This window comes from Sylvia atricapilla, chromosome 3, assembly GCF_009819655.1.
Source record: "Sylvia atricapilla isolate bSylAtr1 chromosome 3, bSylAtr1.pri, whole genome shotgun sequence".
Lineage (NCBI taxonomy): Eukaryota > Metazoa > Chordata > Aves > Passeriformes > Sylviidae > Sylvia > Sylvia atricapilla.
Window position 1 is genome coordinate 71,862,763 of NC_089142.1, and position 132,536 is coordinate 71,995,298.

General features: G+C 39.3%; 1 protein-coding gene and 1 long non-coding RNA gene across 2 annotated transcripts; both read left to right on the forward strand.

The window, feature by feature from the left end:
* The first annotated feature begins 5,338 nt into the window (after nt 1-5,338).
* On the forward strand, nt 5,339-18,257 carry LOC136358458 (uncharacterized). The gene is made up of 3 exons (XR_010743104.1): nt 5,339-5,438; nt 16,400-16,495; nt 17,998-18,257. It is a non-coding gene; the product is annotated as an uncharacterized lncRNA (long non-coding RNA).
* A 5,139-nt stretch (nt 18,258-23,396) lies between these two features.
* Nucleotides 23,397-114,184, forward strand: GALNT2 (polypeptide N-acetylgalactosaminyltransferase 2). Its single transcript, XM_066315746.1, has 16 exons — nt 23,397-23,601; nt 73,389-73,479; nt 75,338-75,491; nt 80,514-80,612; nt 81,181-81,248; nt 82,149-82,214; nt 85,276-85,397; nt 92,034-92,121; nt 95,879-95,966; nt 96,500-96,603; nt 100,455-100,581; nt 104,041-104,133; nt 104,332-104,415; nt 106,181-106,307; nt 109,973-110,092; nt 111,300-114,184. Exons 1-16 carry the CDS (start codon nt 23,479-23,481, stop codon nt 111,453-111,455), a joined length of 1,710 nt encoding a protein of 569 aa, XP_066171843.1. The 5' UTR covers nt 23,397-23,478; the 3' UTR covers nt 111,456-114,184.
* Nucleotides 114,185-132,536: the final 18,352 nt, after the last annotated feature.

The window sequence follows — 132,536 nt, forward strand, 5'->3', positions numbered from 1 at the left end:
GGTAGCTTCTGAGCATTTCTATCCAGGTAGGAGGAATTTGCTTGTGCAGAGTTTATGGATCAGTGGAGAAAGGGTGTAGGAGGAGAAAAGGGATGATGAGAACTAAGTGTGCAATCTAAACCAGAGTGTTTGTCAGGATTTTGAAGCCTGTGTAAACCATATTATTAATATTTAAACAAGGCTTGCTTTTAAAATTTTTTTCTTTCTTTTTCTCCCTCTCTCCTGCCTTCCTGTTACAGGATTGCAAAACTCATTTCCAAAGAGGCTTATTTTTTTGCTGTTACTAATAGCAGCAGAAGTGATTTATATGCACATTGGGAGAATAAGTGCATCTGAAAAGAAAAAAAATCCATCCTTTCTTCCACCTGTATCCAAACTTACTCTCTTTTCTTCACCCTTCCCTCAGGGCTCAAACACACAATGAACTTAGTGTGGTTTCTGGAGCTGCAATGGTAACTTGATAGCATGTCTAGGCCCAAGAAGAGCCCAGCTTTACTCTGTTGAAAGCAAAAGGTCCCCCTTTTGGTTTCAGGAGCTGGGAAAGGCTGAGATGCCGAGTTAAGAATATAGTCTGCCTACAGGCAGTGAGGTTTCCTCTGAAACTCACTGCTCTGGATAGAATTTGCGTTGCAGATTTTCACCTGGAATTAATTTTAATGATTCCATCATGCAAGCTCTGCCAAAACAAGTTTATAATGGGAACACTGTCTTCACTTTAATGGGAGCAATGAGAGGGCAATATCAATGCCTGTGAATATTTAAGCTTGTTTGGGCTATTTTTGGTATTGGAAATCGGAAGGTCTTCCTGAGGGGCCCCAGCCCAGCATCAGGCTGAAGCCTGGTGGCAGGGCTGTGGGTAGCGCCTGTCCCTGTGACAGAGCTGCTGGAGAGGGAGGCACAGACCGTGGCCAAACCTGCCCTGCAGCTGGTAGTTTTGCCTGAATGCTTTCCTGTGCAAGCGGTTCACAACCAATATAGAAGAGCTGGGCACCAGCACTGTGCTTACACTGTGGGAGAAGGGGCAGACTTCACTGAAAAAGACTTCCTAGGGTTGTGGAAGGGTTTTGTCAGGTTGGAACACGTGAAGCAAAAGTTGACAGCAAATACTGTACCTGATTTTAGTGGGAGGGTTTTCTCTTTGAGGTTGGCAAAGGTATGTTAATGAGTATCATTAGAATTGCATATCAATGTACTTCTACGTAGGGTTGCCTGACACTCTTGCTGTGCTTTCGAGCTGAACATATGTTTTCAATTATTAACATGATTAATGGGAATGAGATGACTTGAATCCCAATGAGCTCTATCTGGCCATCAAGTGCAAACCCCTTGGTGTGGGTATGTTTATGCAGTGTGGAAGTGCATGATTTCCTTCACCAGGAGTGATCTTTGGAGGTCTAACTCTAAACAAATATATCCACAATCAGATCCACAATCAGAACCCCTCACTGTAGTCAAGTGCCTGGGCTCCTGCCGCTGTGTCTCCAGGAGTATGGGATATGGAAAGTGGTGTGCAGGAGCCAATTCATTCTGTGCTGCCCCAGCTTCGTGTGGGTTTTGGTCCCAAGTCTGAGAAGACTTGGGAAACATAAAACTACCTTCTCCCCATCATCACCTGGAACAACTTCAGGACACACAAATCTACAATTCGGTTGATTTGTGTGGGCTCTGAAGCTCTCTTTCCATTCTTGGTGGGCAAATTTTGCTAAGTTGTGCATAATTTTCACCCTTCTCTATGTTTTTGGGAAGGGAGTAAAGTTGAGGATCTAGAACAAGAAAACCAGACTTTGAAAATTCTTGTAATGTTTCACTTCTCTCCATCTGCTAGACCCAGAGATCTTTATTATATTTGGACCCTTCCCCCACTCCCATCAGTAAAGTCCTGGTCTTATTCCTTCTGACATAAGTATATATAAGTCACCCAAAATCTGAAACAATATTCTGCAAATGAGTAATTCAGCACCTTAACAAACAGAGGTCAAAGCAGAATTGTACAGAATGAGTACATTTGCCAAAGCTTCAATATAGAAATGGATAGAGGAACACCCTCCTTAAGATCAACAGAAACAAAGAAGTGCCATGAGCACTGGGACCAATGTTTTGGGTCTGGTTCTTGAATAAAAGTTCCCATTTAATTTTCCTCAGATTTCTAGACTTTCAGATTTGCTGTCTCTTGCAGATTCCGTGGGTTGAAGTGAGGGTGAGTTCATACCACATCCTTTGCCTCAGTCAAAATACAGATTGAGGCTTTCTCCTGTGTCTCAATGCATATTTTTGTTGATTCTGTAAGAAACTAGCCATTTCCAGGTAAGCTTGGAGCTGCCAGAAAGATTTGAGATTGCAAGGAGAGCAAGCAGGTGGAAGCAGAATGAATTCTTAAACAATTTTTTATCCTTGGGAAATGTGACTTAAACTTCTATGCAGTGCAAGTGTAAATGGCTTTCACAGTGCCATCAGAGTGTGCACATGTGTGTATGCAGGCGTACAGCATGAGTTAGCATCAAGGAGCTGTGTGACTAAATCTCCTATTTAGTTTTGAAACATTCTATATATGTGTAAATATATGGATGTACACATGGGCAAAAATGATATCTTCCTGTCTGTCTCTACACACACACGTGTGCATTTTTCTCTCTAAGAATTCCATATTTATTTAGAAAGAGTGTACAGCATTGTTGAATAGCCTGACATGTTTATTTGTCTTCCTTTAGCACTTTAGCACTTTAGTAATATACTTATTCTTTTCAGATTTACAACGTCAAACAAACAGGTTGCATATTTGGGCTCTCAGGTTCAGCCACAGAAGAGGGTGGGGTGTGTGTGTGTGTGGGGGGGGGGGTGTTAGTTTATGTGAGTGTTTGTGTGCAGTCGGTGATGTACAGTTACACAAAGGTTGCATTCACTTAGATGAGAGACAGCTACATATCACAAAAGCAGTAAAGCCATCCCAAACTATGTTATCAGACGATCCCTAGTCACCTGTTCATGCTCCATCTTTCTGAAAGGAATTTTACTGCTAGCAGATGTGAGAATTCATGTAACAGGAATAATCTGCAAATGGTTATGGGTTGTATTTCCCTATGTGAGTCTCACTGGGATCTGTATGAATAAAAACTTGTCTAGCAACAAACTATGAGTTCCCAGACTGTAAAAGCTTACAATGATCTGCACTCGACTGCTGATTTGTTTGGGTGAGCTACCATTGCAGAGAGGAACATTACCAGTTAACTAACAGCATGCTAGTAGAAATTACGGACTCAAGACAATCACTGCTAGAGGTGTACAATCACACAGAAGTTGCTGTCAAACAGCAACAATTTCTGGTAATTGCCAAGCACAGGGTGAGGCAGCAGTGCTCCATATTCCATTACCCATTCTTCCAGACATCCACTTTTGCTGAGGAAGGGATTTTAGAAACAGAACCTATATTTAAGGTCAATTGAAGTCTGAAGAGATTCCAATTTCTTTTAAAGTTGCCATTATTCAGTGTAATGCATCACTATGAGCATCTGGAAAAGGCAAGTCAGGGGAGAGACCTGCTCTTATGCTGAGAACTTGAACAGGTATCTGAAAGCAAAGCAGCTGATTTTTGGTTGGGATAAAGCCCAAATTGTGACCTTAAATGAAAGCAAACTGCAGTTTGGAGAGAGCATGTACCAGACTCTTTCTTCATGGCATATGCCAGCCACTTTCTTCATGGCACTTCATCTGCATCAGCTGGGTTCAAGGGGTTACTTATCGCAGATGATGGGATTTCAAATAGGAAAGAGAACCTACTTTAGCAAAAGGTGTGGCTGCATGCTAATGTAGGGCCTGCTCTTATGGCTACCAGACTATTCCCGAGACACCTCTTCACTTCCTGTTTCCTTGGCTGCCTCCACTTGGGAGATAGCCATATGCGTGCTATGGCAGGACCTGATAAAGAGGACTGACTCCTTCACACTTTTCTTCTTTTTCTATATGTAGTATGAAGTAAATAACACACAACAGCCTGAGTTTTAAGAACAAATGCTCATCATCTGGGAAATGTTTACCATTAAAGATGAGCAGGAGTCCACTGTGCAGCAGTGTTAGCTAGCAACTGAACAGGTTGTAGGGTTTGTTGCCCTGTTTTGGTACCATTTTTTTGCTGGCAAACTTACAAAAGCCAAATCTTTGTATTTCATTCTCTGCATCAGATCAATCAGTCAGTTGGGCTCTTATGTGACCCTGCCAGAACCTCAGCTCTTGAAATATCTAAAGAGGATGGAGAAAGGGGGATTTCCAAAGATGGGTCTGGTAACTCATCAGCCAGGCCAGAGCCTGGTATATTGTGGTGTGGGGACTGCTGAGACCCCAAGTCATCCTGCTGAGGATGTAGTGCCCTGAGACTTGGGCTCCGAGCTATGGGGGTGAGGAAAGAGTGAAGGCTCGCTTTACCCCACTCCTCCTTTCCCAATACTTTGGGTGGGCTGGCAGCCCCTGCCAAGTGGCTGAGGGAGAGCTGCAGGAGCACAGCAGCACCTGTGCCCAAGCCTGCCTTCCCTATGCTTCAGTCACAGCCCTAACTCCCTTCCAGAGTGAATTAAGATAAACTGAATTAGGGGTTCTCTGTTTCTGAATGAGAGTGTTTAATCCACTGCTGATTATGTGTCATCACCTAATCCCCTTCCAAAGATAAATCAGTTTAATTCTTCTGAATGTCCCCATATCAACAAGCCCTGAACATGACTATCTTCCATGCCTAAGGTGGCTGGAGAAATAACAACATTTAAGTACATCTGGAGCAGCTGATGACTGGAGGCAGACATGAGGCATGCCAGTAACCTACTTCTTTAAAAACCCATGAAGATTTTCCTGTGCAAACCTCTGTGCCCATGTCAGCAGAGGCATTTGGTGGCTTCAGTAGAGGAGTGAGAGCCAGAAGCCTGCGGGTGCTGGTGTTGGCTCATGCTCAACTCCATCACTTCACACGCCCAGAGCACATTCCTGCAGCTGAAGGCAGCACCATGAACAAACCCACATTCTTCTGCCCACATTGTCTCCAGCTGCAGTAAATTTTAAGCAAAATCAGACCTTGTTTAACAAGAAAAGTTTACTTTTTTTGCTTCTTCTTGCAGGTTTCAATTTGTAAATAGTACTTGAACCTCTCTAGTAGAGTATTTTACCCCTATGACATGGCAGATTGTAGGTACAGTGCAGTACTTTGGTGAATGCCAGAAGAGACACAGTGATCTGGAAGCATACCAAGACCTGAAATTCAGTTCTGAAAGTACTGTGCAAATTTGCCTAAAATGTAGATTTATATTGGTATTATTGTAAAACTAAGAATCTTATTTTTTTTTCTTGCACTAGGATGACACTGAGAATACAGTGTTTGTCACTGCTGTGGTGCAAATAATGGGGCTCAGACCCAGCCAATTCAGCGAGAAGAATCTTCACTGCAGACTGTTACAAGGCTGGTAAGAACAATGAGAGTTTTGCTGTTGGAAACTACATCTAGAACACTACAGCAGGGGATCTGAGTAATATTTTAAGTACTTTTGAATTAAATGCTTGTTTGAGAGAGTGATTTAAATGCCACCCCCTGAAAAGTCAGTAACTGCTCATACAGGACAGAACAGAGAGCCATGTGGCAACCATCTTTGTATCCCCCAGAAAGAATGTGTTCTAAGTCTCTATGTGAAGCACAGAGGGTAAGAGTAGTTGCATGTATGAAGAGGTACAGCTCTTTGAGGACCAGTACTCATGATTTTGTTTTGTTTAGGAAAATCCTGGGAATATTATTTATTATTGTTATTAGTTATGCAATATCATTTGAGATAGCAACAAACTATTTTATTTCAAATAAAACAAAATATTTCATGAAAATTAATTGTAGATGGGATGTTATTAATTTCACAAAACCTCTATTTTTTCCAGTCCATTTTATCTAAACCTGGAGCTGTTTTTCATTTTCTTCCTCCTCAAAATGCACACCACACTGAAAACCCAGGTATCATAAACCTGAGATTCAACTTTCTTTCAGCACTTTATTTCACCCACAGAGTCCTCCTGGACTGGAAGGATGTGTCCATGACACATATCAGGTATGCTCTATATTCCAGTCATGTCAAACTCCAGAAAGAGAAGTGCTCACCTCTGAGGAGTGGGTTATATGAGACACCCTCTCTGCTGGTGCCTGGGTTTTTGGAAAGAAAAAAAAGTTCATACAGAAGATCTCAGGTTTGTTCCCTCTGCCAGATATTGGCTGAGAGGCTGTTTTTAACAGATGATGTGGAGTCTCAATTTTTGAGACACATGTCATCTGGTCTGGACCTATCAATATATTGTAGCCTGTGGCTTTTATGTGAGCAGGATGAACAGGTGAGAAATCTCCTGAAGAAGATCAACAGGGAAAAAATATTCCAATCTATGTAGTGATGGAAGACCAGACTGGATAATGAGCGATTTTCTGTCTCAGCAGATGGCTTTGTGGTTTCTTCTTGCTCTCTGCTATCCCAGAATAAACTTCAGTAACTCATTCGTAAAAATACCATTTCATCTTCTGCAAATCTCATGTTGTTTGCAAAGTACCATTCAACTGTTTTGAGTAAATGTTTATCAGATGCTGGTCACATGATTTCAGTATTTCCTAATTGTATCTTCTAAAGAACATAACCGTGTTACTTGTGCCCAGAACACAAGCATCTTATAATTTCTAATCCTTCTCTTCATTTCTTAATTTCTTCCTTATACATCTTCTTCTTGCACTTGATGATATGCCTTAAATATGATTTAAATGTATTTGATTTAGAGACTTTTTCCCTTGGTGCTTGTATGACAGCATGATTCTTGTCTAGATATAGTATTAATAACAATCAAACAATATTTTCTTAGCATCACAGCAGGGATGACACGATCCTGTGGTTTCATCCTGCATCCAACTGAACTCTGTGGGAATTCAGATAATTCCTTATCTATGGCAGAGGCAAGCTCGAGTCCATTACAATCTCATCAATATCACCCTTCAATGTGCATACCAGGGGCTCACAGATTCTGTTGGTTCAGGGCAGAGCTCATCTGCCTGGGTGGATTTGTGGGGATGTCTTGTGATTGGTGCTGCTCTGGTCACAGCTGGGGATCCAAAGCTGATCTGGAGGGATGGTCAGGTCCTCACCCCAGCCAGCAATGTTTCTGGTAGCACTAAGCCAGGCAGTGGCTCCTGAATCTTTGCCTGAATGGGAATAGCTGAGATGACAATTGACAGCAAGTAGCTTCCAATCCAAAACACTGAACTGCAATTTGAGATGCATTTAATACCAGCTTGGAACAGCTGGTGTTCATCTGCTTGTCCATAGTGCTGAATTATTTACCTGTTGGGCATTGCACAGCATTTTATTGCTGCAGTTTACTCTTTTGTACTCTTCACTCACTCTCAAAAGAATAGCACAGACCCAGAGAAAAACCTTGCATGTCAGTATCCACCAACTAAAAATCCCCTTTTTCACTGCATTTTGTTCACTTTTGAACAACATGAGATGAAGGACAATTTCTGAGATAGATGTTGTTCCACCAACACACACTTTTGAGCTTTCTGCACTCATCCAGGCTTTTTATTTCCTTCAGACCTCTCTCACAATAAAAAAGTGATGTACCATAGAAGGGTCCGGAAGGTCATCAAGATGCAAGGGTTGGACTGTACAATAAGAAATCAGACATAGTTAACACTTCAACCATTGTTCCCAGAGCATCATCCTTTTGGTTTATGGGCCTAAATATAATCTGACTGATAACTTATATACTATTTGACCTACCACACCCACAGATTACTGTTTTTATCACACTGCAATAGCTGGTGAAAAGTAACAATTACTGTACTCTGAGCTTGCAGTGCAAGTATATTTCCCTGTGCTAAAGGCAATGTGCCATGTCCAAGGGAGTTCCACACACAAGTAATTTCCGGGTATCCTTTTGGTCACGCTGCAGATTTTGTTTTCGCTATTTATTTATCGAGCACTGCCAACGAGTTGGGTTTTGTACACTGTGTGAGAAAAGCACGCAGAGCCTGACTCCCAGCCAAGTTAAACTGGCATGTTGTGCCCTGGCGAGTCTGGCTCTCACTCCCTTATCCTTGGGGCTTACCATCAAAGGTTTTCACACGGGTGTATTAGGTACCAAGCTCATTTCATTTGCTAACTGTACATTCAAACATGGTTGGGGAACCAGCCTTGCTGAGAAACTGGGACTTAAATCAACTGTAGTGGGATTCCAGTACCTCATTCCTAAACCACTGCAGTCTGCTTTTCCTTCTATTGCGTTTCTCTTATTTCTTTCATACCACTTCTTGCATGCAGAAAAAGTATCTTACTCTATCTTACTGGAAGCAAACACCACAGGGCTTTTCTTATTCCTTTGAACACAAATGCAAAATTCTCCTGGACATGAGTAGCACACAGATAATTTAGTGATGCAAGGTGCTGCACAGCTGAAAAGTTAACTTCCATTGCCTTTCTCCCTGCTTGGACTCCTAAATGCTGCTCACTGAGGGGCTACAAAAAGTCCTGCTTGTCTGGGGGAAGGCCATTTCCTTGTGAAGGAAATTTCCTTGTGAGCTCTGCAGGGAGCAGCTGAAAGGCTATATTCCTGGGCATTTGGCAAACTCTGGGCAGAGATGTGCTCAGGTATCATGAGTTGTGAGGAAGGGTACATAAGGAAAGGGGGCACAGTTCTCCCCACTGCTATTTCTAGACAGGACCGTGTCTCCTGGAAAAGCCCATGGAACATCCCCCTTTGAAGCCCAGCAGAGTTTCTGCACTTCCTAGAGCATTCTGCAGCATGGGCTGGGGTAAGGTACAGGTGTCTAAAGGCTGTCATGTCCTGCTTATGGAGGCTGTGAGCTCCCCGCTGCACCTGTTACAGCTACTTTGCTATGCAGGAATGGGCTTACACCTCTCTTGGGCCTTGTATTTTTGTCACAGCAATGAGCAGAGCCACAGCTAAGGCTCCATGTATTTATTAAGACCCTGGATAGACTTTGTAGCCCATGCTAAACTCTGCATAGCTATAGTCCTACTGGTTTTCATACTGAGCTATTGTAAAACAAGGTGTTCCTTCAGCTGTAATTGTACTCTGGCTTGTAGTGTACTCATAGCTGGAGGGATAGAGAACAGAAACTTACCCCACCTCCAGGGAACATGAGTCAAAACTGGGAACTGATGGGGAATGTGAATAATGTGAGGGCTTCTGTAAGGACAATAGCCAAAAGCAATAAACATATAAGTAAATAAATCCATAAATAATTGAGGAAACATGTCCTCGGATGTCATACAGAAAGTAAGTGGAAGATGGGATAGAATTAGAGAAAGGTCTGGAAGAGAAGGAAAGGAGAAGCAATGAGAAAACCAGAGTATTTTACCATGTGTTCATTTTTCTTAGGGGAAGCTGGGAGTGGGAATTGTGGAACAGGAAGAAAGGAAATAGAAACATTAAGATCTGTGAAAGTAAGGAGAAGAGGGAAGATGCTGAAAGACGTAAAAAAAGTTAAAAATAACATGTTTAAGTTAGCAATAGGAAAATACAGGCTGTGAAATGAAGTAAAAAGCAAGCAGAACCAGACTTTACTGTGATTACACACAACATCTGCTGCTCAGTGTGATTAAACCAGTGAACTCAAAGGGTTGCTTTGCAGAGCAAAGGGCCTGTCTGTGAGAGAGAAGGGATAAGAATCTCGTGAGATGGTTGAAGGAGAATTGGTAGGCTGAGAATGTGCAAGAGAAAAAAAAGAGAAAAATCAATGTGACTGTGGAAAGGCTGATGCCAGAACATTATAGCAACAAATATTAATTTTTCAGTTTCTGCAGAGCATGACGGCTGAGAGGCAGAAGCACTGGGTAGGTTCCATGGTGGCTGAATTTTGTGTACACAAGCCCCTGCATTTGGGTGCAAGTGTGAATCTACCTCATCAGAAGTTTTCTTGAGATTTTCTTAAGAGTCACCTAAGTGCATCCATGCAGTGACCTTTTTGGTTCACACTGATGTATCCACTAGGAGCCTTCCTTTATTCTGACTTAAAATCTTCTTTGAAAAAAAAAATTATTCTGAAAATAAAGACATATCATCAGACTGGAGATCTTCCTTGCATCACCACACAGTGTTTTCATTATGGTTGGGAAATATCCTCCCCCTGCTTTAACAGACAACCAAATCCGTGTGGAGAGGTAGTAAAGCAAAATGTAGAAGCTTTTATGCAAGTAATTCTCTTCTTGGAAAGTGTAAAAAGGTGCAATTGCCTGAGGCTGCCATTCAGTTGATTGCATTGTCGGGGTGGGGGTGTTTGGGCTGTGAACAAATAAGAGCCACAGTGAAACAACACAAATCAGCTTGTATGGTGCTCTATCCTCCTGCAGATAAACTGCATCTTGGAATCTGAGGTTGTCTCACACTTGTTGATACCACACCACTGTCAGCAGCACTCAAGAGAGCAGAGAACAAGACAAACATTGCCCGCACTGCTCCTCAGCACCAAGACAGGAGCAGTTGAAGTGATGGTGTTACGTTCATCTTCTTGCACCTTCTTGTACTTTAACCTGTGGGGAGTAAACTGGAACAGTGCTGTGGATTCCTCATTTGCTGGGCCCTGGTGGGCAGGGATGCAGGACTCTCAGCAGTTCACACAGCACCTGCACAGCAGCCCAAGGTTCAGGTTGGAGGGGTTCCAGCACCCCACAACTCAAGCTTTGCCTTTAGCAGGGTTGATCCTGGGGTAGAGATTCATTTCTAAGGGTTTTCATGGACAGCTGAAGCCTGAATAAACCTTCTCTGCCTTCAGTTACAGAGAGGATAAAGATTCAGGGTGAAAATGCAAAATAGAAAATATTATGGATAGAGTCCAACATCAGAACAAGACCCAGTAGTGACTGGAAAGGAGGTATGTGTGACCCCTGGAGTTTACTCATGCCATGTAGCTGTGAACATACACAGTTCACTAGGGAGAGAAAAGTGAATGGAAATTCCTCAGGACTTCCACTACTGGAAAATTCACATGTGAAAGCAGGGAGCAGAGTTGGATGATGGCAATGATGCTTTCTTGTCCAAAAAAAGCATGAGAAATGAAAGGTGTTTGACACTGAATTGTAACTGCCAAAATATTGAAGTATCTGAAAAACACCTGCAGCTCAGCTTCAACTCTGTGCTGTTGCAACAAGAAGAAACTGGATGGATCTTTTGATAAAATAGGATTGAGAATGTTGACAATCTGTATGAAACCACTGAGAAAATTTCCCTGCTCCAAGTGAAATAAAATATACTGGTAGCACTGTTAGATCTCTTCCTAAACTTTTCTACAAGCAGAGTCCCAAGTGTTCTTAAGAACTATTAGCCGTCTCTGGATTTTCCTTCATCACCTAACTGCCATTCTGCCAGATCCACTGGACTCTTTTCTGAAAACTGAGCAAAGGAAGTAAGTTATTGTTGTCCTTTTTTGGACAGTCTTTCATATACTGGCAAACTATTATCAAATCTCCCTGTGAAGCTTCTAGAGTGACCAACCTAATTATACAAGATATTTCTGTTAGGCCATGTTCTCTAAATGTCTTATGTTTTTATCGCTTTTTTATAAAGAGTTAGCCAGAGCTAGATCAAATACACTATCTGGCTCTTCACCACTGCATTGAAGAGCTGTTGCATTTGACACTCCTGTAATAATGCATTTCATATGAGATTTGTCTTTCAGATTTAACTGCTTTGCTTGTATTTGCTTCGAGTAATATTCTAGTTCTCACATCTGTTTTTTTCCCAGCCCTTCCAACTCTTTTATGATTACTCATATTGTATTTGTGCATTTGATCTTTCATTTTTCCATGTAGTGCTTCATATGCATTGTTACTAAATTCTGTCTTGGTAGTTATAGACTATTTCTCCAACATATAGAGATAATTTTGTATTCTGATCCCATCTTCTGAATTACTTCCATCCACTCCCACTTTGGTGTCATCAGCAAATTTTATAAATCCTCTCTCCACTCCATCATCTCTGAGGACACCAAGAAGATACAAAGCTAGGTAATAAAACAGTATTTTAAACCTTGCAAAGATAAATAGTCAGCTAAACTCTGATAAAGAACACTTCAGGATGAAAAAGTTAGGAATACATCTTAACTCTAGGATTTCTAATCCCAGTTTGTGTGACTGCTTTGCATGTACTACACACTTCAGTAAAGTTTGGGAAAATGCAATCCTAATTTTTGTGAGGGGCTTTTTTCCTCTACCAGCCTAACTGCAAATGAAAAAAAAAATGCTGGTAAACTAAAGTATAAAAAAAGCCATATTGTAGGGTACAAGATAGCACCAGGAAGAAGTTTAGTATTCAGGGAATGTGCGGCACTAAAGTACTTGTCAATGTTGCAGTATTTTGACATATAAGTGGGACACGTCTGAAGTCTTATCTTTGCCCTCCATTGCCTAGTGCTAAGACTTGGCACAGTGACAGAATTCATCTTGCTCAGGAGTCAAGATGCTACAAGAGCCATCTCTAGAGAAAAAAAAAGAAAGAAAAGAAATGGCAGCACCTATAGAAGTCTTACACCTCTGGGCTGGCAATTGCAGCATCTATACTCTTGACAAGTTTGGAAGGTTTTGCTGAACTCAGAATTGCACAATTTGTGAACTTGGTCTCTGAGAAAATGTCAAGAAGCATTGAATGAAGAGGATACTTTCTTTGGCCTTTGGGATCCTGCCAGTTCTCTGAAATTGCTGTCAACCTTGCCACTGCTTGTATGATTTTGCCATCTGTGTAATCAATGGACAAAATATATCCTTTTGCTTCCAGAAGATATCCATCCTCCCTTCACTTGAAATGTTTTGGGTTTTTTTCTCTGTAGGGTTGTTTTCATGCCTGGAGATCTAAATGGAACAATGAACTGAAAGTACACTAAATTCCAGTTGTATCTGTCCACTTTGTTTGGTTCTAGCAAATTTCATAGTTCTGAATGGTGCTGAGCCAACAGCCTCTGTACCCATGTTGCCTTTCTTTTCCATAGAGCAAGAACAGAGTCAGTGCTGGCTTTACTAAGGCTCCCTTACTGGTTTGTATTTCAGCCCAGCAAGGCTGAAAGAGCAGTGTAGGCTGTAGCCCAGCTAAGAGCAGTGTAGGCTGTGGTCCCACCACACAGGTACCTGTTACCAGTGCAAATGTTGATGACAAGCTGTGCTGTGGACTCTGATCCACTCTGATTGGGCTGAGACCAGGCCCTTTCACAGACAGCTATTGAATAGCACTGGGAGTGACTGAGCAGCCACTTCTCTCTGGAGAGACTGGGAGCTCTGTGTGTTCTTCCCAGCTGCCTGGGGCTGCCAGCTCTCCCAGCAGACGCATGAAGACCCTACTTGTGGCAAGACCAGTCTGAATGCTTCTGGGCTTTTCTCAAGGAAGCAGAGGAAAACATTGGCAGAGAGACTTACATGGGAAGGGAGTAACTGATTACACACGGAAAAGATTCCTTGGCTCCGTTGATTTATTTATTCAAACTTTTCTCAGCTCTAAATAATGTCACTTGCCACGGGGCATGCAGGATAAAAACACTGCTCTACTAGCAGGGTTTTCTACAGTGGAGAGGTACCTCCCTGAAGACTTTATTCTTCTTGGAAAGTGAAACCTCTCCACCTGCTAAATTGAGACTTCTTTCATATTTGGAGGTACATGCCCTTTGGTTCTGCATTTTTTAGAATGTCAGAAGCACACTAACTCCTCTCAGTATGTATCAGCTACTGCCTCAAGTTTCCACCAGGACCTTGCTTCCTTCTCTGTGGGGGTGGGGTGTGAGAACCCTCTCAGGGTTCTCCTGGCTCTTGGAGACCCTTTCTTTCAAGTCTTTTTTCCTGTGCAGTGACACAGAACAATTTTTCAAGAACTAATAGAATGACATATACAGAGGGACCCTGACAGGCACATGAAATCTAAATGTATTCCTTCAAACACAAAGTCCCCATCTTTCCTCTCCCTCTCTCTCTCCACCAGCAATGATACAAGCTCATGGCTGATCAAATGCAGCCATTGAAGCACCAGTGGGATTACGAACTTGTTTGGTGTCCTATCAATTTCTTTGATACAACAATATAACAGCTCAATGTTTTAGTGACTAGGGAAAAAGCACAACAAAGCGGCTCTCCTGAGTGTATTGGGCCTGCTGGTGTTTTTTTGGCTTTTAGAACAGAAAATCTAGCTAAAATAATAATCTTATGAACTGCTTCATTTTTCATGTTTGTTATTGTTACTCAAGCACATGGTATGCCCGGAGATAACCTGGCCAAGAAAGAAGCATTGACAGCAAGGAAACATTGTGGAAAGCCAACACAGAGCATCATGATCTAACCCAGAGTACCTCCAGCTGCCAGGTTAACTATTATTTACTCGCATGGCAGAAAATATGTGATTAATTAAAGCACTGCCCCTTACTGTACTTAAAAGAAGTCTGCCTGTCAGGAAGAAAGACAAAATCTGTGAAACTGAAAAACTGAAGTAGGAGCAGGAAAGAGAAAGAAAAACTAACAGTGGTCCTGCAGCAGCTGAGGCTTCACATTGCATTCAGCCTCCAAGAGGGTCCCATCAGAAAGCAGGGAAAACCATGACACTCAAGCACTGAGGATGTTGCTTTTGTTCTGGCTGAAATTCTCTGCCAGTGTTTGGACAGAGTCCTGGGGAAGTGTGGGAGCACAGAGAGATATTTCTTAAATATTGTGTTTCTCTGAGGTGTGTAGGTGTGTGCCTGGCTAAGGTGTAGTGCCATGGCCTTTTTCCTGATGGCATGCTTGTCTTCAGGAGTGCTGGTGTCTGCAGCATCGAGCCACCATCCTCCTTGCCCTCTCCTTTGCTCCACCACATGTAACATCCAGGATCCTGAAAGGGCAAATGGCTCAGACAAAAGATGGTTTAGGCGAGGCACTGCCAGGCTTGGCAGGGGTTGTATGGGTTAGGCAGGATCCTGCTGGTGGACTGCTAGGATTTCTGCCTAGGTCAATACAGTGTATACACGTTTGTCTCACCACTGTCACACTATACCTCTGCAGGTACATCTATGTCCCTAGGCAAGTATTTAGTGAGCTTCTCTGTAACAAGGACAAATAGAAAATAGCTGGTAAATGTTTTATATCGTCCAGTACACTCAAGGATATTTGTTCCCATAACAGTGTCCTGGGACATCCATCTGGTGGGGATGACTCAATACAAAAAAAAAAAAAAAAAAAAAGTATACAGTGGAAGTGCTGCTTGCAAAGATATGATACCAGAAACAGTGCTTTTCTTGTTCAGCATCACAGAGTTTTCTATTCCCAGAATCACAGTGGGAAGAATTTCCCAAAATGTGTGAAGTTTGTCTCCTTAACAAGTGATGTGTGAGAGGCTACAGTGCAAAAGCTTCAGGTCTCTACTGCTGGGCTACCTGACCAAGCAGTATATCCCCATATATCACCATGTGGAGGGCAAATCCCCTCTTTTTCAATTCTCACCTCTTTTCCCTCTCCCACTCCCTCTCCCTCTCTTTCTTCGTCTCCCTCTCTTTCTTTCTATGACTTCTTTACCCTTGTCACCCCTGCCACACCCCATCCCTGCACACAAGCCTTTGGAATAGTGGCCCCATGAACATTTTCAAGCATTATGTTTCCAGTGGTGATACTTTTTGGAAGTGTTTGGTGAGACATACATGCTGAAGTGCAGTACTCTGGAAATGCTCTTTTTTTCTCCACTGCATGTTACCATCTTCTGGTAAGAGAAGGAGTTCTATGGGAAACCTGATTCTTTTTTTCAACTTACATAAATTTAACCTGTTGTAATGACTTGTCCTTCTACCCAGTCACTCCCAATTTGCACCAGTGTGTGTGAGATTACAACTGAACAAAGCACTGTTGTCTTGAACTTAGGGTGAATTCTTGAGGCAAAAAATGTTATTTCCATAGGGAAAGCCTCATTTACACCCCTGTGTGCTGGAAAATTCTAATTTACAAGTAAAAGCAAAATCATTATTTGACCACCTCTCCCCAAGGTACATGTCTCTTAGTTCAGATATAGTTTTGAAATCTAGAGAAAAGAGTGAACAATATCCTGGTAGAATGTGAAAAGAAGAGGGATATTAACCTCAGTTGACAAAGTCACAGACCTTCAGCTCACAGGAAAAGGACAGAAAGTTCTTTTATTTGATGTTTGACTCTTTGGAAGAAAACAGTTGCTGCTGTACTTGAAACTCTTGAAAGAACAAAGGCGATGGAAAATACATGGTCTCTGCAGGGAAATCCCAGTTTCTCTTTGAAATTATTTTGTGTGATAGGCATGGAGGCCAAGGTCATTGTGGTTCAGCTGTATTATGGAGGGGGTGGATCTGGCTACTTCTGTTGGAAGAGGAAGAGTGTAAAACTAATTTCTCCAGGTTTGTTGTTTTGGGTCCTGTTTTCAGAAACAATGTCTTTCATGATATTAATGGATGATGATAAAGATTTGAAGACAAACTGGTCTTGAAAGTTACAAATGGGGTCAATTTCCATCTCTTGTGGTAAGTGAGCCTATTTACTGTCTGTTCCAAAGTACTGAAAGATTAAACTTTGGAGAAATCAATATACGACTTCTAGAGAGTATGTGAAGTGAAAGAAACATCTCTTTCCCCTCTTATATGAAATTTGTTCTTGAGTGTGATAGAGATGACGTGTGTAATTTGTTATAATGATTGTGGGATCCAAACACGAAATTTTGCAAATTGGCAAATACGCAAATGGAACATGACAAACTAATGTCTTTACTGATTATATATGCTGTGTGAAAATACCACTTTTAATTGCACAATTAATATTCTTGAGCAATATCTAGGAGTAAAATATATAGCATTGATTATACTACATCACTGGAGTTCATTTGTTTTTCCACTCTTGTAATGCAAAAAGCAGATGTGGAGCTAAGACAGGAGTGGAGGGAATGGTGTCCTTCACTTTGTGCAGAGGAGTCTTTGGGGATGTACAGCACTGCTAACTGTCAGATTGCACTGTGTCCTGTGGGAATAGGTTGCTATGGGCAGCACACCACTTTTGAGACATAAGCTCCACTATGTGCACCTGTGGGAGGTAATAGTTTGAAGATGGAAAATCATGCTAAAAAAAAATTAATGAAAGACATCCGAGCTGTATTCAGCCTGTTCACGATGGCATTTCTGATGTGACTCTCCATTGTCAGTGATTAGAATGTTTCTCCAGAGAACTGGAGATCCGTTTGCCACGAGTCTCTCATGTCTCAGACCGAAAGCACATTTTTTAATTCCTGCTTGAGGAAAGTGGGGAAGAAGTAAGAAGATGCTTTCCACTATCCAGCTGAAAGTAAAATATTGTATAGCAAGGAAAGGTTTTCTCCTCTGCCCTTCTGAATGATACACAATTACCGAAGAGAAATATTTACAACACCTAGACTGAGCACTCACTAAGCATCAGGTTCTTCCTGCCATCTGGGTCTGATATCCTGAGCAACTGGTGATCTGTACCACTTATCAATGTTTTCAGTTCAGACACTGCAGATGGTGCAGGAGCTTTGGAAGACAGAAGCCTATGTTGCTTCCTTGTACTCTCATCTCCCCTCTTACCATGCCTCCTTCAGTCTTCTTTACCTTTTTTTCCTTCCTTTTCCCTTTTTCTATGACATGCCCTGTGGTGAGCTGATGATGGTGCAACTAGCTAAGAAAATATTTATGTAAAGACATGAGCAAAACCTGCTTCTGGTAGAACCCTTTGACTCGGGAAAATCTTTTTTCTTTGTCTCCACTAATCTGATTGTAGGGTAACTTAGCTCCATTTTCTACGCTTTGCTGTAGCATTTTCTATGCTTTGCTGTAGCAAACTTGTATCATAGGTAGTCTCACATTTCTTGGCTGTACCTTACTGCTCTGGATTATAAAATTGAATGGACAACGTACCAGCTGAGATTACAGCACCATTGTCTGATGGGTTTACATTTGTCTTGTTGCTCAAAAGTAGACTTTTGTATTATGGATTAGCACATAGTGTTTACCCCTAGCCTCAAATGACTTACAGTACTACAGCTGCACTCCGCTGCTATGTAGTGTTGCTCGAGAGGATAGGGTGGAATTTCCTGCCTTGTCTCAGACCATAGATCATCAGTCTTTATCACTTCTGGCAGCTATGACCTTCGGAATTCAGATAATTGCAATGAAAGGGTGTCAAGTTACTTCAATCAAAGGTGAGGTTGTTGTTTCAGCAAGTCTCTCTCCACGGCTGATTCTCTTTCATCTATCATCACTCTCCTATGAGAGAAACTTCTGAGCCATATCACATTTTGATATCCGATCAGCTGCCTACAGAATGCTGCAAGAGGTTTGTTTTGTTCTGCTGAAGTTCAGTCCAACATGCAAAATGACTCAGGAAGAATAGCTGGCAGTGGGACTGCAGTTTGTGCTGGCTTCTGCCATCTTTAGCGGGAGGCTGAGCAAAGGCTGAGTTGTTCTTTCTTTGTCTTCACCACCCATAGGAAAAGAATCTGTTTCCTCTCTTTGTAGAACTGAATGACTCCAAGGAATGTTGAACGTTAAACTTTATTTAATAGAGAGGAAAGGCTTTCAGGTTTGGATAATTTGCCTTGGAGGCATGAGGGCTTAAGCTGATACTCCAAACTCATGTGAAAAAATGCAGTGTTTACAATATCCGCATTGCATGATGGAATGTGTTGACCAATCTCTAATGTGGAAACTGCATAAAAGCAGTGTTATCAGAGGAAGAAGCCATTATTTTATGCTTTAAAAGCGAAGATACTACCTTCTCAAATTCAGAGTCTAGGATAAGAGAGCTTTAGTTCTGCAACACCTGAACGTATTTGGACCTTGCTTATGGTCAGGCACAGTGACACAGTTTACAAGGTAAAATGTACATGTACAATATTGCTGCTTGGGGTTTTAACAGTTCAAAAAACATTCTTGGAGGGTAACAAGATTTTCTGGAAGTGAGCCACTTTTGAATGCCATTGCCAGCACGTCTGCCTACTCTGGGTAGCATCAGAAACTCTGCTGAAAAATTAAACAAACATAGTTCTTGGCATCTAAACAGATGGGAAAGGACATGTTGACTCCCAAGTCTTTAGCTGAGGAGGTAGTCTGTTTCTCATTGTTACCACTGTGCAGTGAGGAATTGCAAAACACCCACATAGATTTTCAGACCTGCTAGCTGCACTTAACCTTTAATCCTGCAAGTACTCAGCCATAAGCATATAATTTTAAATGTCTGAGTAGCCAGCTGACTCCAGTGGAAATACATGCTGGATGAAGTTAAACATTTGCATAAATGTTTTCAGGATCAGGATCTTTCACTACAAACAGAATTCTAGCACTACAAACACACACTGGGCTTGGGCTGAGTCAAGGTTTCAAGACATTAGTAGACCTATATCCTCTACAGATGTATTCTAAATTTCATGTTAATGTGTGATTTCTGTGTAATAAAACACCCTACATTAGGCTAATAAGTAACCTTTCTTATGAGAGAGGAGAAATTATTTACTTTGTGACATAACTGCATATGTTTGAAAGAATGTAATATGAGCTGGATCACCTACCTTTTAGCTTCCATGTATCAAAGAGGTTGTGACATCTTGATCAGTTGTACTTTTACCTTTTAAAGTATTTTAAAGCTATCTTCTGTGGTTTAGACCTGGTCTGAAAATCCCCCTTCCTGTTTTTGCAAGGACAAGATTGCTAGCATGAGTAAGAGATTGACTCACTTACTCCTGAAGGTGAAGACTGCTTTCCATTCACACTGCAGAAGGATTTGTTCACTTTTGACCAGATCATATAACAACATGAGCAACTTTTGTGTTGTCTAAATCAGTCTGGTAATGGTTGTGGCTGGTTTTGTACCCTCTCTCATACGGGTTCAGTGATGCTACCTCTGGTTTACACCCTGGCAAACTAGATCTGATTTTTTTCCCTTCAAATCTAGGTGTCTGCATTGCAGATCAAAGGCAAAGTTTTGACAATTCCTTCTGCAAATTTCACTCCCATTTGTACTCTCACATGCTTGATCTCTCTTTTGTTTAAAGGGTTGTGCTTGATACAGAAGCATTTATATTCCGTGAATCATTCTAGCAATGCAGCTTTTAAAATATGCTATTTTCATTTGAAATGCACTGGAAAAATAATTAAAAAATATCTTACATTTTTCTTGAATTCCTTCCTTTAATTGAAGTGCATTTCTTCAGTTTTTCTTTGCTGACTAAACATGTTAGGACTTTTGAGGTAAAGAGATATCTGTATGCAAATGCATTTTAATAGAAAAGGCAGCTTTTCCTAGAGTTAAATGAACGTAATATTTTCCATTCTAAACCTCTGTGTTTTCTGTGGTCTCTGAAATATAAATGATTCAGGGTGAAATCTGCCGGATTGGGACTTTGTCCAAATGTGAATATTTTGGAAAGACTTTAACAAAACTGGTTCAGCCAGTTCAGAATATCAGGAGAGTGGGAAAAAAATAAACTCTTCCTCTAAATACACTCTTACAACCTTTTTTTTGAGCATTTCTGTAACTTCATCAGCAGAAGGCTGAAAAATGAACTCTGACATGGAAATAGCCTTCCTTGAAGTAGGCATGTATTTGCTTGTTTGAGGAGAAATTAGTTTTGATTTGACTGAGTTATAAACCTTTGAGGACTGTGGTTGAGCATGTACAGTGGATTATTTCGATAAGCTTGTGAAGTGTGCAGCTATGGAAGAATTTTCCGTATATGCATGGCTGGCTAATTTTGCTGGAAAGGGAAAAATCTATCTAAGCACATTTTTAAAATCAGTGAAAATACCTACGGCTGCAGGGAGACCTTTGAAGACCATCCCAAGATCTTGAAGACTATGAAAAGGGCAAGAAAAGTTCCTGTAGGCTTTGCAGAGTGTTCTTCAGATTTTGTAAAGTTAAATGGGATTATGGCTTCACTTAGCATATGAAAGTGTATGATGTTATCTGTGGGGATATATGTCATGCAAAGCACCCTTCCTTCAGCAGATCTGCCCAGTGAAGGAATCCTCCAGCAGCAGGGAAGCTGCTTCTTCATCTCATTGTAGAGCTCAAGAGGCAGGAATTTATCAGGATGTTCCCAAGCTTGGTTGGCTGAGTGCTCTAATTTATATAGAAACCCTTTCTAATGGAAATTTAGCTTTGGAGTGAGGTGTGTATATGTGTATGTGTGTGCATGTGTCTTTTTAGATGCAGGCACAGTCAGTGATTTTGCAGGAACTGCTCTCACTTGCATCAAACACACTCTGGATAAATCAAAAACTCTCATCTACAACATCTGTGTGTCTCCTGGCAGCCAATACTCTCCAGTGTTCGTCACTTCAAATAGATGCTAGCTATTTGATTCCAAAACTTGTATTTTGCCCAAATTGGGTGCCTACCTCCAACTCCTCCAAAACTAATTTCATAATGCTCAGTTTATTGTAAGATTCATTTGCTCTGAAGAAATAAATCTCTCTGTTTTATACTCCCCGAATGGATACTTACTTGGGATTCCTTCCTTTTCTTTTACCTGTGCTATCTCTCCAGCAGTGCTCTGGCAGGTGGGAAGGTATGCAGTAGTCCTCTGAAATCACTGCACGACAGACAGCTTCTGCCCAGAGCCAACACTGACACAATTCACCTTCTTGACACAACTGACAGTGGAGTGACTGTGCTGGTGAGCAGGTGAGTTTTTGATGCCATTTCTTCTAGCTGCTGGATCTTTTCCTGCTTATGTAACAGAATTTATGCCAGACCCCCCGGCCACATCCTGGCCCAGAGTGGTGAGCAGTCTGCCACAGAGGCTCTTTAGCCACTGGTGTGGCTGGACTGGCAGATGCCTGACATTGGTATGGAGACAAGGAGAAATGTGGGGTATAGTCAGAGCACGTGGGAGTAAAACAGTCTATTGATAAAACACAGTGAGATGACAGAAAAAAAAAAAATTCAAAACCAGGAACGTTCTCCTTTGAGTGGATATTATGCCTCCAAAATAGAGGTGTGTTTTAATTGTTAGAGAACATGTCTCTTGTTAGTTTTGTATTCTCATTTCTTGATGTCTCACAGTGGGATGAGATAGCAGCAAATGCTGAACAACAGGAAACTCATTGATGCGGAAAAACAGCAGCATGAGCTGTGCACATGCAAGTCAGTGAACTAGCTGCACTGATGTGTCGATCCTGGGGTGCTCAGGGGGTAGAACTGGTTAAGTAGAAAGAAAGATCATTTTACCAGGTAATGACCCCGTATCAACAGACCACCCTCTAAGAGCAGACTCTTACATGGGTCACCCTTCTGGGAAGATCCAGGCAGAATCCCCCAGAGATCCCTTTAGGCCTGCATTAGTGGTGCCCATATGCTTCCAGACTGGGCACTGCTGTAGTGGTGACTTCAGAAGTGCAAGCAGAGCAGGTACATGACCTCAGTGGGATGGTGGGGTGTTAGGTCCTCGATGTGTCCCACAGGGCCACGGAAAAATCTCATCAAAAATGTCGTGCAGAGGGCAGTGGACATGCCCTGGCAAGACTTTGCTTTCTGACCTTTCAGGCATAATGAAGACTTGCCTCACTACCTAGCCCAAGTAACTTCAGGGACAGTACCTTCATAAAGCACATTTTCCGTTCTGAAAAGAGTCAGAGACACAACTTGTGTTGTGATCAGTCTGGAATTTCAGAGGGCCTGGCAGTCTCTATGTGATCGTCCAATAATGAGTGTGGGAGCAAGACAACTCCAAAGAAGTGTGACCCACACACTGGCGCTGAGTTACGGCCCTCGGAGGATGCACTGAAGGAGGGCACAGCCGCTATCAAACGCTGTGAGCTCGGAGCACCGCTCATGTCCGAGGTGCCGCTGCGGCATCGCCCGCGGCCCAGTCGCGCAGGGACCCCGCGTACCCCTGCGGGAGCGCGGCCACGGACACTTCGCGCTACGACGGCAGGCGAGGGCTGCGGGCCGCGGAACGGGGCCAGTCTGGAGTTTTTGTACCGAGAGTCCCCGTGTAACCGGCCAGCATGAGCGGGGCGGGAGTGGGACAACTCCGAGCAGGAGAGACCCGCACAGCCGCGCAGTGCCCGCGGTGCCCCGCAGCCCGAGGGCGGGGAGCGGCCTTCCCCCCGCCGCCCGCCGCCTGCGAGGCGCGGCTCCCGCCCCACGGGCCGGCCCCGGCGGCGCCCGCGGAGACCCGCTGCCGGCGGGCGGGCCCGGGGGCGGCCGGCGGCGGGAGGGGCGGGCGGCGCCGGTGCGGGCCGTGCCGGTGGCCGCCTGCGGGGGGCGCGCAGCCCCCGGGCCGCGGGCGCGGCGGAGGCGGCGGCCCGGCGTGCTGCAACCATGGCGACGGCGGCGGAGCCGGCCCGCCCCCCGCGGGGCCGGGCGGCGCGGGATTGGTCGGGGGGCGGGCGCTCGCCCTCTGCCCCCTGACCCTGCGCGGCGGCGGCGGCAGCAGGAGCGGAGGCGGCGGCTGCTGGCGGCCGTTTCCTGGTGGCCTGGCGGCGGCGCGGGAGGGAGGATGCGGCGCAGGTCTCGGCTGCTGCTCTGCTTCGCCTTCCTCTGGGTGCTGGGCATCGCCTACTACATGTACTCGGGCGGCAGCGCCGCGCTGGCCGGCGGTGGCGGAGGCGGCAGGAGGAAGGTGAGAGCTGAGCCCGGGGAAGGTGCGCCCGCTCCGTGCCCCGGCGGCGGGGCGGCGCGGGCCGGGCTGGGGACAGGGGCGGCGCCCGGGGGGATCTCTTCGCCACCGCTCGCTTTCAGGCGGCGTGGAACTCCCCCGGACTGCTCCTTCCCCCATACCGCCCGCCCTTGTCCAGTCCGCTTCCCGGAGGCAGATGGCTTCTTTGTGGACTTCAGACCGATTTCAGCCCCGTCGCGTCGCTCCTTATCCAGCCGCGGCCGGCCGCGTCCCGGGCCGGGGGAAGTTGGTGTGGGAAGGGAGGGTGCGGAGGGCCGGGGCTGCGCTCCGCGGCGGGGGGGCCGCCCGCTCCGCTGCGCTCCCGGCACACAGCGTCTGCCCCTTCCTGCCTTCCCCGCCGGCACCGGAGTCCCTCGGGCTCGTGTTCCCACCCAGAGAACGCGCGAGGATCCCGCCTGCTAATGCCTTTTGCCTTTGGATGCACAGCACTTTCCTTTCTCCTTAGCGCTGTGCCTGAAGGATACCGTTTTCCGACCGGTTTTGCAATATTCCAGGAAATTGTCGGATTTGTCATGTTTTGTGTCTGTGGCGTGGAAGGTCTGTCTCTTCCTTCTTATAGCAGCTCATGTTACAAGTGTTACTAATGTTCAAGAAGTTCCCTGCGGACTATACATGAGTAATTTTTCACTATTCTGGCCATGAAGTTATTAAATAGATTTTTCGAGGTGGTGTGATAATTCATCGATCAGGAGCACGGCTGGAAGTTAAGCACATCACAGTTCACATTTGTGTCAATCAGAACGGGGGTTTGTGGCATGATGTGGGAAGTGGCAACTTTGTCGTCTGTCTCTGCTTAGACAAATCAAGTGCTTTTTCTTTTGTGGTGCTTTCCCTGCCGTAAAGATTAGCAAAATCAGGAGCTTTTAGAAACTGTTGTTTAAGCCCTCTATTTTGAAATATGAAAGGTGTAAAGCGTCTCATACTACATAATCTTTCACAAAGAAAACCAGAATAGGGCAAGAGGGCAATTGAATGAAGTGCAACACACTTGAACGGTGTTGTGAACAGCTAATAAATTGCTGCTTCCTGCTAAATGAAAAGTAGTGTTTGTAGGTCTAGCTGATATGTAAAAAGAGGAATATTTTTATGTTTCTTTGATGCAGTTTGGTTCATCAGTGTATGTATGCCCTGTAAAAAAAATGCTGATGACTAGTTCCTGTGTCAGGTTGTGGAAGCAAATACTTGGATTGCTACTTGTGTGAGCAAGGGTCTAGAGAATGAGTCACTGCTTGATGATAACTGCCTCTCTGTCCTGTTTTTTTAAATTCTCTTGGTACCTTAGGAATGTGTTCAACAGCAACTTGTGATGTAATATATTAAAGTAAGTGTAAGTATGTATTGCCACGTACAAGCTCCTGGTCCTTCAAAGTAGATACAGTAGCAGAAATAGATCAAGCATGTGATAGAAAGTAAGGCAGTAGCCTAAAGCCTTTCTTGAAGAACCACCAGAGTGTATTTAGAAAGTAAAAGCAATCTTACACTGCTGCTGTATAATGGGATAAAGAAAAGCTATCAAGGCAAATGTATTTGCACATAGGGAAATATATGTTTAACTCTTATGGTGTGTTACATTTGGGGCTTCCAAACAGATTTGCAATTCTGTTCAATTAATTTTTACTGCTGGGGAAACTGCAGTGTGGGGGTAGTGATTTGCCCAAGGTCATTTAGAAGACTTGGTGAGAATAAAATAGGAAAGAAACCAGTATTTCTGAGTAAGAGCCTGGTATTTAATCTGCTGGAACCTGTTGCTGGTTGTTGTTGATATTAGTAGTAGTTTTTTGTTATTGTTTTAAGAGATCAATGAACCTGTTACTTGCTTTGGTAGCATAATTTGATATCATTCTGCACAAAATTTAGTAACCCTTATTGGCCTGGGTATTTGGAGAAGTTTAGTAAAGATAATTTAAAGAAAATGAGACCTTTTGTAGACCTGAGGTGAAGCCAGGTGTCGTGTTTAAAAATATGAAAGTTTAAAGTCAGACCATGGTAAGGAAGAAAGTAGGCACTGTGACCACAAGAAAGAAGTGGGGAAATTAACTATTATTTGTGGATTGGTGATTTAGGATTCTATTTTCTGTCACTGAAGCATAAAATTTAATCCCAGGCTTCAGCGTAGGTTAGCAAATGTAAGTAGAGGACGATGTGTGTACTGTAATAGCTTTTGAATCTCAACAAAAGGCTTATTAACTTAGTGTCAGGCACTGGTGTAAAGCAAAAAAACACAAACTGTCTTAAACTTACGAGCAGAAACCTTGCTGCAGTAAATTTCTTGAAGTGTATGACTTCATATAGTCCTTGTTACTTGCCCACTATTTCAATATAATGGAAACAGAGTTGCTTATAGGAGAACACAACTTTTAATAAATTGCAGTCTCTGCAGTTTTCAGTCTATAAAATAACAAAAGCCAGGAGGGGATAGTTCTTCATTTGTGTAAGTAATTTGCATGTTAATTACAGATCTGGTTGTACAAACAGAATGTGTTTTTCCATAAGGATTATAAATTTTTTTCCCCACGTACACAGACCTAATGTGCTATTCAGACATAGTGGACTTGTTTGATATGGCCCCCAGTCCTGTGTTGTGTTGAACAGCACCAATTCTCTTTCTCCTCAGTAGAGTTGAAGGTGTTTGCCTTCTGCCAGGATTGCACCTGAGTAAGAGAAAAGAGTGATTTTTTTTTCTAATTTGCTTTTCTTATTAGAGTAGTGTCACAGTTAATCTAAGCTCCTGCTTATTTTGGTTCTTCATTTACAGCCTTTCTAATGAGACCTGTGAAGGTGTTTGGATTTTGCAGTGTGTGGTACAGCCTTGATAGTGTTTGGCCCCTCTCAACAGTGGTGCAATCCAAAGCTCTGTGTGCAGTATATTGGCCTGGTAGGGTCTGAGCAGGCATGAAATACTTTAAAGCACACAAAGCACAAGATGTCTCACTGGTAAATGTATAAATAATCATTAAAAAACCAGAGGTTTAGTGTGTGACACTTTTTTTTTATTATTTTTTTTTAATATCTGCTTGAAAAGAAGAAAAGGGTAGAATCAAAGCCTCTTGTTCAAGATGTGCTTGAAGGAGACAGAAATGTTTGGGGCTTTTCCCTTTCTTCCCTCTAGTGAATCTTCAATCAAAATTCAGTTGACTCCTTTTCCAGCTGGATCACTGAGTTGTAGATTGGAAAGAGAGAGTCTGATTCACTTGTTAGAGGTTAGAGGAATGGTTCCCATACAGAGGCTGTGACAGAGAAGATAGCAAGTTGCAAGCCTAACAATTGTGAGACTGCAAAAAAAAGTAGTCTCCTTTTATGTTCACTAAATGTGTTTTATATTAAAAAGCCTTTGGAGTGAAGACTGGAGTTTCCCTTCTGTTTGTGGATAAATTTCCTAATCCAGAGCAAAAGGAGTTCATGCTCTCTGTCTCAGACTTGCACAAAAATGGAGCAGCTTCTGCAATATAGTTAGAAAGCCAAACTCATTCTGATGTGATCCCCTCCGAAGGCTGGTGTGAATTTGTGTATTTGTCACACAGGTTTTAAGTTCTTGAACCACTAAGCTCTTGCACAACAGAGTGACTGGATTGAAATCAAAAAGAAATTAAAAAATGCAATACAACAAAACTCTGCACCAAAACCAGCCAAAAACTCCAGCTGTTTTCTGAAGAACTTGCTCTCTTATGCATTAAGAAAGTAGCCCCATGTAACGAGCCCTTCAGGCTGGACAGAGGAAGGTCTGCATCTTGTTGAAAGTGCCAAATGCTTTGCTGCTGCCAAGAGTGAAATCCTCAGAGGCATCCCCAGAAGGAGATCTGTGAGCAGAATGGGGATTTACTGATGAAAGCGAGGGCATCCAGAGAGGCCTGCAAGGTTAAGCCATAGCTAAACCAAGATTCGTAGCCTTTTGAATTTAGGTGCCAGGGTGCTGACAAGCTTTTGCATTTGTTGCCATGTAAAATATCTCAGTGGTTTTTAAGTGGAACCTCTGTCATCTTCCACCCTATCTAGAGAAGGCTAAAAGCAATATTTCAGTAAGGAGTGATGGATTGCTTTCACAGGTAGTTCCTAAATTTAGAAGCATTTTTTTTTTTTCCTCAGCTTCACACCTCTGAAAACCAAAACCCCAAACCACCTCGAACTGGAAAGCTGTTACTCTCTTGGTTCACCAGATTTACTGGGTGTAATGGAGTGAACTAGAGAAATCTAATTTAGGGGTAGTTGAGCCACAAGGAGGCAGGCTTTTCCTGTGGAACTGGTTGTCCTGTACATAGTGCTAGTTTTCCCTTCCCTTTTGTTTGTTGTGCCTTTTTTTTTTTTAATTTTGGAACAGACTTTAGATAGTTGACTGTGCTGGAGCTAGCTGAGATGAAATAAAGCTGAAGGTAAAAGGTGAAGCTTCATACTGAGTATGTGACAGATTAAAAATGTCTCAATCACTGGGTCAGACAGGGGAAAAAGAACTAAGCCTTGTAAGTTCTTGTTCTGTATGGATAAAGCTTTTAAAGTAACTTCTTTCAGCATACACAAAGCTTTATTTTCCTTTTTATTGTTTTTGGAGCCCCTCTACTATTTCAGTTACTGTTAAAAGAGGCTTTTATTGACATTGTACATGATGACACACATAGTACTCTTCCCCTCTTTCTGCATAAACTACAGATTTAGTGTTCCTAAGTGGTTTTTTGATAGTTTAAGTAAGGAGGAAAGGAAGTGTGTGTTATCTCAAGTTCATTAATCTGTGTATATGCAACTTGAGTATTTCTCTTGAGGTGTGTGAAACAAGGGGGTTAAAAGTAACCACTTAAACTCTGTTGGTTTCTTTCATCACAGGAGGGCATTGCCTGCTTTAATTTCTAAGTACTGTTTACTTCACTGCATCATTTTAAATGTAACTTTAGTCCCTTATGTGTTGTGACATTGAATGTGATTTCTGATACCTTGATCTTGAGATAAGTGAAGATACCAGAGGTTAAAAAAGTCAAATTGTCATATGTCCTTTTCTATATCGTTCACTTTCTAGAAGGTGCAAGGAGATAGAAAATTATGTTCCTCTCTATAACAGCCAGCAGTTGCTGCTAACAGATCTTTCTTTTATATGATTCTGTAATACATGGGAAAGAGATTAAATGCCCAGGCACTTCAATAATAAATCTGTCCTCTCACTAGAATGTAAATGTCATACATGTATATTTTCTTAATCTAACATATGTCAATTGACAAAATTACTGTCTTGGCAATTTGGGCACTTATTTTTATGGATTACTTCATAAAACTTAACTTTGGGTGCAATGAAAAGCTGGTCTATTGCAAATTCTGTGCAGTCTCTATGTCTGTAGCTGTATTGGTCTATTCTCTTTTTCTTTCCTTTTTTAAATGCTGCAGTGAGGGAGTTTTTTTGCTTGTTGACATTGAGAAATTAGTTCTTTGCTAGAATACTCCCCTGCAACCTGCTAGGTTAGAAACTGATGACTGATACAGATGCTGTGGCTCTTGGATTACTGTTAGCTGCTTGTTTTGTAAATGCACAAATAGAGCAGGGCTGTAGATAGAAGGGGTAGGAGAAATAGGAATTACTTCCTTGGTAGTTTAAGACCAAATGGGGTAGTTAACCACCTTTCCCCATTATTTTTCCCTTTCTGTATTACTCCATTGTTGCTGTGGTTTGTGCTTTCTGGGATCTCTGTGTACAAAGGTTGTGAGTTGTAGTGATGTCCTTTGACAGATACAGTTTAAATATTAGGTAGTCCACTAACTACTTGTGCATATGCCTTACCTATTTTTGTCCCATGATTCTTGTGATTCGAAACTTATTGCAAATAAATGCCAGTTATTTTTTCCATGTGTTCTACACACTTCCAAAAATACAACATAAAAAATGATATAATAGCACTTCTTTTCTTATTTTGAAAAGGCACAATATGACTTCATGTGAAGTAAAAAAAAATGCAAGATTCATCTCAATGGTGCTACCTCACTTGTTACTTAGACCAACCTAGAATAAAAATATAAACTGGATAAACAAATCTTAGCAAACTTAATTCTTAGTCTTCAAAATTACATGAGCATTCCACTTTTTTCCCTTGGAAATCTTCTTATTTTTTCCTCTTTGTCTTGTCTGTCCTTTTCAGTATTTCATTGTGATGTGTTATCCAAGTGCTTGTGTATAACTGATACTGTTTGGTTAAAATGATGGTGTGTCAGATGAGAGAAGTCGTATTGTCTACTAGAAAGCTGCTTGCGATGATACTCTACTACAGAACAGAAGAGACACCTTTGTAATGGTGCTGGGTGTCCCAACAGAGTGAACCTTGTTGTGTGCCTAGAAGCTGCTTAAAAGTGATTCTGCCAGGCAGCCTAGAAAAGGGGTTTGCTTGGCTTTTGGTAGCTACAAATAATTTATAAATAATTTAATTGCAGTATTTTTGGTTAAGTAAAATCAGTTTGAAAAGAAAACATTAGAATACAGTTATTCCTGCGTAGCTCAGGTGATAAATGTAAGCTACTCAAAATCAGTCAGTGCAAATGTTTTAAGTTGATTTGGTCCACTTACTTTTCTTAAATAACCTATTCTTGACAGTAGTTAGGCTACAATGGTACGAAGCAATATATGGCCAGGTGGTGTACAAACACTAGTTAAAAGTTTTTAGCTCCCTGCCCAACAGTAAAATTGTTACTAAATGTGATTTTTTTATTAGGACTTAGGAGAAGATGTGTATTGCTAATATGTTGGCAATGCCATGTGCTGGCAAATCATTTGAATTCTAAAAATGAATCTGCAGGATGTAGTGAGGCATTTTCAATTTTTTCAGGAATATGGGGCTGAATGTCATTGCCCGAATATATCAGGATATTGTGGAAATGGAATATCAGCGTGGGCGTTACAGAAGGAAACGCTCAGCAGGTTGTTAAAATTACATATTCCCATCGTGTAATGCAAAGTGGTGGTATCTTAAGCTATATAAATTTTAAAACCTGGGTGCAATCTTTCATGCTGTTTGTTTTGGAGTAAGTAAGGTGCCCTTTTTTCTTTCATTTAAGCTTTCAAAGGAATATGGGATGGATTGAGGAGGGAAGATGGGGAGAAAAAAGGTGTCCACATCAAAATGTTTGGTTTGTGTGTTTGGGATTTTGTAGATATGGCATAAGAGAATCTAGCTATCACTAGAAATTGAGCCATTTCATGTTCCCTTTAAGTCCATAAAGTTCTTTTGCAAGAATCTTTGTGCAGTGGAACTTTCCTGATAAGTGGAAGTGAAGATCTGTAAATGTCTGATGTTTTTTCCTTTTCCTCCTTTACTTGAAGAATGAATTTTTTTGCAAACCTGTATTTTACTGACATATCCAGAGTACATGTTTACCTGTCATCTCCTAAGTGTTCACTTGCCATGTATTCTTACCATGAACTAAGCAGGCCTGCACTATTGTGTCACATGAAATCATTAATGATCAAGAAAGTGGAAAAAAAGAGTGTGTTCTTTTTTATAAACTGAATTCCTTGTTGGAATGTAGCATATTTTAAACTAATATTTGCCTTATAGATAGGATTTTTTTATAGTTTGTTTGTGTGCTTTTCTTGGATCTGTCACCTTGAATGTTAAAAGCTGTTCTGCAAAATCAAGGTAACTTGTTAATATGACCAGCTTCCAGTGTAATCTACTAAAATTATTATCAGGACTTTTTTTTTCCCCTCCTAGTTCACTTTTCATCTCTCTAAACTGTTTTATTTTTCCCACTATCCCTTTTTAATACACTGGTTTTGTTAATTGCTCAGGGTACCTGTACTTTCATTTAATCAAGTTAAAATATGCTAGTTCAGATAGCTCCATTGACTGACAGGAGCACATTTGTATAAAGGAGCTATGCAGACAGATGTTAGTTTTGAGCTTTGCTTATGAAATTCAAATGGGAAAAGAACAGGATAGTAAAAGAACAGCAAGTTTGAATTTTAAAGCATTCTATATATCTCCAAAATTGCTATGTAGTGCACATCAAAGGCAATAATTTGGATTTCTCTTCTTTATAAATGTGGTCTCATATGGAAAAAACCAGCCTATTGAAAAGGTTGCAGGTTCAGTTGTTAATAACTTTTCTGAAGTCATAAAATTGCCATAAAACCTGGGCGCTTTATTAAGGGAAGCAGAGAATAACTAGAGATTCTGCTGAGTTCAAGCGTTATCAAAGTGCATTGGGCCGCCTGAAATGAGTAACAGATCTGCTTGAACAAAAGAACTTTGGCCAAGGAAAGACTGTGTGAAGAATTGGCACCCAGCTAGTGCTTTTGTGTATGAATTCTCAAAGACCTATGACTTGATGAGCAGAAAATGTTTTCTCCTTGTATTAAGTTCCAAATGTTTAGCCACCCTGGAGATACGAGCACAGCTGAAATTTGTTACTAAAATAAATTTTCTCTGTCTGTCCTCTTGGCTTACAGATGGTCAGCAAATACACGAGTGTGTATATATAATGGAGATATGCTTTGGTGACGTGAAGGTTTTAAAGTTGCTTGGTTTTTCTTTTCTTGCTTCTCTTATGTGAAGTGGAAAAGTCTGTTCACTCAAGTACGCTTTGCCTTTCTTGAGACCTTGGTAAGGAAAAGGAAGTACTTTCTCCTCCGGAAGTAATTCATTTGGTAGCAAACTGCTCCCAACTAATGGTGGACCAGCCTAGATACTTAGAGGTTACATTGTTCCAATATTGGGAAACATCCCTATGGCAAAACTGCTGCTGTGGTGGGTGTGCCTACCAAGAGTGTAGGGGCGGTGGAATTGTGGTGTCTCTCGGCTGGAGTGTGTCACAAGATTAGGTCTGCATATGTTGGCCAGACAGTGCCGCAAGTTGTTGTTATGGGTGGAGGCATGGCGAATGGTCGAATGCCAAAGTCCTTCAGCTTCCTGTGGCAGACTATCAACTGCAGCCTTGACATTGTTATCTGAGTAGAGCAAATAGGGGCTGGTCTTCAGTCCTCTGACTTGTGCTCTCACAACACACGGTGTTTGAAATGAAGATGTGCTATGTTATTTAGCCTCAGCAAACATCAAACTGACTGTTCCACCGTATGCAATAGTTACAACATACATGCACTATGTTGGTGACTACTTTGTAAAGTTTTAATTAAGAAAGTGTTCTTTTTGTCCCACTGACGCAGTGTATACCTTTCTTTCCCTGTACTCTGAAAGTGCTGTGGGTGAACATAATTGTAGCAAGTGCTGTAAGGACCTGGTGAGGAAGTTGGAGCTTGATTCCTAAAAGGGAGGAGAGTCATACTTAAAACCTCTTAAACTGATAGATGTCTATCAAAGACAATGTCTCCACCAAAAATGATAAGCTATGTGCTTTCTCTTAATAAGTACATCTTAAGAATTACAGGTCTTGACAGTTAAATTAAAGGGCATTTGGAGTCTGAAAGAAGTATTTAAATTAAAAGTAGTGGACAGCGGGCTAGCAAACATCACCATTTCTTTACATTCTTAGCTTTCATATTTAATGTTCAAAAAGTAATGGAAAGACTTGACTTATTTGTACAGCAAAAAGTGTGTCTGAAGGCACTTTTTTGAGGAAACTTTTTTCTCTATAGAGATATAAATGCGAGTGTTATCACAAGACTTAGAAATATATTAGGGCAAAGTGTATACTGATCAGAGAATAAAAAAAAAAAACTTGGAAGACTTCTCTGCAATGACTGTCAGGTTTGTGAAAGGCTTGGTAAGAATGCAGTATGTCTTGTTAAGGTACAATTTCTCTGTTATTCCCAATGCTTTCTGAATATCCTGTACTAAAAATAAGCAAGAGATTGATTTTGATGTTCATGTTAGCCTAGACCTAAAATATCTGTCTTTATACAAAGCAAAAGCTATTTGCTTAAAAATCCATTTCGGTTACTTGCTGAGATAACTAATGCCTCTTGCATCCTGGGAACAATAGTGAGAAAATCAAGGTGTTAAAATCAGCCTGCGATCATTTAATGTTCTCTCTCATGTGCTTGCAATTCTAAGAGCCAGAAACTTGGTCAAAAACCTGATTTTATACACATGGATTGTCATGGTGTATGACTTTTAAAATTTTTTTTCCATTATTCCCTAGTGGTTGCAAATGTTTCAGATTTGGCCATTGTTTTTTCTTCTTTTAATAAGCATGTAGAAAATATTTTTGACTGTTTCAGAGTACATTTGCTATGTTGTCTCTGTATAAATAATCCTTTTCTTGATAAACTCAGATGTTGTAAAAACAGTGTTCAACTGTACTGAAAAGAGTGGTGAAAAGATACCATAACTTGCTCAGGACACTTCTGAATGTTGTTTGTGTTGTAGCACTGTTTAGAGTCCTGGTTCTATTGTGCCAAAGTTTGAATGGTCTTAATAGGTTGTTTCTACACCATTAAGTTAGAAAAGGGCTTATTCCCAGTAAGATTTAGATACCTGAGTGTGAATGTTAGCTGTGGTCGTATGGTAGACATGCTCATGTGGTTATCTCTTGCTGTGGCATTTTGCTCAAAACCAGACTTATTTTTGTACTGCAAACTGTATTAGGTGATTTGCTTTTATGGATTAAGTCTCAGTAATTGGATGGACTTCAAGAAATTATAATATCCCAGGTTATGTGTCATATGGAAAAGATAGTTTAAGCTTTTAAGTCTTCAGCATTCAAGTACGATGGGACCTTGTGCTTCTTGCTGAGCTTACTAGAGTATGGATCTGGAGCTGGTGCAGTAGTCAGACTATGCAGGGAACCACATCTAGTGTCTAATCTTAGTGTGGTTGATACTTACCACTTCTGAAACCCTCAGTTCACACATGTTCAGTTTGGTTTAGAACTGTGATATTGTAATGTTTATTTCCAAGAGCAGCTTACAGCTCAGAGGCAGGCAACAGTTTGGAAATGTCATGGTATTTGTTCAAATTAATTGTGATTGTGGCTGTCAGCTCATGATGTTATCATCTCGGTTTCTGAGATCTAAGTTTCTAGTGTGGAAGTGTGGAAGAAAATTGATGTAAAAACTGATTGCTGTCTCAGTTGGGCTTTGAAGATTTTTTTTTTTTTAAAGACAATTTTTACTTGAATGATTTGGCAAAATTTGTAGAGATTATTAAAACCACGTTAAGAAATGTTGGTTTTAGTACACCCAGTTTGTGATGAAAGGCAGTTTGTAGTGTTGAATAAGCAAGGTGTTGGATGCTGGTGGGTGTAGATACTTGATAGTTTTCTAAGACATTATCTTCTTCTAAAAAAGATGCGACTGGTAGAGCTTAAAGAGGCCCCCACGGTACTTAAGATGGCAATTTCCTATAAAATATTCCACAGAAACACTGACATTATCTGAGTTTAAGACTCTAAGCACTTGTTTATGTATACAAAGCAAATGTGTGTAGTTGGCTTTGATTATTAATACTTCTTTTTGTTTGAGTCTTATATACTATCTTATTTTGAGTTTACTGCTAGCTATGTATTTATATAGTTTATCCCCTTAGCTATATGACACACTCACTTTCCTCTTGTAGTGTCATAATGCTTTGTCAGAACCTCATGGCACATGATGTGTATTTTTTTAAAGCATAATTAGTTAAGACTGGCTTTTAGGTAAAGGTTTTGTTTTATTATACAAATGAAGATAGGTGCATTTTGGCAAAGTGTGTGTGTGACTTTTGTTCTCAGTGGTTTGGTATATTTTGTTTAAAACTAAAGACAGTGGCCTTCTTGTTGATACTGATTGTTTGCTGTTGTTTCTCATACAATACTGAGCATATTTCTTATACAGTGTTCTTGCCTGGATGTATGAACTTTGCAGTAATGCAGCTTGATATCTGCAGTTTCAAGTGAATTGAAGATATTTGTCTGCATTTGTGGTATGTAGGCTAAAGTAATGCATTCTCTATCCTGGCCGGAGGAAGGTGATAGAGGGGGAGCATTAAATGATCAGTCTGGAAAACTTGATTTCACATAAGCGTCTTATCAGAGTAATTTAAAAGCTTTTTGTGATCAGCTAGGGCTCGCGAATATCAACTTTCTAGCACTGAATTCTTTTGTCAGCTGGAGGAGGAAGAGTCTCCAATGGGAGAGTTTTTTTGGAAGTGTATCAGTTGCTGTTCTGGCAACTGCATGATGTTTTCATTTAGACTGTTCACATGTTCTTACTGGCAGTAGGCTGTAGCAGCTGGGATGGCAGCATGTTTGCTTTCTTGTGACATGGTTTAGGCTTCTTTTTCAGGCTTATCAGTTTAAAACAATAATTGTGTAGTAATTTTTCCCCCTGTATTTGAATGGCTCGTTGCTGTTTTACAAACAGTGAAGAAAATGGCAGTGATATGATAGAAAGTGCTAGTACTGGCTTCCCATCTGCTTTTGGAAGTCAGAGTTGTTGCTGCATGCCTGAATGCTAGTATTTGCCCCAGTACAATGATCAAGCACTTGATTCTTTTCTCCCACAAAATCACAGAATATCCTGAATTGGAAGGGAGAAAACAAAACTTTCCCAGGTCTGCCAGTGAACAGCAGTGCTTTTCAGTTACTGCAATGATATTAGAATGGATAGAACTACTGGTGAGATGGGAGTTCCAATTGTACTCTCTGAATAGAAGCATAACGTGGTATGGGCTGCATTGCTCCTATTTCTTTGAGTGCCAGCATGCATAAATGTGTGGTCTTCATTTGTCCATGTTAATCTCAAGATTAATCCCCCCAGTGCTTTAGGCTAGTATACTCTCACATGCAGCACTGTGTAGTTTTTCAACTGCTAACTTAATTCTGCCTGTTTTTCTGGAAGTGCAGTTCTAGTTCTTATGCCCGTTCAAATAAGAGAGGTGACTTTAACATACCCTGCTCTCTTACTCCCTTGAGGACTGAATATGTACAGCAGAAATTGTATTGGTCCTATTCACCCAGTTTCTGTGCTGTGCTCCTGAGTTTGTATTTGAATCTCTAGCAGCCTTACTCTTCATATCATAGTTGAAAATTAAGTACTGTGTGAATTATTTGCTTGTTCTTTTTCCATGCAAGAATGGAAAGCTACTGATACTGACATGGCATGTTTCTGCCATGCAATAAAGAATATAGCGTAAGAAGTATTCTTGGGAAATCTACCATTTAACCAAGAGCTTAAGAAGACAAGAGTTAGATGATAGACCATTGATTATTTGCTAGCTAGAACTCTTATGATCTTAGATTTAAGCATTAAGTGATTGCATACTGGTAGAATATGAAAAGAAAGCTCAATATTTCAGTAAGTAACTTAAACTAGGAACTGGCTGCTTCTATTTTTGATGCCCAAACTCAGTGTTTCTGTGAAGGAAGAAGGGCTGCAGGAATCTAGCAATTTTAATAGTATCTGGCACACACTGACATTTTACTTGTGTTCTGCAACAGAAAAGGGAAAGATAATTATATAGGCTGCTACTTTATTTTAAAGGCTTAGTAGCTGTTGTACATAATTTTCCTCAGTTGCCAACGGTGCATCCTGTGTAAGAGAAGGAAGGAATGAGTTGAAGATAAAGATGCAGGTCATAAAAACCAGAAGGGTAATTTAAAGATGTGTAGCCTTTAACTTCCCTTTTGTCTATCAGAAAATCATCACAAGCCCTAAGAGAACAAATATGTTTTTACTGATATTGCTGTTAGTATGAGAACCATGCCTGTATTACCTGCACTCTGCATGAAAGTCAAATCCAGTTGAACTGAAGAAAATCTGGGGAGAATACTATGCTGCAGAGGTTTTTTTTTCCCTTGATTGATGTTGATTTGTACTAGTGGCAGCAATATATAATTCTAATTATTCTATTGAATTCTCTTAGCTTTGAGTTTTACAAAAGAATAAATAGTCTCTGTGCTAAGAATAGCAAAGCAGTTTCAGACTAAGCTGAAACTATATATATATATCAGTATACCTATTTACCAACCTTGCTTGCAGACAAAAGCAATTATTTTTTTATTCAGACCAAACATGACTGCAAAACTGTTCTCTTCAAGTTTGTTTGGTTGTTTGGGCTCTTGTATCCCTCTGCTTGACCATTCGGTCACTTCTCAAGAACACAACTGATTCATTTCTTTTTCAGTCACGTTCGGATTTTAGTGATGACAATTGGGTTTTCTCAGACTGTCAGCTGCCTTCAGATTTGCATTAGCAGAGAAGGAGGCTTCTAGAAATGGAAACCACGTCTGTCATGGTACTGTGGTGTCTTTTTGTTAGCTCTGAAGTATGGCATGTATAGAGAAAAATTAAGTACGTTGTTTTTGGGTGTTCAAATCTAAGCACAGATACAATAGTCATGGTGTATGATCCTAGGACACCAGGGCGTTTTGATTGTACTCACTTTTGATGGATACATTTCCAAGAAACTTTCAAGTCGCAGTAATCTGTAAAAATCTGGGTTTTGTGTAGCCACAAATCATGTTACACAGACTGTTGGAAATACTCATCTGGATGGGAGAACTCACAAGTGAAGTTACAAAGCTTAAACTGGCAAAACTAAGGTATTGAAAAATCTCTCAAGAGAAGGGACAATTTACTCTGTAACTACCATTGTGACTCCAGCTATTGAAATACTGGGTTTGAGTTATCTTCAAAGCTAGAATATGTGTCCCTTTTTTGCATTGATGGCTCTTAGAGAACTCACAGTAACTTTTGGCTGGCAGTGCATCAGATTCTGGAGCATGGATAGCCATGGCCTCCACTGCATTCAGTGTCTTTGTGTGGTACAAACCAATTGGCACGGAAATTGGTTTTCAGTCTTCCTTTCTGCTTGGGTCATCACTCCTGCTAGTCATAGGCACTGGCTCTAGGAGTGTCAATGCCTATCTTAATGTTGAACTTCAGCTTATTTCCAAAGAGATCAGAAGGTGTTTTGAGAGATGATCTGCAATCACAGAAGGGAAGGTAAATTTGCAATGTGTTTTTTTTGCTGGGGTTGGGTACCTACAAATGTTAACTTATTTGCTATTTTTGCAATGTGGATTTTTAAACTCTACTTCAGTGTTATGCTTGGACTGTTGATTGAGAGAAGCTGTTTATTTCACAGCAATGTTCATCTGCCAAGGCTCTATTTTGCAGCTGCGTTTTTAGAGATGCACTAATTCTGAGTGTGTTACATATTCAGCATCCATCCCTGTCCACCTTTGTTTCCTAAATCAAAACCTGTCTTGTCACATTACTGTAAAAGAAACAGGAATGGAGATTTCTATGATTGCAACAAGAAATAACAGGCCCCATTTTTCTAAAATATTTTTACCATTTGATGTAAGCATGCTATTTCACTTTATAAACTGTCTGCTTGAGTGAAAGTGGAAAGTATTATGTCTTATAAATAAAGGCTAATTTAATCTGCTTGTGATATTTTTGCCATTGTACTGTTTACAATTTAAGACTTCCTAGATATGCTGGAGCTTGTTTCTTTTTGGGAATAGCAAAATATCTCATTGCTTTTTTTAAATCACCATTTACTCTGGGCTACAGTTTGAAGCAAAAGTGCTGTTGGAGCCTTCAATTCTCTACTTAAAGCTGTAGACCAACACCTTGTTTTCTTCATCTTGGGTAATTAGACAGTTGTTGAACATGTGTTCCAAACCAGAGAAATGTTGACCTAAAATGTCACGGGGATAAGGACTTTGTAATAATTTTCTCTGTAAAGGACTGAGGAAGTAGAATAAAATCCATGTGTACAGGTCATTTGTGCTTTATTTTTGTCTGTTGGAGGAAATGCACTGTTACTGAACTATCTCATGGCATAATACCGTGACCATATGGTCATGGTTAATGCATAAGTGGACTTAATTAAAAATGTGACAGTCCTTTCTCTCTTTTTTCTTCTTTTTGCTCTTCTCAATGTGCAGTGCTAATAGGAATGAAATCTTAATATACACAATTATTTTCCTTGACAGTTAAAGAAAGTAATAACTCTTGGGAGATCAAGTAGCTCCTGGTAGCTCTTAATGGATCATGTTGTTCTATATAACAAAGTTCTTTCTGCTGCAGAGCTTGAACAGCATCTTCCACATACAGTTGTTACTATGGACAGATTTCAGTGTATAGCCAAATGCTTGAAATTCAAGTAGAGTTTAGTAGGCTTTCTTTGAATCATTATACAGAAGTTGTACAGAGGCTACCAAACTTAAAATTAATGTTTATTTTCAACATGATGCTGAAAAACATTCAGTTCTGTGTTCAGCTGATTAGTTTGTTCCTGTACCAAAGCTATATCATCGGCTCTGCTCCAGGAAGGGAGCTTTGATTAGGTTTATAAAGATTGCTGAGTAGGTTTTCCTCCTGTGCTGATTGGCTTTCTTTGCATCAGGTAACTGTTGTGTCATTGACTTCTGTTTTCTCCCTTCCTCCTGACATTAGACTGCTGCAACTAAGGACCTGTGTAGTTCCTGTTGTAGTTCCCTTTCTTGCCTGTTGGTGTTTTTGGTCCCTTGTACAGACTAGTACCCTCTGAGGAAGGAGTTATAAAAACTTTGTAATAGAACAAGAATAATTTTGACCCCCTCTTGTTTAGAGTGAATCCTCAAATCAATGTGAGAGACAGAAGGTTAGAAACAAGGGAAAATAACATGATTATTTTCCTGCTGGTGAGAAGGTAGACACAATGCTATGCTGATGGTAACCAGAACCCAAGGAATATAATGGCCTTAAAACCCCTCCAATTATTTTGTGTGAGAATGCGTGTTGGGTGGCAGAAGAGTGGATGGCAGTGATTTAGTTTGCTGCATCAGGCAATTTCATGTTTCAAACTGATCTTGGGTATGGAATTTTTTCAAAGATCTTGAATGAAGGTTAGCTTAAAGATGGCTTCACAAGGACATTTTGAGAAAGAGTTTCTGCCAGATCTGGGTCTGTTTTCATTGTGGGTTTTCTTTTTCCAAAGAAATCTGCTGCAGTAGCAGTCTTGGAGTCTGCGTGTTTTTGTGGTGTGGCATATCTCCAAATGCTTGGGGATTTGTTTTCAAAGAGTGGTGATGTAGCTATTTCTTTATTTTAGTTGCATTCAAAATCAACCATCTTTGTTCTGCACATTCTAAGATATTTGTCCCATGAAATAGATGTAACCCTCAATATTTTTCTTTGAAAAATCTCTTGCTTTGGTGACACTGTCAGTTGCTTGGCTTGAAGGACTGACTTTCAAACCCATGAGTTTGTATTTACCGAGGGTGATATAAAAATGAACATTTCTGCTTTTCACATTTGGGATTTGCCCATATTGATGGGTATTGATGACAAGAGAGCAATATATGAGCTGCAGGGAAATATGCTTTATTGGTGCAGATGATCAACATGTATGTATGGGTAGAAATTACCGCAATGCAGAAACCCCCTCAAATTCAGCCTTTGAAGCTGCATGTCAACAGCTAGATTCAGAAGCTAAAACATTGTTATAAGTAGTTCAGAGTGGTTCCTGGGATTTAAAATCTGATTTTAACATTTTTGATTGTAAGCTATACATTGTTGTATTTTGGCAAAGCCAATGTAAGTATTTTTCTGATATAATGAAAAAGCAATCCATTCGGTGGCTTTTTTTTCAAACAGCAACACACAGGACTTCTTGCTTGCTATTGCTCCCTCTGACCATATGACTGCTCTTAAGGGTTTTTTGTTACTCTAACCATGTGACTGCTTGTAAGAGGGTTTTTTTTTGTCTATTTAGTGTGGTTTTCCAGTGGAAAGGTTATATTTTTCATGCAGTCTTTCATTCCCTTTGCCATAATAGTAATTGCCATACTCTTGAGTAGCTTGTTTTCTGATCAGAAAACAAGTCTTATGAAGTACTGCATGGGCACTTACCTGTTGAATGGGTGAATAAGTAGTCTCAATTTGTGCAGAAAGCAAGTGAACTGTCATAATTATTTTGTTAAGAGACAGATTTCAAATATTCTCTATTCACTGTAATTGCTGATTGGCCAGTTCAGTAATTGGCCACTTCTGTAGACTGTGCATCTGGTAGCTTCAGGCTCTCAGTGGAATCGTCCTTGCCTTGAAGTTTTGGGAAATGGAATACCTAATTGTCAAGCTGGCATCAGCTCCAGAAGCAGAAATTGTTTCAAGACCCAAAGGTTTCTAATTCTGCACTAACTTTGATGTAAGTTGTTTATAAAGGAGAAAAACCAGGTTTTCCTTTTCCTGTTTCAGAATTTAATTTCTCAGGAAGAACTTGTGTTGAGGGGAATGGAATTCTTGTGTTGAACCCAGGTGCTCCTATATTTGGTAAATGAATGGTTTTGATGGCTTTAACTTTTTTTATTTTTTTTTTTTAAGAATGTGCTTAGAAGTGCTGTTTTGATTGAATTGATTTATTCTTAACAGATTTATAGCTAAAAATCTTTGTGGCCTTTCTTGTGGAGAAGGGGGAGCATAAGGAGAAGAGTTTGAAGAGGGGTGTTACTGAATTAAAAAGGAAATCTGGTGTTCAACTCAGGTACTAAGTTTCCCAGTGTGTCTTCCTCAGACAGCTATGCAGGATGGAGTGTATTTATATAAGCAGCTATGAAGATCTCTTCTTTACAGGGTTAGAGAGACTGCATGGTTGTATATACCCTTACTAGCACAGTACTATTTACGAGTCTTTAAAAAATCCAAGTAGTAAATTTTAAAATTGAAACGCCGAATCTGTCAACTAGTAGTGAAGGTATTTTGGTACTTCTGAAAGTACAATGACTTCCTTGTTGTGCAGTCTAGGCTTCCATTTCCTCCCTGCTTTTGAGGTAGGCAGTGTGATAGGTAGCTTCTCATGGTTAATCTGTCTAGTCAGACTCCAAGGAAGAAGGCTAAGGACAAGTGGATAAACACTGTAATTCTGTGTTATGTTGGAAGCTCTTTTGCTTTGCATCTAAAAGGCAAGTAGTGGGGAAGAGAGCCTCACAACCAGGCAAGCACATACCCTTTCTTCTTTGGTTTTGCTGTATTCTACAGTAATAAGTATAGCCTATAAAAATCATCCAGTTATTTTCTTAGTGCTTACTCCTTGTGAAGATACTTTTTCTTGTAATGTGACAATTCTTGGTTCTTGTATCTATGCCAGAATGTCGATAGACTGAACTCCAGCTACAAACATCCTAGTGAGCACCATTAAAAAAGGCTGGTATAGATGGAAGCAAGTCAAAATAATTGGTGTTTGCATGTTGGGCTCTGCTATCTGTGAGATTTTTTTGTCATAAGGACTGTGGGGAGAATTCACAAATACAGTGTTGGGAAAGATGGGACAGAAAGGACTTATGGATATGATTGTCTGGTAAGAAATACTGAAGATATAAAATCTGTGAGTGAAATAGAAATGAAGGCCAGCTTTGAGATGTAGGCATGGCAGGCAGAAAGATGGTGATTAACTGGAGACAGGTTGAAGGAGAGAAAACAAAAGAACCCAAGAATGCAGTCCATCTCCACCATGCCAAGACATCAAGGAAAAAGTAGAAGAGTAGAAGAGTAAGAAGTAAGAGTAAGAAGAGTAGTCTTTAGAGTTTAGAATATAGGGTTATATGGTAATATAGTAGTTCTCATAGGTTCCATGCAAAGTTTGTAGGTTTTGTATCTTGCACCAGTTGGTCGTGGTAAATTAGAACATTCAGCACAAAAGGAGATATGTGTTGGAACAAGGTCCTCACTCTTTTCTCTTCTTGCTCTTTTTTCCTCTTGCCTCTTTGCCCCTTTTCTTGCCCACTCTCTCCCTCTGCTTCTTCTACCTCCCTCTCTCCTACTGCTCTGCCCTGGCACTCTTCTTAATCCTCTTAGCTGTTTTACCTCCCTCACCTCATACCCCCTCTCTCTCCCTCTCTCTTTAAGGGCTTCCCTTCAGCCGAGGCTGGTGGCTGAAAGCAGACCCTCTTTACCCATGACCCTTACTCTAGAAACATGTGGTTTTATTGCATCTCAGGTCTGCAGAGTTCCTTATCCCTGCCGTCCATGGATGCCTCTACACTAAAGTAGAGTGCAAGCCTATGGAATTGCTGCAGCAGAAATAGCCAGCACCTTGGAAACACAGCAGTGTGTCTGTATTGCAATGGAGATTAGACCTGCTCTTCCTGCTTATGAATGAGTGTGTACTGTCAGCCTTGGCTCTGAGTGAGTGAGTAGGACACGCTTTGCTGTTCTCCACCACATTAGGGTGGATTACATTATGATTTTGTCCGGGTGGCTTACACTGTCAGCAAGATTTTGCTCTCTTGCCATGGTAAGACTGCATTTGTACAACAGTATTGTATAAAAATACTTTACACTACTGGTTAGAAAGGAGCTTCTGGAAGAACCAAGAATATTTGATGGCTATTCATTTTCAAGTCAAATGTATGACTATAGCACTTCATTCAGCTGTGCTCAGAGTGGTGGGTTAACTTAACTGGCCACAAGATGCCTGCCAAGCTGCCCTACCACTCCCCATCTTCATCAGGATGGTGTGGAAACAGAATGAAAAGTTTGTGGGTTGAAATAAGGGTGGAAAGTTCATTGAACAATTGTTATTACTGGCAAAACAAACTTAACTTAGGGAAACTGATTTATTGCCTGATAACAAATTAGGATAGTGAGAACAAAAACTGAAACCATCTTTCCCCACACCTCCCTTCTTTTCAGGCTCCACTCTATCCTTGACTCTTCTACCTTCTCCCTTTTATCATGTAACAGTACTGTAAAACTCAGCTGTTTTTTAATTTTCTGCTTGTCCAGCTTTTTAAGTGAGTAGTAACTAATGACATTACATAAAACTGTGGAGAGATAGTAATGCAAGAGAGTAGTCAACAAATCCAGTGTACAGTTCATAGGCACATTTACATTGTCTGAAACATGGGAACCATGATGGGAAAAAGGGACTTCTGTATCATTAATAGCATGACCATGGATCTCTTAAAACTTGACACTATCTGCAGTAAAAATGTGTGAGCTTGTGTGTTAAAACCTGTGGGTGATCACTACTGTTTCATTCAGCAATTGGAGGAGCAGTGTGTGTGTAAAATCTAAGCAGTTGTGTACTCTCTCACATTTTGAGGAAATAGAAGTGCAGAGTGTAGCACCATTGATGAAAAACAGTTACTAGTCTTGGTAGAGGTCCAGTAAATGTGTGTGAGGTCTTTGGTGTAATAACTGGGTTATTAGACAACTAATGCTAGAGAAGTGGCCATGTCTTCTCAGACTCACTGTTAAAGTTTAGTTGCCTTTCAATATATGTCACTAAGCCTTAGGTGGTTTTCTAAGAGTTTTGAGCCAGTGCCCTTTATTTTGGTCTATAAAGTCTGGTAAGACAGTGCATCATCTGGAAGCAAAGCAGTAGTGATAAGGAAACAATTTTCTGTTTGCCTTGTGAATGTTAGTCTAACTTAAAGCAATCCAGCTCAGGTGTGAGTCTGGGCTTTTGCAGGAGCCCTCTTTTAAGCATTTTATTAACATTAATTGGTTTATATGATCTCAATTACTGTGTATCAATACTTAGCAGCAGATAATTTACTGGGCAGTACTGCTGAGTGCTTTGCTAGAGAGTTTGCTCTAGACTCAGCTGTTCTGCAGCCCGTAAAGCAAAGAGGTAGGAAAGCAGGATTGGGAAAGGGAGCAGGAAATAAACTAAAAAAACCCCAAAACAAAACAGTAAGTGTTGAAGAAGGGCACAAGAAGAAAATATGTAAGGATGTATACCAAAGTTTACCAACACAGCACAGTAGGAATAGTTGCTGGGCTTTAGAAGAAAAGAGTTGGCAGAGCACAGGGAGTGGGCACTGTAGAGCTGTAGGAGCAGATGGGTCTTAGCAAAAAGAGGGTAGATCATAGAATGAATTTAAGCATGTTATTTTTGGATCTTGTGCCTTTAAAGTGACAGTGGGTAGACCAAACACCTGTTCTTTATCATCACTTTTTGCAAAATGTAAATAAGCTGAAATGTTAATTCACTTCTAAAACTTCACCTCAGCTAACTTCTTAATATTTGCTGATGTGTTTGTTCCCTTTGGCATGCTGAATTACTGTTGTAAATGCAGCTGGTGTGAGCCATATCTATTACCTCATTGTTAATGTTTTTAATAAGCTGTAATCTGCTTACTGAATGCTTGATTTCATAGAATCACAGTATTATTTAGGTTGGAAAAGACCTTTAAGATCATCAAGTTGAACCCTTAACACACCACTGCCAAGTCTGCCGCTAAACCATGCCCTGAGCACTACAACTACGTGTCTTTGAAATACCTCAGTACTAGCAAATTCCCTCAGTGTAGCCCTTGTGTGTTGACTGTGGTGTTTTTTCTGCATTTTTATATTTTTTCATCAGCCATCAGGGCATACAGGAGTATAACCCTAATAGATTTACATGGAGAAACAAGCATGGCCTACTTTATTTCATGTTTGTTTGTGTCTTCAGAAAGTCCTAGCTCTAAACTGTAGTGCTAAATTGTATGAAATTACAACCCTGAGATTTCTACAAGGTAGTGCCAGTAATAGACTGCACAACTTGAAGTTGTAATTTTTCTAATCATTCTTGATTACATCTTCATTTCTTGCATGCCAGGGATAATTAAATGTTGACTAATTGTAATGCTTTAGATTTTTGCTGACAAAAACCGGTGTTAGAAAGTGCAAATTTCTGTTCTAGTTATAGTTGTCTTCTTCCAGCCTATATTTTAAGACACAAAAATATCACTTGGAGGCTGTCTAAGCAAAAGTGAAACCAATCTGAATCACAGTGTAATTGGCCTCCTTGAACTTCAGGAGCTGTAGAATCAGCTGACTTGAAATGGTGATACTTACTGGGCACATCTTCGTGTACAGTGTTTTTTATACCTGACAGCCTTTTCTATGCTTCTTTTGCTGATGTCCAGGATAACAAAGAGTTATGTTTTCTGATGAGTGTTTACTAACTGAATTCAGGTAATAGAAAGTTTCACAAAGCTCAAATGTGGAGTGTAAATGAGATCTTTAGTTGTGAGTTAGCAAGATAACATTGCAATTTGTTGTAGAGAGCAAATATCTATGGAAATTGCAGGAAACTGAATAATGTCCTGAAACAGTAACCATAAATCTAGAAGAGGATGAAATTCTGGTGATGCTCTTTAGCAATTTAGAGTAAGACTTCTTTTTGTTGTGCCAGCTGGCATAACTGGTTGTATATCTGAAATGAGTCCCTAGAGGAGTAGAGGGTAAAAATGGATACCACACTTGACAGTATACTTCTGTGATGTTCTGTTTGTCAACTTGCATGGATTTTCAAGAATTAAGATATAATTTGCTGAAGATTCACCTCTAGTTCTCCTAAACTCCAAGAAGGTTTTATAGAGATTTAATCATCAGTATTTTATGTGTATTCCAGCGAGTTACCATACTAGAATCTTTTTTGTAAGAAGTACAAACTCAATATCCCATAGCATTTTTGTAACAATTTTAAAAAAAGTATCGCGTATAGCCTTGCAGATTTAAAATACTTCTTCACTTACTGTGAATATATAGGGTTATAATTTTAGATAAGGCAAAATATTCTTGGCACTTCTTGTGATAATACTTCTTTAGTTGACTCAGAAAATAGAGAGATTATAGTGATTTCATGGCAGAATGACCACAGAAAAATTATTCGTAGTGCTGAAGCAGACCTTGGTTCTGGCTTTTTGGTTTTGCTATAAAGCACACTCACAAGCAATTGTGAAAATAAAACTTTGTGTATCTAGCCTGCCTGGTGTGTTAGAGGAGTATTGATTGTTCTTGAAATTGATTTAGAGATGCAGCTTGCTATGTGCCTCTGTGATGACTATATACAATCTGTGGGCCTGTTCTAAACGTGGGTTTTTTTTAGTGTTTTGTTATAAAGAGCCTCTTGACTGTGCAATTGGCACTGCTGTGTGTGCTGCCCAGGAAACAGGCACTGCCAGTGTGCCCTCTGAAGCTTTGCTACAACTCTCACACCCCTGTGCAACTTTTAATGGCCCTATGTTAGACGTGGAAAGCATCTTGCTGGAAGGTTGAATATGTCTAATGTTCCTTAATGGCTTTCTTTTGAAATCATATCAATGGTTTTTTTGTCTAATGTACTAGGCAGCTTGGTTTTGCATGAGAGGTTGTATCTTGCTTCTGCAGTTTCAGAACTGCACTTCTGTGTCATCAGTGAACAATCAGAAGAGCCAGTCATATACAGATCTGCCACTTTCTCAAAATGTTTTTGATAGTTAAAATGTGATCTGTCAATGAAGTCAAATGCATGTTTTGCCCTCTGCACTGGTCTCCTTTGAATGATGAGTTTGGAAACTTGACTGTCAATTAAAGCAAGAGTTGGAGCCTGATAGTCTGGGTGGAACACACAGCTGAAGTATTTTGGATGGAACCTCTGAACTTGGTGATTTCTGATGAGAAGGTTACAGCTGGTGCTGTGTATTTCTGTTGGTGCAATTTCTTTACGTTATTATTCCAACCATTTCCGTTAGACTTTCTTGTCTTCTGTGTCTTATCTCCTTAGCCACTTTATCCTTTCACCTGTGTTCTTTAACTGCAGGCAGAAAGTCTCTTAGATATAGAGCACTCTTCCCTCAATTGGTAAGTTGTGTTGCATAGCATGCTGAGTGTACAGGCATCTGTTCAGTCAGTTTCCTCATCACTCCCTAACTCCAGTGAGTTTCACAGTTCTCAATGTTTTTGAAAAGTCTCTCAGTAATCACAACACTGAACAAATGTTTAGTGGCTCTGATCCTGGTCTGTGGTTCTGGGAGGAAATGGGTTTTATTGTTACCTTCTGCCTGCTGGGGCTACAAAAGGCTCCCAGGCAGTCCAGTTTTTCTGGCCTCTGGCAGCAGGTGTAGCATTCTTCTAAGCTTCAGCTCCATCTGAACAGGGGAAGTAAATGTTTTATTCAGGGGTTCTGCAAAAAGGTCACTAATCTAAAACTGTCACTTGTTTTTATTGCCAGATTTTCATAGGTTGTGTAGTTTCTCAGAGAAGTAATAATGATATCCTTCAAATAATGAAGTTCATATTTCTATAATGTTTGGTAAGGTTTTGAACAAAAATATTTGGACTGCAACAGGGATGCTTCACTGTAAATCTGCTTTTTGTTGACTCCTCAAAAACTCTTTAAGGGGGGTTTAATGTAATGGCTGACAGTTATGAAAGAAGTTGAGAGATCTTGACTCTGCCTTCATTTGATGTGATACTCCTGTTGCTAGTGGTTTGCTGCTATTTTAGAAGAAGTTGAGAGGGGAGGCCATCTGATCTGGACAGTACCCTTGGCTGAAAATTACACTAAAATACAGATATACTTACCTGTTTACAGGTGTGTTACAACAAATGCATGTTGCTAAAAGCTTGTTCTGTACCTTCAAAATTTCTTTGAAGAATAAGGTCTTTAGGAAATAAATTTCTAGAGTAATTTGAATTTCTTTGATAATAATAATAATGGGGGGAATGGTCAACAGTGCAAATTAATATGAAATATCAGTAGAAATTGAACTTTTTTTTCTTTATATGGGGTCATTGTTTTGGCTAAAATTTAAGATTTTATGCCATCTTTTTTGTGTCTTTCTTAGTTTGTCTGAGTACTTGAAAGTTGATACAAATTATATGCCAAAAATGATTAAATATCAAATTGCAAATTCTTGTAACACTTGGTCTTCCTTGTGTTGGTTTCCCTATATTATTACCCCTTCATACTTTATTTCCCACAAATTATATGCAGGTCTTTGTGATCACAGCTTGGTGTAAACATACTTTTTTTGACCAGCATGGAAGTCAGTTCCATGATGCTGTAAAGAAGTTAGGGGTGTTTTTAAGGTTGATAGCTGCAAAATTGTGGTTTTTGAAAGTGCATTTGGACAGGCTGGATAATGGAAGATGTGACTTCTAATGAACATCAAATTATCTGGATGGAAAAAAAGCCTTTCAAAAATTGAATCTGTGAGAAACATGAGTGTATTCCTACTGTGTAAGTAGTGTTCCAGGCTAAGCAGACCCTGGATATTCAACCCAGAGCTTGACAATTCAGGTTATCAGAGAAAAAGATGCACACAGGCTATCAGTTCAGTGAGGGGAGAAATTACTTCTTCCTTTACAGTTGAGTGAAGAAAAATATTTCCTCTTCCTTAATGTAAAGGTGCTCTATTTGTTATAGTTCTTTTTTTCTTTACTTCACCTAAGTCTTCTACTAAAGTGTGGCAATGAATAGTTGATGTCCTTTGATAAATCTGAGACTAAAAGAATTTGGTGTTGTACCCTTTGTTCTCTCATTTAAAAACAAAATTTAGGAAAAACTTTGAGGGCACAGAGCAATCTTGCAACCAATCCCTTTTTTTGGGCGGACTTTTAACATTTTCAGTCAAGCAAGATTTCGCTTGGAAAAAGCATGGTATCTCATTTCTTGTGGTTCTTCTATTGCAGATTGTTAGGTTAAAGATATCTTTTGGAGCTTGTGTCTTCGGAAGCTGTGAAGTCTGCAGTGGTTTGGATTTGTGGTTATAAAAACATTTGTTCAGAGCATGACCGATCAATTAAGACAAGGCTTCCTTCCTTAGTTTAAACAGGAAAGGAGCGTGGTTGCTTTTGAAGACTCAGGGGGCAGAGTATAAAATGTTTCTCTGGGAATTCTAGTTAGCTTCTTGCAAAGATGCTTCTTGAATGCATGTAGAGAGGGAAATTGCCTTTCACTTGCGACTTTGTTCGCTTGTGCCTGCAAGAGAAAAAGAAGTTGTATTTCAGGAGCTTGCTTTTGATCTGTTCTGAAATCTATGGCAAGGATTGTAATGCTCCAGTGGCTCTTAAGAGTTTCTTTGTAGAAGCACGGTAATGATACATTTAAGGCACTTTGTACCTTTTTAGATGCTGGATGCTTTAAATGTGTTTCTGGGGTTAAAACGGTGGGTTAAACTGCTCAGCATTTCTGGGCGGGAGATGTGTGTCTCACTTCAATATGTATTCTTATAAGTATTCATGGTTAATTTGTGCAGTATTTTTACTGAGATTGTGCCTTCCAAGACTATGGTATTTTCTGATTTTTTTTTTCTTCTGTTTAGTCATGAGGATTTTGAATTACTCTGAAGGCACCAGAGATCAGATTTTCCCCAAAGCATCTCTGCAGAACTGAAAGTTATTAGAAATGTCATAGTACTAATCTCCAATATTGCTTTAGCAATTAGGTGGCTCTTAAGTGCTCAAAATCCCTTTACCAATTAATGATGACAGACTTTTAACTACATGCATCTTTGAAACAAGTTTTATGCGAGAGATCTGCTTTTACATGATAAATGTAAATCCAATCTGCTTGCAGAGTAGGGCTTGAAATGCCTTTATGTAAAAGTTTTTTCTTAAGACTTATAGGCCTGAAAGATGGTGTACTTGAGATTTTTCTTTTTTTTTTTTTTTTTTCAGCTCTCTGACTGTCAGGGTAGCTTTTCTGGTATTAAAGGTGTTGTGGTTTGAAAACAAACCAAGTGAGAGGCTCTAAGTCAGAAATAAAATTTAATCAGAAGGAAAGGAAAATAAAATAAATGCAACAATACAAAAAGAAAAAAGCCACTGACAGAGTAAAAATACGACCTGATCAGGGTGATGGAAGCAGTCCAGGTGAGGTGCTCTTCCTGAAGCAGTGATCTTGTAGAAAGGTCTGGTAGCTCTGGTCCTCTGGGAATCCAGTGGGTGAGGGCTGCTTCTACTGTCCCAAATCCCAGTTTATATCGAGGTGAGAATGCTTGGCTCCTCCCTATGGGTGGAGCATCTCACAATGGGATGATGAGTCATACAGAAGGTCCTTGATGGCCCATTAAAGAGAGATAGCTCCCGGAGGGAGTTATCTATGGGTCATGCACAAGGCATTGATGGGCCATTAACTGAAGATGGTGATAGAATACATCCTAAACTACAACCCAGGACAATAGGAAATTTACTTTTTTTGTGTGTAATGATAAACCAAAGTGGTGTTTTTTTTTTTTTTTTTTTTTTTTTTCCCCCTCCATTCCCCCCTCCCAACTATCAGTGTCAGCTTATTAGCTTATTGTTTTAAAGTGGAACAATTGTTATAGTTCTGCCTTTGTGGCTGCCTCCTTCCTGAATGACTTCTCTTCCTCAAGAGCCCTGCTATTTCTTAAGCTTTATTACTTGGTGTTTTTATAAAATTTTGCTACCCTAATTTGTTTTTTTCTATGATAAAGTAAGCAAGATAGTTAATCTTTTCAGGCTTCACTGAAACTTCTTCATTGAGTCTCAGTCAAAAAATTGATTAAGGCTCAGTTTTGTACAGATAAACTGTTTGTGGGGAGGGAAGGAAGGTTTGGGGAAGATTGCTTTTGTAAGATAGGATGGAAGTGTCTCAGTTGACTTCTGGTTAACTTTGTGTCTCCACCTGTGTAATATTGAAGAGATTCTTAACTGACTTTTAAATTTTTTTCTTTCTTTTATCTGCCTACTACTATCTCAACTGTATCTGGGTTCTCTCTTTTCTTGAAATTACTGTCTTTACAAGAAATGAAATGACTTTGAAACAAGTTACCTAAAAACAAGGTTAACCCTTTCCACATCCTTAAATCATTAGTTACTGCAGAGAGCTAATCATCATGTGAAACAGTGACTTTTGTTTTCTAAAAGTACTGTACAGCTGTTAAAGTAGTAAATCTATTCTTGTAATGCGAATTTTGTCTTTCCAGTACCTTTCTCTACATTTGCAGACTCTTAATTCTGTGAACTGTTGGTCAAATAAAGGTTGGCTTCTAAAAAACTGTCCTTAGAGTAACTGAGAAATTCTTTTGTTGTCAGTGTGAACTAATTAGTATCACATTGCTTGGCTTTTAGCACTTGCTAAGTGGAATCAAATTAAATCAAATTGCACATGTCTATTTGTTTCCAAAATAAGGATTTTGGATGTTTGACAAATGAGCTTTCTTTTGTTATCACATTTGTTCTGGGATAGTTTATCCATTCAAAATTAAAATAAGACTGTCTATGACTCTAACCAGAAGATTAATGAGATAGCTTTGTATTTAAGTATTTGAAGGAGATAGGGCCTAATTATGTCCTTAGGTGCCTTAGACTCTAGTCATGCAAATTAAGAGAAATCGAATATTTCTTCTTTTACTGTGAGACTTTTGATTTGAAGTAAGAACCCATGCTGTACAGTGTGAGATGGATGGCAAAACTGGCTGTTAGTCTCTTCTACTTTTTATGCATTTAGTTAGATACTCACTTGTGTGCCAGAAAGTGAGGCATTCCACAGGCCATGCAGCGTAGGCCATCACCAGGGAAGTGAAGGATTGCCTGGTTTTCAGGCATATTTGTCAGTTTCATTTATTGCAGTTAGGAAGTGCATTTTGTGGCAAATTATCTGTGGCTGATGGGCTGATCAGAGATGAAGCTCAAGTTGTATTTGCCATGAATGGCCTCACAACAAGGGGACTGGATGCACAGCAAGCAGAAGTGGGGCAAGCATATCCAGGCAGTTTTGGTTTTTAACAGTTAAATGTCATCAAAGCTGCACATAATTGATTTGAGCCTGCTAAGTGTAGCAGTGGAGCAAAACCCAATGCTTTTTGTGACTGCAGTAAATTAATGGTGGAAAAATATGTCTGGAGAAGAGTGATGAAGTCTAGTGTGCTTGCTGCTTTTAAAGTTGTTTTTAAGGAATAATTGATTATCAGTTGCTCTTCCCCCCAGACTTTTCTGAATCCACAGAATAATGGCTTTCTGGCAGAGCACACGGCTTAGCTGGCAGCTCTGAGCAGGCGGGTGGTGCCAACTTCTGCGTGGTGCAGGGGATGGCCCAGGGCCAAGCAGTGAGCCATGAACTCTGGGTATAGTTCTTCTGCAGGTCACTGTGGAGGCACTGAAGTGAATTCTGCCCTTAACACAGCCTTTTGAATTAAAAGGAAAACCTCCATTTACTCAGGTTCTTATTTGTGCAGGCAGATTGACTGAACAATTTAATTCAGTTCTGCTCCTTCAGTTAATGCTTAAGAAAGGTATGAATCATGTTGCAGCACATGGCTGTTGCGCCTTCATTCTGAAGGCTTAAAATTCCCTTACAAACAAATTATGTTAGGAATAGCTGTTCTTCATTTAAAAGAGAATCAGGGAAAACTCTGAATGTAATACTGAAGTGTGTGTAGACTTCAGTGTTGGAAAAATTTCATAAAGAAAAGCTTAAATTCTTGATTTAAGCAGGGCTGAGAAAGTGAATGGGCTAGAATATGTTAGCTGCATGGAAAAGCTAGCTGTAGCTGCTCCTGAATATTTGACTGTTCTGTAATGTTCTATTAACTTTATCTTTTAGACAGTTGGAGTAATGTCTACACTATACATTCCTCCAAGGATTTAAAAACAGAAGTTGAAAATCCTTTTCTTTGCAGTCACCTTCTCAAGATGGGAAAGGAATGTTACTAGGTAATATTTTAATGTACTAAATTATAGTATTCTGACATATTTGCCAGGTTATTTTTCAGTCATCTGAAAGCGGAGTTGTGTTAGCAAACAATACCTTAATAGGTAGACCAAGACACATATCTAGTGTTCTCTTAATAAATATTATTATTCTTAATACTTAAGTATTACTCAGAACAGGACTGCTATCAACCCACAGATAAGCATTCACACAGCCTTTATGGCTAGCATGGTTTTTTTTTGCATTTTCCCTATCTGATTTTGATAAAGCCCTTTTTCTTCTTGTTTGCTTCTATATAAATCTAATCAGTGGTAATTTCATTAAAAACTATTTAAAAGATGAAAATTTGTTTGCTTGTATGTGAGTCATTGGAAGACTAATGCAAGAACTTGATAAGATCATGAGTAGGAGGAAGAGAAAGCCACACTTTGCTTTCTTGCACTGCAATGAAATTTGGCAGCCTGAGGGTTCAAGAATTTAATTTCTTTATTAATACATTTTTCAAGATGGATGACATGCAGTATGTTTTTCTAGGATAAGAGTAATATTGACTGCCAGAACAGCTATTCCATTTTCTGTCTCTCCTGTGTAGCTCTCCTCCCTCTGAAAGGAATATGTTTCTGTATAGTTTGCTGGTTGTGCAACAAAAAATCTGTTCATCCAATATTTTTTTTTTTTTTTTTTTACCTGGGGACATTTTTATGCTTCTGCTATGGTATTTGGTTGTACTCAAAGAAGTACCATGAGAGACCAGTGGAAAAGGAGAAATACTTTTTTGTCATATTGGTCCATGTTGCTCTGTGAGGTGCTGTAAAACAATTAAGAATGATTTCCCATAGCCTGTGTTAGCTTCTGGAAAGGTAGGCCTCTGAGGTTTTGCACAGAGATCATATGATGAAAATATAGTCTATTGCTAACAGACTCTTGTTTTGTTACAAAAGTTCACATCTTACATCTCTTGATAGTAAGAAAGACCTATTTGTAACTTTACCTATAAGAATCATGGTGTCATAGAATAGATTGGGTTGGAAGTGTTCTTAAAGATCATCTAGTTCTAACTGCCCTGCCATGGGCAGGGACACTTCCTACTAGACCAGGAACAATTCCAGAGATGGAGCATCCACAGCTTTTCTTGGCAAGCTGAGCCAGGGCCTCATCTCCCTCATAGGAAAGAATGTCTTCTTAGTATTGCATCTAAACCTACCTTTTCCAGTTTTAAAACGTTCCCCTTTCGTATCACTACGTGTCCTTAAGCATTAGGCACCTGGAAAATTAATAGAAAAAGTGGCATGTTTCAAAGTTTTGTACCTTTTGTAAATGTTAAATATTTATTGTGGTTTGGGTTTGCTCATCCTTTCAGCTTCCCTTTTTCTTGTGTGTGTGAAAAGTTTCAGGAAAGGTGTGGGGGTTTTTTCTTTTTGTTTTGGTGGATGTTTTTTAATTTTGTTAAATTATGCAAGTTATATTCAGCGCAATTTTGGTGGAGAAGTTAACATTGTTGAGAAAATCTATCCTTTCCTTGAGGTCAGCAGGAACCACAGAAATGCAAGTGAATTTACTACCAAATAATTGAGTTTACTTGTGTACTTTTTAAAATGTCTTGCACATTGTTTTCAGGTCAGCCTGGTAGATCAGATTTAGTAGACCTTGTAACATCTGGAAAGTAAAAAAGCAAAACCTTGCAGGGCAGAAATCCTTTAATTCTAAAGTCTCTGAGCAGTCAAGGTGGCTATTCTGATGACCAGACTCTCCTTTTGATGGCTCAACCCTGTTTGGTACTTCAGCTGGACCATGCCCTCCCAGCACATTATCCAGATATTTTTGCTGTGGTGTGCCCTCAGCTTTGCTAGTTCTGAAGAGGGTGAAAAGGATTAGTGTAACTGGTCTAGCAAGGACACCTTTTGTTGAACAACTGGGTTTGCATGTCAGTGCTTGCCTGCTCTTGAGCTTCACAGGTTTTGCCTGGGTCATAGCTAAACATAACTTGGATTTCAAACTCCAATGTAATCGTTACTTGGAAGTCCTTGAAAGTGTCTTCAGTGGAAAATGAAACCAAAAGCTGAAAAGTGGTGCTCTGTTGGCACTCAGTAAGAGATTAATAGATATCTTGATGGAAGGATGAGAAGCTTATCTTCAAAGTATTCTCTGATAGTTTTGAGTACTAGAAGAGCTGAACTCTGTCAAAGCAGAGTTCTCCTTTGTTGTCTGTTCTGTAGATCCCTGATGAAGAGCACCTGGACAGACATGATCTGTGTCCACCAGCTCTGCTGCTTAGCCTTTATCCTGTGTGTCTGTAGTTCTTGCTGGCTGAATTGATTGGTATTGGAAAAGGTTCATCTTTTGATGGCATTGTGCACGTGACAAAATCGGGTTTATTTTTCTGTGTATTCAGAATTAGATATAAAAAACTCATTAGAAATAAGCTTTAGGGTTTTGGGAACTGTTTTTCAGCTGTAACTAAACATATTGTCAATGTGCATGAGTAAGAATGTGTGCTGAACTGGTGCAAAAAGCAGATTAAGAATGCAAACGGCAAAAAGTCTGGTATGAGAGAGGGTAAAACTGATTTGAATCTAGTCCTTTATTAAAAAACAGACATGTCTAGTTTATCGATAGCATGGAGGAGCAAGATGGTATTTCTCTACCAGTAGATCTCTCATTTGTGTTCCCTGAGCCATCCTACATACACTGCATTTCATTTCCTGCTTCATACACTGTATTTTTTTACCCTAGCTGCAGAAATTAATGCTAGTGTTTACCTGGCAATAAAGCCACTTATCATCAAAAGGGTACAAGATTTCAGTACAGTTTTTAAAAAGCTGGAGGCTCTAAAGGTTATGCTGAACTTTGCCAAGAAAGTACATTGTCATAAGGGATGCAGTTCCTCTTTTAAGGGAATGAAAATGTGAGAACTAAGCTAAATAAAAATAGCCCATCTTTTATTTCATCTAAAAAGGAATGATTTTGTTAAGAGAACTAATATTTACTTTCTCTCATCTGGACTATGTATTATTCATAGTTATATAGCTTGTAGATATTCATTATTCAGATTAATTTTGGACTTCAGAGCAGATTTTTTTTTTCTTGATCCTGCTGGTGCAAAACTCAAGATTTCTTTTCATTTTGGACAACCATTCCTTATGATCTCTGCTGCCTTCCAGGAAGTTATGGTAGAAGTAATCCCAAGATGCGTTTCTTTTCCATGATTTAAACCTGAGTACATGCCCTTTTTTTTTTCCCCCCTTTTTTTTTTTTCCTTTTCTTCTGAGATGCATGTGTTTGGGTTTTGTGACTAAAGAGAATATTATATTTTTCCCCATCCCTTGAGAGTTCCAGATGAGCTTCTTTCTTCTGAAAAGTCTCTTGATTCTGTTTTATTAGTTATGCATGTTCTGCATTTTTTTCCTTGAATGCCTTTATCTTTGCCCTCACTATGAAGTTTCCTGTAATTTAACCTGGGTGAATCTAAGTAGATACAAAGGACTAATTGGTTAAAAAGGATAAGCATTAGATTTTGTTCAGAAGAGAGTCTTTTTGATATGACATCTAAGGACTGATGGCTTATATTCTCCAAATGACCTTTTATATTGATTCCCTTGCCCTTTATATTCCCCCATCTTGATACAGTTGAGATCCTATTGGTTGTGGTGGTAGGTGCTCCCCAAAATTATTCCTAGGAATTGCAATCTGCTTGAGAAGTTCTGTGGTTTTTTTATGGGAAGGTGGGCAAAGAAGAAACAGCATATATAGTAAAATAGGAGCTACTCTCAGGACAATCTTCTTTTTTTAAATCATTCTGAATAGAGAAGTGGATTAAAAAAAAAATCAATAAACTGTTTTAATCCAGGCACCCACTAAAATGCAACATGATAGCAAAAAATCTCTTAATGTGCAGGAAAACTAGACTAAGAAATATAAATTAAACAGGATAGGAAAAATGTACTACTTAAACATTTTCAAGCTGAAAGTGAGAAGATGCAGGCATAGGTTCATCCCTTTATAAGGGAACACTAAGAAATAAAAGATGCTGCTTGCAATCCACAAAGCTGAAAGTGTGGTTACCAGTGTACTATTTCCAAATACTATATTCAATAGATAAGTCTTGAATAATAGTTGATAAAATTTGTATCATAGGCTTGAAAAGTCCGCTCTGCTTTTTACTTACAGTGATGTCAAGGATCTCTCATTATTCCATAAATCCAATTTTATTATTAGTTACAATACTGCTGAGAAGCAATATGAAAGAATATTTGAAAATTTGAAAATTGAATTGTATTATTTCTCTTCAGTGAAGTTAGTAGCAGTGGTTTGTAGTCATTGGAATGAACTGATGGTTAAGACAGAATCAATATTTTCCATTCAAGTGTGGTGTAAACTTCAGTGCATGAGTTTCTCTGTAAGTTTATCTTTGCCTCAAGCAGGTTGATTTCATAAGTGCAAGATCTTCCTGTGTCCAAAAATAATCAATAAACCTGTCTGTGTGCACTGCTTCAGGCTTACTTTAACCAAGGATTGAACCAGGATCATTATCCAAGTTGTTGGAGAATCTGCATTTAATAAGAGGTTCCTGTTACTGTATCTGAAGAGAATTTAAACCAATAACCAGATTAACAAGCAATTTACTTATAATGGTTTTCCTTAAAAGAAAATCTATGGCTCTCATTTTAGGTTGTGGATTTTAACAAATATTCAATTTATTATTGTTTTTCAGCTACTTAAATATGATTCTAAAATTATATGCTCCTGCTTATGGTAGACAATTGACCTCTTTCATCTTTAGCAATGGGCTGGTTGTTTTCACTGACTCAGCCAGAAAAGAAACTTCTCTTGGTAGAAGTGAAAGCAGCTGATACAAAAATAAACACAATAATTTTGTGCTACAAATGTTCCAAACCAATTTATTATATTTGTTTGCATATTAAGGGAAACGTTTGGCCATTTATTTTAATCAGGGGCATTTTTCTGTTGTAAGAAAGCTTAGACTCTGCCTCTGTATAATCTCAGCATTATTTATAAATACGTCCCATTGCAACAAATGGTTAGCACTGGATATATAGCTGATAATGGGGTTTTGAGTGTTTTGCCCTAAGCACTGATGGTAAAGGGGTCACAAGTATGAGAGATTGTAAAAATCAGTGTTTTCTCTGTGTGGCTCTGAAGCAGTGGCAGAAAAATAGGCAAACAGTGTTTAATAGTGTTTTCGAAGCAAATTTAACCATCTGAGATTATAATGTATAGATTTTTTCAGCCAATACTCATGGGAAGCAACTCCTTTTTATAATGCCAGCAGTTAAAAATGTTTCAAGAAAGGGACAGGATTGGAACAGGTTGTGATATTAGGCTCCAGAATAGAGCTAGTGACTTTCAAAAACAGTATCAGAAACAATCGCTGTAACCTACTCCTGCTTGTGTTACCGCTTCATTCAATGGCATTTGATCAGTTTCAGCATCAAGGAATTCTGCTCTGGTTTTAAGAACTGATTAATCCTTTTAGAGAGAAGGAGTGTGACTGCATGAGTGGAAAGGAAAAAAAGGAAGAAGATTGTAGATATCAAGCAGTATTGCTTGAGGCTGGCAAAAAAGGTACCAGATACTTGGCTTTTGGAAAATAGCATTTGGTGACTGGAGAAATTAATGTGTGTTTCCCCCTTCTTAAATTGTTTGTAAATATTCCTTTAGGTGCTTGTGTAAATTTAGGGGATTTTATCTCCCAAGATTTTCTTTAGCACTTCTTTTTTTCAAGCTTTAATCTCAACACGTGGATTATATCTACCAAGAGAATAACATACACTGAGAGCAGGTGATCTAATCTATGTCTCTGTCTTTATCTGTGATTTCCTGCAAGTGAAAAATAAATGAATTTTCAGGGGATCTATGTGTTTAATAGTGAACCTTTTAAAGCTGCTGTTATCTGAAACATTTCTGCTGTTATCTGAATCCAGTAGTGAGAATTAAGTGTCAAAGAAAGACTGACTTAGAATTGTTACTTTGTAACAATTTCTTTATTTTCTCGAGGAAATTTGGGGGCTTTTTCTGGTTTCACATGTGTGTGTCAGGCATTTTTTTAGACCTTCTTCCTGACCCAGAAAACTCTTTTGATGGACTATCCTGTTCTTTTCTTTCTTATTAGTCCTCTTTGTTCTGCTTTTGAATCTGTTGCTCAATTCAAAATAGACTTCAATGTGTCATCTTTGACAAGCTGTTTGAAAGAAACTAGACAATGTAGCAGATAAGGGCAGATCAGATTATGGCTTCCCTGAAGGAAAGGCTGTATTGCGAATTTAAATATTTGTAGCTCCTTGTGGGTTAAGGTTTGAAAGCCTAATTTCTCATGGCCTTAGTTTATAAATTCTTCTGCTTGTGTAGTTCTGTTACCTGTTGTAGTCTTAACTGAAATATTAAGCTATGGTAAAGGTGCATCTAGGCTGCAATTCAACTATTCATCTGGGTATGTTAGCCAAAATATAAGGAATTCTCACAGATCATATTTACTTGTTAGTCTAGAAATAGCTTTTGAGTTATTAGTCTATGCAAGAGATGTGCTACACACTACTTCTCTGAAGCTCAGCTTGTGAAGCTCAACTTATGTGCGATGGCTCAATATTTTGGTGCTTTTTTCCAAAAATAGACACAAAATGGGGTAAGGCATTGGAGCAATCTGTGGGGTTCTAAAACCTGATGGCTCTAATTTTTTTGACAGCGTGACTGGTCTAAAAAGTCAAGCCAGTTGACTGTACCCACTTTATTTATCCACACTATTCAAAGCAAGTAATTGAAAAGATAGGACATTCTGACTCATGAAATTTGAATTCCTCCAACTTTGTTTAACAGCTTGTTTCTTGTTCTCTAAATATTTTAGGATCTCTCTTGTCCATAAGGACTTTTCTAATCCCTGTGACTATTTATTCTACCAGCTAAAATTAAGAATGCTGCTGTGGCTTGGGTTCAATATGGTTATTGCTATTGTTTTTCTTTAGTTTTGTGAATTCTTGTTGCTCCTTAGGTTTTGTTTTGGTTGTTTGTCTTTTCTTCTTTGTGGTAATGCATCTCTTCATTTTGTTATTTGCTCTTGTGCTGTGATTGTGATTTCAGCTCTTCTCTAACTTGCCGGAGACCAATTAATTCTATTTTTTTCTTTCTATCATCTAGTGGAATTTTACTTGTTCAGATTTTGTTGTACTTTTGAAAGGGTACTTGGTCTCTTAGCTGTGCCTCCCCCCAGTTTTCTAGTACAAAGTCTGTGATTAACTCTCTTGTATATGCATGTGTGTATGTTTTTGTGTGCGCATATATATGTATATATGCATGCATGCACATCATGCACATGAGTACAAGGAGTCTTTCTCCTCAAATCCTTTATTTTCTCGCCTACTTTGGGATGACTTAAATGTCAGTATATGGTCATATATAGTGAGAAGAGGCGGAGAGCTCAGTGTTAAAAATAGTGGGCTAGTTGTGAAAACACTAGATGATAGGAGTGACATTTTGCTCTTGTCTGTTATATACCATTCATGACTTCCAAACTGGATGATGGCTTTCACCTCATCTTTTGACATGTTTTGGCCTTAAGGTTGATATTCTGTGTATTCAGAGGTATTCTAGAGAATGGTAGCTCATAAAATTCTGCAGAATGATTTTAAATTTTGACTAGGAAGTTTCTAATAGCTTGAGTTAGCCTGAAAGTGGAGTCTGGGTTGGAGTAATTTTTCATGTTGGAGTCTTTTGAGTTGTTAAATTTCAAAACTTTTCTTTATTTTGAAAGGTTTGAGAACAGCACAGGAGCTTTCTGCACAACACTTGGCTTAGCTGTCATGCTTGGATCAGGCTTTAATTCTGGCTCTGCCCCTCTTACGTCAGTTTCTATGATAAGAGCTCTTTGTGGAGGTTGTGTGAGATCATCACCAAGGGTGCACAGTTGGTGACCTCTCCTCTGAGAGACTGCAGATGAATAGGCCATAACTTCAGCAGACTTGAGCCCCCAACCTTTTCTTGTTAGGCCTTAGCATCCAGGGAAGGTTTTCTAACTCTCTTTGGAATGAGATTAACTCCAGTGTAGTATGAAATCACCTTGCAGCTTGCAAGTGTACAGAATTCCTTGAGTGCATTATTAAATTGCCCAGACTTTTCTAAACCTTTTTCCCCTCGGTTTTTTCAATTAATAAGTTTGTGTATTGTTAACTTTATTTGCTCCCAGTTCTGATAGATGTATAGTCTAATACAGTGGGAATGAATATTGAGTGTTTTGCACACAGAACCTAAATTGTATCTAAAGGGCTCAATTTATACTCTTGGTATAAAATTTGCCTAAAATTACTGCTCCCCTCTGTGTCTTACAATTTGCCTTTTCTCAGGGCTGAACTAACAGTGTACCAGCTTGAAGGACTACTTTTTCTGAGAGTTCAGACAAACTAATTAAGCCCAGATTGGAGGAAAGGCAGTGCTGTGTGTGAGGAGCAGCAGGGCAAAATGCCTGATTTCCTGCCTTGAAGCTCTGGGTCTGTGTGTGGTCGAAATTTTACAAATAGAGTGCTCTAACATTAGCTTCCTGTAATAGCATTAATTTGAGTGTTAACCTCAGCAGACTTAAATCCTCCAATCTTTTTACTTTTCCAGCGGGTGCCTCATTGCAGAATGGTGTCTTTCAGATTAATAATGTTATGCAGTTTTGTTCTGTTTTGGGCAAAGATACAGAGATCTTCATTGCCTACTTCAGGTAGAAATGCTAGTACTGAAGTTTGGCAAAAACATTTGAAGGATAGGTGTCCCTTATCTCAGTAGTGATTAGTATTTCTTCCTTCTGATGCAGGGGTCTGTCTTCCACATATCTTATCTTGTTTGTGGAAGACATTTGTTTCATTATGGGATTGAGTTTTGATTTAGTAGTCCAGACTATTGCAGATGAATAGCAGAATGCTGTCTGGGTCTGGCAAAAATCAAAGATGTTACTGGCAATTATCTGTGTGAATTTTGTAGTATGGAGCTTTTAATGTTTAATATAATAATCAATGTAATTTTCTGTCAGAAAAACTTTACACTAGCTGTGGACAATATTTAATATTTAATCCAGTAGCTGTGGATTAAAATTTTACACTAGCTGTGGACAATATTTATTTTTATTTTTAGTAAAAGTCTGCAGTTAAAGGATCCTGAAAAGTGATACTATGTGTGCTGTGTCATGTGCCCAGAGCTGCTGAGACCTGATCATAAATCCTAGTGTTGGGATAGAGGGAAAATATGCAAAGAGTTATTGAAGGCAGAAGTCATCTGTCAAGCGCAAGCTTTCTCTGAATATTATTTAATTAGAGGAGTTACTAAGTAATTTTTCAGTCTCCTGGGACTTATTCCATCTCTTTGTGTTCAAAGATGATCTTCTTGAAAGAGATGTAAGGAAATGGTTTCTTTGTTTTCCAGTACCTTGATCTCTGAATCTGAAGATTAATGTTTTGCCATTAAAAAAAGTCAACATTTTAAAATCAATCTTGTTTTTTTCCCCCTGTTGTTTTCTTAGAGACCAACACAATGCTCTTGCATTCTACAGAAAAGTTCCAAGACACAGCAACTTTAATTCCTTTGTCTCAATCTACACTTTGCTTATGTCTGTGGTAACCTTCCATTATGGTTGAAAAAATGTGGTGTGATGTTGTGTTGCTTTATTGCACCGTAGCCATTCAGATCTCATCCAGCAAAACACTGAAATTCCTAACTGCTTCTTCTTTTCTAATTTTTTTCTTTCTTTATCCTTAATGCAAGATAATTTTCTTTAGTTTAACAGTTTCTATGTTGTTTTGGTATGGTAGTCACCTTTCCCCATTGCTAACAAATTGTAAATGTGACTGCCACAGCAGTTTTTGCTTTAGAGGTAATTGCATTTCTGCTATCCTTTTGATCTCAGTTACATTTGCACTTTTAAATATTTGTAAAATATAATTAAGCGAAAAGGGTTTCATTCCAATTGCTTTCTTTTTCTGCTCTCTGCGCTTCAAGATGCGTGTACAGCTTATCGGGATTTTTTTCTTCCATTCTTCATTTCTGCTCCATCTGCTTCTTGTATTGCTGGTGAGCAATTTTCTTCTTTTTTCATTCAGATGTATATAGGTGGAGACTTGCAAGTGCCTGTGTTATTGGAATGTTTCAGTATACTTAAGTTTTTGGATGCATTCGTGTTGAGTTCTGCTTATTTATTCAGTACTTCACTTTTATTTCAATTAGTTAACCTCAGTTCCCTGGACTTCCAGAAAATACGCAACTTTCTTATATAAGTAAATATTAAAACAAAATCTTGCTTTCCATGCTTTCCCCTTTCTTCCTGTGCAAAAGCATTATTTTTTCCTGTTCTTTTTTTCTTTATAGTCATTCTTTAGCGAGCTAAGAGCAGGCAGTGATGAGTTTGTATTCAAAGAGGATTAGGGATAGGACTTTGAAATACAGACTAATTCATCAGACACTTCTGATATTGTAGAATTAACAAGAGGTTTCATTAAATCGTGCCTGAGCATTTGTTGAGTAATTGCCTTCTTTGAAGAAGGAAAATTTGGAGTGGTTTTGAGTGATGGATGGTTTAATGTTGTAACTAAACTTGTAATCCGTTACTTCTAATGAGAACACTCCTTTCAGCACTTTTTTCCCTGCTACCCTAGCTGGGAGTGCTTCCCTTGCATTCAGTACCTCAGATAATTTAGCGGTTGGTCTTGTGGTTTAAAAACTCCCGCCCAGTGAAATGATACATCAATATCCCTGCCCAGCTCACTGTGAAATCAGCCAAATGAGTGCCACACCAGTGTCTACAAGGGGAGCAGTGGGGACAGTCCAGCAGTTCAGGATGGAGATGTGGTGAGGTGTGAACAGCAGCTGGCCTGTACAGCAGCTGCCTTGTCAGAGTAAGCAGCACCAGCTCCACACTTGCTTTGCAAGGCTTTGCAGCAGTTTAGGATGATGTTGTCTTTCTGCTTTCTTCCCCTTTCTGGACTAGTTGTTCCATGGGATCTTTCATCCACCCTAAGTAGAATCAACTGGGATTGTTAGACAGGAGTTTGGTCTGATCTCATTAATTTTTGGAATGACATGGCTCTGTATCCCTTGGGTCTGAACTGGGGCCTGTGTACTTGTGTTAAGCTACTTGGATGTTCAGGTTTCACATCTTGGAGAGCGCTCAAGTGAGAATATGAATATGCGCAGTAATTCTCAAACAGGAAGCACAGCGGACAGATACTGTCTGTGTATCAAGCCATGTCCTGTTTGGGAGCTGTTGCCACTTTTTCTTCCTTTCCCCATTCCAGAAACTGATCAATTAAAACAAAACCTCCCAAAAAACAACAACAAAAAATAAACAAGAAAAGAGAACTATTACTTGCAAACATTAGAAGTTATGGGATAGGCATGCTAAAATTATTGCTGCTGCCTAAGTATGTACTTCAAAACACTTTAACTTACATCAGACATGATGACAAAATGTTCCTTGGAGGAATATACTTGTTTTTAACAAGTTGCAAATAGTAAAGTTTTGTATCTAAACCCTTCTTTTTTTGCTGTTGAAGTTTTGGGGTTTTTTTTGCTTGCATATCTCTAACAGATCAATCAGCTCCTTTTGATTGATGATGATACATGATTAATATATTCTTGGATTTTTTTTCCCAATCTAGTACAACTAAAATAGCAACCTAAACACTATTGCTGCTGAGTGTGCATTTACTGTATAAATACTGTGTATAAATATAAAACTGTGTCTGCACTGACAAATACTTTTGGAATAGAAGGCTGTTATTGACATTATTTTAAAAAACCCATGAATTAACTTTTCAAAGAGATGTCTTTTGTCACCATCAGTCTTTCCCTCTGGAAACTAAAATTGATTGATAATAGCCTTTGATGCTATCATTAATTTAAATAATCACTGCAAATGTTTTGTGATGTTTTATTTTCATGGTTTGTGACAGGTAGTGCAGACAAGTGAGGTTTTTTTGAGACATGATAAATTTAACAGGAAATACTGGATCCTGTTTGTGACCCTCTGGCATTCATTGGGATGCTTATTCCTTGGTTTCAAAGCTACTGATGCACTTGAGATTATACCTTTTTATCAGTCCCAGTATCCTTATACATTTCTCCTATTCTTCTTCCCTCGCCTCTCTTTGTGCCATCTATCCTTATACATTTATGCAGCTTCATGAATCATGAGGATTGAGTGATCTTAGGAAAAAAGAGTAAAGCTTTTTCATGGCTGCTCTGTGGTGTTTTTGTCCGTTTGTGTTCTGTCTGGTATATGAGACCCTTCCTCTCTCTTCAGCTGCTTCTGTGGAGAGGTGACAATTAAGCCAGAGAGAGATCCATTTTGCTTTCTGGGCTTTCTGCTTTGCTGCTTGGGGGCATTTCACAGCAGGTGCTGATTCTGCTTCTGTCTGTGGTGGCCTCTGTGGAGATCTCTGCTTGGCAGGGCTTCTTTTGGCATGGAAGACTTTGATAGAAGTAGCCTCTAGCAAGAAGATGTGTTCTTACCTACACTTTATCTCTGTGGGGGTGTGTGTGCTTGCATTGTCTCTACTATCAGCCTGACCATCACTTTAGCTCTAACAGTGGTTTTTTTCACTGTGTAGCTGAAGGAAATGAAAGGGGTGTTGTAGTTTCTGGTGGTTTTGTTTCCTCTTTCTGGTGGTATATTAGATTGTCAATTTTATAAGGCAAGCAATATTTAATTGTCTGCTTTTCTGGTAGATGATAAGGTTGTCCCACTTAGTTTGACATTTACCATTAGAGTGAATGAAGCCTCTAGGTAAAACAGAGCATGGTTTATTAGAGATCACCTGGAGCTGGGTATCTGAATTCTCACCAAGCTGTAAAAGTGTTGCATGTTGGGTTTTTTTTTTTAATTTTTTTATTTTTTATTTTTAATTTTTTTTTTATTTATTGACAGGTACTTACAGAAAAGAATATTTTTTTGTAAAATGCTGAAATACAGTCTAAAACTGTATAGCACTTGTGGGCTAATCAGTTAATCCAGTGTTTGTTATACCAGTGTGGGTATTTGGGAGATACAAAATGTTATTATTTCTAGGGAACTAATGAAAACTTGAAAATAATCTAAAATATACTTGTGTGTAAATCTTCATATTTAATAGCTTATTTATACTTCTTGAATAGCCTGACCTACCATACCTGGGGTTTTCTGTTGCTCCTTGGCTTTTATCAGTTGAGTAGGTCTATTGTGCTCAGAAATTAAGTTGAACCAGAACTTTGAGTTGATTGCAGTTGCTGTATGAATAAGTTTTCACCCGCAAAGTTGGATCAGACCTTCCTCCGAGTATATGTATACTTGTTTTCCAGAAACCTCAGATAAAGCATTACTTTTGTTTAATCCATTCTAGGTTTAGAAAATGTCATGCTGTATAGTTGTTTTAGCACTTCAGGTAGTGCCTGTAAGCTACAAAATACGTACTTTGCACTAAGTAAAGGTAACATTTACAGAGATGGTAGGACACTAAGGCATTTAATTTTGTCTAGAGAGTACAGCTTATAGTAATTGCCATTTTCAAAATGTTTTGAGTGTATTCACTGAGAGCATATCTAAACACATTTCCTATATATGGAACCATCAAGGTATTACCTTGATGCTTTTCCTTGGTAGCTTGTTGGGGTTTTTTTGAGAATATAAAACTGTCTTCTTGTGAGAGCTGTGTGCGTTCCTCGTGCTGGAAGCTTCTATATTTGTTCTGAGTATTCAAATATATGAAAGGAATGTGCCTTTGACAGCAATTTACTTACACTGAGTAAAGGAATAAGAAGGAAAATTAAATCATCTTTGCTGTAATAATTTTGGACACTAACAGTGATAATTAAATATTGCAAAGTTCAGTATTTTTTCTGTTTATTTATTATTTATTTATTATTCTTCTTGTTGTGCTTGGAAATGTCTGCTTTAGTGTGCTAAGCAGGTTGGCAGTCAGAGGAAGTTAGCACTTGTTTATGGGATATTTCTTCCTTGTCTTTTCTGTAAGAAGCAGCATTCCAGGCATTTTTAGAGGATACTTTATTTCTGTTTTATACAAAATGCTTTTGCTGAGAAGAGAAGTAGGTACCCCATAATGTAATTACATTAAATTGCTCGAGTGCTTGCCTGGCACACAGGAAGGCTGGATTCATTTACTGCAGCAAGAGAGACTGGAGTTGTTTCTGGAGACTCCTTGGGAGGCAGAGTGAGTGCTGGGTTAGAAAACAAGCTGAACTGGACACTGGACTCTGCTGGAGGTCCTCCTGCACTGGAAGGAACTGATGCTTCAGAGCTTACTTAGCTAATGTGATAGCTAATTAAAAGATTGTAAACTGAATTGGAGTGGGGGAAGGGGCACATATTAAATACAGAGGGAGATACTAAGCACCAGCAGACGCTTGGGCTTAGGCTTTGTCAGTGTCATAGTCAGCTGTCTGATTCTCCTTGGCTTTAAGTACTTTTCTTAGGAGACCCTTTATGTTTGGTTTAGGGATGTAAACTTCAGCAGGCCTTCATTACAACTTCACTGTTGCAATGCCAAGTGCTGCTCCACAGAATATGGAAGTGCTTCTCTGTGTCTGATCCCAAGTACGTGGCCAGAACAGAAGTGTATGAAGTCCTGAGAGGAGTCATCTTGCAGTGAGAGCACTCTTTCCAAAATCATCAATTGGTTTGAGTGATCTGGACTGCTGGATGCTGCACAGCCTTGTATTAGGCCAGCTGGATCAAACGCTTCTCTTTGAAGGGGCTGCCAGTATTCACTTTCCTCTTAGAAAATCACCAGTGGAAGAAAATCTGCAGTAGCCCTCACCTAAAAACAAGAGGAACAGATATTAATATAGGTATCAATCAGATATTAAGCCTTAACATGTACTTTGACCAACAAAGATACCTTTCTCAGTTATTTTCTCTGAGTGTCTACCTACCCAGGTAGCCTATAACTCCCAGCCATCTCTTGTGCCTAAATGTTGCATGCTGTTCAGCATCTAGGTTGCCTGTGAGAAGGATGGCTTGTATTGGGAGCACAGTCAGCTCCCACTTGAGATATTTCCAACCTCAAGAGTTTTTCAGAGATCTATGTTGAGTTGCTACTTGTAAGGTCTGTGTGATATCTTAATGCATCTAAGGATTTTTCATGTTGTAAAGTTGTTCTCTTGATAGGAAGCCACTGTGGGGTTGAAATCTCTGCTATAATGAGATCTAGTTCATTGCAGTTAAATGTCAAATCCGTGATACTTGAAACCATAATTAAAAGGGGAAAAAAAGTATTGTGAGACAAAAATAAGAAAAAGAGTAGTAGTTTTAAGTGTGGTTTTAATTTTTTTGTATGGAAGCGATACCTAGGGACTCGGAACAGTTTAAAATTGGGTTTGGTGCCAAATGAAGTAACAACTGACAAAAAATTACTTTGCAATGCTCTAAGGAATATAATATTCAATGCATACAAATATACCAAAACTAAACGGAAGTGGTCTGGAAGATTTAAATAATGGTAATGAAACTATCCACTAATGTACAAATGTGTATAATTACAGCTTTCTAAATTCAAATTGAGTACTCTTAAATTTCTCGTGGAATACGATCATGTCTTGTTGTATATGTGTAGAAATGCTATGAAAAATGTTTGAATCCTGCTTTGAATTTGAACTACCTCATCCTTTCCCTGCAGCAGAGCAGCTGTAAGTGTGTAACGAATCATTTCCTGAAACAATTTTTTTGAGTCTAGTTCTCAAAAGTGGAGCTTGATGTTGCATCTTCAACATATCTCAAATTCAGTCTTCTAGCTAGTCTTAATGGAGTGAGTTGAGCAGGAAAAGTGAGCAGTAATAGCAAGATTTGTCAGTAGATGTGGGCTTTCTGAAGCATGGAGAGCCTTCAGTATCCTGAAAGAAAAAATTGCTGCAACTCCGTGATTAATCAGCCTAAGAAAACATCCACCGCACCTTCAGTTTAGTCAATTTACCATAACAAATTGTGCAAGGTTATTGCTGCAAGGAATGTTTTAACAAAATGTTAAGTAAATGTGCATTCCTTAGTTTCAGATGAATAGTAGAGTATTTGGGAATAATAGAGATATTTAGAGAATTGAATTATAAAATTGTACCTAATATACATTTATTTGATATGTTAAAAATATTACTGTAGTATCATTGTAATATTTTCCACTTAGGAATGCACTTGTAAAGTTGCAGTCTTTGCATGTCTTGTAGTACTGAATCAGAAATTAGTGGGAAGCAGTGACATGTGTAAAATTAAAATATGCCAAATCCGTGCAACACTTGCATTTTAGCTGGTTGTGCACTTATTTTCTTGTTGGTATGTATCCTGGCCTAAGAAAATAGCTGCATGAACAATGACCACAAAGGTTTTATTCTAGCGGAGTTCTGTGTACATCTACTGTGTGGTTAATATCTCTGCTAGTTGGCAGCTACCTTTTTATTTTTTCAAAAACTCTAAAATGGTTGTCCATGTGCATTTGCATGCTAAGTTGTAGCCTGAAATTGCCAGCTCTTTTTAAAAATGTCAGGAAAATACTATTTTAAAGTTTTAATATTTAAATACAGAAAAATAGAGTAGCCTTTTCTTTTAAATTTTTATTCAGTAACTCTCCCTCTTGTGTTCTCATGATTAAAGAGCTATGCCTCTTCTTAAGCAGTTTAAGTTGCTTTCAATCTTCCCTTAAGCTTAGCTTTCTGTATGAATGAGTTTTGTCAGTGCCAGCATTGTTGTCTTCTACCAAGAAGATTACTCCTCAAAAGCAAGTGGCTTTTTAAGATCACATTAGAAGTTGGGATTTTGTTTCACTCAAGGCAAGCTGAAAAAGTGGGTCTTGTCTGTGGTGATGGCAACGTGGTAATGCCATTTGACCATATGGTTGATTCCTATATAGAACCAAGTTACCATGCTGAAGCAATTTGCCGTCAGAGATACAAAGAAACTAGTTGTATTTATGCCTATGATGTCAATGACGACTTTTATCTCTTTTTGTGCTCTCAAGTTCTGACTAAAAGATATAATATATTGTTGGCACCTAAAAGGTACAGGTTTCCCACATGTACCTTCCAAATTCTTAATTGGATGAAAGTTAGTGCTTACAAAAGAGAATCAGTTTTAGCTAAGTTGCTGATTTTTAGAGGCACAAAGTCCTAATCTAGGGCACAATGTTCAAGGTTAATGTCCCTTAATGCCCCATACTCTCCCATCACAATAGTGTTTTATAAGGAGTCCTAGGAGGCAAGCTGAACATCAAGCAATATGCAGTGACAACTTCCATCCTGGCAGCTTGGATCACCTCAAAATGTCTGAAGGCGCTCCAGAGTAGTTTCCTGAAAAGATCAAATTTATAAGAATTCAAAATGGCATTAAACCATAAGATTATGAATCTAACTTTGCCTTTGGTGGTTTATGTTTATTTTATAAAAAACAAAACACAATAGCAACAAAATCCGAAGTGGAAGAACCTGGTAAATAATTATTCTAATGACACATGCACCTCAGCTAGAAGGATTAATGGGAAGGCGGAGTTTTACCCCAGAGACTTAAAGGGAGGGAGACAATGAGGAAGCACTCAACAGTTTTTGTTTTGTTTAATTGCAGGAGAAACCCTTGCATTTTGATTATTTAGCACATGTTTTGCATTTATTTTTTGAATTACATGTTTTTTAGATTCATTACAGTCATCTGTAATGAATAGTGAAGAACTTTGGTGAATTTTGCAGCTACAGTTGTTATTTGGACTTTACTGTATCTGTTGTGTCTTTAAAATAGTGTATGAAGCGAAGTAATGAGTGAAATACCATTTTCTCAAAACACAGAAAGCTTCTCTTTCACTGTGCTGGTGGGACTCAGTGCACAGGGACATGTAATTTCCCTCATCAGTGTTAGTCATAAACATCTTGAAATGTGTCGTGTGGCTTTGGGAGCGTGGTTTTTTTTTTGTTGGTGTGGATTTTCTTTGTTATTTTTATTGTTGTGTCTCAACTTTCTTTAAGCAGAGGTACCAGCTGACCTCCACAAGGCCCAGTAGCCCAAAGCATGTACCAACATGGTGATGTGCAAGACAGGAACCTGTTAAAATTCCTCCCTTCTGGAATCCCTAATGGATGTTGCTATGAAAAGCATGCATTGGTAGTATTCATTTTTAAACTGATTTATCTGTTTTTTGTTAGGGGGGAAAAAAAGCATCTGTATTTAGTTTTTAATGTCAGTATTTTAGAAATCTGTTGCCTTTTTTCAGCATATTTCTAAACATTAGGGCCAACTTAGCACTTAGACACTTGAGCTGAATTTACATCGTAAAGTTCTTAGATGCCTAGGGACAAGCAGAAATGGCATAATTTGTGGTTGAAATGTTCCCCAGCATAAGTTTGGCCTAACTTCTTACTGTTCTGTCAGAGAATTCCCAGATGTGGCTTAGGAGCTGGGACAGCAGAGGCATTTTCCAGTATGTGCTTCATATACCGTCACCCTGCTCTGGCAGATTCCTGTAAGAAATGAGAACTGTTCTGCACTGCTTGGCTTCAGTGCACTCAGTGATAAGTATAGACACAATGTTGTATCTTCCTACATGTTGTAGTAAAGGTCTTGTCTTTAGCAGGGTAGTGCCAGTATAACTGGTTTTATAGGTGGGACTCCTTTGGTGCAGATTTAGAAAAGAAATGGAATTTTGTCTGGCGAGTGTGCAAGAACAACGGAAGCTGATGGCACTTAAATCAGTTGGCTAAGTGTAGTGTGCAAATTGGCATACACTCCAGGCAGTTGCTAAGTTGTTTTTTTTTTTTTTAGTCTGTTCTGCACTTCTTCCAAATGCATAATGGGGTAATTCCAGCTTCATATTTTGTATTTTTGTGGTAATAAGAATGTGAAAGTTGGTGGTTGGGGTTTTTTCTTTCTCTGTTGAAATGAAAATGAGATTTACATTCAGAATAAATACTGGAAATTGGAAGAGGGCATTGATGAAATTATTTTTCCCCCTCCCCCATCTAAATCACTAATATCTCTGCAATCATAAATCCAGCAGAGTTGCCTGTCAAGCCCAGAATAAACTCCAATGAAATTAACACATGAAAACATTTTGGAAGTGTTTTTCCAATAGTAAGGTTGTCATTCTGGATATAATTGCTAAATAACCTGATTTCTCTTTTCAAATAACTTTCTATTTAGGCTGTACCTTGTTAGAGCAGGGCTTTCTTCAGGTCTTGCTTAACCTTTTTGCCTGTGTAGCTCCTTGGATTAAAAAAAGAATTCCATCTTTCCTAATAAATTTCCATTTTTTTTCCCAAGAAGAATTTTTGCATAAATTAACTGCAAAAATCTGACTCAATTTTTGTTCTATTTTTCAAGTAATGGAGAAAATATCGTTGTTTCTCTTTAAATCCTTGTTTTCTTGGACCACTCTAAGTGTAAAATCTGGAAAACCTACTTTGCTTTAAAGACAGAAAACTAAATGAGGATTATCTTAAAGATTATGTACTTTTCTTCAGGAGGACCCGAATGACATCGACCCCAAAAGGAAAGAAGTGCGTGGCAGTGATGGGGAGGACAAGGCACAAAGTGTGGAGACACTACCTCCAGGTATTGTAGTAAAATTTGTTATGAAAATCCATAGCCATAAAACATTTATCATTGAAAGCCATAAAACACTGCAGCTGTTCTGATTCTAATAATACTTTGTAGTTTGAAGTGCTAGGATTATTTTAGCAATATGTACTTCTCTGTTCTTATAGCTTCAGCATCTTAAATCTTACCTGCTTCACTGCTTCTTTGAGTTTAAAACAGTAGGGAGTGTGGTTCTTTGCTGGTATGTTTGTGTTGTCCTTCAATAGGTTTGAGATACTGTAAAAGCCTCTGGTACAAAAGTAGTCCATTTCTCTTGGTGGATGATGCTGGCAGGCAACAGACAGGTCACCTTGGGACTGTTATTTTGACTGAAGATTCAGCCAAGGTTCATACTATTTTAGTTTTTTTCCTAGCTTTTGATTTGGCAGATTTTCCTAGCTGTGCTGCTGGTGTAATTTATTTTTTCTCCTGCTTGCTCAGTATTTGTCACATGCTGGAAAATAACAGAGCAACGTGATTTTTATTTTGTTTGAGTGAAATCCTCATGCCTTGAGGATGAGTTAGGAAAATTAGGTGTTAAGGAATCTTCATTTCATGTGAATGCATCCATAAACTTTTTTTGCTGCTTAACTGTTTCACATCAGTGAGATTTCATATATCACTACAATTGACATACTAAAGCATATGGAATAATGAAAATGGAATTTGAATATTTTACACAATTGAAAAAGTTTAACCTGTGACAGGGACCGCTACTGCCCAGATAACATCATGTTTTGCTTCTCTTCTATCAACCCTTGTGTTTTGCTTTCAAAAGTCTTGAAATACTATGAGTTCTTGCAGAAAGAACTAACCAAGGCAAGCTTTCTTTTAAGCAGCTGGGAACTTCCATCCCCAGGAACATGTGAGGTATGATTTTTCTTTTACAGTCATAGGCTCTTCTGGTACAGTATAAACTCTTTGCTATTGATGCTTTTTTTCTCTATCCTTTGGCCTGTCTTATTTTAGCTACTATTTGGAAAAGGGAAATCTGACTGGTTATCTATGTATACCATTTTGGAAAAACCTTTACTTTGTGTGTGTATTGAGAAATATATCCCCAAAAATTGATTTAATTTGTTTTCTGGTAGACTTGCTGATCTAACTTGTTTTCTGGTAGATCTTTTCAGGTATTTGTTCTACTTAACAGACCTATCTACAAATTTTGTTTCTGGTGTTAGATCAGCCAATTTTACACCTTCCAGCTGTTCTTATATATTTCCCTTTTTCTGAATGCTTATGTATTCTGAACCAAACTTCGTATTTTCCCTGTGGCCTTAAGTAGCCTGTTTAAGTATTAAAGGGAGTGGGAAATGTCTGAGGTTGAAAGGGAGAGCTATCAGAAGTTGGAAGGGTTGCAACTAGAACGAAGATTAAGTGTAAAGTAGAGCCGGTCATGGCTTTTTAAATTTCATGTGTTGATTAGTAGTCTCTAATGACCTGATGTAACAGACAGGAGAATTGCTACTGTAAAGTAGTATCAGAGTCTGGAATCAAACATCGAAGGTGTCACAGACAGAACTATACACCCTTAATTCACTATTTTCTTTGTTTTCAGTTAATATAGCCAAACTTCTGAATCCTTATCGTAGTGAAGCTTGGTATTCATATTTGTGCAGATTATTTTCATTGTTTCAAAAAAAATTGATAGTGATTTGCAGGATAGTCTAGACAAATTTAATATGCAAAAGTGAGTTTTGATATTACACCATTAACAGTACTGTTGAAGTTTAATTACTGAATTAAATATTTCATCAATTGTGTTTAGATTACTGAATGTTGTTCCTTAAATCACAAATATTAAACTGGGTATTTTCCTGTTTTTCTGCTGTAGGAAAAGTTCGGTGGCAAGACTTTGATCAAGACGCTTATGTTGGTGCTACCGTGGTGCGATCCGGCCAGGATCCATATGCACGGAATAAGTTCAATCAGGTGGAAAGTGACAAACTGCGAATGGACCGAAGCATCCCTGACACTAGGCATGATCAGTAAGTGCCAAACCGAGCCGTGTTGGCCTGGAGCAGCCTTGCTGTATTTATTGCTTTTGAGCTGTTTTATCTGAAGCAGAAGTAATTCCAGCTTTAGAAAGGACGGTAACAGTAAACTCCCTGATCCTTGGACAGTGGGTTAAAGAACAAAAAATCTTATTCAAGTTTTTCTGTTTCCATGACTTCCCTCAGTGTTTATTATATGTCCGAACTGGTGCTGCAATTCAGTCTCTCTTTGTTCCTGTTTATCTGGTGGCATTTCTTGGTTTCTACATTTGTAAGTTTCTTTCACAGTGAGGGTGATCAAACAGTGAAGCAGGTTGTCTAGAAAGGGTATGAAGTCTCCAGGCTTAAGGATATTCAAAGCCCAATGGAGAGCCTCCTGTAGCAGGTACTGCTTTGAGGGAATTTGGGCTCAGAGATCTCCAGGGCCACTTTGGATCTCAGTCACTCTGTGATTCTGTTTGTATGTGATGATTGTCAACTCTATAGCTAAAGGAATCAATTTATTCACACACCGGTAAACATAGGACAGAATGGGACTTCAGGCTGCTTGTGCAGTTTCAGGAAAGAGTACCCTTCACAGTAAGGAAAAATATTCGTTACTGGTTGGAGAATTTAATTTCTTCATTTTAAAATCCTTCATTTTAAAAAGGCTTTAATAACTTGCATGAGCCTTGCTTAGAAAAAAGTTGCTTATTAGGGCATCATAACTTAAAAATATAAAACCAGATTTGATTTGGTTTTAAAAACTAGGCAAGCCAATCTTGAAACATAAAATTAGCCAACCATATGTAGTTAATTTGCCTAACTAATTCTACGGTTAGGATGAATGTACATTCACAGATGCATAGGTAGAAGAAGCTGAAAAAGACACCAGAAGAGAAGAGAGAAAAGGAAGGTTCCTCTTTTTCTCCCATAAAGCTCTTTAATCAGAAATAGCCTAGTAAAGAAAATTTGAGTTTCTCTCAGTCATTTTTGAAATCCCTCGTATAATAGCGTGGGTTTAGGTTTCTTTACACAAAGTATTTGAAGATGGAGTAAAGCAAGTAATTTGTTGTTAATTGAATGTCAATGTAGGAAGAATCTGGTGTTTTTCTTGTTGCCAAGAAAGTAGTGAAAAGCACTATGCCCGTGGTGTTGTACTGAGGAGTTTAAAATCACTTTTGAGTTTTCTTCATAGCATATTTTTCCCCCCAAGAAATGTATTCTAACTTTTTTTATGAGTTATTGTTTTCCATGAGATCAAAGTCAGCTACCAACTTTTAAAAGTTTCTGTGATTCAGATATGCTAAATTTGGAATTTCTTAGATACCTAATAACCTTGGGGAGGGAGAGGGGCCATGTATCTGACAAAGGCTGTCCTGTGAGAATAACTTAAATAAGAGGGATGTTGGGAGATAAATGATATTACAATGGCCATGTTTCTTTAACTGTTAGTCTTGTGATTATGTGCTGTCTTGCTTAAGTGTTTCTACTAAACAGAGCTGGAAACAAACCCGGGGAGAGACATGTTACTGGGGAAAGGCTATATATGAGCTGGGATTATTACTTAGACTTTTCCATGGAGCAGATTTAAGTCCCATCAGTCTGTGAATATCATCTTTTAAAGAAAAAACAACCAAACAGAAAAACAAACTGAAGCAGTCATTCTTACAGTCTGTCCTTACTGAGTTCCCTGCCATGTTGCATTTAATTTTCTTTCTATTTTGGGAAGAACTTTCACTGCAAAAGCTGAAAAAGCTGCATGAAATTTGCACAGTTTGGGAACTGTGCAATGGAAAGAACAAAAGCAATAGCCGTAGGAAGAAGAATATCTGAGCACATGACGCTTTGAAGCATGTCAATTTCTAATAAAATTGAAGGCAACTGGGTTGAGATTAAGATCTCTTGTCGAGCTGTTGCAATCTTCTTTAAGGAAAAGCCTAGGTGAGGAAATACTTTTTCTTCTTAACTTGTTATTAGTTGTATTGATGTGTCCAAGAGGCTCTTTGACTTTAAAAATATTACATAGCAATATTTTTTAATTGCTGAAATTCTCTAGACTGTTTAGCAGCAATTTATCAGGATTCTGCATTAGATGTGTAGATGCAAGTATAACTGTGCATCTCTTAATATTGTATTGTTAAGTCTTTTTTTGCATCATGCAAACTTTTACTAGCAGGAAGACAAAAATATTTCTTCATGCTTTTTGTGAAAACCTCCCAGTACCAGAAGACACTTTTGGTTCTCTCATTTTAGCTGCTTGCCTTTGTTTTAAGCAAAAAGAAGGGAGAAACGAGCAGATACGACATAAGAAAGGAAGCTAAGAGAACTCTGATCAGGAACATGGATTCTAACTCCAGCTGTTGCTCACAACTACCACTTTCAACAACTCTGAGAAACTTCCGGGTTTCTGTTTCTTTCATGGTAGATTTTGGAGATCCAGGAAGTGACAAGCGGGTGTCAGAGTTTTAATGGGAAGCTGGTAGAGCTGTCCTCCTGTCAGTGTAAAATAGTTTCCCAAGTGAGATGAAGGATGAAATACTCCATGGTTTTTATGGGCAAATGTTCCTCATGTATGCTTTGGACTAGTGATTTCTGATCATGTCTTCTAACTGATGTGTTGTGATGATTTTTAGGAATTACTGTCAAGTACTATAGCTACACTAAGCTGTGTTTTCTTTGTCATTTGGCACCTATTAGAAGTTTCTGACCTCACAGTCAAGTTTTATTAGAGAAGCAACAAACTTTCCTGTGTCTTTAGTACCAGTTGAAGTGAATGTTCTCTTTGCACTGGTTAAAGTGTATATTTCTGTCAAAAAATGGTTTCAAATGAATCACAGAGGTTTTGGAAAAAATGGTCCATTAAATGAACGAGTCCAGATCTCTCAGGGAAAGAATGTACTTTTCATGTTTTAACTGGTTTACTGACCTATGCTAAACACTGAAGGTCTTGATTGAAGTTTTCAGTTCAAGTTTTATCTTCATTAAATGTATTTTCTTATTCTGCCTGTAAAATTGAAGTGTTGCAGCTTGAGGAGACAAAGTTTAATTTTCATGCCAAAAATAATGACTTGATTTCTTTGGTTTGAATTTTAATTGTGGCCCTGTTGACACAGCAGAATAGGAGAGAGGCTGATACTGAGTCAGCTAAAGCAGGGATTTATGAAGAGCTGAAAACAGTAATACTTAGTAAAACATTCCTCCAGTTTTATTTGGAAGCCTAGAAGTCTTATTTCTCCCCAGAAATACACAGTAGTGCTCTTCTCTTGAGTTTTCTTAACATTCAGAAGCTTCATGCCTTGAATAATTCCCCCTAATATGTGATCTGGCTCAAGTGCTCTCTTCTGTGAAGAGATCAATATAAGTTTAATGTGACTTTTTAATTATTCTAATGCAAGTGCTTCATGTGATAACTGTGTCCATGGTAGCCTTGTCCTCTGTGGGTAATTTGAAAGTTAGCAGGATAAAGAATATCTTCTTTGGCACTGCAGAATTTGGAGTAGAATAATTGCATGTCTTTTAGCTGTCCAGATTTGCCAGATGCTCGCACTAGAGGAGCTGCTCTTTATTTTTCAGGAACACATAGGCATTTGAGATTTATTCGTTCCATGCTGGGCACTAGTGACAAAGCCATCTTGTGTGCTCACGACAAAGGCAGAGACAGCCCTACTAATCTGACACACCAGTTGTGGGCTTGGTATAGACTCTGTTTTTGTTTGGAGCCAAGTGAGTTCACTGCAGCATAATACTGTTTTGTTTCATGCAGGCACTAATGTATGTGAGACTATGGTTGTGTTGTATCAAAAATACCATAGGTTTTTAGGTTTTTGTAGGGTGGGCCAGGGCAAGAAGCACATTGCTGCTTGCTTTGTGATTCCAAGAAGCTGAAGGTTGGATTGTTTATGGTGCATGTTGCAGACGTTTAATCAGGTGTGGAGTGGGCTTTTATACAGGCAGAAGCCTAGTTTTACAAGTGTGGGTGGCAAAAGTCTCTTCAAAACTGGTCTGATTAATACTGCACAGAGTACAGAAATTGAATTGCTGAAATAAGTACTGAAATCAATTGCTGAATTTGCTACAGATATGTGCTAGTTTGGTTTATTCCTTCTGAAGACAACTAGGCCTGTTAAAACTCTACCTTTAATTAAAGGATATGGAAGAAATACATCACTGGTGTGTGTCTTTTTCTATGGAAATCAGAATCATGACTTGTCACATTGTAATGCTTTTGGCATAAACTCAATATATGTTGTTTTCTAGTACTGTTAGTTTCTAATACAGTGAGCTTACTATCTTTTATAGGTTTATTTTTATTGGATTGAATAGCTTAACTGTATGTAGTCCTGAAGGAAACATTTTGGCATTTTCTTCTTTTTGCTTATTATATTAATTTCATGTTTCTAGAGGTGATGAAAAATGAGTTGACATAGATGGAATATTTCATTATCTTTATGGTTTGGAAGGATATGATTCTGTGTTTAGTTGGCTCAGCGTTGTCACAGTTAGCTCTGTTTTCCAAATTCTGAATGTTTCGATCCTTAAAAGTTCTCATTAGAATAGAAAACTAGTTTTATCTATGAGCAAGGCCAGGATGTTACAGGAGCTTTAAAAATAAAGGCAGAAGTGGGCACATGATGTTCTAAAGAAAAAAATGTGATAGCCTGTGAACGTGTGCATTTTCATTGAAAATATGCGTATTTCCTTAGATGTATTGAATGCTTTTTGTGTAAAAGAAGGCCTCTGGTTTCATACTTAGCTGAACAAAAGACATTTGACGTAGTTCAATGATGATGGTCTGGTGACTTTTCTGAACCTGCCCATATCTGCCACTGACTTTTTGATCTTTTGTGTACTAAAACAGCTACCAGAAGTGTCAAAAGACAGGTTGATTATAATCTCACTTGAAAACAAGCTATTTCGTTCTTCTTAGGCAATGTGTTCATGAGTTTAATAGATAAATGCTTTACAATGAGGGCTGTCTTATCAAGCCTGGGATGTAAAAATTATATTGAAATGACAAGGTATTATTTCTTTCAGGTGTCAACGGAAACAATGGCGGATAGACTTGCCAGCCACTAGTGTGGTGATCACCTTTCATAATGAGGCAAGATCTGCTTTGCTTCGAACTGTTGTCAGGTATGCATAAGAGAGCCTAATTTTTCTTTAAGGCCATCCATTTCTGTCAGTTTATGATGAGAAAGGGAAGTAACAACCCCATTTTATTGTTCTGAACTGCTTGCAGAGGAAAAGATAAGTCTTAATTTTATTGAAATCTTCAGTTCTTACATCCTGGAATAGTGATGTTAAACAAAATTGCTCACCTTAACTAAAAGGCATGAAAGTATGGGACCAATTACCAGATGGTGTTTGGAGGCTGGCTGTTTCAAAAAAAAGTCAGGGTAGATGGATTCCCAGGTGACAGTTGACTCAAAGATATCTGCAAAAGTTCCAGATTGGGCATTGTCTAATGCACTGATTTCTGGAGGCTGTAATGGTGGGAGTGGTAGGGAGGCAGGGAGGAAGGAACATACAAAATTAAACATGTGCCTCTTTATTTGCTTTCTGCAAGAACAGGCCAACAGCTGTTGTTGAAAGTAACATCCTTGGCTAGGTTTTACAGCAGCTTAACAAAGTAACTGCTTTTATGACATTATTATGGAAAATTAACACTGCTGCAATGCTTTTTTGTTTTGGTCTGTTTCAGTGTCCTTAAAAAAAGTCCATCACATCTTATTAAGGAAATCATACTGGTGGATGACTACAGTAATGATCGTAAGTACTTTTAGAGGGTCCTACCTTTACTGTGCTTATTCTGCTAAGATTTCCTCTAGATGCTGATAAGTGACTTGGCTGAGAATAGGGCATATAAGTAGGAATTTGCAGAGACTTGGCCAAAACCAGGTCTTAACTCTTCCATATCTGTCATTGTGGAAATGTGAAGTTTCTATAAATATTTCCGGTATGTCTTATTATTTACTGTTAGCTGAAGGACAAGAGCATATCTTTAAAAATAGCCTTTTCATGGTATGTTATCTTAAGCAGAAATAAAACCCATGGGGCTTGCAATACATATTTTTGTAGTGCTGTTTTAACTGAGTCAATCTGTCAGAAAAAAATCTTACTGAATCTAAAAAAAGTCAGTGTCTTGTAGGTACTAGGGTATTGTGATAGAAGTTTAAACAATTGAAATGGACTTTGGAGTAATATTTCTTAAAAGAAGCTAGTGTTTATATTTGTATCAATACTTTCATTAATACTAGCTTAGGTCAGATTTGTCTTAATGTTGGTTAGAAAGTGAGCTTTCTTATAGGCAATAAACAATAAAAAGTTTATTTAATCCTATGGAAGTTTTTTCTCTATGCAATGTAGAAACTGTCTAAAGTAAACAAAGAGAAAATAGTTAAATAAAATTATTTTAAGACTGTAATATTAACCTAGCTTTAAATAACATAATGAAGGTAGTAATTTCTTAGCCTGGTAATTTTTCTTTATTTCTTGTGAAATGAAGAGCTAATTATGACCACAAACATTTTCAAAACCTACAAAGGTTTTGTTTTTATTTTTAGATGGCCTCTCTTCTAGTATACAGTGTTGTATGTCTAACTGGTTTTCATAACTTGTTTTTTTTTCTTTTTTTAATTTTTAAATTGGTTACTATTTCATTTTTTCAAGCTGATGATGGTGCTCTCTTGGGAAAAATTGAAAAGGTACGGGTTCTTCGAAATGATCGCCGAGAAGGTAGGCTTAATTTTAAGGACGTAAGATACAAATTCCACTGTGCTGCTGTGTCTGTTAGTTTTCATCAAGTGTTTTAAAGGAACATTGTGCTTTACATTCATTATTGGAACAGAGATCTTCGCTTTATAAATCGACTAGTAGAAAGAATAAAAAAATCTTTTTGTGCAGGTAAAAAACAGTAATTGTGATTGTTTCTATATTGTTCTGTGCACAATTGCCCATTGTTGGCTTTTACAGTGAGAGCTTCCTTCAGAAATTGCATTTGATCTTCAACCTTTCTCATACTGCACTGAATCAATCCTTAGTTAAGCTGCTTCCATTGTACACAAGGTCTCTATGAAAAATGTATCTGTGTTTGAAATGATGCAACTTAAAAATCGCCCTCTCTTTTTGCTGGTTCCTTTATTAGATATCATTTTATGGATGTAGTTGATGGACAGCTGGACAAACAATTTGCTTTGACTTGAGGGTTTGAGCAGCCGGGAAGGGCTGGGACCAAGTTTGCTGGTTTTGCTGAAGCTATGTGCCCTGTAACAAATTTGTCTTAATTTGTGTTTTCTTCTGTGTTGCTTTGTAAATTGTGGTCTCACATTACTGAGCCCTTCAGTCAGCAGTTCACTGACAGTGGAGTTTAAAGTATTAGATACAGGCAACTGTTACTCTACAGCTGTTTGAAATAATAACTGAGATTTGACAGTTGAAATAGCTGACTGAATTAGCAGGTATGTGCTTGCTAATTTTTATAAGCTGTATCTTCTAGACTGCCATCCTGGCCTGTGGAAGGGCTGGAATCATTAGATTGTCAGGAACTGGAAATGACATGTACAAAACCTGTGTTGTCTCATAATTAAAGCTATTGCAATAACTGATGGATTCTTAGTGTTTAAATATTCTGTTTGGAATATACTTGTGAACAAAAGCTTATTAGCAAAGCAGGTCTTTTATGACTTGCCATGGTTGCCAAGTTCTGAGTGAGTTAATGTCATTTTTCAGTGCATCACTTGAAGATGGAGATGGCAGTAGGGGGAAAAACAGAATGAAGTAACACATTTTTGATGTTTGTTTCTTTTAGTAATTTAAAATATTAATTTGCAATGCATATATACATATACATGCTTAGGAATGTGTATCAGTATATCTGAAAATTAAATATAATTTGACAAGTCTATTATGTCAGAAAAAAGCAACTGTTTGTAGATAGAAGACCGTATTAGTTTATTTAATATCTTTGAGAGATTATGATTAAGTATTGCATGTACAAATTAAAATTTAAGAATTAGTGAACTAAACCAATATGTAGAATGCAAAGAGTAGTTCAGTAGAATGAACAATAGAAGAAAGCAGTGTGTTTTAAACCAGAAGTTGAAGCAAACAGATCGTGTCAGTGGAGGGGATGACACTTACTGCCATTCTTACAGAAATAAATATTAGTAGCTTTTAGTCTCATCTGTAGTACCAGATTTTGCTATGGGAGCGGGTGTGTTTGAGGGTGTGGTAGTCCTACAGAATAAATGTTCAGTGGAACCTTTTCAGTTCTATTCATAGTAAGCCTGAATGTGATAGTGGAGGACTCAATGACCAAAGTGCTCACCTCCATTTTTTTGCCACTGACTCTGAACTCTGTGTGTTTTCTATAGAATTAGGGTAAGATGTAGGTTCTACAACAATGTTATTTAGAAATAATTAGATCTGGGAGGAGGAATTGAAAAATTTTTTTAGAAAGTATTGCCATAGTGCTTGAGGAATGGTTTGATGTGGAAAAACTGAACAGAACAGATTCAAAGGCTGAAATTAAGGCAACAGCATGAAGTCAGTGAGGTACAGTTAAATGTCAGTGTGCCACAGATAAAATGTAAAATGTTGGAGATGACAGGATGGTGGGTATCTGGAACTGTGCTCACACTTGAAATAAGAAATAGGGAAATTATCTTTATGGGGCTGTTACTGAATGTTGGTCAGAGCAAATGAGCTTTTTCTATTAAGCATCTTGTATTTTGTTGTCATAGTCATATTTTGCATATTTATTTTGTAAAGAGAGCAGTAAGGAACAGGCTTGACTCTTTCAAAAGTCTTTCACTTGGGTGGGAAAAATGCCCAAACAAACCAGAACAGATCTAGTGAGAAACAATAAAGAAAGAAAAAGAAAAAAAAAACCAAACAGCCTAGGCTTGGCTTTGGTCCCACATGACAAAAAGAAATCAGTGAATTTTTAAATAGTAGTAGAAAGAAGTAGGGAGGAAATTTGGAAAGGAATGGGAGGAAGCTTGCTATGTGTGTATATATAGCAAGGGACTTTAAGGAATGGTGAGGTCATCCAGTGAACAAATAGTAAAAGGAAAGGAAGGAAAGGAGCAGGGTAAAACAGTGAGGGTATCTATGTAATTAAAACATAGAGAAGAACATTTTGGTTTTGCCAGAAGTTTCTGCCTAAAGATATATCTATTCAAAACAGACAAACCCCAAACAAACTGCAAAACAAGATAATTGCTGTAATCACAGAGGAAAGACAAATGGGTTGGGGTAAGGCTCTCAGGTGGGAATTAATGAAGCTTGGTTATTTCTTCAAGAAGTTCATAGAATAATGTACAGACTGTGGTAAGGACTAAGATGAAGGGCTGGCAGAAAGATGGGGAGGATAAGTTAATAATGGTGCTTTCCTCAGTTGTGTAGTAGAACTCTAAGAGACATATTTGTTTTCAGGTCCAATCTTAAGTAAGATTTATTGGTGTAAATACCACTTAGAGTAATGCAGGCCCATTTGTACTTGTGTATCACTTGTTTTGAAAAGAGACTTTGCTTCTTCTGCTTAAATCAGATGAAGCCTGTAGAGTGCAGTAGGCTGGGCACTTGCAGGTTGTTTGGTGTGAAGTAATTTCACTGAATCCTTAACTAGCATCTGATTTTGATAATGGAGCTTGTGTATTTGCCCTGATAATGGAGCTTGTGTATTTGCCGTGTCGAAGTAATTTAACTAATTACTAATTTGGAATACAATAGCTTCTTGCCGCTGTTGATTGTTTTCCCCAGGAAGTACTTAAAACTTTTTGTCTTTATTTCTCAGGCCTGATGCGCTCCCGTGTCAGAGGGGCAGATGCAGCACAAGCCAAAGTGTTGACCTTCTTGGATAGTCACTGTGAGTGCAATGAACACTGGCTGGAGCCACTTTTGGAAAGAGTAGCTGAGGTTAGTAAAGAGTTGTAAAGTAATTTCCTGAAGAAGCAGCTTTTAAATTTTAAAGCCATCTGGTTTATACTAGATTATTTTATTCATTATCCTAAGGAAGCTTTTTCCCTGATTTAAGATGATGGAGATGATTGGAGTGTTCTGTGATTAAAACATATTTTTGTTCATTTAATCTGTGAACACAGGAACATAAAATCTGAATATTTATTATTATCTTTGCAAGTAATTAAAATGTATGCTTCCTTGGTTCTTTGGGGACCGCCTCAGAAGGCTGAAAATATTTAGAGCAGAGTATGATTCTTTTCTGCCAATATCATCTTGGTGTGATTCACTTTACCTGAATCCTTATGCCTCATTAAGATTCAGTGTGATAATGAGAGAGAGGATGACTTGTGAAACCAAAATTCTCATGGAAACTAGCAGGAACTAGAAGCTCTCAACATCTATGAAAATGATACTTAGTCTGTGTCCTGGAAAAGCAATTGAGAGGATTGAGAGTGGAACTGCACTGTTTTCTCCAGGGGTTGGTTATACTTGTTAACTTGCTCTGGAAGAACTCAATTGAAGTGGAAATTAAATGAAGTATGGTTCAAAAAAAGTACTGAGGAACACTCAAAACAACAGGGTTTTTTGTTTTTCTTAATTGCATTCCCTTTCTGGAAAGCTAGTCTTCCAGGAAAGATTTGGTTCCAAAATGCTTCTGATCAAAATGATTTTGCTAAGCTACTCTGGTTAATGCCCAGTTCTTCACTTATCCACCTTATGCTTTCCTTTGCATTCCTCCAAAAACAGAAAGGGGGGAGAGAGAAGGAAGTAAACCCCATATACTCAGTATGCCAATGAAGAAGCTATCAATTGATGACTGATTTTCTTTATTCTGTTTCATTCAGTGATGCTTTTAGAATAATAAAATCATATAGTTTGGAAATTTAAAATCATTGAGTCCTACTGTTACCCAAGCACCTGCCATTATTAAACCATGTCCCTGAAGTGCCACATCTACATATCTCTTAAATACCTCCAGGGATGATGACCCCTCCACTTCCCTGAGCAGTCTGTTCCAATGCTTGACCACTCTTTCATTGAAGAAATTTTTCCTAGTACCCAATCCAAACCTCCTGATGTAACTCAAGGCTATTTCCTCCTTCCCATGCTTGTTATTAATAAGAAGAGACTGATCCTTACCTTGCTGCAACTTGCTGTGAGGTAGTTGTACAGAGTCTCAAGCTCTCCCTTGAGCCTCCTTTCTCCAGGCTGAACACCATCAGCTCCTTCCCAAAAGACTTGTGTTCCAGACCCTTCACAGCTCCCTGTTACTCCTCTCTGGACACACTGCAGTACTTCAATGTCTTTCTTGAAATGAGAAGCCCAGGACTGGACACAAGATTCAGGTTGTGGTCTCAGTGGTGCTGAATACAAAGGGATGATCACTGCCCTGGTCCTGCTGGCCACAGTGTTGCTGATGCCATTGACCTTCTTGGCCACCTGGGCACATACTGGGTCATGTTCAGCTGCTGTCAGTCAGCATTCCTGAACCTTTAGCACTGCATGAAATTGTGACTCGAGTGCAGAACCTGGCACTTTGGCTTGTTGAGCCTGATAGAATTGGCCATAGCCTGTTATATTTACTGGGTATTCCAGAAATATTACAAGTTGCCCAAGACACATCAGCAGTTGAAATCCTTTTGGTACAGAAATAACTAATCAGGTAAACCTTGACACTGTTTACCTAGAGCCTTCAAAGCCCTTGAGCCTGAGTACCATAGCAGTACCTCCTGGTTTTGTACCCATCTAAAGTGTTGCAGCCTCAGAAAAGTTGGGGGCATTTCTCTGTAATTATTAACTAGAAAAATAAACTTGAGAGCATGAAATATATCTCTGAAAGAAGTGGAGATTGCTTGCAGCTAAAGCACTAATGAATTCTAGGACATGGGAACTGTTTTCAGGCCTTTTGTGTAAACTGAAGTATCGATTTATTCAAGAAAGAAGAAGAGAAGTGGTAGTTTTGGTCAGCAAAACCCTGCATTTAGTAAGACAGTAGCTTAGTCGTTTTCCTGTTTCTCTTCTGTATGACTTTTTGCAGGGCATACTCATTTATCTGTCTGAAACTGATGGGAATTTGAAAAAGCGTTATCTTTTCATTGTAACAGAATGTAAAACCTCTTATTAAATTGCTAGCAATTTTGTGAAGATCCAGCTTTGTCTGGGGTGTATTAGGTTGGAGAAGCTGGTGCATATTTTGCTTTTTGCAGCAACTACTTTTTAGTAGCATGTGAATGATTAGATCCTTCAAAACTTGCTCCTTCCAATTTTCACCGTAGTACACACTAATTGTGTCCCACTGAATAGTTTTCAGCTGTATGAATATATTTTTCTATTCTTAAAAGATTGATGTTCTGTTAAATAAATAACCAATATAGAATTCCATTTAACTATCATCTGCAAAGATTCCCAGCCAACAGCTATGGGAATTGAAAAAGCAGCTTTTGAGCTTTCTGGTTGTTCAAATAATTAAGGCTCGGTTAGTGTTTATATATTGTATATGATAGCTCTGTTATTTTAAATGGATTAATTCTCCTCACAGGGAAGACAGTATATGTTTGTTGATGTTAATTGACAGCATTTTTTTTATAGTCTCAGTGACAAGAAGCTGAATAGACCTGAATTTTTTTCTGCTCTGGCCTCTGGTAACTACTTTCAGGTCAGGGCTCCTGTTCATTAATACTGTGTTTTCTGATAGGCTGCTGCATCTATTATGTATCTGCTGGAAAGTGTATTTTGTTCTTCTTTTTTTTACTTTTTGTTCCAGAATTGCCCACTTGGCATTTTTTTTCTGTTGGAATTTTGGGAGATTAGTTGTGTGTTACAATATAAGAATCTGCAGATTTCCAAGGAACAGTCTCAGTCAAGTCAGTTCTGCATTTATCTATCTGATGTGCTATAACCACTTTAGAAAGTTGTGCCTATGACACCTGAGATATCAAGCTTTCCTCCTGAATTGAAGCATGATCCATCTCACAGTTTTCTTCTATAAAATGGTTTCCTGGTTAGAATATATTCCTTTTTTTCAGGAGCCATATTTGCTTAGCATTTCTGGAGGGGGTCTGACTCTGCTAGGGATTTTTTCCACAACAGTTTGAGAAAGAGTTTAATGCAGAAGCAACATACACACAAGATGACTGCTTTAAAGTTCAGAATGTGTACAGATACTGGTGTAACCTGGAGCTGGTATACCTTCTTTGCTCCTTCCTGGAGAGTGGTTTTCTGCTTGATTCTTAAGGCTACTTTTTATGCCTTCTAGATTTTTTTGTGTGTATATGTGATTAAATGAGGAGACAGTGGATGCTAACACTTTGATTCCTTAAAAAATGTCAGCATAATAATAAATATTCACAATCCTGAAAACATCTATAACTACCAGCAACTCGTCTACTTGGCTTTTTCCATTTCAACTTTCTAAACACTTTGACATTCTGTTCTTAGAACTCAGCAATTATATGAGAAAAATAAGTTGAAAGGTTCTGGTGCAGAACTGAACTAACCTGTTTTCATAGCATAGCAGTAAATCCTCGATCACATTTAGGAAGCTATTTTTAAACAAAGATGATAATAAAAGGAAGAAATAACTAAGATTAAGAAGTGAGATGGGGTTTGCTTTTTCATGTCTGTCTCATGATTTGACTTTGAGAGAGTCAACTTTTAACTGACACAATGCTAAAAGGAAAATATATTTTCTCTTAAGAGTGTTGTGGAGTTTAATCTTTGAAGTGTCTTGAGACTTCTAGAAGGAGGAAGCAGTGCATGCAGAATCTTGGATAATTTCTCATGGTTTATGAGAGCAATATATAAAGTCTAACTCTCTAGAGTATTCATGACTTCCTTATAAATTGTCAAGACGAAATAGTTCGGTACAAATTTTCAGGTGCTAGAGACTTGCAGTGTTCACAGGCTATTTCTTTTCATTATCTTCACCAAGAAGCACATGGCTTTGCAGTTGCGCCTTCCATTAAAAGGCAAAAGCTTTTCTGTTTTAAATTATCCTAAAGCAAGGTACTTATTTATCCTTGGTGTGATTAAAGGGAGCTGCTTTTTAGCCTTTTAAATGAGTGAACCCTGTAATTTGGAGACCCACAAGCTCTTTCTTAGCAGTCTCTGCATTAACAACTTTCTAATGCTCTGCAAAGCATCACCTTAAGAATGTACAAAGCTTTTTTCTGCTTTGCTACTGAGCAAATCCTGTAATTTCAAGTCACAGAAGGATAGCACATTTCCAGGCCAACAATGTGGGGGTTATACATTGGACTGAATGCATATGGCCTGAGTATTTGTCTGTCAGAGAAACAACTGAGAGTTGTTTAAATATGTTAGGTGTAGCAAGTGGTGTTAATGTGGTGTCGCTCTGATATTGATAGAAATAGTCAGACCAGCAGTAAAAGCCTGAGGAAATCACAGATGTATGAAGACTACATGCTACCTACTTATGCATGGTGGAGATAAGCCTAAATGAAGCTCTGCCTAATTTTACAACAGATAACTTGGGCAGCTTTAACACCAGGTTCAACCTGGCCAAGTAGAACCATTTGAAAAAAAACAGATCTTCAAAAATGCTTTTAGGGAAGGCATAGATATATAAGGTGTCTCAATTTCAGTGAAGGAATAAATGAGAAAGAAAGAAAGGATACTTTCATTTTTCTGTTTTATGCTCATAGGTATACTTTGAATAACTGGACAGGTTCAATATCTTCTGTCTCATCAGTCATTATTTAAGGGAGCTTCCTAATTCCATCACTACATAGAGAATTCTATCATTATGTATAGAATGCCTAAAATAAGGGCATGGGTATATCTACAGCATTTCAGTGATGTAGGAAGGTGTACACACACACACAACACATACACAGAGAGGACTTTGCAATGAAGGTGCAGTAAATTGTAATTGCCTCCCAAGTATAACACAGGTAGGGAAACTGTGCCTTGCTTGCCGTTGCAAACATGGGCTTGAGGCTACCACCAGCAGAAACAGGAGCTAAAAATGTGATTGATGGGGGAATCTGGCATGTTGGCCTTTTTTTGTTTGTATTTCTAGTTTGCTTTAGACCAATTAATTAAATTAATTAATTTTTAGTAGCAGGCCTGATTAGATGTTATATTAAACATCTCTCATAAAAGCAGATTTTTGGCTTGGGTGGCATAGCTGCCGTGATAGTAAAGGGAATATGAAAAGCAATGTGTCTTCAGCTTTTTGCTTAGTCTACAGCTTGAATTCTCTTGGGTTTGCTTGAATTCTTCTTTTGGATGACACAGAAATTAATGACCTTTTGCTCACTCAGGCAAAATGGCCTAGTAAATGCCATTTATGTAATTAGGGCTTATTAAAAATCAGCAGAGATTGAATAGCTGAGGTTCAATAAAAGAAAATGGGTGTTAGAGGTTCTTATTGGACCAAGCAAAGCATTTGTCTAAGTTGCTTTTAAGTCTCTTCTTATGAGTTCAAGCTATTCTCATACTAATTTGGTTCCAATTTGTTCTGTATAATACTGATTAGCAAGGGGCACATATTGCTTGAACCACTGATTAGAATATATGTGGTGTTTCAAGACATAAAATAAATTCCTAAAGTGGAGATGTTTACGTTGTATTTTAACCATGGGAACAGTTTCTCTATAATAGGAGTTACCAAAATTATCTCCTGTTTGTTCAAAACACTTTTTTCATATTCACAGATTTGATGATATGCTGTTCTGAAGTTATCTGTTCTCTGAATGATGTTAAATTGTGCAGCTCAAAACTTGTATTTTGAATTCAAGCTATAAGTCATGGAGGCAAACTGGCTTAACCATGATACTGCATTTCTAACATTAGAGGATTCTTATTTTAGAACATTGAGGTCTTGTGATTCTTCTGGATGATGCACATGGAGTTGTTGGAAAGATTTTTGTTCTTAAACTATTTTGGCAAAAACATCAGCTAGAATAGTTAACATTGCTCAGAATAGTATACGAGACCATGGTTGGACAGAAGACTGTGGTTATCTGTACCACTGGAATCTTGGCTGCTGGAGATTAATAGCATTCGTGAGTTTGAGGTGCTTTTTAAGTTCTCTTTCCTGTCTGAGTATCTGTTATTGAAGTGTGATTCTTCTATACTAAAATGGATTGGCATTAACCTAAGACTTTTCTGATTGAAGAAAGGCGTAAATGTCCCTTAAAAGTTGAAATTATAAGACTGTAGTCCACTGCATGGCTGAAGACTTGCTGTGGAAAATATGAATTGCCTGGATGCTTTTCTTTGCATTGGGTTTAAAAGTAAGAAGGGGAGAGCTGTTTGCTTGACTGCCATTAGAACCACAAGTTTGCTGCCTTCTTCAAGAGCCAGTCAGAAGAGGGGGATTACACAATAAAAGTAGCCTAGACTAGAAAGAGGGTTTCCAGTCATATCCTATGGTTTTTGCTCTCTGAAGCAGTGCTGAGCGGTGCTGTTCACAGCACGGGCTCTTGAGAGCCGTAAGTGCTCGTAGGGGGAGAGCTGGGGAGACATGCTAATGAAGTCCTGCTGAACTGTTCAACATCACATCCTGCCTGAATCTTTATATATTGATTTCATTATTTCAATATTACTTTCTAACATTTATTTTAGGACAAGACCAGAGTTGTGTCTCCTATTATTGATGTAATTAATATGGACAACTTCCAGTACGTGGGGGCGTCAGCTGATTTAAAAGGCGGTATGTACCTGTACTGGAATACAGACTTTAAAAAAACCCATCAAGAATCAAAGCTCATAATCACTGCAGTTGTGGAATGGGCAATTAACATACTGTTCTTCCCTTTCATTGATCTAGTTTCAAGTTCTCTAGGTCACTTGCTTCTTGGCTTGGATTTTAATTGGCCTTATTCTCTGCTTTAAAAGTTAATCTTTATTATACTAATTCTTAAAAGTTTGCGCTGTCTTTTACCAATATGCAAGACTTGCTCCAAGGTTTGTAGGGTTGTGTAAATGTGTCAGAAAAAGCTATTAGCCATTGCTTATGGTTCTCTTTTTAGATAACTCAGGCTTTAATTGCTCACTAGTTTAGAAGCCCATCAACAATGCAGTGTCTATGAGGTTTTTTTCAAGATGCTGGTTTGCTTAAAAAATTAAACTCTTCTGAATAGGCAGAAGGCTTTGGAATGTGTTTAAAAAAATAAATGTTTGTTAGCTATGATCTGTAATTGTAAAAACACTCACATGTGACCTTGAAAATTTGTAGTGTTTATACCTTTGCCATTAAAAAAATCCCCTGTTGAATCAAGAAACTAAATTTTCAGTATGTCTATGTAGTGTAAAGTATTGACAGCAAATAGCAAAAAGACTTTTGACGCCCTAAATAAGAATAGATGAAAAAAATCTTTCTCAAAGAGGGAGAGGGCAACTACATGCTAAACTCCTTAGTTATTACAGATTTTTGAAGCTTCTTTCAGTGCGGACAAGAATCTAATATTTAAAATAGCTGTTCTCTACCCCCTTGCTCCCTTTTTTAAACTATTATTTGTAAATAATTGTTCCCACAATCCTGGAAACCGAACTGTCTGCATAAAAGGTTTAATATGAGCTATGATATAAAAATTAGAGTGCTGTTCTCACAGTATCCCATCTTTTTCTGAATGGACTTCATTGAGTGAGGAAGTAAAAAAATTTCCAATCTATTCTTTTAGGTTCTAGTCTTTGACTGGTCACCTAGGTTGTTGCAGTGAACTAAAATAAAGCCAATATTTGCATAATGTTACATATGCTCTCAGTTCACCAGTGATCTGGAGGTGACAGGTTCTATATCCTTTTAATTAATGTTTTGAAATGACACCTACGGTGCATATATTCGCAATGTGCTAATGTATAGTCCTGTGCTATTGTGTTCCAGCATTATTAAACATGAAGGCCTTTACCCAATCTGTTCATTAAATATTAACTACAGAAATCCCTATACCATTATGTGGCTTTTATTGTTGTCTGCAGGAGGAGGAATTCTTTCTTTGAAACCTTAGATTGGTTGCTGCTGGGTTCATGCTAAATTCTTCCCAAGTGAAGTAGGAGAGGATTGAGAGATTGTTTTACTTGCTACTGCCCTTCGTGCTTTATCTTTTCCCAATTAATTCATTTGTCTATTACTTTTTAGTACTCATTTCTTTCCTTTTGTACACAATAAGAGATTGGGCTTTTCATTTTTTTAAGGTGCATGAAGCCTACGTACTTCTGACTGAGGAATGAGAAACTGATTTTTTTTTTTACTTTAACAGAAATTTTGCCCATATGAGTGTGCCAAAATATTTGAGGAGCAGTTGAAATATAAATAATATATTTCTTGTCCGTTCCCAAAAGACAGATTGCCATGTTAGAGGCACTACTGCATTTGGCACCACAGGACACTTTCACTAGGGCCAAGTCTAAATATGGAAACCGAACTATGCTTTCAACCTAAGGTACAGTGTCTGTGTGGCTGCAGCATGGAGAGTTGAAACAGCTGGGGCAGCATTTGTGCCTGGTCTGTCTTGAAAGGACTTAATCACCCAAGACAAGCAACCTAGCAAATGGTACACACTTTTTTCTAAGTGGACACATCGGAAGTAGTTGTGAAATCTGGCCAAAACTAAATCACGTGCACTTCTTGTTACAGGGGTGGTGGTGTTTGTTTGTTGTTTTTGTTTTTTTGTTTTTGTTCTAGTTTTTTTTAAGGGAGGTTTCTAAAAGTGTTGATTCCACCCTGAGAAACATTATAATTACTGGAACAAGCTGTAGTTAACGAAGAGCTAATAATTTAGAGTATGCTGTGATGCAGTTTACACTGGATAGAGTTTCATGCTGGATATACACTGTGTTTAAAAATACTCCTTTTACAGAGTTACTGATACTATCTCATTGAGTGCAGATTTTTCCCAGAGTCTGTGAAAATGGAGACGGAAAACCAGTTTTGAATGGGTAGAGACTTTATATGCTTGCAGTTTGTGAGAGTGCTATGTTCCAAAAGAGACCCCTTGTGTTCACTGGAGTACACAGTAACTGTCTCTCTCACTGCTGCTGGAGAACAGTGGGTGTTTCAATTTCTCCCAGATGCAAGTAATTTTGCTCCCTATCTAGGATGAAATGCAGCTTAACTGCATAGAAATATTTGAACTCATTTTACTCTTCATGGTGGAGGCTTTGCAGTACTGTGGTTTGTAGCCATTTTTCAGATTTGCTACTCGGAGTTTTGGAGTAGTTTGACAGTCTTTCATTTTTACAGTGCAATGCTTCATGAAATACTCAAACATGGAGAGGAGCTGCCATGCATGCTGTAAAGACTGTTGAGGGTAATTTCTGTATTGTATGTGATAAGTATCTGTGAGTTAAAATGAAAACTGCAGGGTTTTAAACTTCCTACATCAGTCATTGCTATGCACCTTTACAGATGCAGACAGGCAGTTTGTAGGGCTGTAATTGTTGCCTGTTTACATTAGGTTTTTTCTCCACTTCCCCACAAAGTAGTTGCTTTATCTTTATACTGGAGAATGAAAAATATTGACATCTGTGCACCAGAAGTCTGGAAATCTTTCATTACGTGACTTCATAGGATCTAAATGTGTTTGGCAGCCGTCAGAGTGTACGAGGCTTATTTGCTAGGTGTACTGGGAGAGGGCTATGGGTCTTGTGCAGTTTTTTAATAGATGCTCATGATTATGAGCATAACCCAGAACAAAAGCTGTTACAAAAGTATTTCCTATAGGAAGTTTGTCCTATACTAGCTCTGTATCATTGCCAAAAAGAGGTAATTTAGTGGCTCTAATGTAGAAAGCTGCCGTAGGTGGCCTACTGATCTTGTCTGTTATAGTGATCTTTGTGCTGCTGTGCTTAACTCACAACAGGCCCAGACCAGTTGTTACTGTGTGTTCACACCTACATGCATATGCATAAGGAAAGTAAGATTTTGTACTCTAACATTTGCCTCAAGTTTAAACAATGATGCGCTTAAAAACACAATGGGAAAGTATGAAGTTAAATGAGTGTTGAGAAGATAAGTGGAGCCTGCATAACTTGTTGTGACCTTCACAATAGAGAGCTCTTGCTGCTAGCGTGCCTCCAAGAGTACTGCATGAGGCCTGTGTAAATGTAAATATGAGATCACTGCTAAAGAGTGGAAATGGAGTTATTCAGTAAAGATTGTTGGGAACATTAGTAATGGCTGGAACATCATCATATGATCTTTTCTATTTGATGTAAGGATGCCACATGGGTTTCCTACTTCATGAAATAGATGAGGAGGAGATCTGAAGTTATTTGGTGGCTGAAATTTACTCTTTTTTTCTTTACCTTTCATCTGGACTCCTTCTTATTTGTTTTTTAACCTAGAATTTTGCAGAAGTTTGAATTTTTAATTTTAATTACAGTTCCCGGTGTGTTTTAGTGAACATTGTTACTACAAGTTGAATGATAACCACAGTAATTTTGACATCCTACTTTTCTTCTTGAAGGCTTTGACTGGAACCTTGTGTTCAAGTGGGATTACATGACACCAGAGCAAAGAAGAGCACGACAAGGAAATCCAGTTGCTCCCATAAAGTATGTCTGTACACCACTTGTCAGATAGTTTGTAGTTGGCAACTAAACAAAGTTAATAATCATCTTCTCTGACTCTGAAAGAACACTTTTACTAAATCTTATATCAATATTGAAATTTCATTCATGTATATGGAGCATTATGAGACTCTCAGAAATAAGTGGTACTTGAAATAGTTTCAAACACTAGTAAATTATTTACCCTTAAGAAAAGAGACAACACTCTGTTTAAAGTTGGGGGCTGAAAATATAGCATCAGTTTTAATGTTTTATTGCTGGCACAAATTGCCACCCTTTAAATAAGCAACTAATGAGCCAAATGGAGATTTGGAAGCTGCTCAGAAGGTGATCATGGCTATAGAAATGTGCTATAGAAATGTGTAGAACCAACATTTGAAGTGATAGGTGCAAAAGAAGTTGCATTCAAAAACATTGCCAGTTTTTTCAAGGAGGTGTTAGTCGTGATGTGCAAGTAATAGTTACCCCCATGTTCATGGTTCTGCAATTTTTAATTTAGTTTTTTTTTATCTGTCTAGGACACCCATGATAGCTGGTGGATTATTTGTGATGGACAAATCCTATTTTGAGGAACTGGGGAAGTATGACATGATGATGGATGTTTGGGGTGGAGAAAATCTAGGTATGTATATTATTTACCTTCTGATCAGCCTTGAAAGAAAGCAGGTGTCATAATTTCCTTTATTGTCAAGGAGTCATGGTTTTCCTGATTTTGTGCAAGGAGGGTTAAAACCAGCATTTAAACTTCATACACATATTGGCAAAATCCAAAATGTTTATTTCAATGAAAGAACTATAACAAATTAAAAATTGTGGTAAATTTGAGGAAATAAAAATATTGTCTCATTAAGCAGTGACTTTTTTTGTAATGGAAATTGGTTGGTAAAAATTGCAGGCTGTAGATAGGCAATTAAATATAATGTTTAAATGCTGACAGTTGAAGGCATCTTTTTAAAATGTTGCTTAATTTAGTCATTAAAAGGAGAATGAATTTAATGTTGTTACATACACCTTAATAAATCAATTAACTTAGCTGACTGAAGAATTAACGGTTTCTTAACTTTGCCAGTTGTATGCTGCCTCGTATCTAAACTTAGTGAATTTTGTAGTTTTATACCCCTATGAGATATTAATGGTTAAGAAGGCATTTTTTCTCTAAGTCCTTATTTTCAGATGTTGACGTGAGTGAGATTTAGGCAAGAGGGAAGAGGGGCTGAGAGAACTTGTGCTTTAGCCATTCTCCTTTGACCTGGTGGTTAAATCTGGCATTAGTGGTTTTTTTTTGGCTATTTGCATTACAGTGTTATACAAAGGTTTTCTCCAGCTAAGACCAGTATACTTGTGTTAAAACAAAAAATATTTGAATGGAACAGAATTCTACACCTCCTCAAGAATTCCAGTTTGTCATTAGTTTAGCTTTTTGGGGTAGAGATGCATCTCAGACATTCTAAGTAGTGTGTTTTAGGAGCGCTTCTAAGCATAGAAGTTCCTCTACTGCACATGCTAGCTGCAAAATCCTGAAATACCTTGAACTTGTAAAAACCATGAGTATTTTGAGTTCCTGAAATCTGCATATGCATTAAGCATATGCTTGGCCTACAAGGCAATGTCTGCTGTATGGAGACATGGTAACCAAACATTTGATGCTGCTGTACTGCACTGAGAAGTTGGAAGTGATGTCCCTCCAGTCCTGTCTGACCATCCTGTGCAGTACTCAAAGAAACCCCACAGGCATTTTGAGCTGCTACATTCCATGCTTCTGTTGTCTTGCTATTTTGGCTGTGTATTGCTAAATTGTGTTAATCTAAATATACTAATTTTTCATTTTTTAAATGTCCTGGAAAGTCATTGGATAAATTTAATGCAGCAATACTCTTATTTCACTCTGAAAACCACTTTTGCCACTCAAGCACTTAAATATTTGATTAGTTACAAGTGTGTTCTTGAGCAACTGAATTTTTTCTCAACACTTAGCAACTGCTTTTATGCTTTGATAATTGAGGCCTTGATAGCAGAAAGGGGCACAAGCAACAGCTCCTTTCTCAAGGATGCCAAGAGAGATGTTATGTTGCTCCTGCTGCATTCAGTTCTTTCCCCTCCATGGGAAGAAGATGGAGACTTAGGGGTGCCAGAAAAGCCAGCAGAAGGCAGCTAATGGTTTTTCTTCCTAGCTGTCAGACTAATTGAAGACGAGTAAAAATCACATGGCATATGATTTAATTGGCAGTAAGTGACATATGCACCAGATAACTGGAAATCTGTGATGTGCGGTTTAAAATTGAATGTGCACACTTGTCAGGCCTCTTTACTCTCAAGCATAGCTCTACATTGGGGCATGGTGTTACATGCAAATAACTTGCTAAATGGACTAGCAAAATAATTCTGCACATCATATTCATTTATAAAAGCTAGCATTTTTCCTTCAAGCATGTACTGAGCAGCTGTTATATGAGGTTTTGTTCACATGTCAGTATCAATTTGACAAATTTTAAGATGAGCCTGCAGTATTTTCTCTAAATTGCCCAAATTACCATGAAGAAGGGTACATTCTCAGACTGTTGCTAAATGTAACTGATAATGCATGTGTGTGCTGTACAAAAAGTGAATCAAGGTCTGTTCAGTCTGTTCTCCAACTCAGAAACTCCAGTTCTCAGTACGTTTATGATGCTTTTTGATAAGCTTAGGAGAATCACAGTATACCAGAGAACTGGGTGGACCATGATAAAGTTTGGATCTAATTTGAAAACTTAGGCTTTTCTTGCTAGTTTTCTTAAAATCAGGGAATGAAGATGCCATTCCTTGTCTTCTGTATTGATGACACACTCTAATAAAACAAATTTGTTACAGAGATGTAACTTGATCTCAAAGAATTTTTGACATGCTGTTTATACCTTTTCATTTAAAAGCGATGTCCACTGAACTTACTCTGGTAGTAATATTTCTTTTCCTTCTGTCTGAGGAATGAGGTGTCTTAAGGGAGTTTTTGGGGTTGTTTTGAGTTTTTGTTGCCATATATTGTTTTTTCTTTTCTATTGGAGGCTTTAGAAGCCATGTTGCTGCAAATAAGAATTAGTTTGCTTCTCCCTATATTCTAGTCCTTTACTCTCTTTCCCACTGAGCTATTTTATATAATGTTCCCTTTTTTTGAGATTCTTCACAATCTAAGGTGCTGGAAGGTGTACAAAAATTAAAAATTGGTTTTGCCTGTTGTCCCATGTGAATTCAACTGGATAAATTACTGTTAAATACAATGTTGTCATTCATGTTTTCGGAGTATGATCTTTCTCTAGCTTGGTCTATGTTGACTGTCAAGGATTCATGAATATGACCATCAAGAAAAAAGATGGTTACTTTGCACTGTCACCAGTTGAAATCACAGCATCTCTTTTTATTTACTTTTAAAATTTTCTAAATTTTCCCTAGACGTGCAGTTAAGACGACATGTTTTCTAACTTCTGGTTGTGGGGTTTTATGGTTTTTTTTCTTCTGGGTTTTTTTGGTTTTTCAAAATTATTTTTTGAAGTGTTAATACTGTTACTATTATTACTTCTGTGTATGTGGAGGAGGGATTCTGAGGGAGAAAGTCATGCCACTTAGTTGTCTTAAAAGATAGACACTGACTTTAATTTAGAGCTCTTTTTTTGTTTTCTTTTAAACCTATGGAAAGGCATTGATTATGAAGAGGCTTGAAACTAAGGCTATCTGGTAGCAGCTGTTGGACTTAAGGAGAAATGGCCAAAACTGAAACAGTGCTGCTGGAAGCACCCTTCTTACTCCACTGACTTGGAATTAATTTGGAAAAGTCCTCTCTCTAGGTGACTTCTGCTATCAGAGGTCAAAGCTGAGAAAAGTCTAAATGTTTCTAGACCTTATCATCACTAGCTGGCTCAGATCATTAGTTTGGCTTAGAAGTGTACTGTCCATAACCTTCAGTTTTCAGAAGTTGTTTTTACTTGGTCTATCTTCAAGTGAACATTGGCTTGATTGACTCCTTCCACTGTTTGGGAGTGTTCATCTGCTGTAATGAGTTAGCAGCTCAAATCTATTGATTATTTTAGTTTGCCTTGATTTCACTGTGTTGTTCCATCTTTATGGTGATGCTCCAACACTTCAGCTGAAAAAAAAAATTATAAACTAGGTCATTAACTTATTTGTTAAATATACCTACTATTGTTTCTCAGTCAGATAACGCATATAACTCACAGGCAAATTGCAGCAGGATTTATGGATTTGGGCAACACTGGTAACTTCAGATAAGAGAAGATACGCATTTTGCTTCCAAGATAGTATGTTTATTTCTGCTGAGCTTGCAGAATCATAAATGCTTCGATAAATGCCTTTGTTTATTGTAGAACTTATTACAAAAACTCATTTGATCTTCTCAGCAACAATCACCAAAGGCCTTCTCTGTAAACATAGTACAAAATAGCAGTATTTTCTGATGTTGATCTTTCATTCCTGTTTTTATTTCAGAGATCTCATTCAGAGTTTGGCAATGTGGTGGGAGCCTAGAAATCATCCCTTGCAGCAGAGTGGGTCATGTATTCCGCAAACAGCATCCTTACACGTTTCCCGGTGGGAGTGGTACTGTGTTTGCAAGGTAAGTGCTAAATAGCAATGGTTTGGATTTCCTCAGATGATCAGCAGGTGGCAGCAATTTCATTTCAGGGATCTTTTCTCTAGAAATATTTGCAGTATTATCTATCATGATAAAATATTAATTAAAAAGAAACTAATGACTGAGTCAGCTATGTAGGTTAGAGAGAAGGAACTGAGTTCTGAAAGAGGGAAACTTCTGGTGGACACATACTGAGAATCTCGAAAATGAGGAAATGCTTAGCTTGGCATTTCATCAATATCGTGCTTATTTGATTTTAAAGGCAGCTTTATTTTCAAAACCATCATAAAACTTCATTTTGTAGAAACAGTTTCATTGTTCACTAAAAGCCAGAATATACAAAAGTTATGAATATGCTTTGCTTGCTTTTCATTAATACATGATCAGCATGTGAGATGCAAATGATTTTTGGAGACTGATTTCAGTATTTGTGCCAGTCTGTTGGCAACTTGGTTCTCTATAATATTTGCCTTGCCTGTGCTAGGTTAAAAATGCATTTTCTATAGACCTAAGGAATTGCAGTTTTAGAGGCTTAGATTAATATGTCTATTAATTTTGCTATTGATACCCATGCATAGCAGTAGCTGAAATACAGAACTGTCTCCTCAGTTTCTCTTCTCGAAAGTAAGAACAGCAGTGCTGATTCATGTTCATAGTGGTTTTGACTTATTATGGATAAAAGTATTGCATGAATGTACCAAGGGCATTTTGACCAAGGCTGTATCATTTGTAGCTGAAGAATCACTGTAGATTTTGGTTTAGAGACTTGGACTTGATGCTCAGGGGCCTGAAAAAGTACAAGTATCTCAGCTAAAGGTTCTGTGGGCTAAGAACTGGAATTAAAATTGTTTATTTACCCTTGAAGGGATGTGGAACCCAAACTGTTTAACATGAAGCAACAGAGAGAGTGGAGATGTACTTAAATTCATAAGAATGTTCTAAGCTGCTGATGTTTTTAGATTCACTTTAGTGAAAGTGATTCACTTTAGACTGAAGAATCTCCTTAGGGTGTAGTTTTTCCCTTCCATGCTGGTTAAACCACCAAGGTGACTTTAATGAATTTAATATCCGCTGAAATAAAGTCACTGTCCTGTTTCTTTCAGTATTTATAGTAGGCACTGTAGTATTTTTCTTTTTTCCCGTTTTTGAGATAAATATTTTATACTGCAGTGAAAAATGAATAATAGTACTCAGGTGAAAACAAAGGCTAGCAATGAAATGCCCTCAGTACATCACATTTCTGTTCCAACATTTATAGTGTGTATCAGGAGGGTAGAAAGCTTTAGCTTTTAAAGTGCATTATGGAAGCTTAGGATGCAACTGATTTAGTTTAATGAGGTTTTGAAATGACAGTGTCATAACAAGGAGCATGGTTAATAAAAGTGAATAAACGTATGAATATACTGTGCAATTTTCCCACTCCTGCAGCTTTTCCATCTTTGGGGTGTTGTCAAGATAGTGCTTTTCTTGTGCTGTAAATAGCTTTCTTGGATGTCAAACAAATATAATGGGATGCCTTAAAATTAATTTTAGCAATGAGAGAATGAGAGACCTTATGTAATAGGATATCCCTGTAATACAGGTGTTAAAATACAGATGTGTGTGGGGCCATGGTGCCAGGAAACTTGGTGCATGGAATCTATGCTGGTGGTGCAGTTGGGATGTGTTGGCTTATGCCATCGTCTGTCTTTTGGCTGTAGGCAGCTTGCTCTGGACTCCTCTTATTTTTAGCTGGCTAGTCATATGCACTGCCTTTTGGCAGCCCAAACAGTTTGGTGATTTTGGGTGAGAGACTAGGAGTCCTGTTTCATGAGAGGGAAGACCACATCACCACGTTCTGGCTGTGTGATGTGGTCAGATAAAGCTTGTGTCTGGCAGGATTTGTGTGACCATTAGGTGCTGCCTTAACACAGCACTCCAGACGGGCCAGTGAACCTTGCAGGCCCCAGTCTGCTCCAAGCAAAGCTGCCTCTGATCTCTCAGTGCTCTGTTTCATTAATTGGCTCAACATTAAGTGCACCCTGAGTTCTTTGGGGTCTTGCTAGTTCAGGCAGTTCTCAGCTCGACGTAGTGCCTGTATTTGTGTCACACAAAGCCTGAGCTGTTCTTCATCCCTGAGTACAGGGCAGTGGGATACAGGCAGGCATTCTGGTCTTCAAAGTGTGTTTGGAGTCTTTAAACCCTGGCAAACCAAGTAGTTCCTCACACCACCAAGATCTATTTGGCCTGTGGGCAGCCAAGCTGGTTGCTGAGCAGGCAGGAGGGGCTGAGTGGCACTCACACAGGCCTGAGAGACTGCAGGTGAAGGTATGCGCACATCGCTTCTAATCTGAATCTAGGAGGATGTTGCTTAAAAAAAAAAAAGAAAAAAGGCATCTTTGCAAGAAAAAAAAAATCAGTCCTCAAGCAAAAGAACTATTCAGGTCTGTCATGTGAAATATTTATTCCTCACATCCTTTTTGTTCAGCAACCTGCAACCTCCTCACTTAATCCTGACTATGTTTTGTCTTTTGAATTAGAAAATAGTATTAAGTGATGGGCTGACTGAGTTCACTCCAGTTGCTTTAGATTAACTTCCTGCCAAATGTAAAATAAGCTTCAGAGCATGGCAGTTGCAAGTGAAATAAGACTTAATTTTCAAAGCATAAAATTATGAACAATAGAAGCAAATGAGTTTTATGTGGGAGTGGGGGAGGGAAACAGCCATTGGACACTGTTGCAGTCCAAAAGGAAATTTAAAGACACCAATTACATAAATACAGGAATTTTAGTTAGAGATGTGTTTAATTAGAAGTAAAACATTTGGATTAGGGTTTTTTTTCACATTTATTACAACAATCAATCTCAAAGTTTAAAACATTTCCTCTTAGCTACAGAAGACTTGTTTGTTTCATAGCCTTAAGTATTGTGATGGTTTGTGTCTTCTTGGAACTTTGAGTGCTGTACTGGTAGGAATAGAATGAAGAGTGAAAATATCTTGCCTGTGTTAGCATATTTGTTTTCAAAGATGTAAAAGACATTTTTAAATATTGCCAGTTGTTGAGATTTTTGTTTCCAATTAGCTTGCTTTATCCAGGTGAACACTCACTGAATTTGTCTTCTGTCAAGTTATGCTTATAAAAAGATCAACCAAACATCAACCTAATAACTTCCATGAAGCTTGCCAAAAGAACTGAAAGATGTGTGTTAAATTCTGGATGAAAACCTGAAGCAATGATGGGTTTGAAAAAGACATAAATTTCATTATAAATGCTTTGATTTTAGTTATGTTACTCTAATGGTTTTCTATGACTAGGGTCTTTTATAGGGAGTCTTCTGCCTGGCTTGAGGCAGCTGACTGTGTAGTACTGGAGAGGGTTAAAATCAACCTAAGAAAAAATTGCATGGTTTAATTGAACCTAGAGAAAATATAACCCATGTGTTTCATATGATTGTCCCCAGAAATACACGCAGGGCAGCAGAAGTCTGGATGGATGAGTATAAAAATTTCTATTACGCAGCAGTGCCTTCAGCCAGGAATGTACCTTATGGCAAGTAAGTCACTAGTGCTTCTTTGCCCTGTTTGTTTATTCTTATGACATAGCACCTTCTGAGGTGAAAGCAGTGCTAAATCTAATGTTGTCTCTTTAAGGTGTATTTCTGTAGTTCTACTGTTCCTGAGTTTTCTATGTATTCCATAAAATATATGAAGACAACAGCCTGACTTTGAAAACTCTTTTTCTCCTCCTCTAGTATTCAAAGCCGAATGGAGCTCAGAAAGAGACTTAACTGCAAACCCTTTAAGTGGTATCTTGAAAATGTTTATCCTGAGTTACGGTGAGTTTTGGCTGAAAGAGAGTTCGTATGGAGTTTTCTTTTTTGCTCTCCCCAGAAATCATTGGTTTCTCTTTCTCCATCCTTGGATGAAAAGGATGTATTTTACTTTATCTGTGAATGCAATGCCTCATGCAGGTTTATTTGCTTTTTTTAATTAGTTTTGTTCCTAAAGAGTAATTTTCCCTGGTTAGCTGCTTTTTCTACTTATGGCAACTACAGCTGCAGTGTTTTAGAGAACATTGTCCAAAGGACTGAACTTACCTGAGCCTGAAGTTAGTCTCCTACACAAGCTATTTGCTCAACAGCACATATTCTGTATCCTATTGTCATCCCTTTAAAGCTCTTGCCTATGCCTAAGCACATGCCTACTTAAGTGAGGAGACTGTATCTTATTGTGGTACAAATTATGACAGTCAGCAGACAAGAGGGCCTTGTGTGTTTGGCAAACAAGGGTAGATGCCTAAGACTCTGAGAAGCTGAGTCTCCTGCTCCTTCTTGTCTCCTTTTCTCTTGTCCTTTTCTCTAATCACTGACTTTTAGGAAGGGCTGGGAAGGGGTAAGTGAGGGATGACACTGCTAACAGTTTTTATAACATGAATGCATCCTAGCTAATAAAAAAATCCTTGAAGATAAATACTTTTTGAAAGGATAAAAAGATTTTGGTTAAATAACCTGTTAAGAGGTGTGTTGGTCAGATTGAGCCCACTAACTAATCTGACTAGTCTGTCAACCTAATATTGGCAGTGTAATGATGGGAGATTGTGTGTACCTTGTAAGAATACTTGAGGTTTTTTTCCTGAGGTTGCTTTGTCAGTGGTGCCAGGTAACTGCTAGTCATGTACAGGCTTGAGATGCAAAAGCAGCACCAGCTATTACAGCCCCAGTGCCACATGTGCAGAAACATACATACTAATGGGTCCCATAAACCAGGATGATCCTGAGGAAGTGAGTTTTCCTTTTTCTTCTAAAAGTGCCAGAGGATATTTGGTTCTGTTTAATCCGAGAAAAAAAAAATGTCTCTCCTGGAAAATGTGGTACCATAAGCATTACTTACATGTAATGTTGTCTTGTTCTGTCATCCCTTGTGTGCTCATTCTGCTGTGTTGAATTATTATACTCATATTATAGTCTGAAGTTTTTAAAGACTCTGATATGTCCTTGTTTTACTGTTTGACATGAACTCATAGGCTCTACCCTCAGGATTACTTTGCTGAATGGACTTGTCTAGGTGTTACCATGCTAGGAGTGTACTTTATGTGCAACCATTAGAAAATTAATATCAGAAAAACTTCGATTATTATTTTTTTCAATTCCTAACCCCTTTTTTAACATTTCAGTAAAAACAGTCAGTGAAACATGTAGAGTGTCCTATTTCTGCCACAGGCTATGTTGCCTGAACAGACAAAAGGACTTGATGAGTTAACTGATAACATTAAGCTTTGAGTCACTTTAAATGATAAGTCATCTTTAATTTGATTTTTGTGCCAAGTTTGTATGTTCATCCTCCTTCTCTGGTACAAGTCTTCTGGTACTGTGTGTGTGGTAAGCTTGCAAATTTACTCATGCTTGATCAATTCATGATTAGATAACAAGCCTCCCCTGAAAAGATGATTGAGGTTTCCAAATGATAGTCATTAGTCATCCTTAACTTCTCATCTAAAAAATACTCTGAGTATTTTTACAAACAAGGAGTTTAAAAAAGACTAAGAAACTTCCCAAACAAACCCTGAACTGAATCAAGCAGATATTTCTGGTTTTGTTTTAGGGTACCTGATCATCAAGATATAGCCTTTGGGGCTTTGCAGCAGGGTACCAATTGCCTTGACACTTTGGGCCATTTTGCAGATGGTGTTGTTGGAGTTTATGAATGTCATAATGCCGGGGGAAACCAGGTCTGTATGCTATTAATTTTGTTTTCTACAGTAAGTCTTAAACAAAAGAAAAGAAGTGAAGCTAAACTTTTTAACTCAAGTAGTTAGTTTCTGTGTACTGGTGAGAGAGATTAATCCAAACCAGCACATCAGCTGTTGTAACAGATCAGCTAAAAAAGCTTCTCTCTCAAATATAATTTTGCATTTTCAGGATTAGAATCTGAGCCCAGAGATTCATTAATTCATTATCCCCTTCCTTTGTCACTATTAATATTTGCTTTTGCACTAGAAGCCATACCTTCCTTCCCAGGGGGTTTGTACTTGCACAGAAAGCTTTTTTCCAATGAAATGGTGTGTTTGATTTTTTGAGGGCGATTTTTACTTAAGAAAATATTTGGGTTGCATTAAGCATATGGCCTAATGTCAGCAAAATAAAAGAATGCATTTGTTGTGCTGCACTATTAATCATTTACAATTTGCAATAGTGGAGTATAAAAAACATCTGTCATAAATCCCCATTTCGCTCTTTTAGAAAACAGAAGTGCCCAAATGTTCACTCACAGTAAGGGGAGTATTTAACAATCCTTTCTAATCCTACTCCAAAACTAATTGCAAATGTGTCAGATCTGTAAATGAGAGCATTAATTATTTCAAAGAATCTATTTATGCAGTTGTGACTTAGTTATCATTCATGAAATACACAGAGGTTCTCACTGCTTTGTGTGCTGCTTTGTCACTAAATCCTTGTCAGATTAAGCCTGACTTTAAATCAAGTATAATATTAGTGTGTCAAGTACAGCTGTTAAAATAGAAGGCTGACCAATTAAAAACTACTCTTGAATGAGTGTCAGAAGTTTGCTCTAAATTAAATTAGAAAGAGAAAAGCCTAAAATAAGATGAAACCTAAAATAAAGTAATTTTCTGGAAGATATATGATGACAATTCATTCAAATCAGCATGTGAGAAATGCCTCCTTTCCCTATCATTAAATTTATCTTTGGAAGCTTATTCAATTACTTTATGAAAATACCCTCATCTTTTCAGAAACCAGAGTGGGTTTTTTGAGAGAAAGGGTAGACGTGTCACAAATGCCTTGGAGCAGAAATCTTAGAACTTTCTGCTGATGTTGTGTATTCTTTGTAGATACATGAAGTTATCTTCCTCTTTCAAACTCCCTTCTCCTGAATCTGACCGTCTTCTTTCTATGTTGTTTCTTCTGTGGCACTGACCTTGACAAACCACTGTGCACTTGCTCTGGGCAAATACCTTTGAGAGGACATTCTGACAGGTTGAGGCAGAATGGGTCAAACCGAGGTTTTATGTCCAAGCAGAACTCACATTGGGTTGAAAAAAAATAACAGTATGGGAGAAGAGGGGTAGGGAACAAACTATGGTCTTCAGATCTGTACTTTGTGTTTTGCACCCTATGCTTATCAAGAGGGTTTTTGGGGAGTTAAGGGCACTCAGATATTGGAGGCTGTGGCAATCTTCTCCTATAATTTAAGAGTGTACTCTGTTTTATGTTCAACACAACTTAAAATGCAAAACCTAAGTAAAAATGGGATTTCTGCCTCCCTTTTCCCCTGCTCTCCCCTCCCCTAGGTTGGTAGCAGTCAGTGGTAGTTGTGCACTTCCAGAGGGCTGAATAGCTTGTGGTGTGCTTGACAATATGCAAATATGCAAGGTTGTGATAAGGAGCTAAAGGTAAAACCAAATGCACTTAGATTCGAGGGGAAGGTTTCAGGTTAGTTGTATTTACTGACTTTTTATTTCTGATTTGACACAGATTTCCTCACATATTCTGATTTTTGCATAAAGCTATCCAATTTCCAGCCTGTGCTCTGAGCATATACACTGCTTGCAGTTTTTTTTCTACTCTGGTGTAGTGGAACTTGTTCCATCTTATCTCCATTATAGTCATAGTTACTGATCAGTGGAGGAAAGTATCTATACAGTATCTCATAACATGAAGGGCCATCATGTAGATGTTTCCAGCAACAGAACTTGGAGCTTTCGTGAAGAAGTTGTACTTTGGCTTTTAAATGCGTTGCCTTTTGCATAATTTCTGGTGTGGCTGGGCTTGTACAGCCTTTTGATGGAAGGGTGAAGATGTATAAAGGCAATAATTTCAAAGCTCTAACTCTGACTTGCAGGGTTCTTAGACACACGTTTTACTACATCCCTGGTAGTATTTTCAAGTGTCATTTTTCACTATAAATCTTACCAGAGAAGAGTTTTGGGCCATTTGTGATTCCTGATAAGCTCTGAAAATAACTTGCTTAATTCCTTTAGTTGTGGCTAAAAAAGTGGCTATTAATATTCTATTATATATTAGTGGTTCTTGTTGACACCTTCCTAACTGGACAGAACTGAGAAGGCAAGTAATTCTGCTGTAATCTGAGTTTAACATACTGAGAGAAAAAGGGGAAGTTATCAGCTTAAGAGTTGGAAGACAAAGGAATACACAGATCTGTCCTGGCTTTGCTTTGTTTTCCACAGTTGTCATCATATGGTACTTGCAGAATACAGTACCCATCCAGTGACTTGGGACCTGTATGATTGTGGTTACTTGTAATCTTTTGGGTTGCAAGTTCTGACAATGTTCTGAGCATCTCTTCCCAGAGAGATTTATTAATTGTTAAATCTGTTGAGTTTCAAAGTAATTATACATTTATTTTATTTCTGAAACACTGATAATGTGTGAAGTACCATTTAAATGTTATTTAACATACAGGCTAGGTCCTGTCTGTTCTAAAGTTTTGTATTATACACATTAAACTCTAAATCCTCTGTAGCTGCTCAAGAGAAGCTAATCATACCATTTTGAGTAGTTTATAAGCATGATTTGGCTAATTAGCCTGGCTTTAATCAAGTGGCTTCTTTCCTCAAAGGATAGTTAGACAAATGGAGACCAGTGTGGACCCTGGAGACCAAACTTGAAAGGAGAGAGGCATATGGAGAAGATTGTGAACATCACTGCAAGACCAGGCTCTGTGTGAAAAGATGCTGAGATCAAACAAGCCAGGCAGCAGTACATACAGAACAGCTTTTCTTTGCTCTCTATTTAAGAGTTGCATATTTAAATACATTTAATGGAGATTCTGTTGTACATCGTGCCTTAGATGAGAGGGAACATTCTCTCTACCCCTTTTGTGTATTGCTTTCTGGTGGTCTTTATTGTATTAAGAGCTGCTGTTTCCTCTCTGTGGTCCATGTGCTTTGTTCAGTGTGTGGGCAGGGTGGCCAGTGGTGCTGCAGACCAAACTTTTAGGGGTTTTATGTATATAATTTTATATATATGTTTACAAATGTAGAAATCCTTCCTTGTAGAAGACAGGGTAAAGGTGTAATACACACACACACACATATAAAAATAAGCATGTAGCTAAACAAGCATTTGGAGGAATATCTTCCCTGAGGCTCTGTGTGACTGCTTGCAGCAGCTGTGTAAAGCCAGCAGAGGGAGCAAACAGCAAGCTCTGCCCTGAGCTAATGTGGGGACACTGAAGCTATTGGAATTACTGTGTTTGAAAAGGACTTTTCATCCCCTGCCCTGTGGGAAGCAGCAAAGTGTTCTAATGCTCGTACACAGCTGTGTGCAAGATTTTAACCTGTGCTGTATATGCAGAGGTAGCATGTGTTAATGTACACAATTTTGTTCATTTTTTGTTTCTTCATTTTTATAGGAATGGGCCTTAACAAAGGACAAGTCAGTGAAACACATGGATTTGTGCCTTACTGTTGTGGACAGAGCTCCTGGTTCACTAATAAAACTTCAGGGCTGTAGGGAAAATGACAGCAGACAGGTTAGTATGTCATGATTGCACTCTAAAAACAGTGGAGAAAACAAGGATGGTGAATACATAATGCACTGCTGATCATATCTTCTATAGGCTCTAGTTTTACTGTTGTTTGTGTGTGTGAAGCTAGGATTCATGATGTCATAAAGGCAGAATAAGCTTTATCCCAACAGGGGCCTTATGTAAAGGTTTCACCCATTGATGTGTAACAGTGTTTAACTGCCACATGTGTCTTCTGAAAGAGTTTATATATTCCACAATGTCGTTTTGAAAGGTCTCACTCAGTGAAGTTTGAATATTCTGTATTCACTGTCACAGGAAAATGTGGCTTGGCTTTCCTTCTTTTCAATTGTGGCCTGTATATAGCAGCACTCTAGACTCCTTAAATTCATTTTTATCAATACTGCCTTGTAACTTCATCTATTTCCCATGCCCAAGGAAAATCACATTTGCAGAGTCATACCATCTTTTTGATTTAGTCATAAAACAACTCATCTCTTTCTGCTCAGTCATCAGTTCTGATCATCTGCCAGCTTCTTTGCTTCTAGATCTCTGTTTTTGCAGACAGGTAACTAAAACACTGTTGATGAAGGAAGGAATATCCTTGCCACTCTTCAGAGAATAAAACTAAGGAAGCAAGATTTTCTGGCTAAGCTTTACAGGCATAATATGGTAGACATACAAGAGAAACAACTCCCCTTTTATTTAAATCCTGTATTTGGGATTTATTCTGTCCTTGATATCATCTTGGACAAAGAACTTCTGACAGCACAGAGTGCTTGTCATCTGTGGAATTGAAAGATGCCTGACAAATTTCTGGATTTCTGTAAGGTTGTCTATAGTGAATGTGCTTCATGCTTCTCTGTGCTCAAGACTGTAGCGGTACTTAGATGGATTTTGATTCTCATTTTTTCCTTCAGACCAAAGGTGTCACACAGGTAACAGTGTGGGACGGTGTATTTGAGAAGTTCTGAACTAGAGGGAAATGTGTTGGTTTATTCTGTGTCTTGCAGAGTGTTTGCAGAAAGAGCAGCTCCTTTGGCAAGGCTTGCCAGAACTTACATACTCATACTCAAAAATTTTCTAAACTGCTCCTATTATTGCAGTTTGTACAGCTTTTCAGGCACAAGCCAGGGAAGCTTATGAAGACTTCAAAGGATGTAGAATTCCTTTTCCTGCTTTTCCAGATCAGTAACTGTGTTTTCTCTTCCAGAAATGGGAACAAATTGAAAGCAACTCTAAACTGAGGCACGTTGGCAGCAATCTCTGTCTAGACAGCCGAAATGCCAAAAATGGTGGTCTCACTGTAGAGATCTGCAATCCTTCTTTGTCACAGCAGTGGAAATTCACACTTAATCTGCAGCAGTAGAAGGACTTACAAGCAAAATGCTGTTTCAACTGAAAAACATTGGGCAAAGTTTTGATTGAATTACTGATGTATTTCTTAAAACTTTCCACGGAACTTATATACCTCAGTATTCCACCTTTATCTGAAAGTAGAGTGCTGAAGCAGACGCCAGGGATCCAGGGGACTCAGAGCACTGCAAAGATGTCACTGAGCATTACTTCACAGGAAGAAGGAATTGTGCTGCAGACTTCAACTGTTCCTTTCTGTCTTCAGCTACTACTTGCACAGCAGATAATTAACTCTAGGAACAACTGACGTATTATAAACAAAAGGATCTGAAGAAACATCTGTGGGGAACAGTGTGGGAGGGAGGGTGGGAAAAATTACTAGGAGAAGGTCATTTGAAAACTCCATTGGAATAGAAGTCATGGTTTGTCATTTCCAGAACCAGAAGTGTCATTTTGAAGTTTTTTTTTTTTCTCCTGTGTGTACTTGGTAATTTGAATATGAACTTTTCTATGATGGACTCTAAATATAAATATATGAAAGTATATATATTGTCAGCTCCCAATGATTTGTATCAGTTTTCATCATCCTATAATTTTCAACAAAGTGATTGACATATGTATAACCAGAAATTGGATTGGAGTGCTAGGAGAGAGAAACTCTGAGGGTGCGGATTTTGTGCTGCTGGGTATGATGTCCGTGCTAACACTGGATGCTTTTGCTTTGCAAACTGGATCTACTTCTTAACACTTCACCCTCGATGGAAATCATGAAGCTCAGGAGGAGAAAGAAAATAGCAGAGGAAGTCAATGTATCTGCCCAGATGATTGCTTGGATTGTTTATTCCAGCTTGGGAATTCATCACCTGTGCTCTGGATAACGTTAAACCTGTATTTGGTATTTGTGTTGATCATTTCTGTAGTACTTTGTCTTTAAAATATTTCTTCCCTTGTTACAAAATTACAGAAACTGCACAGAGCTTTTGTGCAGCCGTGTTGGTTCAGCAGAGTTTTATTCTGGGCCCTAATGAGGAAAAAATTGTCTTAAACTCCCCTTTTGAGTTATAGAAATAAGTTAGAATTGTAACACCACCAACAACAGCACAAGATCTGAATTTTAATTTGCAAGGATGAGCAGCTATTTAATATCTCTGAATTGCACTTGCTTAATTTATAGACCTACTACTGGGGAATTTTCTTCCGTTTTGTTTCTTTAAATGTAGATTTTGAATGCATTCAGGCTTGACTCTGGGAATCAGCCTGGATACCTGCATAGCCTATGTGTTTTTAACCATAGAACTTGTGCATTTTGCAGCTTCAGTCCAGCTGATATCATTTTTATAAAACAATGCTGTCAAAGGTAACCCCAACTTTGACCTATCCTTTCTTATGTTTGCTAGACTATATACTTTTTTACTAAAAGCAAATGCTTCAATGAGCTTTTAAAATGAGAAGGAAAGTAAATAAGTATTAATAAGTAAGACAGCATTGATAAAAATTAGCGCAGACATGGAGTGCCAGGAAGTGGTTTTGGATAGATGGTTCTTGGAAAAATAGAAGGGTTGATCAAAAGGAGATGAAAAATATCTGCTGTACTGTAGTATGCTGGTACAGTCCCCTTCTTTCTTTGTCCTGGAAGTAGAGTAGTTCCTGATTTTTCATTTTTCCTTGACTGTACCTATGCATCAGGTTTAGAGATGGTACTCTCATGGGCAAGGTGGCTTCCCTGTGCCAGTCAGTGTGCCCTTAAACCCTTGTGTGTCTGAAGCTATGACCAACCTGCAGGTACCTGCTTACCTTTTGGATGGGGCCCTTAAATCCACTTTTACCTATCCATCATCATCTGACTTTTTTAATGAATAATTAATACTTTTCTCTGCTTATCCACAATCCATTTTCTCCAAACCTTGCCTGTTTTAAAGGCCAGACAGTGGATAAACTATTTTCAGCTTTTAGTCTCTCCCTGTAGCCTTTTAACCTAGCTGAGAACTTGAAGAACGTCTTTCATAAACATAGCAAAAATGCCTTCATGTTTTGGAAAACAAATGCTAAAATATGAGCTCAGCAGCAAACCAGTTGTTTGAGGCTTTGAAAAACAGAATATAAAAGGAAGTTAGAAAACCCAACCACTCAGCTTCAACCATGGAGGTATTTCCATTCACAGCTTTGATCTGATTGAGGGTGGTACTAAATGAAAGCAGCAGCTGCACCTCTAACCTGCCTCATCTCTGAATCAGAATTGTCAGTAAAAAGATACTAAAAAAAAATCCATATTCTATCACTTAAGTCTTTAATGACTACAACATTCATAAAGTAGGAATATTTTTTCAGTAATTCCCCATGGATGTTGTGCATAGGGGTTTTAATATAGGAGCCATATGCTTTTCTTTGAGAGAACAGACAAGAAGTGGTATCCTTTTGTTATGTTTACATGACAGTGTGCCAAAGTTACTTACTGTGATTTTAGGGGTTTTTAATGCTGAAGAAATTCACCCATTTGAAAGATAAATTAAGAGCCCTTGAAGCAAATTGTGATGGAGTCTCCTGAGAACTTTTCTTACTGTCTTCAGAACAAGAATGGTGATACTGTTTATTTCGCAGATTTTCAAAACATAGTTTGGAAACTGTTTTTTTCAGTTGGTTTGAAAAGTCTGCTGTACAGAGCTTGTACTTGTTCATTTTATAGATGGAAACCATCCTTGAAAATTTGTTTAACTTAAATAAAGAAGAACGCTTTATAGATAAGTGTGTGCTGGTTAATAGAACTTAGTAAAGCCAGTAAAAGTCTGCCTGGAGCTTGTAGATTGAAGTAGTTTTCAAACACATTTCACTTGGTTGCTTCATAAAGTTCCTGTTCTAGAAGGGTGTGTATATGTGGGTGTATAGTTGTATTTATGAAAAGAGATTTTGTTTGTGTTTAATACTATAATTTTGAGGAAACTGTCTTATTTCACAAGCTGTTACACTGAGGAGAGAGCTAATGCTGACTGTATAGTCACCAGAAAATATATTGTCAAGGCACTCCCCCACCTGCCGCTCTAGGTCGGAGCTTCTGGAGATTGCTGCTGTGCCTCTCTTTGCTCCCAGCTCTCCCTGTGCCAGGGCCTGGTGCAGCTGCAGCCCTCAGCCCCTTGGGTGCCTGTGCCCATGGGCTCGTGTGGTCTGTGCCCATGGGCTCGTGTGGTCTGTGCCCATGGGCTCGTGTGGTCTGTGCCCATGGGCTGTGTGGTCTGTGCCCATGGGCTGTGTGGTCTCCCTGCTCTCGTGTGCAGAGTGGGCATTCAGGTGCCTGTGCTGCACGAGATGATCAATTGGAAATGGTGAAACCAAAAATCGATAAAGGTTTTTTAGGGGTCAAACACTCCACCAGTCTAGTTTAGAGCAAATGAAGCTGCACCAGGACAGCTGGGGAGGGAGCAAATTCCTCTCGGGAGGTGTGAAAGGAGAATTTTCCTGCTGCCATAAGAGGAAATGGGGATGCCAACAGGGCATGGCAGAGCTGGGCTGCAAACTAAGTGGGCTGGAGATGGGACAATGCTCCAGAAATCTCATCTGTGACCTTTTGTGCAGCCTCAGAGATGCCACAGGTCAGCTGTTGGGGCACATCATTCTTTCCTACTCCATGACATACAAGACTGGGTTCTTTGCTCCTGGTCTAAGAAACTCAGCTTTGCAGTCAGCCTCCAGAACCTGCAGAAGCATCTACAGGAAAGAATGAAACATTTCCACTCTTTTAATTGACTGACAGGAAGAGTTCTGCCTAGCAGCCTGTGGGAAAGGAGAAGTCACGGGTACAAACTTTCTCTGCGTAGCAGAAGTCAGTGACTTTCAAAATCTAAATTAATTCAAAGACATAGGTCTTTAATATTAATGGCTGGCAAAAATAAAAAGGCCTTGTCAAGCTGCAGTAAACATAAGGAACAGTTTTCCATCTGCAGATTATATCTGAGAATTCAAATGAGGATTCTCTATCTTAAATGCCCTTTAACACCTGGGAGCTGGTAGGTGATACCCTAAAGTAATTACAACAGGCTTCTGGCAACAGAAGCTTTTAATGTAATCCAGTGTTAAATGTCTGTTATGTCTCTACCTAGAATTTTCCATATTTCCTGTGTGTACTCTTCTCTGTTCATTTCTTAGTGTAGGTAGCAGGACTAAATGAACCATCCACCAAATTGGCATTACTGTTGACCAGAACTCCCTTGTTACCATTTTACCTGAGTACATAGACCTGAAGAAAAAATGTTTCCCATTCATTTTCTGGAAATTCAGGTCATGCTTTTTAGCAGTTTTTTATGCATGGGTTTACTCTGCTTGCTTGTCACTGTGCATAAAAGCAGGTGCCTTTTATAAGGGAATGTTTAAGCTTTATTCTTTGTGGATTAACAAAAGCATTGAAAATCCTGAGTTTTCAAAGAGATGCCTGTCTGTATTTGGAAAGGAAGCTGAATTTTGGCAGAGATAAAAAGGCTACAACCTACTTGAGGTAAGGACTGTTGTCTTGTTTGAAGTGGATCCTGTATAGCATTGCCTGGTTCCATTTTGGTGTGTTACTGCCATAACTTTAGTTCTTTTAAGATGTTTAATTTTTGTACACAAATACCAACATCTACTTTCCCTTACTTACGTTTATTTTAAATGTAGATGCTGTTTGAATTTACATGGCCACGAGTGGCACGCAGGCATCACCTGTGTCCTCCTACAAGCCTAAAACACAGTGTATAATTTCATAGCAATAACTTCTTACAGAATGCTCTAGCAAGAGCCTTGTTCCTCTACATCATTTCAAGTGAATGAAGCCACTAAAAAAAACTCTGGGATAATAAACCATGATTACAGAATGAGCACAAATGTCAGAGTTGCAGCTTTTGTTAGTCTGCACATTTTATTTACAGCTTAGTATCCAGTAGCTATTTTAAGATCTGCTAGTAATCAAGCTTAAAAATTTGGAATAAAGTCAGTCCACAGATGTTCTCTCTACAGCCCTCCAAGAGGTCTGAATGGGTGCAAAATACCGTTTTGATTTGACTTGATTTCTTGCAGCATGGCAGCATGTTGCTGCTCTGTATGCAGGAAGAGGGATCTGTTTGATTTCAGGTCCCTATTTCTACCCAGAAGATGTTTTTAATCCAAGGATTTTTCGAGGTGTTTTTTAATTAAAAAAGGATCTGGAAGTAGAAAATAGCTTTTTGTCAAACCTGTATTAATTAAAGGTCACCTTTGATAGTCTGGTAAAAACAATATTAGAAAATTACTACCTAGGGTCTGTTGTGCTCTGGTAGTGTGTTCAGCATCACTTTTGTAAAATACTGTTGCCAACTTTTGTGCCCCTCTCTCCTGTCCAGCAGGCTGTTTATGAAGTGAACAGGAGTGGACTCCTGGTGGCAGCTCCGTGCTCAGCTGAGCCAGCCTGTCTGTTGCTGCGGACAGGGAGAGGAATGCTGCTCCTGCCTCTCCTCCCTCGGGACAGTGTTTCTGCCCATTCCATAAGACAATATAGGGAAGGCTGGCAAAAGCAAACAAACAACAAGAAAATCACCAACAACCCAAACATACAAGGTGTTGTCACTTTCGGTAGCTGAAAGCCCTGTGAGCTTGGCTTAACTAGACTAAAAAAATCAAACCTTATGTTTTTATAAGAGAGACTGAGGTGAGGGATGCTCTGGTTTGCCTTCAAGTTGAGATGCCTATTGTAATACTAATAATAATAACAACTTATGCCAAAACAGTCTTTTTGCTTTACCTAAAGCCAGCAGCACCTGTTGTATCAACAGAGGAGGAACAGGGGTGAGAGAGACAAAAGGATTTTAAGTTTTGCATCAAGATCATGGTTTCGACATAAAGCCAATGTTTGACAGGGAGTTTCCTACTAGAAAGGGATATGACACTTTGGCCTAGACAGTCTGGAGAAAGACAATGCTCCACCCTGTGTGCAGTTTTTGCTTTGTGTGGCATGGAGCACACCACACTGGTGTTGGGCTCTCTGCCAGCTGGTTTCAGAGCTGTATGAAGATGGTGCTCCTACTTTTCCTGTTGAATGAGTTATTTGAGAGAGGGGGACATCTTTAGGTCACTGGTGAGGATCAGGGCTTCTGTCATAGGAGGAGCTTTAAAAGAAAATGACACACATGCTCCCTTCTTGATGTCTCTGTAGAAAAGATAAAATAAAAGTGAAGCAGAATAGAAAGAGGTGCAAAGTGAGGGGGTGTGGAGAAGCAGATGCAGAGCTGCAGCTTAGAATGTATTTCAAAGTAATTCATAGTTTAAGGAAAAATGAGAATAGCCTCTACAGCATCAGCTGTAACATCTTCAGCAGTGCTATCTGTGCCAAGTGCTCAGCTTCAGATGTGACCTCTGGTGAGAGCTCAGATGTAAAAGACCAGCTAAATTTTCAGGAGTTTTTAGAACAGTTAGTTTTTAAAAATAGAATTCAGGAAGTTTAAACATCTTGAGAAACAGATGAATTTGAGAATTAGGAAATCTTCAGCTGATGTAATTCTCCTTTTGCTGGCCCTTTCAATATAAGTTTGTTTTAATGAATAGTTGTTTCCAGGCTGAATGTCTAGCTTCAACTGCCAGCCATTTCTCTGCTGATTATGTTTAACTACTTAAAATATTTTTTCATAGAATCAGAGCTTCTAGAATACAATTCTGTCATTTCTTTACTTTTGGCCTTATAGACTCAGCGCTTAAACTAGGTGAGGAGGTTTTTCAGGTCACACATTGCTACAGCTCTTCCTGAGCTGTTCTCAAGGCAGACAGATGGATGATGAGGGCTGAAGGTCCTCTTCTCAACTCCAGAAAAATGATGATGCCTTTGAGGGCCTGTCAGTTTGCTCAGGGAACATCCCAAAAATTGGTTGACTACCTGGGCATCTCTGTGGTTCCTATTTTACAGAGCAAGATTAGGTGCTCGAATGGGTCAAAGTATTTGCACATTATACTAGTAAATCTTAAGAGGGGAGAATGGAATAAAGGAGACAGACATAGCTGAGTTACAAGCCAAGTGGCACAGAGTAGATGCCAGGGGACACTCCTTTCCCTGCTAAATCTGAAGTCCTTTACAGCAAGGAGCAAGAATTCTCCCATTTTGAGCTAGAAAGGCAGTGTGCCTGTACAAGAAGAGTTAGATCATGAACAGTAAGGTGTTGGATAGAGAATTAACTCATGGCTGTTCTTTGGCTGTTCTTTACAAGCAGTGAATGAGAAGACAAAAAAAAAAAAAAAAAAAGTGTTTCCAGGTGCACTTCATTCATATTGTTGAAAATTACTCCATGGATGTGACAGTCTCCAGTGGAAACCAGGACTGTAAAACATGCAAATGTATAAACCAGAAAGTCCCCAAGCCAGAGATTGATGTGAGCTTGAAGGGCAGGTGAAGGTAATACTATTTGATTTTAATTCCATTCCTTTGGTCTTTTCTTAGGCAATTGGTTACTGGGTTAATAAATCCTTTGGTCCATACTGGCTCACGTTTTCCACCTGAAGTGTCCTGAGGCTGGACAAACACATGGATGTACTGAGCACCTGTGGAGCACAGCAGGCAAGAAAAGACAGTGCAGCACCAGGAACGTGCCAAGGTGTGGTGTCAGGTGAGCACACCCAGATGGAGTCACCAAGCAGCTGATATTTAATGGGCTGGGTGGAGAATCCCATCTCCAGCTCTCATTTCAAATTACTTTTCTTGCTACTTACTTATTCTCTTACTTATTCTTCTTTATACTTACATAAAATGTGAAGGTGTTTCTTGCTGATTTTTATATTAAAATGGAAAATGGCTGCAGACAGTTCTTAAATTTCAGACTTTCACATTGAGAAAATGGGGAAGAAATTAGTCTGGAAAGGATTAGTAAATTAATTTTGTATTTTATTGTGAATAGCAGTTTAGTGCCTTTGGGGACTAAATTCCACATGATTTTAAGAATTTTATTCCTATCCAAAACTGCCGCAGACAGAAGCTGTAGAATCTGCATTTTCAATAGTCTCTTGGGTAGAAGATGGCATCTTTGACATTCTGGTGTCTTTTCATTGCTTAAGTCCCAAAGGACAGTCTTTGAGAGCTTCTGAAGAAAACAAGTTATAGAGTTCTGAAAGCATGCCATGGGATTTGCAATTAGCCTGGATGCAAAGATCTTTGTGCTGCATTTGAATTTTGACCTTTGCTAGCAGAGCCTGGGGAAAGGCTCTGGACAACCTCACCTGGCACAAAGGGGGTCCTGGCTCAAGGTGAGGCACCTTGGGCTCCATTGCTGGAGAAATTATGACAAAAAGGGCAGGTGGCTTTTGCCCCTGGGAACCCCTGCACTGTGGGATTGGTTGGAACCAGTCCTGCTGTTTGGTCTTGTGCCAGTACTATGGTACTTCTGTGATCCACTTCGTGTGGATTTAACACTTCCTGGGAATGAAGCTGAAGATGTGCCCAGCCTGTGTGGAGCAGAGCTGAGCCTGGCAGGAGTGAGCAATGCCCTTGTAGCAATGACCATCAAATGACTTACAAGGAAGATTAAAAAAAAAAAAATCCACAAAAAAACCAAAAAACCCCACAAAAACCCCAAAACACAAACAAACAAAAACAAAAAAACCCACAACAACAACAAAAACACACACACACACACACAAAAAAAAAAAAAAAAAAAAAAAAAAAGGAAAAGGAAAAGCAGTCACTTAGATAGATTTGGCTAAATAAAAAGCCATTTCATGGGGGGCACAGAGGGTGAGCCCAGATCTATGTGAGTGGAAGGTCGCCCTTTAGCCTGAGCCTGCTTGCTTCAGCTGTGGCTTTGCCTGAATGCTCGTACTGGAGGAGGCATCATGTCAGCCTGGCTCCCTGTGCCCACACAGGCTGGAGCAGGAGTAGCTACAGTGTTCCTGCTCATGTTGTTATGTGAAGAACTCTGTTATTGTGCTGATGCTCTCTGGTGGGGCAGGGGAGGTTACCTGCCCCTCACAGGAAAGATTTTGCTGGGCGGAGTTGTCCATATAAAAGAGGTAGTCTGAGCCCAGGGTATTCCCAGAGAAAATGTCTGTGCAAAATGGTATTTCTGTGTTCACCTATGCATTTCACCCCACTGCTGTTTTATCTGTGGGAAGTGTCCTTCCCTTTTCCAGCAGATGGACTTGGCTTCCCTTGTGGGTGGGATCAGAATCGTGCATCCTGTTGGCAGCTCTGCTTTCTTTGACTGGGTGCCCTGGAGCATGTATTTCCTTAGGAAAGCCGGAGATGGCAGCAAGACAAGTTTTCTGCCGTTCCCTTGTTCCAGTTTCCTCCTTTTGGCAGAACAGGATTTGATTTCCTTTCTCACTCTTATTATGGGCTGCAAAGAACAGCTCCTAAATTAGCCCCGAGGAGGTGGAAAGGTGGAGGAATCGCTGTGGGGAGTTTGGTCTGACGCATATAATAACCACAAGCTCTATCTGATTCGACTGATGAACCCTGTCATATGCACAGCCCTCTCCCCGGTTTGTTTTTGTTGTTTTAATTAACTTTTGGCAGCCGTGCCAAATGCAACTCCTGTGCCTTTTCCCAACCACTGCTGCAATGTTACAGTCTTTTGGCCAGAGCTTGGCTTGGGTCCATCCAAGGAGCCTCCTGTGAAAACCAAAGCCTGTGTGAAGGTGCCTAAATATCCCCCAGTGACCTAAATATCCCAACAGTGACCCTTTATCCCCCTTTCCTAAAGCACTCCTGACTCCATCTTCTCCCCACTGCTTTGAGCAGTTCAGAGTCCGACAGCTCTGCTGTCCTTGCCCCTGCTTTGGGACACTCGTGCACTGTTTGGCCAGAGATGCTCCTGCTGGAAGGGCAGAGTGGGGCTTTTCAGCCATCCAGTGTGGAGGTGCACCCATGAGGATAGAGATCTGGCATGTGTGACACTGGCCCTGTTACCAGAGCCTCTGAAGGCTGTCCCTGTCTAGGGGAGACCTCATCAGCCCCATGGACTGTGGAACAGTTGCATTGCTCCAGCTTGAACAGTTGCACTGCACCCTGGAGCACCCAGCTGTTGGGAGGGGAGGGAAGGCAGCACACAAACCCCGTCAGTGCCCTGCAGCATCCCTGGGCAAAGCAGGATTTAGGCCACTTGCTTAGGGAGCAGTTTGTGCTCTGCTGACTGCCTCTAGCACACAGGTTTGAGGTGCTCACAGGGAAGAAGGACAACTTTTGAACCCCAAGTATAACTTCCCTTGACTTCAGATAAGGTGTTAAGGTTTGCTTTCAGTGAGGGAAGGGAGCTTTGCAACCATCCATTTTTACAGAAACCTGCCCTAAGAAGGGGGAGCTGCTCATACGTTCCTGGGTGCTTCAGCTTTTGCATAGAGCCCCAGAGAACAGCAGCCATGTCAAATCTCATCCACTGCTGATTTTCATTATCCACATGAAAAACTGGGTTAAACTACCTCAGGCAAAAAGAAATCCTGCGGGCTGCTGCGAGGCTGTCTTTGCTAGAGAGGCTCTGTCAGCTGGGAAAGGGCACTGCTCTTGTGCAACAATGAACCTCACCAGGTTATAAATAGCTCCTCGTTGTTCAAACAGAAACAGAGGAAATTCTTTCTCATTCTCTGTTGCAGTTTTCTCCTTTCGGGTAGCATAAAAGCCATTTGGTTATTTTGCAGCACAAAAGCAGAGCTGGTTGGGACCAGGAGCCATAAAACCGATGAGACAACAGGTAGGGTGAGCACATGGGGAGAAGAGTGGGGTCTGGCATGTCTGGTGGTTGAACCTGATGCACAGCCATGAGGCTGGGTCCCACCCACAGAGCTGCAGAACAGCATTTCCAGCTCCCTGGGCTTTGGGCTGTGGCAGGGCAGCTCCCTTGTAGTCCTGTTGGGTTTGGCATCTGCTCTCTCTTGCTCAGGAGCCTGGTCATCACTCCTGCAGGTTGCTCTTTGGGAAAGCAGCCAGGGAAGTCTCTTCCAGTGCCTCCAAGCTGTTCATGATCTGTGATTTACCACTGGCCTGCTCAACCACCACTCTGTATTGAAATGTGGTGGTGATGCTACTGGAAAAATCATGAGAAACAAATCATATACGCTGGCTTGTGGGAAAATGTTCCTGAATTTTTTTGCTTATCACATGAGCAACAGAAAGCTGTTGCTGGCAGCGACTGAGTCCACTTGAATGTCTGTGCTTGGTGTATGTTTGTGTGTACCTGCCCCAGGCCAGGGGGGCTTTTTTTATTCAAAAAAGCACCATCTCAATCACTGTAGTGCACCATGGCTTGAAATTGGCTGCTGTCATCTCTGGCAAGAGAATGTTGCTGTGTGTGGATGACTGGTTTAAACTGTCTATGGCCAGTTTGATGCACTGGCCAAGAAAGGGCCACAGATGTTCAACAGCTGGTTTGAGTCCTGCTGAAGTACCTTTCAGATACTCCAGGTCACACACCTCAAGCTCCTGGCTGCAGTAACAGGTTTTCTTCATTAAACAACCAAGTATTTCCTCTATTTCAGTAGGTTTATTAAACCTGACTTGCGGTATTTAATAGCACTACTTGCTCAGCCTGGCTGCAAACTGTGGGTGATCATCTGTGACCAATTTAATAAATACTCTACATTACCTTGTGTCTGAAAAGACAAACTGTGGAACTCTGCAGTGGCACTTTTGTAATTGGCTTGAAATTTTGCAACTGAATAGAGAACTGCTCTACCTGTTCAATATCAATTACAGGATAGGAGTGAAAAAAAAGATGATAATCTGAACACAGAAACACTATGCCGATGTTACGCCGAGCTACTTGTTGGGATGTCTCTCTTCCACCCAGTATCAGAAGTATCTGTGGATTTGAGGTAGTGGTGGGTTGTTTGGCACAGTAATGCAGAGTACTGAAAAAAGATGAATTGAGATGTCAAGGAGAAGAACAGCACACATACTCTGGAGAAACACCAGCAGGGACAGAATTATGTTTTTCTTTGCAAGTGTTGGATGGGGTCTTTCCTCTGTGGCTGGGTGCAAATACAATTGTTTATGCTTGGAGACCAGCTTTTGCAGTCCATATGTCCAAGACACAACTATGCCCATTAATTCATGTGTTTGTCTTTATTTCCAACATTTTCAAACTGAAAAGGCTAGGATACTGATAGACTAATAGGCAATGAACTTTTCCAGTTCCTAAGAGTGATTTGCAATTTATTCTGGCGTGGCTGCCTGCAGATGCTAGTCTTATTTACAGCAAATAAATGTCTCTCCCCTCCCTGCTTTCCCTCAAACCTTTCCATTTTTGGGGGATTATTATTTGGCATCTTTGTAGCTGACTATTTCTAAATTTTGTGTGTGTCCAAGAGAGATGGAAGAGGTTTGCTTTGCTGTTTCCCCAAAGGGTCTGAGACAATATTGCCATCTTAAATCCTGCCTTGTTGCCCTTGGGGAGTCTGAATCTGGCAGGAGGAATATCTAACATTTCTTTTAAGGTTGCAGTCAAGCCCTGAGTAATAGAAGCAGAAAAAGGAGCGTATTTTGGCTTGTTGCACCTCGGTATGTTCAAACTGCAGTTGGTACCAGCTGCCTCCAGGCCAGTGCAGGGCAATGGCTGCGCTGAGGAAGGTGAGTCCTTCTGCTCAGGAGAGCTGATTCTCCTCCAAGTTTGTGGCTTTCCAATTCCCCATGAATCTGAGAACCTCCCTTGCTGCTGCTCTTGCTTCTTCGGTGAAGGCTGGACTGCAGATTCCCAGACAAAACCTGTGACAGGAAATACATTCTGCAAAAAAAGCCCTGGTAAAATACATGAATCCCATGCCAGTATCACTGGTGCAGGTGTTCCTGAAGAATCCTGTCCAAGTCCTCACCTGGGGAAGTGGGACTATCAGAGAAGCAAGAGAGGTTTCTGGTTTCTCAATTCCCATCACCTTTTGTGTATTGATTTTTTTAAACCTCATTCCCAAAGACAAAACTGTGACTGTGCTGTAGTCTAAGGAAACTGCTGCACAGAGACAGAGACTGGCTCTGCTTTGCAGGGGTCTGATGAGATGCCATTCATTACTGCCTATAAAGTGCTTTTTCAAATTTCAGGTGAGGGTGCTTTAGGGGAGTCTGTGCTTCAACTTGGTGACAGCTGGGGGTGTCTTTCTCTGCAGTGTCTGTGAGATGGCATTTTTATTCTCTCTGTTCCTCTCTAGGGACAGAGGGGCGAGTGGAATAGGATAGGAAAACACTGCAAAAGGGAATATAAAGTTTGGCTTAATTAATAAAGACCATGTTGTTGGAATTAATTGTGAATTCTCCTGAGAAAATAATTTCAGGGGAGATTGAGTTACTGCAAGCCCTGGCCTGATCTGAATGGATGGCAATGTTGTAAATGACAGCGCCAAGGTAATGTGTGTGTGTCAATCAGATCCTGGGTTTCATAATTTCATAAATTAAATTGCTTCTTTTATTCAATTAGTGTGTTAAAGATGATCTGCATTGCTTATTGTACTTCTGATGGTGTGGCTTGACCAGACACAGCGTGAGCTCTGGTCATGGCACATCCAGGGAACAAAGTGCTGTGCTGCTGGGGGCGACTCTCCAGCCATGACAGGGAACAAGGAGAAATTCTCCTTTGGTTTATGGCACATCTCGTCTGGTGTGTAGCTGGTGTCTCTGCAGGGGCTTGTAATCCTCTCCTTCGGTCCCCCTGCTATGTGTACCTGTGGAGCGATGTAGGAGGCACCTGCGCGGGGCTGTTCCCGTCTGGGGGAGCCCTGCCCTGAGCCCGGGCGTGGCCATGCTCGTCCATCACCCTGATGATGCACCTACACGTTTCCAGCCTCTGCACTCCCTTGGGATGAGCCAGCCTCCGCTCTGAGCTGCAGGCACACAGGTTTGATCGCTTCTGGAGCGTGGATGTCACGTCTCAGAGCAGAAACCCATGAGTTCCTCCCCTGCTGCTCAGCAGGGACTGTGTGATGCAGGAAACACACAGCAAAGGAGAAAAGGAACCTGTTTCTTGTGTGAAGGGGCCAGACTGGCTTTCAGACCAGCACTAAAGGCTGCCAGTGCAGCTACTTACGTGTTGAAAAGATTTCTGAGTTACTGGCTGTGTTGAACAGCCAGAATCTCTTGGCCGCCCCCCCCCCCCCCCCCCTTTTTTTTTGTGATACTAAGCAACTTCCAGAAAATAGTCCCCTCCTAGGGACTGGGTCCATAAAGACATCAAATTAGTCAAGGGGCTTGTTGCTGGTTGCTTCTGTTAATGTTTTGTTTTCTCTAGAGTTCTGGCTTAGCACAGCTAAGGAGCAAACTAAATTCCTTCATGTGGAAAACACAAGACACGATGAAGAAACACCCCGAGCAAATCAGAGGTGGCAGCCCGACAGATCCCGGCCTGAGGTCAGTGTCGAGCCACACTCACACAGCTGGAGGTGCCGGGCAGCCCGGCCTCCGTGGAGCCTTTGCAGCCACGGGGAAATGAGGGACAGTGCCCAAGGCATGGGGGACATCTTTACTGTGGTTGTTGGCAGAGACCAAGTGTAACCCCACTCGTGTGTTCTCCTGCAAGGCTTCTGCTACCTTGGTGGAATAAGGTTTAAACCAGGTCCTAGCAACTTGCTGACTTGGAGCTGTGAAACAGCAGCCATCTGCAGATCACACGTGTCTGGTTTTGTCTGCAAATGCCACTCATTTGGTGTGCAGGTCACGGCTTTGGTGGGTACCGCTGGTGGTACAGGTTGTGCTCACCAGGAAGAGCCAGAGCAGTGAGGACAAAGCGCTGGTTCTGTTCAGCAGAAGTATTTGAGAGCCGGGACAGGTCTGTCTGTCCTTGTGTCCACCCTGCTCTGTCCTGAGGTGGCTGGGAAGCGTTTCTGTTGGGGTCAGGATGGCATGGCGGGGACAGTGGTCCCCTTTCCTATGCCTGTGTGCAGACTACACTGAAAGGCTTTTTCAAGTCAATTCTTTCTAAAGAATAATGCCTTTGTCCCCAGTGGCTGCCTAAAGATGATAGCTTTATGATTCTAGTGGCCTTACAGTGTGAACCTGTAACTTATCTTGCAGTATGTGCTCTACATCCTTCCACTTATGCACCCAGAGCATGACCAAACATCTTCCCCACTTATTTCAGAAAAGAACAAGACAGGAAAAGCAACGGGTAATATATCTGACTGTATTTCAAAGTTGTTGATTGTAAACAAACTTCGTTGAAGAAATAAAATCACATGACAAGATATCAGAGTGATACTATAAATCCATTTTGTTATTGTTGCCACACTTCACATTTTTGGAACTCGGAATTCAGCTTATGGTGTACAAAACTTGTAAAAATTTATTGCAAGCGTGCCTTTGTGTAGAACAAAACTGGTGTCACAAAGTAGTTCCCTGTCCCATGCAGAAACACAGCTGTGTGTCTCTTACTGTGAAGAGGTCACACACCTGCATTTCCTGAAAGACTTGGCTGTTATAAAATTGCTCTGAGAAGACTTTTAAAAATAAAATTAAAAAAAAAAAAAAGAAAGTAATTTGCAGTGTATACTTTACCTCTGTAATTTATGCTTTCAACAGAAATCTTTAGAGTTATAAAGAATATGGAACTTTGCAACAGAACCGCAGTTGCTGATGGTGTGAGCACAGCCCAGTGGTCTTGAAAGCACTCAGCCAGCTAAGGCCCAGCTTCACATTTGGAACTGTCACTGCATTTGATGGAATGTAAGTTGCACACATTGAAAAACAAATGAAAACAAAATGTCGAGGGGGAGACTCCTTCTCTGGAATCCCCATTGTTCCTGTTTCTACTGTGGTGCTTCCACAGTCTGCAGCTTCCATGCTGTGCTGACATGCAGCAGTGCTGTGACTCCAAAGCTGATGACTACTCAACATATATAGTCTAAGGAAGGGCATGGAGTGAGGCCAGGAATGTAGCTAAAGCAGGGTTTGTGTTACTAAATCAGCTGTGCAGACTGGTTATGTTAAACATCAGCCTTTTCTTTTAATACAAAGGCAGCAGGAGAGGGGGCTATACATGCTGGAATGATGGGAGTTAGAAGGGATCACCTGGCTCCTGTCCCTCCACGTGCTCATCCTCTGAACTTTCCTCTGCCTTCTCAAACCCATTGTTGCCCTTAAACTCCTTGTGTTCAGACCATGCTGATTAGCCTCACCTTTACAGGATCAGATTAATCACTGGCATAAACCTGAGTTTATCTCTGATATCACCTCCAGACCATGGGATCAAGCTATTTTTTTTTTTAATTTCAGTACTGAAACGCCAGGCAAATATTTGGTTTATATCTAGAAGAAAAATCCAGGTTGCAAAGTAAGTCCAAGAGATCTGCAAACTGTTTTCCATCAAATGAGCAACTATGTTTCATAGAGACATGAAAATTATTCAGCAGTCACGTTTTGCAAATGCCTTGACACAGATTATTTGAGAACAAGACCACAAAGTTACTTTGACACAAGTGGGTTGGGGTTCTGCACAGCTGAACCTAGTGCACTGTGCTTTGGATTTTCAATTTCTAGGCTTTGGGGAGAACTAGTGGAAATAGGTCAAAATGCTCTGAAGGCCAGAGCACAACTGTAAATACTTGAAGTGTGAAAGCATTTGCTGGAGTGTTTTTTTTAGAAACAGAGTTGCCAGGACTGGGAGCAAACTGCATAGGCCTGGCATTTTTCCTTTCCTAGAAAAACTTCCGAAATCAGCTTGACTATGAAGTCTGCTTGTCCAAGGACCTTGGATTGCAAACTGTGATCCTGTGTCTCCCCAGCTTTTTTCCCCAGTCAGGTCCTGCACATCATGTTCCTACAGCACAGCATGACAGTCCTCTCCCACTGGGTTCCTCACCCAGGGCCCCCAGGCATCCAAGGTTGTTCAGGTACAGCAAATGATGCTTTCATGGGTAAGGTTTTCACACTACACATCACATGGACCACCTTGACATCCAGTACAAGCAATTATTACTTCAAAAGAGTGATACAAAAGGGATTTACCACTTAAGGCCTTTTCGTGATACCTAACAGCTGTTCACCAAAACCCATCAGAGTGAAAGGACTTCAAAAACCAAAGCAAAACACAAAGAAAATCCCCAAACCCTGTCAAAGGTCTCTATGACAGCAGTACAGCCATTCCAGCTGGAGCAGTGGGTGTGGTGCTGCTGAAACCTCTTTGGGGTCCATCAAAACCTGCTGGGCAGCACTAATGGGGCAAGGCAGTCAACACCTTCACAGTGATTGCAATCAGAACAGCTCGCAGAAACAATACCCTGTTTCATCTGAGACCTGCAAAATAGCAGAAAGGACCAGCAAAGCAACACTACAGAAGTAAACCGAAAGGCCAACTCTATGTTGTCAACTCTTCCAGACTGACCAAGAATCTGCAGGATGCTTTGGATGTGTTCTAAATACAAGGAATGAGGGAAGCATAGGAAAGTGTGGGGCAGGAAGCTTCTCTAGGGCTAGATCTCCAGAGAGACAAAGCTGTCACTCAAAAGAAGAGGAAGATATCCCTTTTACAAAGCCCAGCTGTTCTCAACTGTACAGAAGTGCTTCCAGTGATGCTTCTGGAAACAAAGGTAAGTTTAGGAAGAATTGTGACAAGAGTGAATATACATCAAGTAGCACTGATGACAGGCTTGCTTTTGAGTAGATGATGTGATGTGTTGGTGCAAGTATCCTAGTTAACAGCAGGCCAAATATATACCTGTTTTGAGCTTAGAATTCCTTGCCCTTGTGAAACTGTGAACAGGCCTTTGACACTTGAAATTTTTCTCAGCCAGATTGAGATGAGCTCGTTTTACAAACAACCAATCTTACATCAAGCTGAGCATGAAGAAAGTGCCATGACAAACTCCATAACAAAGGATGGAAGACTTCATATTCCATCTAAGCCTCAGTGACTTTTCTCAACTCAGTAATTATTTGTCAAATTTTTGCACTGTTTACTGGACTATTGCAGAGCTTCAGATTTTCCATTTATCTCTTCTGACTTCCTCTAGGCTTGTTGGGTTCCTACATTTTATCAAATTTTCTCTTACCTTTAGTGCAATTTGATTTTGGCTCATGCCAGCCTGTATGAAGGAACCTGTGCTAAGTCCCACAGCCCTTACTTAGGGGGAAACGATATTTGGCATACTTTCATTTCTACTTTGAGAAAGTGCTTTTGAACAAGAACCAAGTCCCTGAAAACACAGAACATGGTCTTAATCAGCAGGAGTGCAAACTCCACTTTACAGTTTCATCACCCCCCTTATCTGTGCTGTGCCTTGGTGTCTGGTAGGAAAGGAGAAGCTTTGACAAGCTAATGATGTCTCATGAGTGCTGAGGTTGTTACAGCACTTTGCAATCCTTGCTTGGAAAGTACCAGAGACGCACAGAATTATCAGAGCAGCATATTGTAAATGCCTATTATAAAGTTGGCTTTTCGCAAGATGTGTGCTATATGATTAATAACTTTGTGGTAAGGATATAAGTTTTTATTTCTGCTGTTAGTAAAGAAAATTAGGCATAGTGGTAGTAGTGATATAGTATACTTAAACTCTCTTTTTGGCTGGGATAACATCCAGTGAACATGTAAAGACGACTCTGCCATTGATACACCAGCTATCAGCATCTCCCATCTGAAGAAAGCACGGACCAAGGCCCAAGCTGGAGGTGATAGTGAAGACACAGCCAAGAAACATGCATGCTCTAAAAAGGCAGACCCAAGGAGGGGCCATGCAAAACAGGCCCTGGAATATGGAAACTAGTTTATGGAAAAATATGGATATTCAACAGATTGATACAATAGAAAGGGTATTGAAAGAAAGTCTCTGAAACAGCAGGGTGTGGACTTGGCTAAATGCCAAGTCACCTGGCTGGCCATATTTTGCTTTATCTCCTAATTGTCTTATCTTTTATTAAACCTATTTCTTAAAATTCACAAAAAAAAAGTGAATCTCGTTTTTCACAAGCATAATCCCCCCCTCATCAGTGGAATCAGCTCTAGCATGAGGGGACTAAGGCATGGAAGATGAGATACTGGAGGCTTCTGTCACTATTTGCCAGCTCAAGACAGATTTCTAAATAACTGCTAGAAAGAAAGTAACATCTCTAGGAAAAAAAGACCACAGAAATATAGCTGGAGGTAAAGAACAGGAATGTTGGTTTTGAGTTGCTAAATTCAATTTTCTCTAGGGATTACCTGAAGAAAACAAAATTGTACTTCTGTAAATCATGATTCCTAGACTACTTGTATATAGAAGGGTTGGGGATAGAGAATAGAAAACAGAAAATAGATATGAGATTTCTTTAAATTGCGCCCTATTGTCAAGTGTACAGATGGGCTGAAGTAAAAAGTGGCAGAATTCCTGCAAGCCCTTGAAGCATTTCTCAACTGAGATGACAGTGGAAACCACTTCCCAGTGGCTTCTAAGCTCTGGCAAGTGTGGTATTACACACTGGGAAAAGAAATGTTTTCCAAGAACAGATCGTGGCACAACAGACATTTCCTGAAAGTACTGTGCATAGAAGGTGGTCGGTATGTCCTATGACGGTCTTGGTTCTTTGAAACAAAGTTTGCATACCATGAACAAGTAATTATCAGTTTTTAGAAGTACATGTCAGTGAAAATTCTATTCAGCAGGAGAGAAAGGAGCTGTGCTGTGCTCCCTTCACTACTTCAGTGTCAAACTTCTTTTGTTTTCCTGAAAAAGTTAAGAGACATTGCTCTGTGACCTGGTTGGCATTTTGGCTGCATTTTACCTACTGCTGAGTTCTCAGATCTCTTACGCAGATTGTCTTAAGGCTACAAACAACCCAAACTATCATTTCACAAGCTATTGCACAATTAGACACACACACACACACTATAATGAGCATCCTCGCACTACTTTGAGACTTTTCCCCTTGCTTTAATTAGGGAGAAGCCTTAATGTTACAAGCAGGTGGGGAACCAAATAATCTTACACAGGCTGAGCTGCAGCTGACAAACTTTAGCCTTTTAAAAATTATCCTACATCTTCCTTAATTACTTTGCCTTGCTTGTGGCAACAGAAAAAGTGCAAGATGCTTTTTCAACAAGGAGAAATCTTAACTTTCCCCAACCCTCTCCACTTCCAGTCAATAAAAGGAAAAGATGAGGGGGAGGAGTCAGCTGTAGATATAGACTACACTTTGGTGGCTTTTGCTTGTTGGCTTCAAGAGCCAAAATTCAGGCATTCTGTACATACAAATATATATAAATATTTTTGCTTACTTATGGAATGTTTGTGCATGATAACAACAGTTCAAAATGATGAGGGATGGTTAAGGCTAAGAAAATGAAATTCATTGCAAAGCTATAATTTTGTCTTCATTTTTCTCCTTTACAAAGGAGACTAAAGCATCTTCCCTGTAATAGTCAGCCACTGTGTAATCCCCCATCAACACCAATTCTAGGGAAAACTACTCAGGACCCAGTCCCTGAGGCAAAAAGCTAGGATCTTGTGATTTGAGCTCAAGTAATCCGCATAATTAACTGCATACATTGGTGAAAAATTAAATATCCCAAGGCCTCAGGCCTACTGTCACCTAAAAAAGAAAAGGCATTTTCTGTTTGGGATGGCCTAGATCCAGGCCTTTAAGCATACATAGTTATGTAACAATTAGCCAAGGGCTCCAGATTTATCCCAGGGGCCTACAACATAGCTGGAGAGTGGTCTGCCTACTCCTCAGAAATGCCAAGTGGCGCCAAGGCGGTCTTGGAAACCATCCCATGTCTGCTGGGGGCATGGGTATCCTGCACCTACCCCAGCATGGCATGGGAGTGTAAGGAAGCAGCTACTGTTCATTTAAGCCATCCCATCAGCAAAGTTCTTGCCAAACTTTTCCTTACTGCCCTAGTTTTAACTACTGTATAAAATTATGGGATATAACGAGCTAGTAGCTACTTTCCCTGATCTAATGTAGGCTGGCATTGCAGACAAAGCAGGGAGCAATAAGAACACTCTGTGAAATTTCCTGAAGAAAAGAAAACTCTAGGTTTATATTGCTGAACGTTTATTTTTCATGCTTCAGGCTAGCTGCTGTCTCCCTTTGAATACTTACAAGACTGACAAGAACCAGCTATCAAACACACTTAGTCTGAAGAGGGGTGGTCTCAGTTCTCTGCAGGGCCAAGAAATTTTGAACTCATCCTTGTTTTCCTGTGCAGCTTGGCACTGTCAAGGGCTGGAGTGG

What these genes read in the sequence shown, in the direction of transcription:
- GALNT2 (XM_066315746.1), top strand. Translation starts at nt 23,479, where the DNA reads ATGCGGCGCAGGTCTCGGCTGCTGCTCTGCTTCGCCTTCCTCTGGGTG. An exon ending in GGATGACTACAGTAATGATC is followed by an intron (nt 81,249 to 82,148) that starts GTAAGTACTTTT and finishes CATTTTTTCAAG; the next exon opens with CTGATGATGGTGCTCTCTTG. An exon ending in AGGAATGTACCTTATGGCAA is followed by an intron (nt 104,134 to 104,331) that starts GTAAGTCACTAG and finishes CTCCTCCTCTAG; the next exon opens with TATTCAAAGCCGAATGGAGC.